Source organism: Perognathus longimembris, chromosome 22 (assembly GCF_023159225.1).
Source record: "Perognathus longimembris pacificus isolate PPM17 chromosome 22, ASM2315922v1, whole genome shotgun sequence".
Lineage (NCBI taxonomy): Eukaryota > Metazoa > Chordata > Mammalia > Rodentia > Heteromyidae > Perognathus > Perognathus longimembris.
The window spans coordinates 25,343,959-25,488,137 of NC_063182.1; the positions used below are offsets into that span (position 1 = coordinate 25,343,959).

The 144,179-nt window shown below is 38.8% G+C and overlaps 1 protein-coding gene and 1 long non-coding RNA gene across 3 annotated transcripts; both read right to left on the reverse strand.

The window, feature by feature from the left end:
- Positions 1–19,864: 19,864 nt before the first annotated feature.
- Positions 19,865–93,637, reverse strand: Ell2 (elongation factor for RNA polymerase II 2). Of its 2 annotated transcripts, XM_048331571.1 has the most exons (12): positions 93,356–93,635; positions 75,359–75,406; positions 51,621–51,742; positions 48,233–48,396; positions 40,205–40,464; positions 35,162–35,286; positions 34,911–34,998; positions 32,068–32,635; positions 29,496–29,562; positions 25,252–25,423; positions 23,184–23,228; positions 19,865–23,092 (listed from the first exon to the last, which is right to left on the reverse strand). In XM_048331571.1, exons 1-12 carry the CDS (start codon positions 93,500–93,502, stop codon positions 22,976–22,978), a joined length of 1,923 nt encoding a protein of 640 aa, XP_048187528.1. In that variant the 5' UTR covers positions 93,503–93,635; the 3' UTR covers positions 19,865–22,975. The 2 variants fall into 2 exon arrangements, with proteins under 2 accessions (XP_048187528.1, XP_048187529.1); XM_048331572.1 differs by lacking the exon at positions 23,184–23,228 and having other exon boundaries at positions 93,356–93,637.
- A 786-nt stretch (positions 93,638–94,423) lies between these two features.
- On the reverse strand, positions 94,424–95,511 carry LOC125340117. The gene is made up of 2 exons (XR_007208686.1): positions 94,925–95,511; positions 94,424–94,873 (listed from the first exon to the last, which is right to left on the reverse strand). It is a non-coding gene; the product is annotated as an uncharacterized LOC125340117 (long non-coding RNA).
- Between the last annotated feature and the right edge of the window lie 48,668 nt (positions 95,512–144,179).

Here is a 144,179-nt window from a genome sequence, read left to right on the forward strand (position 1 = left end):
TGAAGCTCAAAGCCAGTTTGGGTAGGAAAGTCTGTGGGATTCTTATCACCAATCAACTACTAAAAAAGGGAGAAATGGTAGAGGTTCGCTTTGAGCAAAATAAGCTCAGGGATAGCACCCAAGCCCCAAGTTCCAGCCCCAAGATTAACACACAACCCAGGAAAAAAGAGAGGAATCATTTATATTTGATGTGCATTCACTATGAAAAGGAGGATTTATGAACTACCATTAAAATGAAGAACAAAACATTGTCATGTGGCTTTTAAGACTGATAGTACATCATACCATGTTTACTTTAATGATTATCTTACCATGATGGAATGGTAAGAACTCACTAGTTTATGTTAAGTAAGGATGATTAAGGTTTGGAAATACCCAGATTTCCAGCAGTATTTAACTGAGTCACATCAACATTGGGCAAAAGTTTCACTGGGGAGAAAGGACAAGCAAAAGCCAAATTGTAGGACTCTAAAGAGCACCTCCATAACACCTATAGACTCTTCATGAATGAAAAATACACAGATCCACGTTTTGCTATGCTACCATATATAATTAAAAATACAAAGCATTCAAAGCCACAAAATTGATATTTCAATTTTTTCCCATAGTAATTGAAGTTATTGGTTGATTAAAAGACCCCCCCTCCACTTTTTTTTTTTTCTGTGTATTTCTACCACATCAGCAGGTGCTGCGTTTGCTTGCTGGTTATCTAAGCAGCCTGGCACTGTCAGGGGATGGCTAATGGAGATGGCCTTGTGAGGGAATGTACATTCAAGGCTGGGGCAGCTCTAGCTAGGGGGCAGCATGGCTCTCCAGCCAAAGGCAAGGGGACTAAAAGAACAGTTAGAGCAAGAGCCCCAGAGAGGGGAGATTTCAAAACCGATGGAATAGTTCCTTTTGGCTCTCCAGAGCTGAGTGTCTAGTTTATGATTTTCACATATTCATCTTCTGGCTGGAGGCAAACAGACGGCTCATTAGGAAAATAACCAAAGAGCTAAATATAATGGAGGAAGTAGACTCAGCCACAGATCCCTGACAGACAAGGATGGCTCACAGTCTACAGGAGAGCAGAGGCCAAGCCAAACCAGGGTGCCTGTCCCTCAAAGGTCAGTCAGCTAGGCCTTTGTCAGACCAGGAAAAGAAAAAGGTTTCAAAGGGCCTTTTGTGGAACATACTCTGGCCCCTGAGATTCAAATCAAGATCTGGAACTTGTGTAGCAGCTACCTCCGTGCAGGACGCCTAGAGACCAGCCAGGTCTCTCTGTCTGCATTCTCCCACTCCTTTCTTTTCTTTTTTAATGAGCACTAAGATTTCCTTGTTCAGAAAGAACGACAAGGAAATCTTAGTCATTAAAATAAAACTAGTTATTAAAAATAAAGCCAAGGCAAAACTGGAGTTATCAAATCTATTTGTAGACAGAACAACCATGCTAAATAATATTTTTTTGTTGGATGTTATTCAACAAACGATAAGGAAATCAAATTCTTATACAGTTTTGATATTTTTGTTCTCATCACAGATTATATTGCTAGCTGGTATCATGAAGGTATCACACGCATATATATAACACACACATATAACACACACACACACATATATATATATATGTTACATGGGCTTCTAACAGAGGCTTAACCTCTGTTTCTCTCTCTTTCCATCTCTCTCTGAGTCTCTCTCTCTCTGTCTCTCTCTCTCTCTCAGGAGTGTTTATCAAAAGAAACTTATGAATAGATCAGCAGCAAAACTTGCTGAAATTGAAATACAACCAAGTAGGTTTTTACTTCATTTTTGGCCTCTAGTTTCTTTTTATGGAGACTATCTTCTCTTTTTACTATTCTTTTTTTTTCTTAGAACAGCCAATGAGGCTTCAGTGTCCTTTTTACTTTTCTGTATTATAAACTCTCAGAAAACTTGGGAATTGTCCCTATATTTACTATTTTGCTCCCAAGTCTCCCTGAGTTTCCAATCAGCACACAGTTCCTGTTTGTTTGCTTTCCTTAGTTTTATTAGGGCAGCAGCCTCCAGGTGGTGAGCTGTTTAGACTTGGTGTTGGGAGAAGGCTGGGCCTGCAGAGCAGAAGTACTGACCCTGCCCTGACTCCTGGCCCACTTTCTAAGCTGTGGCCTCTGATTGGTACTGTAGGATTTCTGAGATTCAGCTTTGCAATTGCTTACCTCACAGAGTTGTGGACATAAAACAAAATGATGACTATTAAAGCACTACTTAAATATAAATGCTATGTTACTATTAGTAAAGTTTCTATTTTATACCAATTCAAAGGAACACTGGTAGTCATTCATTTGGTATGTTTTCCTTTTATTCTAATTCATTTTATATGTTTTCCTTCTATTTCTGTCCATGGTTCTCTTTAAGCTTTATAAGTTTAAAATGATGTTGTCATTATTGAGTCATAACTGAGTCGGCCATTGAGAATATGAATCAGCTGTAAGTCAGGAGAGATTCATCTCCAGTCCACTAGGAACTGACTCTATGGATCAACATCTGTGCAAGACAACCTTCTTTCATTGTAAAGTTCTAATTGAGTCAAAGTTATAAGCTCGAACTTCTAGGTAAAAGAATCAGACAATAAATATATAGCCACAAGAAGGATGAAGAGAGCAATTTTGAACCTGTAGGCCTCGTAACCTATAATCATCCTTGAAGACAAGACTATCATAATCTCAGCAAGATGAATAAAGGAGGCCAACCAGTGAATCAAGCCCTTGGTGATGCAATGGCTTGCCTTGCACTTCTAAAAGCTAGCTTGCTGACAATAGGCAATAGTTCTCTGCCTCTCTCCCTCCCTCCCTCCCTCCTTCCCTCCTCCCTTTCTCCCTCTCTATATTTTTTGGGTGGGGTGCTGGTCTTATGGCTTGAACTCAGAGCCTGGGTACTGTCCCTGAGCATTTTTGTTCAGCCTGGTACTCTACCACTTGAGCCACAGTTCTACCTCTGCCTTTTTTGGTACTTCATGTAGATAAGAGACTTTTTGCCCTAGGCTGGCTTTGAACAATGATCCTCAGAGTCTTGAGTAGTTAGGATTACAGATGTGAGACAGTGACTCTCTTCCAATTTTTTCAAGTTTCATGGTCCAGTAAGGCTGGGCATCTGTTAGGAACTATGTCTAAATTAAATTCCTTAAGCACTGGCCACTATCACTTGTCTTGTTTCTATTGTGATTGACACATTTATAAAACCAGCAATTCCAGTTCATCTGTGAAACCTAGCTCTGGAGTCTCACTCTTTGACACTGAATCATGGCCTCACTTAGGAGTGTCATAAATCCCTTGGCTTTTTCTCAGAATGATGATGTTTTATGCCTAAAAGTTTTAGGCATAGAATATACAAGATATGAAGGAAATCAGTTATATTGAAGAATATCCTTTAATCTCATTTAAAATATTTGATAATTAATACAGATGTTTCTTTATTAATATATTAAATGACATTAACTGGATGTGAATTGTGTCTTCAAAATAGCAATGAATTAACCTTTTTTACATAACTATGGTGGTTTATTACCTACCTATATAATTAAAAGAAATGTTAACTTTATTAGCAAAGTTATAGGTTAGTAAAGCTAAACAGGTCTTTTTCCTAATCCAGATTTTCAGATCCCTACAACTTAATCCAAGAGATCTCCTGGATGTTTGTAACCCCAAGGTCAGTATTACAGCTAAAGAAGCCTCTTTGCTACTGTTCCAAAACATAGTCACACACATTAAGAACATCCCTACCTGTATTTTCTTGCTGTCTCAACTCATAAAACTTAGCTTTCTCAGCTCATCCCCAAGTAGTGTGTGTCTGTACTATGAGTTTAAAGGCAAGAGCTGGCAAAAGTTGGGATCCAGAGTCAATGTATATGACATTTGCTTTGTGGTCTTGCTAAGGGGACCAGCTATCCCTACAACAAATAATCCAGGGTTTGAGGCTGCTTGTCAAAAGAAGCTTTTAGAGTCGGTTTGACTTTAAAGTAATCTAGACTTCTTGAAGGAAGTTAAGAAAACTGGCACAAAAGGTCACTAACATCTGAGCGCTGGTGTCTCACACTTGTAAACTATTCAGGGGCCTGAGTTCTAAGAATCTCAGCTTAAAGCCAGTCCCAGCAGGAAAAAGTCTAGACACTTTTAGCTCCAATTAATTACCCCCCTCACCCCCCCCAAAAAAAGCCAGAAGTGGAACTGTGGCTCAAGTGGTAGACTTTGTGGTTCAAGTGGTAAAACACCAGCCTTGACCAAAAAAAAAAAAAAATTCAGAGACAGCCCTGAGTTCAAGCCATAGGACTGGAACTTACACACACACACACACACACACACACACACAGAGAGAGAGAGAGAGAGAGAGAGAGAGAGAGAGAGGGAGAGAGAACACTAACAGCCAGAGAAAAGTCAGCTAAGGCCCGTATCAAAATGCGTCTGGGGCAGGAAGAGGCCAGCAGTGTTTTGGCACAGGCACGACGGCCCACTGAGGTAGAGATGTGTGCAGCTGGCTTTATGTGCTTATGTCTTGGGAAAGTGGCTGAACGTTAGGGGCTAAGAAAACGGGCTAAGAAAACGGCAGAGGATGTACTAATTTCCACAATTAGGCAACCTTTGTATGGGATATCTTTACAAAAGCAAGAGGCTTTTGTAAGTCTTACAAATCATCTTCATGACCTTGATCAGTGGCATAGCTTTCATTTTGGCCTAGTTTTAAAGGAAACATTGTTATTAATGTTTTTCTTTCACTGTGTATAAAGTTTTCAGTAAATTATGTTGGAACTGACCAAATTTAATAAATATAGGTATGTCTATATGTACCTAAACTGTTATGTAAGTGTACATACACAGTTTGTGATTTTTTAAATTTAAGTTTATTTTCAAGGTGATGTATAGAGGGGTTACAGTTACACACATAAAATAGTGAGTACATTTTTTGTCAGACTTGTTACCTCCTCCATTTTTCTCCCATCCTCCCTCCATCTCCCCCCTCTACCCCCTGGCTGTTTGTGATTCTTCTTCTTTTTTGCCAGTCCTGGGGCTTGGACTCAGGGCCTGAGCACTGTCCCTGGCTTCTTTTTGCTCAAGGCTAGCACTCTACCTCTTGAGCCACAGCGCCACTTCCGGCCTTTTCTGTTTATGTGGTGCTGAGGAATCAAACCCAGGGCTTTGTGCGTGCTAGGCCACATTCCCAGCCCCAGTTTGTGATTCTTGAGCGAGGAGTGTTTGGGGATATATTGTTAGTTAATCCATACAAAGAGGCTAGATCAACAAATATCACTTCTAGGGAGTGAATGGTATAGATAGTAGAAAAAGAATGACACCGAGTACCCACATTTCCTTATTTGTTTGTCCCTCCGTGACGTCCATGGTATTTCCAGATAAACAATCGGAGGGAGCTGAGCCTGCTTTGATAAGGGTTGAGTCAAAGCTGGGTGAAGGAGCTGCTACCAATTGAAAGAGGTGATGGGTTTTAGGAAGGGTGGGAAAATGTGAATGTATCCAGAGAAGAACACGTTTTCTTTTCTTTTCTTTTGGAAAAGAACCCCTTCTCTGAGCTGTTGAAGGACAGATAGGGTAGCTGGTGGAGGCCACTGAGGGTTAGAAAGGGGGTCCAGTGCTTCTGTTAGCTTCTGAGGGAGGGGGAGTTTGGGGAGCACCTGAGCCAAGATGGCGCGGGGAGCAGGCAATGGGCTGCCAGCTGGGTCTAGTGTCTTCCGATGGCTTCCTTTAGTGCCCTATGCCTCACAGCGGTGCGAGCGGCCTCCATGACCTCCTCACTGTTTTCTTTGGATCCCTGTGTTCTGAAAAGCCATGTGGACTCATGTCTCTGCTTAGAGATGACTGGGCGGAGTGGAAACTCTCCAGCCCTGCTCTCTGGACTCCTGGCCGATGCTGCTACGTGGGCTCTTCTCCTTCTCCTTTTATCTCAAGCAGGTTCACAGTGAAAGGCTCAGCCATGGTTCTATCCGCGGAATGGCATCTCAGATGTTGGGTATGGGGAAGATGCTACCGTGGAGTTTCACTAGAACTAATCTTTGTAGTGCTTTCACTAGAACTGTGAAACATGTGGGGGTCCCTTATTCCTGTGAAGAATGTGTCCCCTGCTTTTCTTTGTACAAGTCATTTCCTTCCTGGAACATTGAAAAAAAAACACCCACTGTACACAGTGTTCTGGAGCACAGGAGGATTAAGAATGACCTTTAGCTGAGGAGCACGCAGCAGGGCTGCAGGAGATTCTGACCTATTTTCTTTTCACGTGGATCGTGTTGCGCCTCTACGGAAAACAATGGCTGTGTCCCAAGCCAGCCGCAGACAGACCTGAGAAAGTCTCAGCAAACTAGCCTTCAGTCACTAAAAACTTGCCTAACCATATGCCAGGGGGAAATCTCACAAAAATGTGCTCAAGACGCTTCCCGTTTAAAGGAAGTAGAGGGGGATTCTGTTTTTGAAGGGAGGGAATGTAAGTTACAGAGGAAGTTCATCCATTGCCTTACTCTGCTACTTACTACCTGAGAGCTTGAGGAGCACATTCACCACAGTTGTGCCACTTGACTGTTCAGATCCAAGGCTAAGGGAGCAATAATATAGTTAAGAGCTATACAATTGTATAACACATATAACTAACAGTAGGAAAGAACATTCATTCAAACAAAACAAAACATTGAGCTGGGTGTGCCTGGAATCCTAACTACTTGGGAGGCTGCAATGGAGGACGATCTGGTCCAGGCTGGCCTTGTAGACCAGCACTCACCTAGCAAAACCGAGGGAAAAGCTTTATAAGTGTTAAATATATGACAATTAGAGGATGGATTCTACGATACAAACAGGCTTCATTTGGAAAGAAAATAAACATTTCTAAAATATCTGCTAAGAGCCAGGAATTGTACAGGCAGGGAACTTGACAGGCCTTTTACCACTTGGACTCCAAAACGTGTGTAGTGCTGTAGTCTGTATTTTACAAAGAAAACCCCTACTATTCAGGGGGCTGGGAATATGGCCTAGTGGCAAGAGAGTTGTTTTACTGAGAACACATAGTCATTAATGATCTGAGAGGTCAGTATGGTGTTCATGCAATGCAAAGCCCACTACCCCACCTCGTTCATAAGAGGAACATTGCCCTTTACTTCTTCTCTCTCTTGTTGATGATTGTCAAGACTCCAGTGGATTACCTCCTGTCTCTTTATGAAAAGTAATTTGCAATAGTTATGTTTTCCTTTTATTTTTTTTATTAATTTTAAGTTTATGTGGTACTGAGGAATTGAACCCAGGGCCCCCTTGCATGCGAGCCAAGCACTCTACCACTAAGCCACATTCCCTACCCTTGTCTAACTTTTCATAGCTCCCTTCTTCATCACTGTCAATATTGTCACAACCCTGGTGATCATTCAGCGACCTCATTTCAACGCTCTTATTATGGTTACTTACCGATTTCTCTTCTTACTCACATTATACCATATGTTCCTTGAAAGTAGGTCTCACGGCTTACTCATTTTATATCTTTAGCAGCGTCTTGCATAATGTTCTGCATCTATTATCACCTCAATAAATGTTTTTGAGTGAAACTAAGGAGAGAGAAATGGTCATAATCCTGGGAATTCATAAACTAAAGCTTTCAGCAATTTAACGTGCTAGATAAAATATGGTAGGTTACAGAATGTTTTATTTAACTCTTTTCATGAGACCTATGAAAATAATTTTAAAGCATGAAAGATTGATATGAAAAGTCCATTATCATGAAGCTAGGAAATCTCAATTCATTATAATCTAGAAAATATGTTGAATCTGACTAAGTCAAGGAAGGCTGTCAAGCGCTGAAGTCCATCTTTTAGGTTCCAAATGGGATGTAGATTTCTTAGGAAATACTGTAAAGGTCTCCAGGGACATCTTCTTTCAAACAAGGATTCGGGGTATGGATGGGACATAGGACAAATGCAGAACATTCTTCTGAAGGATGATTCTACTTTACAGAGAAGGAAAGATGATCAGACAGAAGGAAAGAAATTATTGGGAAAGATGCATTATTCTCTCTGAAAATAGAGGTCAAATTTATCAGGTAAGGCAGGAACTATGAGAAAAACAGAAATGGCAGCCACTTGTTTGGAACAAATAATTCTAAATATACATAAGAAAAGATTAGAAAGTCTCCACCAAGATCCTTGCCAAATTATATCCTGCTTGGACAACCCACTCACAAGAGATCAGGCTAAAACCCTGTGAGGCGTACAGCTGCCCTCCTATAACATGTAACAAACAGCGAAGCAGAACTGCACTCCTTTCAGTCCATGATTTCATATAGATTAGACACATTGTTGAAAACACCCAAAGCAAATATAAACAAACACATCGATGGTGAAGGGGAGGAAATCAAACCCATAGTCAATAAACAAATGAAGAGTAAACTATTAAGAGGGCTTATTCTTATGGGATCATATGTACATAGCTATTGAGCTATTTTGATCATCTGCTAGAACTCTCCTGGACATATACTAATTATTATTAATGAGAGAAACCATACAGTCTGTGTTTCTTTAGATCTGGCTCACTTCACTTAGTATGATTTTTTTTCCTAAGGCTTTCCATTTCCTTATGAATGGGGCAATGTCATTATTCTTTCTGATAGAAGTATAGAATTCCCTTGTGGTATATATGCCACAATTTCTTCTTTATCTACTGAAGGGCATCTGGGTTGGTTCCATATTTCAGCGATGGTAAATTGTGCTGCAATGAACATGATTGTGCTGGTAGTATGGCCTTGCTTGGGATCCTTTGGGTCAATGTCCAAAAGTGGGGTTTCTGTGTCATGGGGGAGCTTTATGTTTTTGTTTTGTTTTGTTTTTGCCAGTGCTGGGGCTTGAACTCAGGGCCTAAACACTGTCGTTGGCTTCCTTTTGCTCAAGGCTAGCACTCTACTACTTGAGCCACAGCGCCACTTCTGGCTTTTTCTATATATGTGGTGCTGAGGAATCAAGCCCAGGGCTTCATGTATACAAGGCAAGCACTCTACCACTAGGCCATATTCCCAGCACGTATGTTTAGCCTTTTGAGGAAAGAACTCCAAGTTATGGAAATAAGTGGTTTATCATTGTTGCTGTCATTTTCAATGTACTATGTGATATTGTGCCTTTATCTTTTGTTTTTCTCCCCTATGGTTTTACCCCTGTTGTCACTGTATTTGATTTTGGTACCCCAGGTATTATATATACATTTATCTGAACTAGGGAAGGGAAAGGGAACATCAAAATGTTGAGACAAAGGGTAAAAGGCAAACTAATGCAACAGCAATACTTACAAGACAATACCCTGAAAAACCAACTGTACAACTTGGGGAGGGGTTGGGGAAGAGAGAAGGTGGGAGAAAAATGAGGGAGGAGGTAATAAGTTTGACAAGAAATGTACACGCTGCCTTACGTATGTAACTGTAACCCCTCTGTACATCACCTTGACAATAAAAAATTTAAAAATAAAGGGGAAAAAGAGGGATTATTCTGGCAACCTACAGAATTTCAGATACATATTTATCTATATTCTCAAAGAAATTTTAAATGTATATCAACTTGATATGAAATGAATTTTAAGATGAAATACAGGAGGTCAGAAATAAAAAGGAGAAGTTAACGCTAAAGGAGTGATGAAAGAAACTGAAGATAATGAAACCATCATAGACATGAAAATCACATTAGAATAGAAATTGTTGAAAATAAACCCAGAGATGGAAATGAGACAAGAGTGAATCAAAGAGACAATGAAACTATTAAATAAAGCCATCAGCCAACTGGAGGTAGGATAATGCTGTCCCCAAGATAAAAGACAGACAGACAGACAGGCAGAGAGAGAAAGAAGAGAGAGAGAGAGAGAGAGAGAGAGAGAGAGAGAGAGAGAGAGAGAACACTTCGCTGAAATAAAGGATGATACAACTGTTCAGATAGAAGAGATTTGAGATGATAAAATATCATTACAAAATGATCAACCAGTGTGTAATATTCCGTGTTTTACAGAGAAAATGCTACCATTTAGAGCTGAGTTGTTTTATTGAGGGCAAACAGTCATTGATGATCTGGTAAGGAGAGTGGACAGATTGGGTTCAAAGCCCATCTTTATCACTAGCAGTGTGGTCCTGGGAAAGTTACTTGATCTGTGGCACATATATAAAATGGGAATAATATTCAGGGGCAGTTATGAGAAGTTGATGATTTTATTATTTCCAAAGTGCTTAGAGAGTTGCCAGACACAACAAAAGCTGTATAAGTATTGGTTACATAAAACTCTAGGCTATGTAAGAATTCTTTCCTACTGTATACGTTCCCTGGGAATGCTTGGCTCTGACTTTCATATTGCCAATGGCTGAGGACAGGAAATCGGATTTGCTTACTGTGTCATGCCCAGTGCTAGGCTGGTGTTGCCATGTCACAAATATGTCTCAAATGTCTTAATGGTCCCTTTCATTAGGGCAAGGGTTCTGACGGCAAATTACCACGCTTCTAAAGGTGGACTGCTCATCAGTCCTCGCTTCTCTCATGCGTTTCCCTGTCCTCGTTTTCACATCAGATGCCTCTGTCTGGGCCAGGCTCTCAGAGGCAAATTCTCGGCAAGTTTCAAGTTTCTTGCATCTAACTTGGATATTCAGTCCAATCAGTCAAGTAACACTCTTGGGTTGATAAGTAGAAAGCTTTTCAGAAATAAGAATCTTAATTCCATTTTACAAAAAGAATTAGGGGCTGGGTGCTGGTGACTCACACCTGTAATCTTCGCTACTCAGGAGGCTGAGATCTGAGGATCATGGTTCAAAGCCAGCCTAGGCAGAAAAATCCATGAGACTCTTATCACCAATTCATCATTAAAAAAGCCAGAAGTGGTGCTGTAGCTCAAGTGGTAAAGTGGTGGTCTCGAGCAAAAGGAGCTTAGGGACAGCACTAGGCCTAGAGTTCAAGGCCCAGGACTGGAAAAAAAAAAAAGAAATATATTACTTTTCTAAGATACAAATGAAAAAAGTTGTTTAAAAAATGATAGACAACAAACAGGTGTGTGTGTGTGTGTATGTATGTGTGTGTGTGTGTGTGTGTGTGTGTGTGCGCGCATCCCTACTGGGGCTTGAACTCCAGGCAGCCTCATGCTCTTGCTTGGCTCCCATGCTCATGGCTCAGCTATGAGACATGGCCCTTGGGCCTCCAGTTGGGCTTTTGCTGGTTCATTGGAGATCAAGTGTCAGATTTTTCTGCTGGCCTCAACCCTTGGTTCTCTGACCTTAGCGTGTTGAATAGCTATGATTACAGGCATGAACCATAACTTCTGGTTTAACAAAGGTGTTGGGTGATTATACAAATAGAAACAGGGACATCTGAATGACATTTCTTCCAGGGACCGTAGTTCTCGTAAAGCGAGAGTTTGAGGAAATGGGTCACAGAGCGTAGGTACGTGATATTCCAGACACCTGATATGCTGCAGAAATAATGCTTTACAAACCCTCCAGCATAGCGTTTTCAACGTGTTGTTCCCTGAAATATTGATTTTGAGATATTGATGAAACAGGATACGTTGTGATCTCTACTTCCTCTGAAGGCATAGATCAGTGTATTAAAGGTTTTGAAAAGTCCTTCATCAAAAGAAAAATTCTAACTGTGAAATCTCACATTGTCCAAATTTCTTGGGGTTAACCCATCATTTTTGGTTAATGCTTGCAAACATTTCAACATTGCATTTGGGAGATGCGGAAATCTTATGCAGGTTGATGACTCTCCCTTTTCCTATTCATTTCCGTGATGTGATAGATTTGTGTAAGTGTCCTCTGTTTTGAGTCCTACTTCAAGAGTCTGCCTGAAGCTCTCTTGGTCTCTGTGACAGCATGGAAAAAAAGTCCCTAGGTCATTCTAATTAATGGAGAGTGGTGGGCTGGGAATATGGCCTAGTGGCAAGAGTGCTTGCTTACCATATATGAAGGCCTGGGTTCAATTCCCCAGCATCACATATGTAGAAAACAGCCAGAAGTGGCGCTGTGGCTCAAGTGGCAGAGTGCTAGCCTTGAGCAAAAAGAAGCCAGGGACAGGGCTCAGGCCCTGAATCCAAGGCCCAGGACTGGAAAAAAAATAAAGGAGGGTGGTAAGGACACAGATTTCGCCTCAAATCAGAATCACCTGAAGGGCTTTGTTGGTGAGTCGCAGTCCAGGGGTTTCACATTAAGGCGAGGCACGGCCTGAGAATTTGTGTTTCTAATAAGTTTCCAGGTGCTGCTATACTGCTTCTAGCCAGAGATCATGCCTGGGAGCCGCCACTTTGAGGAGCAGTGAGATAGCATGGCTGCTGGCAACTTACCTGAGTATCCATCTGTTTTCCTATAGCTGTGAATTCAGAATAAAGGTCAGGGCAAAGATACCGGAGCAGAGCAGATCTCCACCTTTTTCTGGGCTGAAGGGAGATCGAGGCATCCCAGTGTCAGGAATACAGCAGCCACGAGCACTTCATACCCACGGGTGGAGACCCAGCCTGGCCACGGCAGGGGTCTTTCCACCTCCAGCCAGAAAACGGGAGCGGGAGGTGGCTGCACGAGGCGATGGAGCTGAGGAAGTCTCCAGTCATCTGGGTGGTGTGAGCAGGAGAGGCATTTTCATAGCAGATTGGGGTGCTGACTTGCTGGGAGAAGAAAGGGAAATGAGAAGCCTGTGGCTCAGAGCAGAGCTAGAGCAACGGAAATTCCATGCAGGTAGAATGTGGACGGGCGCTGAGGAGACCTACGTGAGGCCCTTAAGCCACCAGGTAAATAATGGGTGTTAGCACCAAGTCTGAGGATAATCCCTTAAAGGAGGCTGCCAGGAATTGGGGTACAGTAGACAGACAAGACCTGTCTTCTTATCTAGTGTTCACCGTCTGTGACTCTTTGAGGATTGTTCCCGGGGGGTTGTCTAATCCCCCAGTAAAGGTGTTTGAGAGAGATAACCAACTGAGGGCACCTGTGAAAATGTTTGGAAAGACACGAAATGTTGCGCGTTGACAAATGGTCAAGCAAACACTCGTTGATCTTCTCCGCTATTGCTTGTTCTCACCCCGCAAAAGGGCTGAGCTTCTCTGACCCTTTGGCCGCCCCCCTCCCGGCTCCGTTGTTTTAGCTTCTTGTTTGTCCACCAGTGACTCAGCACCCTCGCACGCACAGACGGTCTGCCCACTCGCGCACGGCAGAGTGCTCATGGCAATTCTTAGCACACATGTTATTTCTCTGTTTCACAAGCTGTTTCTGGGTGATGGCACACCCTCACCAAGGCCCAGACACTTTGTTCTACCCCCCAAGGGTCCACTCAGGGCAGGTGCCAGCCTTAAGCTCCTGGAAGATGGGGCACTTGATCATTCCCGAGCAAAAGAATCACTGTCCTTCCCACGTTCCAACTTTCCCATGTGAACTCGGGGACCAGCCTGAGGCCCCCTGGCCCACTGAAATGATAGCTCTCCATGTTGGAAACTTTCCTTGGAAGGAATTAGCAACACGAGAAGGCCGCTAGATAAGAAGCCCAAGTACCAGAACCCTTTTGATAAGGCAAAAAACTGAAATGCCTGGGCCTCAGGAAGGAATTGTGTCTGCTTTTATCTCACCAGATATGCTTAATAAAGACAAAGCAGCAATTTAGAGACCAAGCTCAACAATCCAACAGGCCCTGCACAGCTTTTGCTCACTAGAAGCGATTTCCAACACATTTCCTTTGCTACTGCTCTCACTAGTAGCTTCCTGCTACTTCCCCAAGGAGGAGACTTGTCATTCTTGTCTGTGTTGGCTTTGCCAGGATCCAGAGAGCCAGAAAAGGGTCAGAGGTGCTCATGAGAAACCTGACAATGTCCAGAAAAAACTACGGTTAACTTAATAGGTGCAACCTAAGACTTCTCCTACCCTGTGCTTATTCCTTACCTGCCCTTTCCTTCAATCCTGGGAGAGCTGAGTGGTGCAGATGAAGGAAGGATGGCAAGAAGCATTTGGCTCCCAGTTAAACACAAGCCAAAGCTGGAAGAGGAGAGAAGCTTTGTTTTAAGTGTTCTTTAGACTTTTGGTTCTTAGACAAGATTAGACTTTTAAATTGCTGAAATGAGACTCATCCTAACAAGTCCCATGCGATTTATGCAAGAGTAGCTATTTTGCAGGAAGTATGGGACCTTCTAGAAGTTTCTGTCACCCCCAGAGTGGGTTGGCATGGGTGGGAGGCATGTAAAAACAAGTAGTACTGCTTTCTGATTGCCCCTACCGAGTGTTTCTAGCTTGATGTGGAAGTCAGGTGTTATGTGAATTATCAGACGGAGATGAAAAAGTGTAGGAAAATAGCTCTGGACCACAAGTTTGTAACTCCAGATTCACACCCAGGGCATAAAGCTCCATGTTTCCTATCATCCTTCATCACTACAAAGAATTTCAACTTGGTTTCCTCAACTTTTCATGTCTTTCCTTTGTGCTCCTGTTTTGATCTGACCTTTTCACCAATTCAAGGAAACATGTTTAGATGTGCATGCTAAAAGAAGAGAGCAGCAGGATAGTTCACACAGACAAGAACCGTGTGCTCAGAAAAGCGATGGAGCCTGATATATTCAGAGACTGTAACTGTAACTATTTGGGAAGTAGAGATCAGAGGACTGTGGTTCAAGGTCAAACCAGGCAAAAAGTTGTGGTAGAGCAAGTGTGAAGCACTGAGTTCAAACCCCAGTACTGACACACAAATGCACACACACACACACACACACACACACACGGAGGAGGAAGAGCAGGTGGGGTGGTGATAATTGGCTACCATAGCAATACAGACTTGTCAACAGGGACAGATAGAGAGGAAGAAAGGAAGAAATTGGATGGAAAAGTGGCTTTGCTAACAGTCCCCAGTGCCCCTTTAACAGCTGTTCTCAGCTGCAGGGTTCTGTAGCTCAGGTGACCCCTGGAGATCTTGGCACTTCTTAAGACAAGCTAGATTTAGCTGAGCTGTAGCCTTGGGGTAAAAAGGAAAAGGAGAGAGAGCCATTTTCATAGCAGCCTTTTCCCTACCTATAATGAACCATGTTGAACTGTCCTAGTAACTGGGTGGTAAGAAGGATGTAGGTTTAAGACAAAAAGACTCATTTAAAAATGGTCCTTTCTAAAGACAACTAGAAAAGAGACTATGTAGAATCTTAAAGTTAATCTTAAGTGTGGAACAAATATACCCACACTATTGTAAGTTACAGCTATAATGCTAAGAGAAGCTAATGTGGTACTTAAGAATCGAGAGCAGAGTCTTTTGTTGTTGCTGTTGTCAGTCCTGAGGCTTGAACTCTGGGCCTGGGTGCTGTCCCTAAGCTCCTTTTGCCCAAGACTAGCACTCTACTGCTTGAACTACAGCACCACTCTGGCTCTTCTGGGATCAGTTGGAGATGAGACTCACAAACTTTCCTGCCTGGGCTGCCTTTGAACTACAGTCCTCAGATCTCAGGCTCCTAAGTAGCTAGAACTATAAGCGTGAGCCACCAGTGCCCAGCAGCAGAGTCATTAAAACATTCTAGGTTCTGAGTTGTGTCTTTTTACCATAAGGACTGGATCAATGTTATGCAAGAAGCTAACCCCAATAGAGCTGTTCAGTTCTGACTGGCTGCTTTGTCAGGCACATTGCCACAAAACTTGCAACATGCAAACAAAAGATGGAAATAATAAAAGAATTATGCAATAAAAATACACATGGAGAATTTAGTAGGTGCCAGGACCTTTCTACCTGTGCCTTATCATAACAACCTCGGAGGTAGGCATACACCACTCACAGGGAGCAAACTGGAGACAGGGCTTTACAACTTGGAACATAATCTGTCACTTGTGAGTAGCAGAGCCAGGACTATAAGCCAGGCTGGCTCAATCTGTGCTCTCAACCACTCTGCCTGTGGCCTTTGCTATGGCTCAGCTTGTTGGGTACTTTACCACTACTGGAAAGTGATCAAAGAAGGACAAAGATGCAAGCTCCTGCCATCCAATCCTGCTCTGCCACGTTCTTAGCCATTTTCACTCCATCACCTACTAAATGAAAGCAGTCCTTGTGGATGGAGGGCTCTGCTCCCTGCCCCATTACAGGAATCCCCCGGCCCCAATTAGCCTCAGCCATTTACCACCTGGGATGTTGCACAAGTACTAGACATGAAATAAACGTCAATAATAACTCTGGTTGAATTTAAAGATGCATCAGCTAGAGAGGCTTTGAGGAAGATGGAAAGTTGATGCAGCAATTTTAGACAGCTCTCCTCTACCATGTCCTTGGGGGAAGCGAGAGAGCTATTTGAAAAAAAGAAAGATATGATTTCCTTAGATTTATAATAAAAATAGATTCCAAAATCCAAACCATTAGACTGTTTTGATACTCCAAAGGTAAGTAGAGGTGGAACACTAATAATAGAAAGAGATATCCCTTTCGAAAATGTGCAGTTAGTCACCGCAAAAGATTCCTTAAGTCAGTCTGTCTCGACATCAAATTTGCCTTTGTCAACCAATGTCTAAATCAAGACTTTGGGAAGATAAAGCAGATAAGAACAGAAATTCGAATAATACAGTGGATTCTCACAAGTATCCAAATTCTCTGGCTACTTGCAAGAGCAATCTACCCCACACATTCTTTCAATAAATTAGTATCGAGCACTTTCTATATGCCAGACACCAACCTAGAGGTTGGGGACACACTTGTGAACAAGACAGTTCTACACTCATGGAACTTAAAAATGTAACTAGTATCCAGTTACAATTTAAAGTGCTACAAAGGAGAAGTATAATATGGAAAGAAGGTATCCAGACTAAAGTGAGTTAGTCTGGAAAGTTATAGGCTGCTTAGTGGATATCATGTCTTTTCTTTTTTTTGGTTCTGGGGATCGAACCCAGGATGTTGCTCTTGCTAGGCAAGCGCTTTGCCACTGAGCTACATTCCAGCCCCCAGCTTAGTGGATATCTTAAGACCAAGGAAGACTTTTTCTGAGGAAGGAAGGGAGGAGGGTGGAGATACTGGTATAGATCTCTCTTAGTGTAAGTCGAGAAATGTGTATAGGAAAACCTGAAGGGAGGCCTGGGTGACTGGGGATGAGGAAGTAGGAGTGGCAGGAAATGAGATTGGTAAGGAAGATCAGGCTGCCCACAAAGCACCACAATGGAGTTCTGTAAGTCTGGCTGAAATTCAAGTATGAAGGGCAGTGAACCTCATTCCTTTGGCTAATGCAAACATGCTGGTTGGCTAACTATGTGAGTTCAGTTTTAGGAAGCACTCTCCTCCATTTCCTAGACCTAGCTATGGAGTTCTTACTGTTCACCTGCAAATGCCCACAGTGTACCAACAATCTAATCCCAGTAAGGAAAACCAGCCTGGCTGGTCAGTTGGCTCAGGCAGGCAGGAGCTGAAAATGACACATCTGCACTGTCACAAACAGTAGAATCATCTGCTCTCCAGCTTGTGAATTAAGCAACTGTAAAATATCACAGCCACTTGTTGCTATTCAGCCTCCCAAGGTTGAATCTCAGAACGGTGAAACCAGAAGAGCAGGTATGTATATGTCTAGCATTCAATCCATGAAACAAACACCTCAGCAGAAGCTCTGGGCCTCTCGGTGCCTCTGTCCCCTTTGACCAGCTTCAGTCTCACTTAGAAAACAAGGCTCCAAAACACTCCTCATTGCACTGGGAAGATCATCCACCCATAATGACAACGATTTTTCCAGAACCCTCAAATGCTTTACATAATGAGCCCTCTTTCATCACCCAGTAAGAAGGCCTCTTCACTGTTAAGCTGAGGACAGGAGTCTGGCTAAAAGGGAAGTACAATGTCAGCTCCCGAGGGTGGGGGGTGGGGGGGAGGGGGGGTTAGGGCAGGCAGGCTGCTGACACAGGACTCTGGGAGGCTCGCCCAGCCTTGAGGCTCCTCATACCCCTATCCAGTCACTACCAGCACTAATCACTCCAGGTTTTTAACACTGAGGCTTGATGAAGGTTTCCTGTTTTATTCCCCTATCTTGTTCCTTCATAAAAACTTGTAGAAACTGGAAGTTAAGGATTCACGGGGGATGTCCTTAAACCTAGTTTAAATGGGCTACCTGCTAAAGCGAAAGCCAGATTCTGGGATAAAATGCAAACCTCTACCAGCACTGCCCTGGTGTCAAACACCCCATTGTAAGGACTGAAGATAGGCAAATAGAAAGGAAACAGAAGTTCCCCCAAAGTATTTTGCCCCCACTTCCAAGTTGTTCTTTTAAAGCACTTCAGACAAATTAGTTCACCCTAAAAAATCTACTGGATATCATCCAGACTCTCACATTCTATCTCTAAAGCCAAAGGGTTTGTGTAGGGCATGGGGCATGGCGGAGCGTAGGCTGTCCCTTCGTGGCATTATGCAAACATGGGAAGGGAACATGAAGACGCGGTTAACACAGAAGAGCAGGGGTTGGCGTCGGGGTTCCCGGCTGCCACGCATTTGCTGTTTGACAGCTATGTTTTTCTTCCACACCTCAGCTTACCCACAGGTGAGACAGAGCAAACAGTGGTAAAGACAAATAGGATTACCACTGCAAAAACTACAATGAAATGGAAGCCCTCAAAAGTTAGTAACTGGGCTGGGAATATGGTCTAGTGGCAAGAGTGCTTGCCTCCTATACACGAAGCCCTGGATTCTATTCCTCAGCACCACATATATAGAAAATGGCCAGAAGTGGCACTGTGGCTCAAGTGGCAGAGTGCTATCCCTGAGCAAAAAGAAGCCAGGGACAGTGCTCAGGCCCTGAGTTCAAGGCCCAGGACTGGCAAAAAAAAAAAAAAAGCTGGTACTGTTCTGCTTTCGCTGTTGCCTTTGCAGGAGTGTCCTATATCCTGCACGTACAGAACAGGCAGGGTCCCCAAGCAAACGCCCTGTGTCCCCACTTCAGAGACATGACAAGTCCTATCTCTGACTCCGGAAAGATCATTTACAGTAGGGTATCAGAGACTATTTTGTCATAAGGGTTTTTGTTTGTTTTTAAGACAAAATTAATTGCTTTGAAATGAGACAAAGGAAAAACAAGTACCAGAACTGCAAAGTTAACATTTTTATTGAACTGAAATTGGTGAGGAACAACTGGGGCGGCCAGAGCCGCCGAGCTCACAGCGGGAGAGCCCGTGACATTTCAGCCCTAGAGGCCTCACACATACGGAAACAGCAGAGAGATATAGGGTAATTCTTTTTAAACACTCAAGATCGTTTGAAAGGAGCCTCACAACCTTGTCCAATTTCCACGTTACACAGAACATTGTTAACACCTTCTGTGGCCTTCATTTAGTAATGTCAGTTAATGTCTTTCCCCAAAATATCCCTCTCAAAGGGCTGGCTCTATTTATTTCCCCATTCCCCATTAGTACACATAGGAAAGGATTTAGTAACACTTGGGCAAGTAATAAACTGTCAGAACTTTAAAAGTAGTAAAGGCATTTACCAAGCACACTGACTTGACACACTGCAGGTGAACTGGCGACAGAATTCCAGCCGAGTTCCGGGAGCAAAGAATGCACTAATGGAAAGAGTAAGGCACCCAGGCAGTGTCTGAACTGACGGCCTGTTTTTGTCTGAACTTCTCCTTTACATCTTGCTTCCAACATGTAAATATGCATTTGATTCTACATAATAAGATGAAATACTTTACGCTAAAAGAAAACTCCTATACAGGGTATAAGATCCATCAGAGGAAAAAAATTAATACTGAATTTTAAAAAAATTGGTGCATGGAACAAAACTAAAATCTGATCACACCAACAACTACTGAACACTTCTCACTACTTAAAAATTTTAAAATTTCTGGGTGACAGTGGCTCATGCCTTAACGCTAGCTGCTCAGGAAGCTGAGCTCTAAGGATCACAGTTCAAAGCCAGCCCAGGCAGGAAAGTCCACGAGACCCTTATCTCCAATAAACTCCTAAGAAAAAGCCAGAAGTGACATTGTGGCTCAAGTGGTAGAGTGCTAGCCTTGAACAAAATGAACTCAGGGATAGCACCCAGGCCCCAGGACTGGAAAAAAAAAAAATTATAGCTAATCCCTTTAAAGTATTTCAAGGGAAATAACCAATAAAAGAGAAAATGAAATCTCCATATTAAAAAATGTAATTGAATATTCTTTCAGTTGGGTTGAAGTTAGCTTCTCATTCAATAGGAAGTTTGTAGGCATTGATTAAAAAAATCTGCAAGAGTGCAAATTGTTTTAGATGAAATGTGCTGAAAAAAGCAGCAGGACAAACCCATCTCTCAATTGTGACAGTGCTGCTTTACGTTTATTGTAAAAATGAGAAAAATCTTTCATTGGAGTAACTGACACTAAGTGGCTATGCCTTCCTGCAGAAATCATTTGCAAGAATCTAAAAATCTTACAAGAGGGGGAAATGGAAAAATAATTATAAATATTTTAACAGGTTCATACTCTTCTTCAAAAAGGGCTTCAACTTTGGGTTATGATAAATTCAGAAGTTTATAGCTTTCCCCTTTGCAACTGATAGACAAGGATCTGTCCAATGTAATACCATGGCATCCAAATTAAGGATTTTACAGGTATGTGGTCAATTCTATAGAATTCTGGATTTCCATCAAGCATCTCCAGTTTCCGTTGTTACTCAATCTGTAAACCACAAGATATGCTGCATCATGGTAGACAGGAGTTTCAAGGGGGAGTGATTAACTGTTTGTAAACAGGTTCTGAATTAAGAGTTGGCAGTGAAACGAGAGGGTGTGTCCTCAGATCATCAAGAAGGGCAGAGTGAATTGTACCTGCTGACAGGGTGGGTTTCAAAAGAAAAAGCTGAGTTAGCTGAAAAAGCTGAAATGTCAAGATTTCAAAATCAAGAGTCTTAAAAGTTTAGAGTCCAAGCCAATAGTTCTCATATGTTAGCTTGCAAAAGTCACCTACAGGAGGAAAATGTGTGAAAGTGCACGTACATAGGCCCTACCCAGAGATTCTAATTCTAGTAAAGGGAGTGGTCCAAGAACCTTGCTTTGGAGAAATATTGCTCACAGCAAATAGCAGCACACAATCTTTGATTTAAAAGGCCAAGACTCCAAGAAGTAACACCAATGAGGCCATTACCTACAGACAAACCCTTCAGGACACGCTACAATAATAACATGAGGACTAAATTTATCTTCCAGTAGGCTGACTTTTCTTTCTTTTTCAAAGATTAAAATAAATTAACCTTTAATGATTGTATCAATTTTGAGGTAAAAGGAAGAGCACCAGGGATCTCAAGGCTAAAAGAAACAGAATTCCCTAGGAGGTTCATGCTACATAGAAATCAAATATACAGTAATATTTTAGAGCTATAGTGTAAAAGTGTCACTTCAGTCCTTGCATAATGTGCATACCTTTGTATACTTGTAACGTATTTTGAATCTCTCCAGTTAAAGTTTTAGAACGACTCCAAAGAGAAAAGTTAATCTACATATTCTGTCATGTTTTCTAGATATCAACATTTTCTGGTTGACAGTGATACACAACAAGTTATTTATTTATTTTCTTGGATGCTGGAGACAAACATCTTTATTAAAGATACTACCAAAATTTTGGCAAACATTTCAAAACAGATTTGTAAACATAATGCTTCCCTTTTCAACTGGCAGCACTTTGAAAAGACAATACGATAAGACAACACAACTTGAATCAACATTAGTTCAAAATCCTTATATTTTTGACCACATAACTTATGTTCCCACATGATAAAACAAGTGATAGTTTAAATCAACGTCAACAGATAAAACTCCATGAAATGAAAGTTTGTGCTGTTTGATGAATCACAGTATGTTATGGTTAAATATATCTGCTTTTTCTTATATTCCTGGCATCCAGGATGAAAAAAATCTTTAAATATACATTTCATGTAGGTAATAGCTTCTTTTCATATCTCTCTCTTCAAAAAATACTTTATAGCAGTATATAAATAGGTTACCTACACATTTAATTTTATAATTTTGCCCCAAAACTATAGATCTGCTTCATTTTTATATCAATTTCTGCCCAACATTAATAAAGCTGACAAACTGTTGAAATGGAAATGCTTTTGTCTTCCAAAATAGAAGAAAGTAGCAATTTGACAGGAAAAAAAAAACAAAACAACAAACAAACCCCTCCAGTAACACTCGTTAGTTGTTTAACCTGAGTGTCGGGCCTACTGAGAGTAGCAGCTTCTTTCCTTCATGCACACTCAACATCCACATCAGCTTTGCACACATACAGGTCGAGCATACGTTACAGACGCTGGTAGGCCACAGGGTGCTTCCCAGTCTCTCCGCATTGGGAAGCAGTGTAGCTAATGATTAACCACACCATGTACACAACTCACAAACACCTTAAGGCAACCATTGCAATGGGGGGTTAATTTGCAGGGTAGATTTAATATGCTAGATCAAGTCAGCCAATAGATATATATGTGTGTGTGTGTATAAAAATCTACACACATACTCCCACAACTTCCTATATTTTAACCCTCCAAAACAATGTTTTATTTCATTTTTTTTTGTATTTTGTGCAAATATCTAAATATTCTACCATTTAAGGCAAAGAGTTTGCATTAAGAAAGGTCAGAAAATAGGCTTATGTTTATCCGAAAGCATTTCACCTTGCACATTACTGTGGTTGTTTAATACACACAACTTTGAAGTGTGGACATTGGATCCCCAATATCTAAAAAAAGTCATTTCTAATGACAAACACAAGCTCTCAAGGAAAAGGAAAATGATTTGAAGTATAGACACTGGATCCCCAATATCTAAAAAAAAAAAAAAAAAAAAAGGAAAGAAAGATTCTATTAACAAACACAAGTCTTGAGAAGGGGATGGGAGTGGGAGGAAGACCAGGAAAAAAGCAGCTTCAAAATGGAAGGAAGCAAAGTAAAATAGAAATAAAAAGGAAACTCAAGTTTACTAATACTGAAACTTTCAACAGGCAAAGTTTCATCTTTTTAGAATCTAGAGCAACTCATTTGGAATTTTAAATAAATAAGATTAAGTTTATTCACATCTTCTGGTGCAAGCAGAGTTCTAGGGCCATGACTCCGCTTGCTGTTGGTCAAATTCACCTATTAGTCTCTTGATGTGAGCCAGCTTGTTATGGAGATACTCGCATCTGTATTTTTCTTCATGGTAATTGGGACTAGACTGCAGACGAAGAAAACAGGGAGGGATAAGGTTGCAGAACTGATTACACTTATCAACTACAGGTCAGAAAATCAACAAGGATGATATCTACCTGCTTGATCTTCTGATATTCCTGTAAGACTTCTTCATGAACATGCTACAAAAATTAAAAATCAGAAATCAGAAGAGAATGAATTCTTTTGGCATTACAATAATTATCATGCATTTGGCAAAGGGTAGGGATATTGACAGGGAAAATGAATTCATCTTTCTTTGTGGTAATAATATTGGGGTTTGAACTTGGGGCCTCATTCTTGCTAGGCAGGTGCTCTACCATGTAAAGCCACATCTCAATCTCTTTTTGCCTTAGTTATTTTTCAGATAAGCTCCAACAGTGTCCCTCCCCCTCGCACCCTCCCCCCTTTCTGGGGGCTAGCCTTGCACCACAATCTTTCCGATCTCTGTGCCCCAAAATCAGAGATTATAGCTCTGCACCATCCTACCTGGCCTACAATCTTTATGCAGGGCAATTTGGCAATAGCTATCAAAACAGCAAATGTAAGATTGACTCAGCAATTTAATGTATACTTCAGATCTGTGTGTCCTTGAGTGAAATTTTGAAAGTATGTTAGTCACTGCAGGAAAAAAGGGCAAAAAGTTGCAATTTACACAATGGATACTAAGAGGAAGTGCTTTATGTACTGATCCAGAATAAATTTGTTAATACTTTATATTGTTCAGTTAAAAAGTAATATACCAGTTGTGTAAAAGGGAGAAATTATATTTTAAAGTATCATTGCTTTTAAGATGTGTATTTCTTCTAATTCTAATGCAACAAGGATAAGCAATAATATATCATGGTTTAAGTTACTGGGATAGAACACAATGATGTCTCTTATTAAATGAAACTTAGATTCAATTAAACATAGTGCACATATGAATTTATTTGAGTGCAACTAAATACAGCACATATGTGAACAAATACAGTACATTTGTGAAAGAATGCAATTGAAACTAGTAGTAGTGATTATCCCTAGGGAGAAATCAGGTAGCTAGATAGCTGGATAGCTGGATAGTCTCCATGTTCCAGGTACTAGGCATGGATTCCTAATGCTTGATGTCATTCACAAGTGCTTAATGCATTTCTATGATCATCCCATTTTATGGATGGGGAATTTGAGGCAAAGAAGCATTTGGAAACTTACCCAAGGCCAATATACATAAATATTACATGACATAGCTGGGGCTGTAACCCAGATACAGTGGTTTCACTAAGCAATCCTTAGAATGATGTTTCAGTTAAATGTTACCATGCAAATGGATAAATTACTGCACAGAAAAGCTTTTATTGCAAATCATCACTCCAACAACTTCTGTACCCTAATCAATTCATCTGGCAAAGTCGTTAACTTTCACTGCTTACTAAAGAGATTAAAGCCCACTAATGCAAGGCATGGGTGCATGTGAAACACACATGCTCTTGATACATTTCTCCTCTTGTGGGGAAATTGTAAGGAAGGAACCATGGTAGGGAGCTGGGAGAGAAGCACTATACCACTTATGGCTGCAAAGTGAGACCAAGTTCTTTGGCCTATGTAATGTTAAAATATTTATTTCTATCAATTCTTTTGCTAAGAACTATCAAAACAACAACAACAAGAACAACAACAACAAATGACAGCTCAAGATCTACTGCTCTTTGTCAGCTGCAGTCATATTATCAGCTAGGGTGGGAAAGGAAATCAGATTAGCACATAATGTACTGTGTCTATGGTGGCTCTACTTCTATGACTATAACTCAGAGTTATAAAAGTAATGATTAAAAGACTTTCTTGAAATAGCACAATGGGGGGGGGAGCTGCAGTCTGAGCTGAGTTGGCTGTATAATCAAATGAAATGTAAATGAGTCCCCAGATACAGGTTTTCCCCCTATTTAGTTATATTTGATAATTCTCCATACATGATACCTTGTAGTGGCACAAAGTTTTGTTCCACTGTGTTTATTTACTTGTTTAGAACTATTTCAACAACTTAGTTCCCAAAGCAGCAGAGGCTAGTCTAATCTGATTGAGAGCTTGTTTTAAACATTAGTAAAGGATGGCTGAAGTTAGTGGGACAGGGAACTAAAGAAGGTAAAATATGAAAGTGAGTGTCATCAACAACAAATGAAATCCATTTACCTGATACTCTTTTGAGCCTGGAGAAAGGCGTTTTCGTTGAGCATCCAGTTTGATAAACCTTCTAGCTACAGTCTCCATCCTGGCATGCAAAGCCCTGTACTCATCGTATTCTGCATTGAAGTCATCCTTGTAATTCTGGCGTTGCTCATAGGAGACAATAGCAATATATTTTCTAATAATAAGAAGAAAAAAATCCCAAAGAGTAGTTACTGACTAAACACAATGGCCAGAGTCTGAAATTGAAACTAAATATTAGAAGCTGTATCTTTGCATGAATCACATCTATCATTAGTAGGTAATGCTGTTCCATTACTAGTTCACAGGTCCTTCCATGTGATGTGACTTCATAAGACTTAAGAGCTTTTATGAAGGGGATCCAATGTGAAAAACAGGGGGTAGTAATGGAATTAAAACACAAGGAGGTAAAAAGAAAACTGTATCAACACACATTTGGCCTCCTGAACAGTCTATCCAAAACAACTCACTACTGCAGGAATGGTAGAGGCCAACCTATCTGTTTCAGGTTATAGCAAGATGGGGGGCTTGACATGTAATGTGGCACCAGGAAAGTGCCACAGGTCATTGAGTGCGGAAGGGAAAGCTATCTTTGAGCCTAGTCCTTTTTTTTTTTTTTGGCCAGTCCTGGGCTTTGGACTCAGGGGCTGAGCACTGTCCCTGGCTTCTTCTTGCTCAAGGCTAGCACTCTGCCACTTGAGCCACAGCGCCCCCTCTGGCCGTTTTCCATATATGTGGTGCTGGGGAATAGAACTGAGAGCTTCATGTGTAGGAGGCAAGTACTCTTGCCACTAGGCCATACTCCCAGCCCTGAGTCTAGTCCTTTGTAAGAGGAGTCTGCCATTCTGCCTTTCAGTCCAGTGGTAAGCAGAAATCAACAAGGTGCCTCTGCTTTGTTCTCTTTATTGCTTTCCTTATGTTTCTAACTAGACAACTATATAAAATACAAAAGGGGAATTGTTTATAACTTCTTAAAAGTGAGAGACAAAAGAAAAGTACCATTTCTCTAGGTCTTCTGAAGCAACATACCATAGTCTACAACCAAAAACCTGGCGCTGAACTATTAATCCAATTTGCTTTCTTTCTTTAAGTAGTTATACAAAGGAGTTACCATTTAACAGTTTATGACTACAATGACTCCTCATTAACGTTACCCCCTTTTAACATTGCCACCCACCCCTCCTTCCACACTCTCACTTTTCATTAGGTCATGTATTGATTGTTTTTGCCATTTAAGAAAGCAATTTATGTATATGATGCATCTTGATCTGTCTTCCCTTTGACTTCTTCAACCCCCTTCACTCTTTACCCACCTCTTCCCTTCTTTTTCTCAGTTCTGCGACATATACAGTACATTTTTTTTTTTTTTTTGCCAGTTCTGGGCCTTGGACTCAGGGCCTGAGCACTGTCCCTGGCTTCCTTTTGCTCAAGGCTAGCACTCTGCCACTTGAGCCACAGCTCCACTTCTGGCCGTTTTCTATATATGTGGTGCTGGGGAATCGAACCCAGGGCTTCATGTATATGAGGCAAGTGCTCTTGCCACTAGGCCATATCCCCAGCCCCTACAGTACATTCTTGTGTGCATTCTACTCATTTCTCCATTCATTCTTCTACTTCTCTCCTTGTGACCCCCTCTCCCACCTTGCAAGTACCCATTTCCCAGTGCTCATAATTTGCTTTCGGAATAAAACTCAAGAAATCTGTTTATTCCTTTGGGATGTGAGTACTCTTTGGGATCTGCAAAGTAAAAGGTAAACTCCCAGTATGTTAATTTATCCAGTGGTAAGTAAACTACAACAGTATTTTAATATTAAAACAAACTATTATTTGCTCATGGATCTGGGAGCTGGAATCACAACAGCCTGGCTCGTTGCTCTCAGTACTTCTGAAAGGCAAAATCCCCTTGACTAGCTGAGATAAAAATCTGAGCTATCAGGCAGGTAGTGGGAGCTTCAGGATGTATTTTGAAGGCACCCATTTATTCATCACTGTGGTAACATCTTGGAGTTCAGTCGGCTTTATGTAACCTTACCAGCTTTATTTAAATTGCTATATCACAGATGCCGAGTTGGAAATGTGAGAAAAGTGATGCAGTGAACAAACTTGGTGTCCTCGTTAATATTTTTACTCGTGCTGAGTAAACACTAGGAAGGTTTCATGTTCGAGGTGTCACCGAGACAGCGGTCGTGTGCTGATTTACAGCTGCCCGGCTGCTGTCTCAGCTGCACAGAGAGGAGGGGCAGCAGGCATGGTAGCAGTGTCCCCAGACATGGCTTCCTAACTGCACACCAGAGGGAGCCCCGCGGGAGCACGAGCTTCCTGGGGACACGGGCACAAGCAAAATAACCAACCCACCGTGGAAACTCGGCTTTACTTTGCTGTACAGTACATGAATCCCACTTTTTGAAAATCACATCTTCTGGGCTTTATATAATAATTTTCTGAAGAGAATGCTCCAAACTGGCCACCAATGTGCTGTTGTTTGGTTATCCTGGCATTTTAAACCCCCCAATTATTTTTTCATTATCATTTTTAACCAAATTTGCTATGGTCTTACAGTTGGCTCTTAATGGAGTGATAGAATTAAAAATATGTTACTTTGGATAACTCAAAACCACTCATAATGAAAGTATTCTCATTATACAAAATTAGTAATGCTATGGTTAAGTATGAATTATTCAAAGGCAGATTACTTAGGGGTTATAGTATCTCTTTTTGGTTTTCTTATGAGCCAACTTCTGTGTTTTGGGAAATTTTCTCATTATTTATAAACCTTACTTTTGGTAAGGCATATTGCTTTTACTTAAATGAATTAAGTACACAATTGCAGCCCTAGAAACATAACATACAAAACTGCACCAGTGCAGATGCAGCAATCATCCTTAGACCAGTAACCTAAAAAAGCCTTTTAAATATAGAATTAGCTAATTAGGTTGGCAAAACACAGCAACAGCCTTCAATCCATGGGGGGAAAGTTTAGAGTACTTTTTAGTTTCCCCCACACAATTTTTTAAAATCACATATAACCACTTTTAATAAGAGGAAATCAAGACCTGCCTCCTGGCGGGTGTTAAGGTGAGGGGCTGACTTGGAGACTGGCTCTGGAGCTGGAGAGGTAGGACTCTCCAGCAGCGCAGCCAGGGGCCGAGCGGGCAAGCTGGCTGCAGACCTATACCCCTTTCTGGGTACTGAGAGGTAGCTGATTTCCAAGGCTCCTCTGTTACACTAAGCTCAGATGGCAGAGTGCTTAGCATGGTTTCACAGCCTACTGTTGGTTAAGAGCTATTAACCAACATTGTACTTTCATGTAGTCTTATTCCTAGTAATTATAGTATTCTCACTACTGTTAAGCAGAAGCAAAATCTAAAATGTCCTGTCTTCTGGGAAAGAAAAGGCTAATAAATAAGATAGTTTAACTTGGTGCACTATTAGATGCCATTTATAAAAAAATTCACACAGCATATATTCTATTTTTTGTTCTAAATTTTAGGCATTTTGTTCATTTTTAAAGCTCTCTGCTGTCAGATCTGTTTGTGCTTTCGCTCTCCATTTAACAAGCTCTTGAAACTTAATTATTTTCTCCTTATAGAAGGCTTTTATTCTGCAAAAAAGCTAGAATTATGTGTCAAGTTATAATTTCTGTGATAATCAGTTACAAAAATGTCCCCAGAAAATGTCTGCCAGTCAGCATTTGGCAACTTGTTGTCACAAGAAAGAAAACATTATAACTGATATTCAAGTGAAAGGATTAAACTTTAGTACTTGTTCCTTTCAAAATTAATTTGAGGGCAGACCTTTATTTAAATAAAAATGCACCAACCTTCGCTTTTTAGTATTAAGTGCAGAGGTTCAAGCACTTTGTCAGTAATAAACCATCCCTTGGGGGCCAAAGGGAATGGCCATGTATTGATAGACTGTCAGCTTTGAAGAGGCAGATCCCTGAAATCTTCCATAATCAAGTGCTTGGCCTTGCCTGGGAACAAAGGACCCGCCTCTCTATACTTAAAGGCCAAGGAACTTAGCTCTGCGTAGGGGGAGGCACAACCTGCCCGGTAGGCAAGGGTGGATTTGGGACAGCAGGCTTAATGGCAGCCTTTCAATTGCAGGGGTCGCTCCAGGACTCTATTTCTGGAATTCCTTTACTTTTTTGATTTGCAAATTATGGGAAAAGAATTTGCAAACGTTCTAAAATTAAACAGCTCTCTTCACTGGCAGATAGATGAACTTACATCAAATAATCTGGGAGTTCAATTGTAGAAGAAGGCTCCACGGAGGCAGTGCAGTCCTCTTTAATTCCTATGAAGAAAAAGAAAAAAATCAGAGCGTTCATCAACCCGTACGGTTATCAAATGTCTGTAAGTCTAAAAAAGATTAGAAACATCTGGAACACTTTTCCTCAAATTCTATTCTTCCCTCTCAATAAGCAACAGTGAGTAAGGAATACAATTGAACACAAACAATAGAGGCCCTATGGCCAGGGCCAGAAGAACTGACGCCAGGCATTTAAAGCACCCTGGCTACTGCAGTGTCTGCACAATAAAGGAATTCCATCTTAACCCAAGGTCAATTTTCTATTCTTTCAACAACATTTGTGGCATCTGCCCAGCAATTCAAAGATTGTGGTGGCAGATGCAGCCAGACAATGGGAGATACAAATTTTACATCAACATCTACTTTTCATGGGATTCAAACAAGGCAGATGAAACAATAAAGTCAGGTAGCAGACTGCTTTGGTCACTGTATTTTTATTGCCTTTTTCTTTTTCTTTCTTTTTTTTTTTCTTTTTTGCCAGTCCTGGGGCTTGGACTCAGGGCCTGAGCACTGCCCCTGGCTTCTTTTTGCTCAAGGCTAGCACTCTGCCACTTGAGCCACAGCGCCACTTCTGGCCATTTTCTGTATATGTGGTGCTGGGGAATCGAACCCAGGGCCTCATGTATATGAGGCAGGCACTCTTGCCACTAGGCCACATCCCCAGCCCGCCTTTTTCTTTTTGCATGTAGAGAGTGGAACTGGTAAGGAAGTTTTCCCTTTGGTTTAAAATAAGAGTATTATTCAATGCTGACACTGGACCTCATAATACTAAACAGATTTTTTTTAAAAAATAAAGATTCTAGTTACTCATGGTTATCCTGTTGAAGTATATCAATTCTCAGTATTCTATTTAAGTTTCCCATTCTCAGGAGCCTTTTATTAGTAATTTTTAAAAAAATTTCTTAAAGTACAGTTGATAATGCAGACTCTGATTTGTCTGGTGGCAAAACATCTATATTCAGTATAAAATAAATTGTGTGCATCTAACAATTTCTGAGAATAATATTTTATTTTATTTTTATTTTATTTATTTATTTTTTTGCCAGTCCTGGGGCTTGGACTCAGGGCCTGAGCACTGTCCCTGGCTTCTTTTTGCTCAAGGCTAGCACTCTGCCACTTGAGCCACAGAGCCACTTCTGGCCTTTTCTGTATATGTGGTGCTGGGGAATCGAACCCAGGGCCTCATGTATATGAGGCAGGCACTCTTGCCACTAGGCCATATCCCCAGCCTGAGAATAATATTTTAAAAGCTAAAGCATATTAAACAAATGACACAGACTTGCGCTTACTGTATATACATTTGACTCAGGCTTGGACACAAGAGCATGCTTTCACAACAGCCCAGACCTTCAAGGAAATGAATCAAGTACAGGCCACTCTCCTTTGCCACAGAGGCCAGAGAAGTTTCAAGAGAGACAGAGGATTTGGATCTGGATCTGGTGTGTGATGAGCTGCTCTAAAAGATTTTTCTGTGATCTTCAGGGAAGGATTTCAAAGACTAGCCCTTTTTCTCCAGGTCTCCAACTGAGAACATTCATAACTCTGCTGCAGGTCTCAGCATACTGGAATTCAGACCTGTTGGCACTAGGTTTCAACTCAGGATTTTCCTCTAGTGTGGGAAGTGTGGAAGAGAACAGAGGAAGCCCAGAGACCTGGCTAATTTACTTCTTGGCTTTTCCTGACCTGACAGATTCAGGTACAAAAAGTGTTCATGAGAAACAAAGCTTAGAAAACAAAGCTTATATGTTTTGATGCAATATACCCAATTTAGATTGACAGACACCATCTTGTGCTAATTCTACAACTTCTTTGCAAGCATCACTAAAGAGAATCAGAGCTCGTTTCATATGACAAAAATGACCAGTTAAAGCTAAGAATTATAGGCTTTTAGGGTTATGGGAAAAATACAAGATAATGATTGATGTTGATTTACTATAAGTGTTCATTAAAACAGGACCTCAAAATTGAAGAACAAAACAAAGAAGAATCTTAAGCCTTCAAGCTAGATAACAGCCCAAACCTTGCTTTCATTGCAAATGAAGATGTTATGGATCTGTGACTGTAATATTACATTGCCTATTTTATAAAGGATTTGACATTCCCCCATGTGCTAATATTAATTAAAGCATAAGGTGCCTGATTTCTTTGAGAAAGAAGAAAATGACTATTTCTGTTGCTATTTATGTGTGTGGTTAAAGTCAGTTCAAGAACATTGTGAGATTGCACAATATCACATACATAAGAAAAAGAGTAAAGTCTCCCTTCGTAAAATGTCATTTTCAAATGTCATGATCTTAATAATACAGAAATCATGTTCATAGTTGCCTAAAGAGAAATTGAACAAAAAAATCAGCTCAAAAGCATAATATTAAGTTAATTACTAATTATGAGTACCATCATCTAAAACTCATGCTAGTATGTTCTTCCAGTTCACGTATCACATAAGTCAGTCCTCATCTCGACCCCTTCCCCTTAGCAAATGCAAAATACCTTCACTGGAATTCGGACTGGAGTTATTTAGCTTGGCAATTGCTTCTCTTTGAAGATCTTCCTCTTTTTCTTCAATAGTTTCAATGTCATGCTTCTTTATTTGGTCCTTTTCCTTGTGTTTTTTAGACTTCTTTTTGGACTTTTTGTGAGACATTGAATGGTTTTCTTCCATAGGCTTTGGACACTTTAGTAGAACTGAACCGGGGGGTAATGGTTCCAGAGAAGTCCTCGAGGTATATTTGTCTTGCTGGTCCTCATAGATGCTACCATCTTGACTAAAACTGTCAACAGGTAGGTCTTGAGTCCCCCGGCCTTCTGGAGTGCTAGGGGAATTGGAGTTGGAATTGACAGTCTGAGGGGGATTTGAGACGGGCAGGTGCGTAGAAGGCAGCGGTGGGGGCGTGGGGATGGCAGCAGCTGCAGGGGGCGGCGGGAGGCCTGCAGCAGATTTGTCACTGGTGGAATTCAATTGACCATTTAATGTTGGAGGTACTCTATTTGTCAGGTGAGATATCCGAGCCTTTTTATTCATTAAAGGATCAATGAAATCTGAATCCAAAGGCCGTTTCTGAATGAGAAGGGAATAAAACAAGCAGGTTTGCACTGTAACACATTCAAAACATATGTAATTAAACAGCTGAGTATCCTTACTCATACTAACTTCTCTCCCAACTGAAGCAAAAATAAAACAACAAAGCCCTATAAACAAGTCCAAATCAAACCAAAGCAAAAAATCCCAACAAAGTAAAAGAAGTTGTAATGTCTAATGTTAAAAGCAGAACTTGGCAGATATGTATGTATTTTTGGAGTGCTTATTCAGTTCTTTCTGATCTGATAGCCTTATCCATAAGATCATGCTGATAAATAGACCATGCTGATTTATTTGGAATATAACAACCAGAAAAGTATTAAATAGAAGCAGCTGCTTTCCACTGCTGGTAATGGCTGGCCCACTTAGATGAAATGAGAAGAGAGATCAGTTTGTGCCATTTGACTCTGGGAGCACTATAAAAGCTAGGTAAAGGCAATAGGTCTACATGTATTGACTTTTTTTTTTTTTTTTTGGCCAGTCCTGGGCCTTGGACTCAGGGCCTGAGCACTGTCCCTGGCTTCCTTTTGCTCAAGGCTAGTACTCTGCCACTTCACCACTTCTGGCCATTTTCTGTATACGTGGTGCTGGGGAATCGAACCCAGGGCCTCATGTATACGAGGCAAGCTCTCTTGCCACTAGGCCATATCCCCAACCCCATGTATTGACTTTTTAAAAAACTTTTTTTTCTTTATTGTCAAAGTGTGATACAGAGTGGTTACAGAGTCGTATGAAAGGCAGTGAGTACATTTCTTGTTCTACCTGTTACCTCCTCCTTCATTTCCCCTCCTCCTTCCCCCTCCCCTCATCTATTGACTCGATTGCTAAAATGCTCTGGTTATGAATAGTTTGGTTGTCAATCATTATTTCCTCTATCTTAGAGTAGCCAGTTCAGATTAATTCCTCTATATCTATCTATCATTGCTGAAATGCTGTTTAATTTTTTTACCCATCCTAATCTATTCACAATATTGTTAGCTAAGCCTTTTCATTAAAGTAATATAAAAGTACTTTTAACAAAATCATGTTATATTAGCTTAATCTCAAAGTAACAATAATTACACATAAGTAAAAGAAAATTCAACAGTCGAACAATCTGAAATGTAAGTACATTTTTGTATTTAAATATAATACTGGAGCTTGAATTTTTGCTCAAGAAATGAAGAGCTAATCAGCTCATTAATTTCTTCTGTTTTAAACTGAGTATGACTGACTTGGCATTCAGTATATGTCATCTGACCAGAAGTAGGTTCACTATGGCTGGTGGAAAAAAAAGTGAGGCTTCTACAGATAAGGAACATTGCAAGGATAAATTGCCTTGTACTGTAGTCTTTTGTTCAGATCATTCTTTCCACACATGCTTTTGTCCCCTTCATTCTTAGGAGAATCCAGAGGTGCAGGGCATTGGTACAGTGCTGGGAGGGTAGGGAGGTCTGTCCCAAGTGCCCAGGACATTGAAACTCTCACTAAGAATTCTCTTACTCTCTTGGAGAGAGTTTCAGGGCTGGTTAGTGAGTTGAAGATCAGTAACCTGGAACTCTTATACTGCCCAGGACCTCTTCGACTTTTTCTAGGATGGGCCAAACTAGAAAATTCTAAGCTGCAATAATGTCTGACAGGGAGTATTTCGATTAGGATCAGGTTGAAAAGAGCTTTAATAAGACACATACCTAAATGCCATCTTTTCTTATTGCTAATACATTTCCTTCTGAATATTCTTCTAGAACATGTTTTAGACACAATCAAATATCTCTAATTTTCCATATAATGCAAGAATTGTACAGGACTAAATAAGCCTTGTAGTAAGTGATCAAAATCAAATTGAGAGCTGAGGAATGAGGTTTAGTGGTAGGGTGCTTGCCTAGCATGCATGAAACCCCAGGTTTGATTTCTCAGTACCACATAAACAGAAAAAGCCAGAAGTGGTGCTGTAGCTCACATGGTAGAGTACTAGCCTTGAGCCTAGGCCTTGAGTTCAAGCCCCAGGACTGGCAAAAAAAAAATCAAATTGAAAAGTAGATAAACTTACAATAAAATGTAAATTTAAAAAATGGAAAGAAAAAGTATGTATTAAATATTCGAACAAGTAAGCCAGCATAGTGGAGAGAATTCTAGATTGGAAGCTGAGATCTGGCTTTGTGAGGCTTTGTATAAATAAACTGTGCAGCTTTTCTGGGCCTCATTTCCCTCTCTTATGAAGAAGAGGACCTCAGTAGCTGGCCTACATGCTAGGTTTTGTAAGTTGATGACATACCTGAGGAGAGGATGCAGTGTCTCTGCTAGAACATACAGGAGATTCGGAACGGCTGGTGCCAGCAGCATTCTGAGATGCATTTAGTTTTCTGCCAAGAACACACATGTTCTAGGTAATAACGAGAACTTTAAAATGTTCACAATAGAAAGCTTAGTTTTGCTTCTCTTTCTCATCTCAATACTAAAATCACATGACTACAATGATTACTTATTTGCACCATTTTAAAAGACAAAAGTGGGAAGGAAACTTACCTAGAGAGCACTGACTCCAATGACCGTCTATCTGCTTCATTGTATCCTGGCCAGTCTCTTTGAAGTTCCTTATATACATAATCCTTTAATGTATAGGAGAGGTCCTTAGGATTTAGATTGGCTACCTGGTATGTGATATAAACAGAGACTTAGATATTTCTGCTACCTAGAGAAATTAGGAGCTTTAGGATATATACCAAAAACAATTACCCCCACTGGCTCCAAAGGGACTATTCATTGTATATATGTCAGATTGCAATAAATGAAGCATTTAGTTTCATTTCTGGTAATTGAAAGCTACCCAGAAATAAAACTTTATGTGTGGTGTGAAGTGTTTTCCTCCATTTGCCAAACTTCTAATTAAATAACTAGGTAATTTTTCACTTGTCTTCTAAAAGAAATCTAAAATTTATAGCAACAAAATCATTATTTTTTTCTAGCTTTTATCTTTTCTTTTTCTTTTCATTGTCAAGGTGATGTACAGAGGGGTTAGTTACATGTGTAAGGTAGTGAGTACATTTCTTGTCAAACTTGTTACATCATCCCTCATTTCCTCCCACCTTCCCTCCTCTCTAGTCATCCGCCCCCCCCCAAGTTGTATAGTTGCTTTTACAAGGAATTGCTGTTATATTAGTTTGCCTTTTACCCTTTGTCTCACCATTTTGATGTTCCCTTCCCTAATTCAGACAAATGTATATACAATACCCAGGGTACCAAAATCAAATATAGTGACAACAGGGGCTAAACCATAGGGAAGAAAACCAAACGAAAAAGACATAATTTCACATAGTACATTGAAAATAACAACACCAATAAACCAGCTATTTCCATAAGTTGGAGATCATTTCATCATCTTATGTGGTCATATGTACATACTTATTGAGCTATGGTGATCATCTATTAGGACTATCCTAAGCATTTACTAATTATTACCAATGAGGGAAACTATAGAATCTTTAGCTCACTTCACTTAGTATGCAAAATCATTATTACTTCTTATTAACTTGAGTAATTGTGAATCACTAAGAAATACTTAATCCCTTACATTAAATAGAAAACAATACTCAAATGTTAGGTTACAAGCTCTCCTTTTCAGTCATCTACAAAAATTGTCTTTATATATAGTATCAATTTTGATAACCTCATCTTTTTTTTTGATAGTCAAGCTTGCTCTGAGTATTTACCAGATGTCCTAAAGTGCCATTTATTCGAAGTCTTTGAAATTCCTTTAAACCAATAAACAGAATCATGAACTGAAGGAATGCCCAAATAACCATTACTGGCCACAAGGTTCATTCCTAAGTACAATATTATCCTATTCCTTAACTACAATTCCTAGTGTTCAGACCTATAATCCATTAAGTACACAAATCTATGGATTTAGGTACCAAACCAAAAGTAACTTTAGGGTTAGAGAAAAGTACTCTGGAAATAAATAGTCTTTTATGCTTCTCTCACAGATAAGCTGAATGTTAATCTAATATTACTGTGAATGTTATGCAACAGGAAATAGTGAGTTTATTTTAAAATCCAAATTTGCAAATAAATGAGTATGTGATTCAATCAGATTTGAGCAGAATCCTTTGATTTTTCTATTACTGCTGGCAGCACACATGCAAACACCACTCCTACAGCAATGCATTCTCCTAAGTCTCTGCACCACCTTCTTCCTGGGCACCTTTCTTTCCTATTTCCTTTCTCATAGCTCTCCATGGGGGAATGCTTAGTCTGTTTCCTTCATTGTCTTCATTTCCTTCTAAGATGATTTCATTCACTTCTCCTAATCTTGATCATACAAATTCCTAAATTTAAGGCTTCATCCTGAACTGTCCTCTGAACACCAGGACATTACATGTAATTATCTATCTCTATTTACCTCCATTTGCACATCTAATGGACGTCTTACAATCTATGGAGGGCAGAATTCCTGACCACAATTTTGCATCACCCTCATTTCTGCTCCATTTCTCTCCTTTTCCGTTTCAGCTGTGGCTCAACATAAATTCAGTTGCTGGGACCAGAGTTGTAGTCATAATCACAGGCTCTATTTTCCTCCCACCATCTCCCTATACTCATTTCATTAGCAAATCTTGTGACAAAATTTATCTTTAGTATGATAAATCATCCACTGTTCCCACAGGTCAACCCACCAACATTTCACACACCCAGATTTCTATAGCAGGCTCATTTAAATTGTCTCTCTCTTCTGTTCTTGCTCCCCTAAGACATCCTTGCCACCTAAGTATAAGTGGTCTTATTCAAAGTATCAAAGTATAGCACATTCTTGTTTAGAATTCTCTCTCTCTCTTTTTTTTTTTGCTGTCTCAGTCAACATAAAATCCAAAGTTTTTGCCCCAGGTTGAAGAGGTCCTCTGCCTCCCCTTCCTTCTTTCAGTTTGAACATACTAAGCCTTCTCTTTCACCATACTTCCAGAGGTGCTAACTAATTTCCTTGGTTCTTGCTCTTCATTGTCAGCTGAAACATAAGTCTTTAAGAAAGCCATTCCCTGACCTCCCTCCGTGGAATCAGCAGGTCTCTCCCAGCCCTTTCAACTCCCCTTATACCTAAGATACCCATGCATTTGCTTCAGAAGGGCAGGAATGGCCTGTGGGGGTCACTTCAAGTTTCCAACATGTACAACAGTACATCTGGTACATTTTACATACAGACATCCTTCAATGTTTACATATTCAGTATCCACATCCACATTTGATATGCAGGGCCCCATAGATATCCAAATACTAAGGAATATCAACTGTCTTACATCTAATGTGTCCTCCCATCCACCATAAAGTCTACCTAGATTACCTATAATATGCAAAATAGTTTAATTTACTTAACATGTAAATGCTATGTATGTAGTTGTTGTATTGTTTAGAGAATAATGGTGAGTAATGTTTAGTGTACATGTAATTAAAATGTTTTTGACTTGGAGTTGGTTGAATCTGTAGCTGTGTAACCATAGGTAGGCACCACCAACTGCACTTAAAACTGAATTGAATGAACTGAACCCAATATCCAGATGTTAAAGTTAAGAAGAATAATTATCTTTATCTTGGTTTGCTGATTTCTAAAATTTATTTTTTTCCCGATAAACAGTCAACATAAGAAAAACCAAGCCTTATAAATTGTACCCCAATAAACAATAAACAGCATTAAACTAAATTTCCTGTTGGATTTTAAAATATATGCACCATCTTTCAAGTTTTACTGGGAAATATTCCAGTTTACCTTAACAATCTATTACTCTGATAAAGGAATTCACAGGGGGAATTCATGTACAGGGTGTTGAAGACTTCTATATGAGAAACAAATACACAACTATCTTTCTAGATATAGGCAAAGTAGGATCAATCCTTTTTTTTTTTTTTTTTTTTTTTTGGCCAGTCCTGGGCCTTGGACTCAGGGCCTGAGCACTGTCCCTGGCTTCTTCTCGCTCAAGGCTAGCACTCTGCCACTTGAGCCACAGCGCCGCTTCTGGCCATTTTCTGTATATGTGGTGCTGGGGAATCGAACCTAGGGCCTCGTGTATCCGAGGCAGGCACTCTTGCCACTAGGCTATATCCCCAGCCCCAGGATCAATCCTTTTAACCATCCTGTTTGCCAACTAGTTTTTCTGGGACAAAAATAACCAATTTTTGGACTATATATGTATTTTTCTTTTTTTCTCTTCACTTTTCTATTTCTACATTTAGTCATTTTCATTAGAACACAGGTCATTTTGTGTTAGTTGTTGGGAATGTTCAGGGAATGGAATGTGTGGGGAAGCTAGTTTAAGTCAAAGTCCTCCAGCACACCTCTGCTCTTTTTTGTGAGAATTAAACAAGATCATGACTAGCTTGGTGCCTGACAAGTAGTACATGTTTACACAGTGGTACATGTTATTAGCCTCTTTATCTCTGTGCCACTAGGCCAGTGGTTTCCAGCCCATAGAACACATTTGGAATTACTCAATGTACACATACATGTGCATACACACATATGCACAATCACCAAACCTCTGATATATATCAGTAGTAATTTCTAAGAGAACTGCTTCTGGTGTCACTTTATATTCTCCATCCTCTCCCAGAAGGGAAATCAAAAAAGAATCCCATTTCCACAAACATAAGACTGAAGATACACATTTGTGCACTCATCTTCATTTTTTTCTCTTATACTTTCTTTTGAGCTCCTAAAACCGTTCTATGACATATAGATTTAAGTTACTCCAAAAGTTGCTCAATGGGTTTAGTAAAGAACTCTGAGACTGGGCTGGTAATGTGGCCTAGTGGTAGAGGGCTTGCCTCATATACATGAAGCCCTGGATTCTATTCCTCAGCACCACATATATAGAAAAGGCCAGAAGTGGTGCTGTGGCTTAAGAGCTAGAGTACTCGCCTTGAGCAAAAAGAAGCCAGGGACAGTGCTCAGGACCTGAGTTCAAGCCCCAGGACTGGAAAAAAAAAGAACTCTGAGACTGATTGAGGTATCTAGAGATAGACCAATCCTGAATTGTGGACCATCAATGGTTTCACTTTTCACTCACATTCAGTATTATGTCTTAAATGTAAAAAATTATTCATGGAAAATAGACTTTAACGTATTACTCTTTGAGTAATCGATGAAATTCTATAGTTTTTAAAAATGATGTAATTTAAGAATATTATCAATATTGCCTTAGAGAAAACTAAGAAGAGTTCATAGTCCATCTGAATAAGTGATATTTATGACCTGAAGTAAATATAAAAAATATAGGAAGTAACAGTCTGACAAACTATTGTCTTTAGCAAAGCAAAAAATATATTTGCATGTGCCAACCAAAGACTAATATAATACTCTATACTTGACTTGTATAAGTGAAAGTCAGATAACAAAAATCTCTTGCCTACTTCTTAAAGGAATTTTGAAGCAAAATTTGTTTAACCCAACTTAATACTCAGAAGTTCTGTTTCGCACACAACTGGTCAAAATGGCTGAGGTTGCTGTATCTCAATAATAATGATACTGAACGTCTTACGTGAACTTCTTAACAAGAAAGAAGTTTGGTGGAAGATTCTCACCTGTTGCAGAATTGCTCCCAGGGAGTTCTTGTCTTTTTGATTCACACCATCTTTCTGGAGTCGAGCAAGCAGCTCGGGTTTCTTGTAGGCCTTCAGCGCCAGTAAGTGAATCACTCTGTCCCTATATGGCCGCTGAGAAACACTGCTGCCGCCGTGTGTCTTTCGAATTGTATTTGCAGGGTTCATGGGGGTTGACCTTTTCCTCTCAGGCACTGCATCCAACACAGCTTGAGGTGCTTTCCGGATCTGCACTCTTTTCCCTAGAGTCCAGTGGAAAAGATACCATTAGATATTTGGCATGACGATATGACAAGGTCCTCAGTCTTGATAATTCTCAGGCTTCTGTAGGTACTAAGAAAGGCCACTGTATTTCAATTTTTATTTTAAAGAGACATGCAAGTGGAAAGCATATTAAATAAATGGCCTAAAATATTAACTAGGAATTTTTGATGAAGTCATTCCTTGGAAAAAAAATATGTATTATAGATGTGCTTTGGCCACCTGAATGGTAATTAGGGATCCAAAATATAACAATTCACTACAGATGTTTACTTTATAGGTTATCTGATGCTAAACAGAAATACAACAATTTCCATGTCCATCTGTGTTATTAACAAAATTTAACCCTATGTATTACATGACATTTCTAAATAGTGAATTAACATAGTGAAAGTATAACAAAACTTAAACCTATTTATGCCATTTCTGAAAAAGTGGGTGAATGTAACCAATGTGGTAAAATATGAGAAATGCTTGCTAGGAGCATACACTCAGTTCACCAGGGTGGTACATTGCTAATAACACAGATTAGGAAGCCACAAGGAATGTAGTCAACATCCACTAGGCAACCACGAGTGATATTCCTTTTGGCAGGCTATAATACATTTTGAGTCAAAAACCAAAACTAACCAATAAATAAAAGCAACCATACAACCAACAAAATAATCTTAGAGCACCAGGCAAACAGATCTTGCCTCTGCAGAGCTAACACTACACAGATGAGTTGGGAGAAAGGAAAAATGGTACAAAGGAGGCCTTCATAGCATTCTGCAGAGTTGGTGCCACTCATGTCAGATAGATCATTTTCTTCTTGGATGGAGCATTGACACTTGGCAAGTGGCTACTTTTAGAAAACATATGGGCCAAAGTAACCTGGATACTGTGTATGTGCAAACCTATCAGACAGGACTGGATACCAATGAACCCCAGTAACTATTTTTTGCTGAAGGAACAGAAACTAGCATGTGATATTACAAGACCCTCATTTGATAATTTCTGAAGTAGAATCTTTCAGCTCGTTTATCACATACGAAACCCAACTCCATGCTGTTTGGTTGAAATGCATAGAGAACCAGCAATGATATAAAGTGTGGGGGAACAGCATTAAAAACAAGACTAGCAAGTAGAAACAATGGATAAGTAGAAGCAGTTTCCATGAGCTGTGGTCTAGGGTGAGTCAGCTTGCTGGGCAGGAACTTTACTGAATAGTAATTCTGTCTGCACTGGGTTCCCCAGGCCTGGCCAGGGCATATTTGTTTGGATAACATCCTGCCTCAAGTAAAGGAAAAAGGATGAATGTTCTTTGGAAACTTCTACCAGCTAGTATGTTTCTTTACCGTTTGAGCATAACTGATGGTAAATACAAGATCAAACCACTGAACAACAAAGGAACTCATCATTGACCAAAGAAAAGAAAAGCTTTGAAGTTTCTCATAGTTTTAATTATAGATTTAGATCAATTTTCTGTATTTTCATAATTTACAAACAGCTAGATCAATGTTTGATGAGAAAGGGACTATGCCGAAAGGCTCACACATATAATGTCAGTATCCCAGTGATCTGAACTGGTTAGCAGTGACCCCATTTCACAGATGAGAAATCTGAGACTCTATGGGATATGCTAATAGTAATGTGCTCACTCAGCATCAGTGATTCTGTAATTAACTTTCTGGGAAAAGTTTTATGAAAAGTCTGATGTACTGTTGCTTTATGTCAGGCTGTAAGCTTGATGAGGGCAGAGCCGTAGCTGCTTTCCCTACCAGCAAAATGAATGACACTCAATGATTAAGGGAACAACAGCAACTCAGCAGGAAGCAATATAGTCTGTATTCTCCTACCTTACCAGGTATCTGCCAGGCTGCAGATACACTGAAATGTGTAATGTAAAAATTTACAAGCAGAGGGCTAAGAATATGGCCTAATGGTAAAGTGCTCGCCTTGCATACATGAAGCCCTGGGTTCGATTCCTCAGTACCACATTTATAGAAAAAAGCCAGAAGTGGTGCTGTGGCTCAAGAGGTGAGTGCTAGCCTTGAGCAAAAAGAAGCCAGGGACAGTGCTCAGGCCCTGAGTCCACGTCCCAGGACTGGCAACAAAAAACAAAAACAAAAACAAAAAAAATTTCTAAGCAGACCTTTTATTCTACCATTTCTCACTCGTGACACTGTTACCATTATTTTTTGCAATAATAGGGTTTGAACTCAAGGTCATGTACTTGTCATGTTGGTGCTCTACCACTTGAGCCACACCCCATTCTGCTGTAGTTAATGTTTAGATAAAACCCTGAGCTTTTATCCAGTGCCAGTCTCTGTCTACAATCCTTTCTTTTATCTATACTTTTTGCATAGCTGGGATTACAGGCCTGTACCACTACATACACTTGTTCTTTGAGAGAGTCTGGCTGTGTGTGTGTGTGTGTGTGTGTGTGTGTGTGTGTGTGTGTAATGGACTCTAACCACAATCCTATTTTATCTCTGTCTCTTGCATATTTGGGGTTACAAGTATAAAACACTGCATGCAGTCCTATTCTTTGAAACTTTAATAGGAATTTGAGAAAAAAGGCACTGTCACAAAAATTTAATAGGAATTTGTGGAGAAAAATAGGGTCACTCTCACAAAAATTCCACACTACCTCCCCATTTGCCAAGTCTTGCAAAAAAGAAATCTGTTGAACATATCATTTTCCAAATAAAACTTATTGACTGATCATTTAAAATAAAATAAAGCTGGGCAAATAAAAATAAAACAGAGCCACAGTTCTGCCAGTTTGTTTCAGACTGCCCTGCCTTGTTTGTGCTTAGCTCTAACTCTGATCCTCAGTCTCAGCAGGGCTCTCAAGGACCGCTGGGTTTGCCTTCATTCTCCAAGAAGTGAGCACAAGGGAAACTAATAAAAGAACCTAATTTTCCCTTTAAGAGTGGAAGAAGTGGCTGGGAACATGGCCTAGTGGCAAGAGTGCTTGCCTCCTATACATGAAGCCTTGGGTTCGATTCCCCAGTACCACATATATAGAAAATGGCCAGAAGCGGCGCTGTAGCTCAAGTGGCAGAGTGCTAGCCTTGAGCAAAAAGAAGCCCAGGACAGTGCTCAGGCCCTGAGTCCAAGGCCCAGGACTGGCAAAAAACAAAACAAAAACAAACAAACAAAAAGAGTGGAAGAAGTATACTGCTTCATAAGAAATTGGAGACTAATAAATGAGAAGGCTGCTCAACGGTCATACCTTGGGCCTAGTAGCAGACCCTCAACTCCTGTGAATTCCCAACTCACAACCCACTTACTTCATTCTCTCTCATGTTTCTTTTATATAGCCAGAGTAGCCCATATGAAAAGCAATTCAGCCACAATAGACATCTGAACTATATTCAAAGATCACCTGCTTGATGCTTCCTTGCCTCTTTGGGGTCTATTTAAAAAGGAGAGCTTGGGTTTGAGGAAAGATATGCTTCCCATGAAGAAAACATTAGTGACATTTTTAGAATTGATATGCTCAAGAAAATAAGTACAGCAGGAAAATGTCAGATTTAGTGCAGATCCAATGGCAATATTTTTATTTTTAATATTTGCTTCAGAAAAGCCTTTTTAATAAAGCCTATGGGAAAACCTAATTCTCTTCCCAGACCCATCTGCTAATCAATTCCCTGGGCTCCTTTATAAACAGCAGCAGTGGTACCAACAGGGTTGGGTAATCTGGGACTGGAACTGAGTCGTTGTTTCATAACAAGGAATCTACTTCTAGCTCCTGCATTTAATATGAAATAGTAAAGTATTTACACTTCGGTCTAGTGACTAATAAACAATTTGAAATGAGGATGTGGAAACATTCTATTAGAAAGAGCAGGGACTACAGTCACTCCTTCAGTTGCTGTTTTTGTTCTATGGTATCAGAAGTCCTGGCAACACAGACTCAATGCTTTAAAACCATCTCCAGGGCATGATGTCCATTATAAGAATCTAGTTCTGCCATTTTGCCTTTGTGATGACTGTTTAAAAGGTTTACTACAGGGCTGGGAATATGGCCTAATGGTGAAGTGCTCACCTCATATACATGAAGCCCTGGGTTTGATTTCTCTGTACCACATATATAGAGAATGGCCAGAAGTGACGCTATGGCTCAAGTGTAGAGTGCTAGCCTTGAGCAAAAAGAAGCCAGGGACAGTGCTCAGGCCCTGAGTTCAAGCCCTAGGACTAGCAAAAAACCAAATGAAAACATTTACTACAGATGTACATAAACACACTCTCCCCCACCCCCGACACATACACAGTCAGTTAGTTGGAACTACAAACCTTAGCAGTTATCTAGTTCAAGTACCTGTCTTTTTTTTTTTTTTTTTTTTGATACCAGTCCTGGGGCTTGAACTCAGAGCCTAGACACTATCTCTGAGCCTTTTAGCTCAAGTCTAATTCTCTACCACTTGAGACACAGCTCCACTTTCGGCTTTCTAGTTAATTGAACAGTAGAGTCTCAGGTACTTTCTTGCCTGGGCTGGCTTTGAACTATGATCCTTAGATCTCAGCCTGCTGAGTAGCTAGGATTACAGATGTGAGCCAGATTTTCTTTAATATTTGAGAAAATCAAGATGGTTAGTGATTTGCCTGAACTCTCAAATATGTGGCAACTCATCAAAAATAAGAGTAGAGAAATGGTTTAAAATGGGAACAGAACCCTCGATATTAAATTAGGTGGTTACTTTATGTACTTAAGTAAATGTTAGTACAAATAAAGATATGTACTAAATTTGTATTAAAATTCCACATTTTAGCTAGGTATCAATAAGAAGGGCTAAGATATTGGTAACACAGATGGGGTAGTAATTTCTGATTGTTCTCTTAAAGGGGAAGGCTTAAAAGAATATAGCAACATTTACCCCTTACTTAAATGTTGAAATGTTACTGAAGAAAGAATAGCATTTTCCAGGTAAAAAACTCCTCCAACTCATCTATTGGCAAATGATCTATTACAGATGATATTCTGAGTGAGTAGGCCAGGTGACCCCTAGACCCTTAGGTGTACAGACTTCATCCCTTAAACTGGACTTGTGCCCTAGTTCAGCTGGCAGAGGCCTGGCTTGACATCACGCCACCACTAAACCACAGAAGGACCAGTATTATTCTCGCTCGTCTCCACCCAGGCTGACACTGCTGAAAGAAACCTTGTTCTACAGGTACCTAGGCTGGCATGGGGGAGCTTTTGGTATGATTTAATATGGCATAGTCAAATAGGAGCTAAAGTGGGTAACTCTTGCTGATTAAGGAGTGAATTCAGACTGTTTATGAGGACATGCTCATATCATATGTGATTTTTCTGATCCTGACAACTTGATATGCAAAATGAAGAGTTAATCACAACCCACTTAGAGTGATCATCATCATGAGATTCAGATCAGAAGACTAGCAGGAAAGAACCACATGGCAAAGGAATAACAATAAGTAAGGTGAAAAGAAAAAAGATTAAAGTGGGAAAATACTATAGTACAATTAGGAAATCAGAGAAGCCAATGAGGATATTTGTGTCTGCAGAATTAATATTATTTTTATTAAGAGTAGCTTGTCCAGAAGCAGTCCAGATATAAGCAATACAAATAATTAAAGTGCTGGGACACAAGCCATATTAAGGAAAGTTAAAAGAAACTGGGATTATGTGATCTAGAGAATAAAAAGCTGAAGAGGTCAGAGAAGAGAAGCTGGAGAGGACCAGAGGAGAGCACTGTGCTTTGATAGGAGAAAGCTGAGAGAAAAAGGCTAAATAGGATGCCTGGCTTTAGGGATCATTTCAGGGTTCTGATTTAGCTGTTATAACATTGGATTTCAGTTACCTCCAGAAGCATATGAGTTATTTGGAGTCCCTATAAAGCCTTACAATTTCTAAAATTCCCAGTACCATTAGGAAGTACACAGTCTGTGAGATGTGGGATGCTGGAAAGTTTGTTGTATAAACCCTAAATGAACCGTATCTAACCTTCATCAAAACAAACAAAAACATATTAACATAGGGGATACCCAGGACCAGTCAGTGGAAAAAGAACAGTGACAGTAACCACAGCAGATTTTCAAGCACTAAAATAAATCAAAGTGATAATTTTCACCTTGTTACACTAGGAGGAAAAAAATCATTTTGATGATGATTTGAGACTTTCATTCTTTTGTTTATACATCAAATTACCTCACTGTTTATAATAAAGTAGTGAATTAAAATAACATTTTCAAATTGGCACAAATAAAACACAGTTTGTAGTTAAAATGTAATGTAGAAGATTTTAAAAATAATTTGAGATGTCGCCTACCAGTACAGACAGCTAATTAACTTATCTAGAAGAGGAAAGGAGAAAGAAGGGAGGCTGGAAGTTGTTACCTCACCCAGTAGGAAAGGGTAGGTTAAAAAAAATCTCATTGCTTGCAACTTCCTAGGCAAGGAACTGTGACCCTGTGGGTATAGATACCTGGGGAAGCCAAGAATTGTTGTTAAACCAAACTAAATGTATCTAAGCTAAGCACCATGTCCCAGGAGCACTGGCTTTGTTCCAAAGAAACACTTACTAAAGACTAGTAGAGTTTCTTAAAGCTTAAGGTGTGGTAGCTGGGTCAGCAATGGGGGAAAAGGAAAACAGAAGTAGTAACTGTAACAAACACGGAAAGATGTTGGTTAATTAAGTAAGGGATTTGGTTCTATAGGAGACCATTTTTGTAAGCATTTACATTTCCAAATTAACAATCATTTTTTTTAACATTTACTATGATGACCTAAAGTATTAATTAATCTACTAGGGATTCAAAGACTCTGTTCTTACTCTTGATCATTCCAGTATTGTTAATAGTCACTATGCATTGATTTATTAAAATTATTCAGGACACTGATCATAAAGGAGAGACTCATCTTGTTGGTCTAGTCTTACTTCACTTTGATCTGATGCACGTATGAGTGAGTGATGATAAAGACAATGGGGTGAGGCAGAGACTTAATTAGTGGATAGATGAAGACAAGGATCACAATTGTGGTTCCAAAGAAAACTGAGCTGAATATTTAGTGTAGTACTTTGTCATAAGTCCGTTTTATACATTGTGTGTGTGTGTGTGTTGTGCCAGTCCTGGGTTTGAACTCAGGGTGTGGGCGCGGTCCCTTGAGCTTTCTTACTTAAGGATAGTACTCTACCACTTGAGCCACAGCTTCACATCTAACTTTTTGGTAGTTAATCAGATAAAAGTATCATGGATTTCCCTGCCTGGGCTGATGTTGAACCATAATCCTCAGACCTCATCATTTTATACTTATGTACTAAGAATTTCTTATTATTCAAAGGTCTTCTGAAAATAAAAGCAAAGTTTGCAGAGGAACATTATCAACTCAAAAATTTGACCAATAGATTTTATTGTAAAAATAGCTTTAAAGAGTGCAAAACAAGAACCGCACTGTCCACTGAAATTACATCACCCAGTGACAAAGAAAACACAATGCTACCATTGTCTATAGCCTCATGTAGTAACATGACCAAATCCTAGCATTGTAAAATAAATAACAAATAACCTACAAGATATTCAAGATTAGTAAAGTCATAAAACTTTAAAATGTTTTACAATTTACTAAAAGTCTAAAGAGAACAAATAACCTTTAAAAAATTGATCAGGTTATATATGCAAAATGGTCTGAAAAGCAATTTCTGTGTTTTCATTCACTTAACAATACCAGTATTTACCTACAGTGATCTTGAATTACTCCAATCAATCAGCGAGAGGGAGAAAGATATCTATACAAACCTACATATGGTCCACCGGGTTTGATAACTTTTGTGCTTCGATTGCGAGATTCTTCTTCGGCCTGGGTCATTCTTTCTCGTGTCATCTGATAGGAGTCGTTTGTTGCACACACTGTAATTTTATCTTGTATAAATCCCAGGCAATTGAGCTGAGAGGCTCCGGAGCTGTCAAGTAAGACAGTGGCTTTGTTAGACAACCATCTTTTTTCATTTTATACAACAGAAGTGCAAGAACTGTATTAACCTAAAATCAGTAGCCTTAGATAAGTTTGTAATCATATAGTAATTTTTAAAGGCAAAGATTATTTAAAATATTTCAGTTCCTCTTTACTTTTTTTCTATATTCTCAATAGAATGGGAAAAATGAGCTCTCAGAGACCAAATACAGTAATTAAAAAAAAAATCAGTATTTGAAGCTGGGCACTGTGGTCATGACTACTATTCTAGCTATTCAGGAGGCTGAGATCAGAAGATTGCAATTCAAAGCCAGACCCTGCAAGAAAAGTCCATTGAACTCCATCTCTGAACAGTAAACTACTGGATTGAAGATGCCAGATTTAAGACGCATAATAACTGACAAAGTGGAACATTCACTGTAATTGTTTGTATTTTGACAGTGTGAATTTTAAGGCTAGATTCTTGACAGACAAAAGGGTTTACTCTTGTATTAATAGGCCAAAGTTCCCCCAAATTTATAAGATTTGTATTAAATTTCTCTATAGCAAATATTGAAGAAAATACAGGGCAAATGATATTTTTAAGTCCTACTGAAATATGATTAATATTAATTTTGAATATGGTTTTGTTAAAAAAACACATAATTGTTAGTTATGGCTATAATTATATATTTTATTTATATATTTATGTTTTATATATATTTATATTTTATATATTTTATTTTTTAAAAATTATCATTATTATTATTTGCCAGTCTTGGGGCTTGAACTCAGGGCCTGAGCACTGTCCCTGGCTTCTTTTTGCTCAAGGCTAGCACTCTACACTTGAGCCACAATGCCACTTCTGGCTTTTTCTATATATGTGGTATTGAGGAATCGAACCCAGGGCTTCATGTATACGAGGCAAGCACTCTACCATAGGCCATATTCCCAGCTCCACATCTAATATTTTAAAAGAAAACAGAACAAAGTGGAATGTAAAAGTAATGACAATAATATCATACCTTTAGTCTTATTTCTTCTTATTTCCAAGTTGAATTGTAAGAAACTTTACCATAATGAGAAGGGCTTTTAAAAAAAATTGTAAATTGATAATAATGTTCTTTAGAAGTGCTCTTAAAAAAAGTCAGCTCACTGATCTAATGTATATTTATTGGCCAGGGACTGCATTGCACACCAGGTAATCTGAGAGACATCAAGTTTCTAACTTTTTCTCTAATGGTAGATAACAAAGATGAGCTAATTGGAGGTTGCAACAGTATGACAAATGTCAAGAAGCAAGGATCCCCAGGAAAGGTGCCTCACTTGGACTTCCTAGTGGAAATGATTCCTGACCTGATTAAAAAGATGAGTGGATAAAGAGAAGGAAATGAAGAGCTCTTAGATATAGCCAAGCTGTGCAGGCATGGAATAAGTAAGGTTTTCAGTTTAGCCAAAGAGAGCCAGGAAGGACAATTAGAGATGATGAAAGGTTTGGGGTGAGGGTGGGGGTCATATTGTGGACTTTGGCTTGAACAATAGAGACTGAAAATAGAGAAAATAATTTGCATAGTTGGAAAATCAGTCTGGATGGAGAGTAGATGGGGAAGGAATATCAAGAGTGAAAGCTGAGAGACCAAGTAGGGGGGCTACTGAAGGAATACAAGTAGGAAGCGATGCACAAAATAGAAAAGTAAGAATGCAGAAGAGTAGTAACTATATTCCAGAGATGGTGAGAAGGTAGGACTGAACAGGCATCTTAGGTGATGGTGTCATAATTAGGTATTGGTGTGCCCAAGTGGTATGTAAATACTGGGCTGGGTGTTAGGAGAGATCCCTTCTTCTTTTAATCAGCCACTAACAATCCAACTGTATATCAGAGGATAAGTCATGTGTTAAATGAAGGGGTTGACCTATGCAATCATAAAGCACTCTTATACTTGGTGATTCTGCAATCTATCACAGTGCTGCTCAAAAGAACTCCCTGACATGCTGATAATGTACTGTATTTGTGTGTATTTATTAAGGTAGCCACTGTAGTGTTAGGTATTGCAAAACGTGGTTAGTGGAAATATACAATGGAATTTTAAATTTTGTTTGATTTTTATCAATTAAATGTTAATAACAATGTAGCTTGCAACCATTAAAGTGAATGGCACAAAAAAGACTATATAATCTATAATAGCCTTTAGCACAGTAACATGCAATCAGGCTAAAAACACAAGTTGGAGGGAAGTAAATTTTAGGAATTAAGATCAGTATATACTTAGGAAAAATAGTAGATTAAGGTAAAGAGGACAGTTGTTTTGTCACCTTAATTAAGTGGGAAAAGAAATCTAGGATCCTTTCAGCTATGTGCCTTATTTTGCATCTTTATCTTCTGTTCTTGTTTAAACCTCAGCTGTGCTTTTCTTTCTACTACAAAAAGCAAGTCCATGCATAGTTTTAGCAAAGATGAACTGGCATGGGTATTCTGGGCTAATGTCAAAGTTTTATACACTAAAGACCGAGTATCTCTATCCAGGAGCAGAAAAAACTACCCCTACTCAAAGGTGTATTTTAAAAATCAGAAGCAACCAACCAAGGTGAAAAAAATGGCTATTATTTTTGGAGGATCAAAGTAATATATATTCTTGTATTCCTCCTCTTTCTTTTCCTCTTTCTTCTTTTTTATTTTAGTTTTTAAATCAAGAGATAGGTGTGCAATCTAGGGTTAATATCTAGCTTCCAGGCTGTTGTAAAATGAAGCTTTACAAAATCTTAAAATGGAGATATACATTCCTCCTTTCTTTTGGAATATAAGTCATTCTTATTTATTTATTTTTAAATTTTTATTGTCAAACTGATGTACAGAGAGGTTACAGTTTCATGTTAGGCATTGGATACATTTCTTGTACTGTTTGTTACCTCCTCTCTCATTCCCCCTCATTCTTATTTAAACTGAATGAACAAAAACTTTAAAAACAAGTCCTCTGAAATTAATTTTAATTCTACTGGTTATATATTTTCTCTATCTTAAAACCCCATGTTCAGTGCAAGAACCTTGGAATTTTTCGGCTGTATTTGCCCCAATGACAAACACAATTTCTAGAATATATTAGGTGCTGAGTAAAATAAAGTTCTTGCAGCTCAATTAAACAGATATTTATGTAATGAGCAGTAAGTACTTCACTAATTTTTAGAAAGTCTCTTAAATAAAAATTTGACCTTCATCATACCTTGAGCAGTACTTACCTGGAGAATGTTTGCTGGATGCAGTCAAAGCTGCCTTGAGGGTTATCTTTGCCCACATTTGACAAATAGAAGTTAAAGTTATGTACTTCGTTGAGGGGATCACTTTTGGGAATTTTGACAAGCTAAAAGTGGGGAAAAGAGAGAAACACGTCAAATCACACATTTGACACAGAAGATCTTCAAATCTTGTGAGTTGCTGGTTTTTCAAGCTGGTTTTATAGCCCTCTTGATACACATCTTTATAGCACAGCATTTAAATGGTTAAGTAATTCTGTACTCTGGCATGCTTGCCTACAACATATCACATTCTTATTTCCATTTTCTTCCCTTGTCAGTAATTTCTCTCGCTATATACTTATAAGAGGAGTCCTCTTAATTTCAAACTAGGAAATGTCTATATTTCACATGGATCAGTATTAAATGAATTTACTTTAAAAAAGTTCTTGCTCCTTTGACACATGTAAGTAACTTTTATCTTTGGCTGATATGATCTTCCAAATAGCTTCTAGATACTAAAATAGTCTCTGAAATGCAGCTCAGATTCATTCTTTTTCATTTTTAATAAAAACCCATTTTAATTCTTGATTCTTATAGTAGTACTTCTAAAGAATAATTACCAGAACAAGGATAATGCCATAATTATATTCACAAGCAAAATGCAGTTGGGGTGTTTCTTCCAGTCCCATGATTCCCTGATTCATCCTCATGTTTATACAACAGGGTCAGCAGCCTCCAGAGAAGATTCTGCAGGCCCCTCCCCGGATAAACCCCAGGCAACACTGTGAAACCTGCAGATGTATTTGCTGCTGTCTTGCTCAAGTTTTGGTTTCCCTAACTGGTGGGAAATCCCATGAACAAAGGAACACGATTTTTCTAGGTGATGAGGCCTTGCATCAAGTACATTTCCTGGCATATGGTTAGAAGTCAAGAAACCTGTTGGAACAATTTGGAATCTCCCTACTATCCTTCAACTGCTCCTGTTTTCTTGGCACCTGCTTTTTTTTTTTTTAAGTAGGGACCACCAAGGCTATCAGGTGATGTTTAAAAAACAAACAAACAAACAACCCACAACAACCAGGATTTTCTTGGCAATTACACAAAATATGAATTCCACATACTCTCCAGCTTCAAACATGGAATCTTAATAACTTAGACAAGTAGGGGAGGGAAAGTGTTTTATAATATTCTTTCTTTGAAAAATCTGTCCTTGCTATTATTAGAAGATTAAGGACCAGAGATAACTGGTTCATGTGTATTGACATACTTGTGAATGGGCTAGTGAGCTGGTAAGTCTTTGTAGACGTTACCCTGTGACTTACCCAAGCTAAAAATGCTCATTGAGCTACATCTAAAATTTGGAACCCCCATTTTCAACTCAGAAAAGAAAAAGTGATGATAAAAGGGGAGACAATTGTAGTAGTTGGAATATAACAAATATACATTGAAGGAGTGAACATGAAGAAGAAATAAGGGAAGAATCTTTTTAAAGGAGATTGCTTGGGTAGGATAGAAAGCTCAAGTTTATACCACAGATTCTGAGTTTTGTTTCCATTATTCATGAATTTAGGTAACTTTGTTTTGCTCCTTACTTTAAATTAGTCTCAATCCCTCAAGAAACAAGCCTCTACATTTATTGTCTACTCTCGAAATAATACCTTGTGGAGGCCCTGGTGTTACTCTCTAACCTCCCAAATTTCTCCCAGTTCTAAAATGCGGTAGTTTTGTGAACAAGTCTTAATTTACTCTTTCTGTAGGTACTTATCAGGCTGTCTAACTGGGTAAGCAAACTCCACACCTAGTTGCCACACATACTGGTAACATCTTTAGCAGTTGGGAGACAGGAGTGAAAGGAATGCTTGTGGGGAACACAGAGAATCTAAATAAAATCCATTTGCATGCTCTTCTGTAAGCACACTGAGGTCAGCTTTGGCTGGCTGAAAAGAGTGGAAGCCAGGTGACAGAAAAGGATATTCACCATAGCTTAAAGCCTTTCTAAGGCTGGGGAGGGAAGGGAGACGGGTAGGAAAGGTATAGACTCTTGAATAAAATCGCCTCCTGGTCACAATTCCTTTAACTGGCATCCTTCTCTCCTATGGACCCTCCATCTCAATCGCAGAACCTGCTTGAGGAGCTTTCATAGTGGTTGAGGCCTCATCTCTACATCAGCTTTTTGCTTTAGTAATTAGGTCTATGGTTTTCCTTTTGTGCAGCTATGTTTGAGCAATACAATGGGACTTAGTCCTTATGGAAGTCTGTTGCTTTTGCCAGACCCAGCATGCATTTAAAGAAAGTAAAACTCTATTTTTCCCCATTTTTAAAGAGTGACTGGAATCTGTATTAAAATTCTAAAAATGTGTGTGTTTAGTCCAATTTCTAGCTTTTAGCTCAGATATATAATAAACAGGAATAAGGAAAATAGTAAAGAATCAGATTCAAAAGAAATGAAGTTTTATTTATTCCAAAAGCACATATAAGACATTCTATGTATCCAGTAAAATGTTTGGACGCTTGTGGTACACATAGATTACAGTAACAGTTTTCAACCAGGGCTTATTTTGCCCTATAGGAGCCATGAGATCTGTCAGACTGTTAGTGGAATCTACTGACAGATTAGAGATACTGCCAAACAGACTACCTTTAGTGTCCAAGACAGCTTTGACAACAAAGATTTACCCAGTCTGCAAAATAGAAAAGCCAAAGCTAGAAACTTTGGATTACAGGTAGAGGTAGGTAGGTCCCTTTAAAAAGGAACTCAGAATTCTGACTACACTACACTCACTTCTGAAAATCATTGAAGTAGAGGGGAGAAATAAAGTATCTTTAAAGAAATTTCAATAAGGGGCCATTTATTTTTGTATTCATTCATTTTTAATTACTGTTATTACTAAGTAGCTGTACAAAGGAATTGCAGTTCTAAAAGTCGAGATATGAGTACAATGATCTTGGGCATTGTTACCCCTTCCCTCATCCTCCCCCAGTCCCTCTTTCCCACCCCTACCCTCAAGTTACACAGTTCATTTTTTTATGAATGTACATTGAATATAAAGACTACATTTGCTCATCCTTCCCCTCTCCATTAGAAAGGGGCTGTTTGAACTTATTTGAGACACTTACTCCAGTTTCATACCTGCCAACCAGAGGATTGAAAAGCAAAAAAGGTAAATGCACACAAACCATAGAATGGCTAAGCATTCTTTAACTGTGAAACATGTACGTGCAATTGCTTTTTCCATTTCCTGTGACTGATAGTTGCTCAGTTTGTAAAAGTGGCTCTAGGTGCATGAAGCAGTACATTTTCATTACTCGCCTCCCTTGTAACTCATGACTTTGGAGGTTGATTCTTAAAAAAATGCGTTGTAACTGTTTGGAAGATAGGTCTATCTAGACAAGCTGTGGGATGGCTGGGACATAAGCATAAAAGTGATGCAGATTCCAGGTTCTTCTGAAACACAATGTTGGTCTCTAAAAGACCCACCCACATGTGGCCTCCCATAATCTCACAGGGTCTTGTCTACTTTAACATCCCCATAGATTAGCTGTGATGTCCTCTGTCCATCACACTCCCCCTCTAATTGTCATATACAACCTGCTCTTTCCAGTAAATCTCCTGCTTGCCTACCTGTGGGCCAAAGTGTTTTATATAGTTATCAGGCAGAAACATAAATGCTATTTTGTATACCATTTCATCCTTGAGGGTATACTTAGATATTAATGCAAGTAACACTTGACTCTAATCTGTACTTTGAGAATGAAATATCACTTAGAAAGCATTAAGGACTGTGTGATTCCAAATCAAGATCAAGGGTATAAAAGTATATCACCATGTCTGGGCAACTGGAAATGTGGATTTTAATTTTCATTCCAAAAATGAGAGACTGAAAGTCAAAGGCTTAGGGCAACAATCCATACCTTCCTCCCAAACTTCAGTCTGTCTTTGATAAGAAGCTACGAAGAAAAAGTTTCAGGAAACTTTCAGACATTTATAATCAACATAAACACTGTATACCAAGATGTATAAGTGAAAGCTTCTAATTATTCTGAGATACAAGCTCAGGCATGTGGCAATGGAATACTGTCTGAAAGGTCATTTCAGCATCCAGTCACAGACCTGCTATTTGCAGAGGATTGAGGGCAGAAGTGCAATGTGCACATGACTGCAACTTTCACATACATCTATACTAATATCAGCTTAACAGTAGCTGGTGTCTGTAGTGCAGAGATGTCCTACCTCTAAGTCAAATACTTTCTTTTCCATGTTGGGTTGAGTTATATGCTAGGTTTAAAATGACACCAATATGTTAAAAAATTACTCAAGTACTTTGTCTCTGATGGATATTACAAATGCTTGACATGACAGCTCTTCTTTGTCTGGAAGTGATTCTGTGAGTATTAATGTTCAACCTTTCCTATGAAGGTAGCCATAAAAGTTAAGTGAGGTACTGATGAGCCAGTAGCATCACAGTTTGATATGACAATTCTTTTACAAATTACAAGGTACATTTTTCCCCCATAGTTCTGGGGGCTAGAAAGACCAAGATCAAGACTCAGTGTGGGGTGATGGCCCAGTTTCTCTTCCCACGTTGCCTTGAACTTTACATTCTCACATGGCAAAGGGACAGAGGGACAAAGGGCTGATATGACAATTCTTGAGGTAAAACTAAAACCATTGGGCCAGGAAAGCCAGAGTCATCTAGTTTAATTTGCTCCATGGTCATCTTAAAAAACACTCATTACCTTATAATACTCACATATGATGCTTATAGTATTTCTTCTCCCACTAGAATATAAAATCTGCTAACAGAGGGGTCTTTGTGTATTCCATAAATATACTGCCAGCATCCTGAATGATGCACAACACAAAGGAGTCTCTCAATACATATTTATTGAATGAATAAAAATGTTGACTAATATCTAACACGGGGCTAGAACTGAGCTGTCTGTCTTTTCCATCAATATTTCCAAAACATGATGGAAAATATCCTTATTTTAAAAGGAAATTCAGTCACTAAATAAATTTGAGAAATGCCATGTCAAACAAGTTGATTCTCTTTGCTTTAGATCTTTCCAGCTAAGAAGTTGTTTCCCAATTATCATAAGCAAAGAATTCACCTCTTCATCCCACTAGTATCTCAGAAATCAGCCTCTTAATATTATTTGAATAGATCTATTGTTTAACAACACAATGTATACACTGTATATTAAAATTAGTTATGATCGTAACAGAATTCTGATGCCCTACATTTTTTCCAGAGTCTTGATGATGCTGATTTTCTAATAATCTAGAAAATAGTCTAGCTGGAGATTTCTTATTTGCATGTACTATTCAAATTCTACAAAGCAGAGGCAGAATAGATAACCTAGAATTAGAACAGAAAATAGAAACTTCAACCTGAAAGCCACAAGTCCTATTTTTTTAAACTAGCTCAACATGAAAGATTTAGAGCAAAAATAGTTTCTCCTATCAGCCCAGATGTGCAAACCAATGCTGGAGAAAAGTGGGGTGAGAAATAGGAAGGAAATAAAGTTATATACTAGAAGCAACAGGAAGATGCTATGTACTCCTAATGAGAGTGATGAGCAGATGAGGATGTCAAATAACTCTGACATATGCTAGAAACATCTGGAACTTTATACGACAGATACTTTATTGAGAAGATAAGTTTAAAATGTCCAATTCATGTAACACAAAGAGAAATATTGGCAGTTATTCAAATTTTCAGGTCCTGTAGCAATTATAATAAATAATTTAGGACAATGTAAGTACATTTATTTGTGTTCTTCTCCTTTAGCAAGATTATATAATCCAGAAGGAAATAAGTAAAGTAGAACAGCTTTTCCTATTATTATTCATGTAGTTCCTGTAGATGCTGTAGTAGGATTTCTGAAGTAGTTCTAGATTAGAGAGTAGCTTGTCCTACATTGAGCTTTGACATTTGTGTTTTCAAAAAAATAGACACCTAGTTTTAATGCAGTCCTTAAAATTTACAAACATATTGGAGAGAACATTGGTGGCAACATTTTAAAACTATTTTTAGTTCAAATTTATACAATATATTATTGATTTTTTTTTTTAAAAAGATCTTTGCCAGATACTGGTAGCTCACACCTGTAATCTTAGCTACTCAGGAACCTGAGATATGAGGATCATGGTTCAAAGCCAACCAAAGCGGGAAAGTCCACAAGACTCTTATGTCCAATTAACCATCAAAAAAGCAAAAGGGGAGCTGTTGCTTAAGCGGAAGAGGGCTGGCCTTCAGCACAAAAGCTCAAGGACAGCACAGAGACCAAGAGGAGTAGCACCAAATCAAAACAACAAAAAAGATCCAAGGTGTTTTGCTATAATGACTACACACACACACACACACACACACACACTTCTTATATACAATAATTTACACCTTAACTAACTGAATCCATTAATGCATTATGCATGTCTTCTTTTTAAATAGAATTGACCAATGTTGGTTTCACCATCTAAAGTGGAGTTTCAAGGTGAGTTTTTTATGAGTCATTTTGTAGCTTCATGGCTAAAAATTCTTTAGTAGAAACACAACCAGGTGGCTGTGTGTAAGTTGGGTGGCAGCTGGGTATTTCAGGAAAAGAAGCGGGATGACAGTTATTGGCAGGAAAAAGATGCAAATAATAAGCACTAGATATACTCTACCATAGGGGGGAAAATACATGACCTATGCAGTATCAAAGAGTAAAAAGCTTCTGTTTGAAAAATAAATGAAGGCTCGTATCGTGGTGCACATCAGCAATTCCTTCACTTGATTTTAAGGCTGTGGCAGGAGGATCTTGAATTTTAAGTCAGTCTAGGCTATATAAAGGAGTTCTAGCTAGGCTACATGGTGGGACCCTGCCAAAAAACAAAACAATATAAAAACCCAAACAAAATAACAACAACAAAAAGAATGCCAACTGAGTAAGATGCTAAAGTAGCTTTTGGAAGAAGAGTGAGAGGGCCACTGAGAAAATCTAATTAACCAGTTCAAAATTAGTCAAGGCTAGCCTACATTCTTCAGTGGCAAAACCCCAAAATCTTCCACAGAGGTAATCAATTCTTACCATAAAGCTGTATTTTATTTTTATTTTATTAACTAGTCCTACCATTTAAGTATATACCATAAAACCCATTTTAAATTTTTCTTTTCTTTATTTTTTGCTTTTATGGTACCTAGGACTTGAACCCAGGGCCTCATGCATACTAGGCAAGCACTTTACCACTAAGCCACATTCCCAGAGCTATAGAATCCATTTAGAAATGAACTGAATGATCGTATCCTGGAATCTCTCCCACATTCTTTATCTCCAGGTAATAATAATGCACCATTCATTCAGCTTACTGAGCTTCCTTGTATCTTGCAAGGGCAGTCAGAGTGACTGTTTTCTGTCTCATGCTAGTCAAAATCATTGCAAATCCCACTGTTTTTTCCTTCATAATTCTCATTTTCCTAATCATGCAGTTTTTTTAAAAATCAAAACTATTGTCAAAAATACCAACTCTGGCTATGTCAGGCCCAAGTATCACTTATTTTTCATAGTTATCTCTTACTCAGTAGGCCTAAGCTCTTTCATAGGACATGTAAAATTCCCTTCTTAGCAGAGATAACACTCTTGCCACTACACTTTGCACCTTGGGAATCCTCTACCAATGAATGCTAGGCTGTACTGGTCTACATACCTACTTGATTTTTAGTGAGTACTAATCAATCTTCTATAAACCAATCAACTCAAAGGCTTTCTCTCACTTGGAGAGCCTTTCCTCCTCTAGCGCAGTAGGTTTACGGGTCCATCTTCTGAGTCCTCACTATCCCTTCCTCTCTACTGCTACCATCCCTTCATGGAATACTGAATAACTATTTATGTGTCTTTCTCTCCCAGTAGACTGACTTCTTTGGAAGGAAAGACCACGGTCCTTTGGGACATAGTAGATACCTAATAAAATTTGCTAGATTTACATGAAGAAACTTCAAACTGGATTAAATTCACTTGAAAGAAGCTTTATAAAAGATTTTATATGCATTAGTGGTAGATTAAAGAGTCTATTGACAGCTAGGACTCCCCCAAGAGGTAAATACAAATAAAATGAAAGGAAGAAATATCCACATGTATAAATGTCAGGATGAGAAGGTTTCTGATCTCCTTGTACTATGTTTAGCCTCTAAACCTAGGCCAAGTGGCTACTTTGGCTTGTGGGATTTAAACTTATATTACATGCTTTTCTTTTTGCAAAGTATATTTCATCTTTATTAAAATATAGAAATACTTTTGCCCCACCAAATTCCATTTGAAAATATACTCTGACCTCTTTAAAACCACTTGATGTGACTTGGGGTGACCACACTAAAAAAAAAAAATTCTAAATATAGTGCTCTGGTCAAGAAGCAGTGCTTTGTTGTTGTTGTTATTTTAAACTGATTTGATTCTCAAAAACAAACGCAAACCTGAATTCTACAAGAAAAAAAAAAGTATGTTAAGTATGACTGTGAACTTCCACATGATCTCCAGTCTTCTCTTTTCTTATTCTCCTTTAGACAGGAGGAGCGCTGTCATGTACAATGCCAGAACTGCTGGCAGGCATCAGAGGGCTTAGGATCCGAGCCTGGCAGTCAGGAGTAGTTGTGTAAACCTACTGGTAAGACTGAGTCTTGAAAGATGAGAGGCATCCTCAAGATCAACAGAGATTTTGAAAAGTGGCCCAGGCCCTAGATTCTGCAAAACACATGCTTTCAGCCTACACCAATCAACACCTCTAAAATAAACAACAGTTAAGTCTTCAGAATAGTTCTATATAGGCTAAGAAGTATATTTAGTTCTTAATTCTGTTTCTCAACATCAATTAACTTTAAGCTCCTTACCCTTTTTTAAAGGCTACATCGAATGGTTTTTTGAACATAAATCACATGGGCAAGTAGTCAGACCTGCTCTGGTTGAGGAAATGGGAGGTGAGGGGCTAGAGGCAGGCATTGTGGCAATATCAGAAAATCTCTGGGGACAAAAGCCCACAGCTAAGGATGCAGAAACTGCAACACTTGCAGAAATCAGGGGATATTATTTTAGTAATAATATTGTGAAAGAATGTATATGAAAACAGACGCCATTTTTTTTGGATGGGAATTAGAGCCAACCTTCTGGAGGACATTGAAGAAAGAAAATGGGGCCCAGGTGTCATATTCTCTTTCTTTGGCAATGAAGTCTAAATTGGCCTTCTTCAGCACTCAAAGGAAAACTAGTATGAAGTACTCTTTTATATACAAATGAAAAGGAGTCAGATGCAGGTGGCTCACATCTGTAATACTAGCTACTCAGGAGGCTGAGATCTTATGATCCTGGTTCAAAGCCAGCCCAGGCAGAGAAGTCCCAGTGATAATCTTATCTCCAATTAACCACTCAAAAACTGTAAGTGGCATTGTGGTTCAAGTGGAAGAGCATTAGTTTTGAGCACAAAGAGTCACAAGGACTGCCAGGCCCTGAGGTCAAGTCACACAATGGACAAAAAAAAGCAAAAGGAAAACCAAGCACATGTAGTGTCTGGCCAATTTCCTGCTCTGGCTCCAGTGCCTACCATTTGGCTTTCCTTGGTAAGTAACTAGCTTCATAACCCTTGGGTTCTTCCCAGTAAAATGTAGGCGATAATATTATTCCTCATATGACTGGGGTGAAGCCTAAAGATGCTCTATCCAAGGTGCTTGACATAATGCACAGAGTAGGTGCCCAAAAATTGGCTCTGATGATATAAGAATATTGGGAAGCTCTCACTCTGATTTTGACCTGTCTGCTGCAGGCACACACATGCCTTTCCTTGGCATAATGATGTGGTTGATTTTTAAATTTTCCAGTGGGTAAGGATGGTAACAAGCACCTTGAGGACAATCAAAAGTTGACTCTACTTATTGTGAATTCTTGGTATTTACAAAAGGCCTTCTAGGACAATGCTTTTTAACATTACTGTAAATGGAAGCCAAAGAAGCAATCTGGGAAAACAATGAAAGAGATCAGCAATATTTCTAATTGTTCCAAGCCCAAGATATAGAGAGATAAGATGCAGGAGAGAATCAGTCACCACAGGTCTCCATGGAAGGCTGAAAAATTACAGATGCCTGCTGCTACTGGGGAAGGGCAGCAAACACTGCTTCCCAAGTGTCCTATGCACAAGAAATACGCTGCCTTCAGAGCCCCAGAGAGCCCCGGATACTAGCTACTGCACAACAAAGAAGCAAAGAAAATAGAATTAAGGGTTCTCGGGGGAACCACAGCTTGTTACTTTAAAGCATTCAATCTTCATAAATAATAACAATCTTTAAAATTTGTACATTTTTTTCCTTAGGTCAAAGCTATAATTACCCATAAAAGTGAGTAATACTTGTAGTATTATCATTGTTATAAATATTTCCCCTAGTAGCTGATCTGAAAACATACTTCTGTTGTGGAATCTATTCCAAGAGAACTTATTTCTATTTGATTGCTTAGGTTAAATTCACTTACTAATTTTCTTTATGTTTATAGAGCCAAATTATTTATAAAAATGTTACAAAGCAAACTTATTTCTGATTTCACAGCTATTAATAGACAGAGCACATCAAGAGCTAAATTAGAGTACAGTCCTGATTTCTAAAGGATCTGGCAGGTCTAATGTAAATAAGAGGGATCATTACATCTTTCAGATAAACTGACTTACATGTGTAAGAAATTTACAACTAAGAAGATTTCTAGGGCTGATATGGATGGTCTTTGGTCATCAAACCTATTTCTTCATGTAAAGAAAAAGATACCAGGGAAAGGGGGCAAATACTTACCCAAGGCCCTCCCACTTGCTTGTTTGGTAAACCTACCACTTGCAACATCTCTAGCCTCGCTTTTAGCTCACTGCTTGGAGATGGAGTCTCACAGACTTTTTAGCCTAAGTTGACTTCAAGCCACCATCTTCCATGTCTCAGCCTCCGAAGTAGCCCAGGGTTACAGATATGAGGACCCAGTGCCCAGCTTGCATAGATTAGTTTTGAGATAGTCTCTCACTTTACGCTGGGACCAGCGTAGACTGTAATCCTCCTATTTGTGTTCCCCCAGATAGTTAGGATAACAGTGCATGCTGTCATGTCCTGGTTGAGATGGGGTCTTGTAAACTTTATGCCCAGGCTAGCCATGATTCAAAATTTTCCAGATCTCTATCTCTCAAGTAGCTAAGATTACAAGTGAGGGTGACAATGGCTGGCCCTATCTCACAAAAAGTTTCCTGAATTTTCTTCTGATAGTAAGTTAATTCCACTATGAGTTAGCACTAGCACCATGTCTACACAATCCCTCTAGGCCAAGAGAACTACATAAGGTAGTAAAACATTTTATCCTCTGGCCAGTAACTTATTTCACTGCCCTTTCTCAAAAGAAAGAGAAGGAGGAGAACAAAGAGGAAGAGACATTTTGTAATGTCCTTTGGAGATGACAGTTATCTAAAGGTGAAGATAGAAACGCAGACATGTTGAATTATTAGCACCATAAACCATGATACAGAGAAAAGTTAAAGTGGCAAAATATGTCAAATGTTATGTAAATAATGCAATTATTTAAAAAATAGCAAAACAGGGTAATTATCACAAAGATAGTTCATAAGTTACTAAAAATAAAAACTCTCTCCACTATATTGGGAGAAACATGAGTAAGATAAAAGAACTCAAAACCACTCCTGGCAACATCAAGTGAAGACAGAAGAACATTTGATGAAATGTCATATCATAAAACATTTTGCCTGTGCCAGATATTACCAAGAAAATCATACTGTCAGCTTTTAAACATTATCAAATGACTAATTTTGAAATTCAAAAAAAGTGCATTTCGTATTGGTCAGGGAAAGCACCTTGTGACAGACAGCACTTCCAGAAAGCTATGGAAATAGCAGCAGGGACACTCTTGGGGGAGGGTGGGATGGGGTGGAGGGCAAACTTCTGTGACAGTGATTGAAAATGTGATTCTGGGAGCCAGTGATTCCCACCTGTGACCTTAGCTACCCAGGAGGCTGAGGACTGAGGTTAGAAGCCAGTAGGGAAGTCCATGAGACCCTTACTTCCAATTAATCACCCAAAGAGCCAGAAGAGGAGCTGTAGCTCTGGTTGTAGAGTGCCAACCTTGAGCAAAAAAGCCAACAGACAGGGCCCAGGCCCTGAGTTCAAGCCCTAGAACTGACAAAATAAGTAAGTAAATAAATAAATAAATAGGGGCTGGGGATATGGCCTAGTGGCAAGAGTGCTTGCCTCGTATACATGAGGCCCTGGGTTCAATTCCCCAGCCCCACATATACAGAAAACGGCCAAAAGTGGTGCTGTGGCTCAAGTGGCAGAGTGCTAGCCTTGAGCAAAAAGAAGCCAGGGACAGTGCTAAGGCCTTGAGTCCAAGCCCCAGGACTGGCAATAAATAAATAAATAAATAAATAAATAAATAAATAAATAAATAAATAAAATATGAAAAGCATTACTACCTCTGACATAATAAATTACACATCTTTCCTCAAAAAATAGAGATGGAAATAAAAGTATGCACAAAATTTGTATATAAGATTACTATGATTGCTGCACAGAAACTGTTTAATAACAGGATGGCTAAATAAGTGGCAGTATATCCACACAATGAAATGCTAGGCACCTTCTTGAAAATAACTTTTATGATAGGAAAATGTTTATGATATATGCTTAAAAGCAGGATATAAAAAATCGATAAATATGATGTAAATGCAATTTAAAAAATACGTATATGAGAAACTGATTTCTTCTTTCTTTTTACCACTAAGGATGCTTTGATTACTTGCCTTTACTCATGTATATACTTTATATCATTCTACAGTGGTCATTCACTTTTATTTGTAAATTGCAACAATGAAGGTTGCAGAAGATTTGTCACTTATTTTACAGGTTATCACAATGACAAATTGCTGTTTATGAGTCAATCAGTTTAAAAAGAAGAAAAATTTCTTTTCTTTCTTTTTTAAAGAATCAGAAAATGAAAAATGTAAGACTTTCTGTAATATATAGTCCTGGGTTCATAATTAGCTTATTCTTCAAGTTCTATAAGGAATGAAGAGAACACTATCTTCTTTTAAAAAACAACCAACAAAAGAAATCAAGAATCCTTAACACAAAGTTTTCCTTTATAGCCTAATGCAGAACTTTCAGACAGCTGTGGCAATCTAAGCCAGCATCATCTTACTGTTCAGTGGAAATAAACACTCCCAAATATCTTCTTTTCTAAACTGTGAAGACTCACTTTCATAAATAATCAACACAACTGAGAACACTAAAAACGAATTTAGAAAAGACTTTAGTACTAACTAGATTATTACCACATTCATAAATATGACTGTTTTTATAAAATAAGTATGCCTAATGCAATATTAAGTGATTATAAATACTCTGAGCTTTCTAAATATTATAAAGGTTTATTCCTTTCACATAATAGCATACTCATCAACCTATATTCTGTGTGCCCAATTTAGTTTCTAATCAGTTCTATATTGAATCCTGAGTTTTGTTACACTAACCCCCTAAAAACTGCATCATTTTAAATTCCATCAACTGCCACCTTCAATTCCCTTAATCTATCCTTCCCAGATTGGACTTTTCGTCCACCAAGCCACTTCACAATCTCACTGATCCAAAAATGTCAAGTGTTAACTCAGAAATGAAAATGGCCTCTCCTCCCACACCCTTGATAACAGCATCTCTGCCTGCACCTTCTCTCCACTGGTGAGAAAGATTACAGACAGGGAGAAACTTTCTTTCTCCACTGATAAATGACAAAGCAATTCTATCTAGTAGTTGACTAGAAAGATACATGGCTAGTGTCTAGCTATAGATATGTGCTCAAGACCTGCCATTCTATTCTTCTGGTCAGTTTGCTTTTTAAGCCTTTACTGTTTGACATTTTATCCTAGATTTTTAAACTTGACACCTCAAAAAAAAATCTTTTATGTTTACGGAACAATTAGCGAATATATATAACATGCCTTTGGAGTGTCTATTGAAGCATGCTCTGGTTTTCCTCATTTAACCCATGAACATGACAAATTATGTTTAAAATGGATGATAATGAGAATAAGTCTTAATTCATTTAATATTTGCGTCTACAAATAAATACAGCTTGAGTTATGAAGCCGGGTGACATAATGAACAGCTGTAAACTTGTCACTCAAGAACTAAAATAGTAACAGTAACTTTCTAACTATCTGTTCATCTCCTTCCTCCTCTGCCTGTCTTTCCTTACCAGGGGTAACCAGTATTCTAACTTTATTATTTCTTCTTTCTTTGCTATATAATTTATCACATATAAAACATACACAATATAGTGTTTCATTCTGCCTGTCATTTTATACTTTAAAAAGGTCATATTGTATGGAGTTCTTGGCACTTGGAGTTTTCAATATCATGTTGCTGTTATAATTATTTCTACTTTTCACCATTGAATATTCTTCCACTGACTTAATGCACCACAGCTCATTTCCCTTAACCTGCTATTGTTCACAGTGGGGATAAAATTGAGCAACAGAGCTTCTTAGTGCTTAAAAGCAACAACATTCACGAATTAATTGTTCTTGTATAAATCAGTATTCACCACATTTGAAAATAAAGCCTATAAATATGAACTTGGTCAGCCCGGAGCTTTATTAGGGGATGGCTTCACACCAGAGAGATTGTAAATCGACCTCTTCCACTTTCTTGTTGGACTTTCAGGTATAAAGAATAGAAAATTTCCTTTATAATATTATTCCAAATCCTCAGTGCTAATGCTTCCTGGGCAGTTCCATCCCCATGGAACAGGAGTTGGAGTGTTACCTGAATAGTTCAAGTACAGTGCATCCCAAACATGCCATCCCATCTTTTCGCTCAACTTGCTTGAATATCTTTCAAACACTGAATAATGGTCTCATTAACCAACTGAATAATCAATCAACACATAGCCAACTAATCCTTCCTTTCCCATCCTTTACACACACACACACACACACACACACACGTCAAGGCAGCTACTGGAGAAACATGTTAAAATGCAAATCTTAACACATGATGCCTTGGCTACATTTTTAAATGGACAATGTTCTCCTGCAGTGTGTTTTAAGCTACAGATTGTAACCTACTAGATGTTAAAGATATTAGTTCATTGGATTATGGCCACGACTCCTTTTTAATAAAAGAGAATATAATCACAGGTCACATTGTCAAAGTACAGGTAAATAAAGTACACACTTTTTACTTCAGCGGTGTAAATGTCCACACTCTTATTTATGTGCAAAGGACAAGGTCAGCTGTTTCAATGCAAACTGTCTGTAAAAGTGATTGAGAGCTATTCATCCTTGGAAGTAGTTTTCTCCTCTAACAAATGCCAGAGGGCTGGGCATCTGTGGTTCACGCCTATAGTCCTACCTCCTGAGGAGGCTCAGATCTGAGCATCACAATTTGAAGCCAGGTTGGCAGAAAAGGCCACGACACTTATCTCTAAAACTACTCAGAAAAAGCCAGAAGTGGCACTGTGGCACAAATGGTAGAATGCTAGCTAGCCTTGAGCACAAAGAGGCTCAGGGACAGTGGCCAGGCCAAGAATTCAAATCCCAGGACCAGCAAAAAATAAATAATAGAAAAGAATTGTCAGAGGTCTTATTAAGAAATTAATGAGGGGCTGGGGATATAGCCTAGTGGCAAGAGTGCCTGCCTCATATACATGAGGCCCTAGGTTCGATTCCCCAGCACCACATATACAGAAAACGGCCAGAAGCCGTGGCTCAAGTGGCAGAGTGCTAGCCTTGAGCGGGAAGAAGCCAGGGACAGTGCTCAGGCCCTGAGTCCAAGGCCCAGGACTGGCAAAAAAAAAAAGAAATTAATGAAAACTCTGTACTTTCTCCTGAGAAGACATGTTTGTGTCTGCATACATGTGTATTCTCATAGTCTCATACTAGTGAATCTAGCTATTACAAGAAAATTGAGGGGTGGGAGGAGTTCCATCTTTTCAGATTTCATAATAGATTCATAATGAAGAATTCCTACAGATAAGAAGTATTGATCTCCAGGGTGACATATAGCTTCTTTCAAAGATGGGGTCATTTGCCATAGGCTATTTTGTTTATGCTGCAACTAAGGCCAGAGAAAAGAATATGCGTCTTCTCTTATCAGCCAACTCTTTAATATTCTCCAGGTCATTTGATTTCATCTCTGAGATCTTCCTGACTATCGCTCTTCCCCTTGTTAGTTGAGACATGCCCAACCAGTAAAGGTTTGCTTTAAGTTTGAATAAAATAAAATGCTCACTAACCATTTATCACAGAGGTAAGAACAGAAATCTAGATCTGAGGCAATCTCTTCTATCAAGTAATACTATTCCAACAAGTAAGACTTTGTAAGCTTCAACAAGCAATGTAACTTTGAAGCTATGGTTTATACATCAGCAAAATGGAGGCACATTTCACAATGTTGTTATGAGGATCAAATGAGAATCCTGAGACCTAAATGAGGATTCTTAGAAAAAATATTTTTAAATTTTAATGGAAATTATTGAGAAATACTTGGAGCCTATATGCAAAATAATAAAAACAAATGCCTGCTCTTTATTCTACATATAGGATAAATAATAAGACCTTGCTTAGAGGAGGGATTTAAAAATTCCTAACCTTATCAAAAGAAATTCACTAGTCTCAAGGCATATGTTTTTAGTTTTTAAGTTTTAAGTTAATAACACTCTTTTCCTGTAAACTTGTTTGCTAAACACATAACTTCAATATGTACATGTTTTGGGCCTAAATACAAAGTTGAGAACTTAAAAAAAATGATCCCTTCTAATTTAAACCATAATACAAGAAAAATGATAAGAATATACTTTCCCTGTAATTTTTCCAGGTTATCCAACATATGGGGCTATTAATTAATAATAAAAAAGTTAGTGAAGAATGGGCACAGGAAATAATTTTTAAAGATCTTATTTATATTAATATCATATTTCTCCTAACAGGCACTCTATACTTCTACTGTATTGCTGTAGCTCACACAATCTAAGATGTTAGTACTTTCAAGATTTATGATTTTATGTATACTACATAACATGAAATACTGATAAATTGTAATATAAAAATAAGTACTACTGACAAAGAGATGCATGATAAGTTCAAAGAACTAACATGTTAGAACGAAAACATATACACACCCTAGAATGGGTGGCACACTGCATTCTTCGGTGTGTGAAATGTTTGAGGTAAGATTTGGGGCTTGGACATATACTAGTAAGGTTTTTTGGTTTTGTTCTATTCTGTTCTGGTTTTCCTCCATTAAATTTTCATTTGTTTCAAAAAGTTCTCACAAACGTCTTCTATAAATAGGATAGGGCCTTCACATAAAGATCTAATTACTTGCTTGTAGTTCAAATTTAAAGGATGGCTCAATAATAACAACAAGTGTCAATGATGGATAAAATTATTTTCAAGCTTAAAAAATGAAATACAATTATTTTTCAAGCTTCAAAAACCTAAGGGTTGCTGGGAACCGATGGTTCATGCCTGCAATCCTAGCTACTCAGTAAGATCTCAGGATGGAGGTTCAAAGCCAGGCCAGTAAGGACAATCTGTGAGACTCATCTCCAATTAAGCTCAAGAAAATTGGAATTGGCACAGTGGCTCAAGTGATAGAGTGCTAGCCATAACCTGAAGAGCTCAGGGTGAGTGCCTAGACCCAGAGTTCAAGCCCTACAACCCACAAAAAAACAAATACCTACGTGTTATTAAAGTGACATTATGTATAACAGATGATACAATGTCCAAAGTTTTAGTGAGGAGCAAAAATTTTAAAAGCCACCAATGGCAAAGTTTTTGCAGGTCCTAGGGCTTGAACTCTGGGCTTGGGCACTGTCTCTGTGCTCCTTTTCAGTCAAGGCTAGTGCTGTACCATTTGAGCAACAGTGCCACGTCTGGCCTTTTCTGTGATTAATTAGAGATGAGTCTCATCAGCTTGCCTGCTTGCGCTGGCTTCGAACTGTGATCCTTAGATCTGAGCTAGGATTATAGGCATGACCTGCATGCACCCAGCTGAGGGCAGACTTTATTGACAGACATAATGCCTGTTTGATAATGTCATTTGGGAATAGCCAGTCCCAGGGCTTGAACTCAGGGCCTGAGCTTCTTTTGCACCATTTAAGCCACAGCACCACTTCTGTCCTTTTCTGTTTATGTGGTACTGAGAAATCGAACCCAGGGCTTCATGCATGCTAGGGAAGCACTCTACTGCTAAGCCACATTCCCAGTCTTGCTTTTGTCTTATGGTAATACTTTGCTTTTGATGCTCAAACGTTTACTGAATGCAACCATAATGAACTTACTGCAAAGTAATTCATTGTATCTTCAGATTTCAGGTCAGTGCTTTCAGTCAGTTCTTTCCAAAGGGACTCAGTTTAGTGAAAGGTGAGCACCTTTGTGTGTACTCATGTTTTGGAAATTTGTCTTGAGATAGGCCTTGCTGGAATCTGTGGGAAGCTGTTTTCAGCAAGCACTTTCAAATGACTGTTTCCCCAGGCACCACAAATCTAGTCAAAGTCCTTCCCACCTCTGACACTGAAGTCCTAGAGATGGCCTAGGTCTTCTTTGTATTGCTGGTGCCAATAGTGGTATCTGCCCAGGCTATATATATATATATATGATGACCAACTTACTCACTACTTCTGCTTACTTAAGAAACCTATAAGCTAACCCTTTTCCAGGTTGGAGGGGGGAGGAGAGAGGGAGAGAGGAGGATTGGAAACAAAAATAGACAAGCTGGTTAATTTACAATTGCTTCAAACTATGATTACATTTTCATGATAATGAGTTTCTACAGGCAGCTTTGTATAAACCCTTGGCTAAAATGTGTATTTAAATAATGTAAGAGTGTATATTATAATTAAATGCTTTTGAAAAAAATTTTCTATTCAATTAATATCTTAGTCAATAAACATGTAGTTCAATGTAAATGTCAAAATAAATGTTATCTCCATAAGTGTACCAGTATATTTTTAAAATTAAAAAATAAATTAAAAATTAAATTTTAACATCCTTCTAGTGTAAATTATATTTAGAGCCAAGAGAATAAAGGTAGCTATTAGTCAGCAACTTTCTGAGCAGACTAACTAAACACAACTGTTGGCAAAACCAGTAGGCTAGCCAAACCAAAAACAGTAGGGGAAAGGAGTAAGAGGGAAGGCCTATTATCTAAGAAGAAACAGCAGTGCTGAGAATTTATTTTTGTCTTTGCTGCTTGTTTCAAGCCGATAGTTATCTCTGCTTTCCTAGGTACTAAGTAGGGTTGGGAAGGGCAGTCTGGGGGAAGCACTTTCAAGGCAGGCTGAAATTGCCTACTAATTTCAAAATACTGTATAATTTAGTTTTTCAGATTCAGTCTTCTCCTTAGTCCCTATAAAGTAAAACAAATAATTAACAAAGTATTTCTGAATGTTATACTATGAATTCGGAGTTTAATTTTTTTTTATTTTAAACGTTTCAAAAGAAAAAAATCTTACCTGTTCTTTGGAGTTAATGACTCTAATATGAGAGCTTATAGTACCATTCAAGGGTTTAGGGTTGGCAGTTAAATGCCAGTTTAATCTTCAGAAGGTCACTGTACCTTTTGGAAGGCATACATTTATAACTTGTTTGGCCAGCTATTCCTTGTTCATTTTTGGAAAAGTGAGTCTGACTCAGGATTGCACTCAGTGTAGAAAATGCAAAGGACATAGAGAAAATATTTCCTATTTTTAATGCTCTTCTTAGAAACGAAAATTTTAGTTAGTAATCCTAATTACTTTAGGAGGCTGAAATCTGAGGACTGTGGTTTCAAGACAGCCTGGGCAGGAAAGTCTGTAAGACATATCTCTAATTAACTGCCAAAGAAGCCAGAAGTGCAACTGTGGCTCAAGTGGCACAGTGCTAGCCTTGAGCAAAAGGCCCAGGCCCTGAGTTTAAGCTCCAGGACTGGCACACATGAAAAAAAATAAATAAATAAAAACTTTATAAGTAGAATACATCATGACCAATGTCTTTCTCCCTCACTTTTTCTGATTTGTTGCATTAAAACTGCTTTGTATAACTACTTAAAGATAATAATAAAGGTGTAAAAACAAGGAGTAAAGTTCTTTCTTCTTTCTCCTCTTCTTCCTTTCTTCTTTCCTTCCTTCCTCCTACCCACCCCCCTCTCTTTTTTTTCTTTCTGACAAATGGTCTTGCTATGTAGCATAGGCTGGCTGGCCTTAGAACCCATAATTTTCCAAGCTCAGCCTCGCAAGTGCTGAGATTACAGGCATGTACCACTATGTCCAGCAATGGTTTCACTATATAGTTAAAATAGAGAGTCAGAACTATCTTGACTTTTATAAAGCTTACTTGTAGCTTACAGAAATTGGGTAATCATTCCTCTGAATATTCTAACTTGAACACCTCAATCAAGTTGCCCAGGTCAATCTTTCCAGCTATCTTTTCTGTTCAAATATGCTCATCTACAAGTCCTATAATCCTTACAAACTTTAAGTGTCCTGGGTATGGATTTGAAGTGAGTCAGGAGAACTAGTTGACCCACAACCTTCAGGATGAACAAGGCATTTTTAATGGTATGTTCACCTCCTAACACCCATGATTTTAGTAGTCAGAATCCACTGTTCCTATAGACATTTTGTCTTTCTGAATACAGAAATATGCCTTCAATGACTATCCAATTTCCAGAGTGGCTTCTTCCATTAAGAAATAGGGATGGAAAGAACTCTAAAAAGCAGAACTTTTTTTCTGCTATAAAAACTAGTTGGCCAATTATGAAGATAAAAATTTGTGTCAACTTTTATTCTTTAATAATATACTGCTAAATTTTAATATTTTAGTCTATACTTATTTAGATGTTAACTCTAACCTAGGACAGCATGTTTATGCAGAAAAGTAAATATGCTTATAAGCTAACCTGCCAAGACCTAAATTCTGGTTCCAAAGATATAACTTAAGAAAAACATCCTATAATTAGTAACAAGGAACAGCATAACCATGCATTGCTTAGCATAAATCTCATCAGGGACACAGGAAATAATTTTAACAGGACATGACCACTTTGAAAGGGCATTTTTAATATGGTTATATTTATGCTTCAAATATGCCTGACTATGATGCTGTCATGATACTCTTAAGGTATATAATTTTGAATTGTATTTGATGTAAAGGTACAAATAAAACTTCTCACTAAGGAAGCATATCTTTTGTGTAAAATCTAAATTTAAAGCTTCCAATGTAAAGCCTTGAGTATTTTCCACATAGGAATACTGTAAGCATATTTCTTTGGGGTTTTGAAAGCAATCTGCAAAGGCAACCTTAACTTATCATAGCTCTCGAGAGAAACAGAGGAGCCCTGTACAGAAGACCCTCACACTGAAGGCTCTGCGTACTCCCTGTGGGTTGTGCCAACCCACTCTTTCCCCTGTAATGACTCTTTGTTTTTACTAAATCCCAAAGGGCTGGGGAGAGCTCTGCAAAGAGACAGGGGGAAGGGCAAATGGAATGCAGCTGCAGGCTCTGAAACAATGCTGAGTCCATATATTTTGTTCCCAGTTAGAATAATAAAAAGAGTAGGGATTTGAAGAGACAGACCCTAAATAAGCAAGGTAGGGCTAAGCATCCTATACCTTTTTCTGCAATTCTGCCATTGCTTATCTATGGTACTAAATCCAGTCTTCTTGCAATCATGGGCTACAAAGTGTATCTGCTCAAACTAAAAGATGCACTGAGTTAAGTCTATCAGTCATTTTATAACTAAATTATATTTTATCAGCAAACCATATTCAGAGAAAGGTTAGAGTAGGAAGAAGAGTGGTACAGAGATAAACTGGGGGAGCTTTTATACGTGGGGACAGGGAAGATGTGGAGAAAGCTAAGTAGAAAATTTGAAAAAGAAGGCCCAAGGTCTGAAATATAAACTGCTTGCTTTCAATCTTACCTAGGCTTGGAGTAATGAGTACATCTGAGAAAACCATGCCCCTTTCTTGAGTGCTAAAAGCTGCAAGTGTTAGAATTGAGTGTTTGGAAGCACCCGTAGGTATCAGGTCTCTATTATTTAGTCTTTCAGTCTTACTTGTGGGCCTCCTAAGAAAAGTCCTATATGTGCATTTCATTAGCTTTAATTCTCAATTTGGCAAAAGAGAGAATTAAGGAGAGCCAGCAGTTCTCAAACAAAATGTAGCCCTACAACTTCCAGTGAGAGAAACACAGCTCAACTTCTCTAGATCTTGCTCTACCTGCTGGTAACTGTTGATTGGCCCTTCTGGGTCTCAAAGACTTTGACCTGCTTCTGGAACATCTCTTCAAATGTTACTGGGTCATTTACATTTGTAGGACTGTGCACTGGCTGTTCAGGACTATAATCCATACTACTTAGGAGGGGAGGATCTGAGGTTCCTGTTGGAAATCACTCTGGCTCTTATCTCCAATTAACTAGCAAAAAGCTGGAAATGCAGATGTGGCTCAAGTTGCAGAATGCCAGCCATGAGTGAAAAAGATAAGTGAGGGCTCCAGGCCTCAGTCCAAGTCCCAGTACTAGCTCATACACATAACACACACACACACACACACACACACCCCTACTTCTACATCTTTCAGGAAAACTCCTGAAGCCTTAAATAAACAAATAAACCAAACTTTCAAATATATAACAATCATGCACTAAAAACTACCTAAACAGCACTCTGACAAAATTAAGAAGAACTGAATTGTTCCAAGTGGAACAACTGGAAGGAATTGGAAGAATTGTTCCAAGTAGAATCCCATTCATCAACACTCAGTTACTGAGGGGGAGAAAGGACTTCATTGTAAAGCTGTCCTGTAGAAGCAAAGCTCTGACATCCACACAAATAGCTCCTTCAACTTAGCATTATACAAATGATGTACAAGTACTATATCCTAATTCATGTTGATTGATATAATTAATGTAACTCATATTTTAGGATTATAAAGTTTAGATAGATTATACTTATTAACACTGGCCTTGGCGTATTTGACACAAAAAATATGTAGGTTTACAATAAAAACTTGAATTTTATTGCCAAGGTGATGTACAGAGGGGTTATAGTTACATATGTAAGGTAGTGAGTACGTTTCTGGTCAAACTTGATACCTCCTCCCTGATATTTCTTCCTTCCACTCCTCCGCCCCATTCCCTCCATGGCCTCCTTTTTTTACCTTGCCACTCCTCTATAGCCTAAAGTACACTAACAGATATTTCAGATCTATGCTCTACATTTAGCATGTATTGATAGAAATGTATATTAATTTAAGTGAAGAAACAAAATTCTACTAAAATATTAAAGGTAATAATTTATACCACACTAATATAATGAAACTAAGTGTATAGGCAGCAAAATTTTATTAATAGTAACAGCAATCATAATTCTAACTTGTGTATCAGTAATCTTACGGATGTTTGGTTGTGATAAATCTAATATTTACAAAATATTTTGATGTTTAAACTCTCAGAAAAGATTCAAATATGCAATTATACACGATCTAGAAAACAATCTCACAATAATTATCTGAATTATTTTAAAATAAATTAAGAAGATCAAGCACCAGAATCAAAGATATCAGAAATTTTCATTTAGTCACAAAGTTCACAAGAGTGCTTGATAGTATTTGGGTGGTCCAGTAGGCACAAATTTTCAGTTTTATAGCCTATAAGAGTAATATTAGATTTATTTTTGGCTAAGCCAGTAAGAGTACTTACCCCTTGGAGCCCTTGGAACTGAATGGAAGGTCGAAAAGGAATTAAATTCTGTTAAAAGAAAAACAAGAGAGGTAAATCTTGGTTACTGTGACACAGAAATAAGACAAAATAAAACATTAGCTCTATGCATTTGCTCAGTACCATATGTGAAAAATCTCCTTTTATGAGTACTTTTGCAAGTCATTAAGTGAAGAAGCCTTGATGAACTGTTTACGTTTCTCCGAACCATACAACTAAAAGATATTTGTTTGCAAAGTAGCTAGTTATGCTTTTGAAATTGTTAAGATTAGCAAACAACAACAACAACAAAAAACCCCACCAAAACTAAAATTAGTGCTCTAGTTCAATTTCATATTAAATTTCATATTATCACTTTTAATAGTGGTAGGAAAAAGGAAGCGATACTTGGAAGAACCTTGAAAAATTCAACAGGATGCTAGAAATAGAAATATACAATTTTAACATATTTAAGAGTCAACTGTAGCTTTTTATTTGCTCACATTTCTTCTTTTGAATTTATTTATTTACTTTCTCTTCTTTCTCCCTTTCTCTCTCTCTCTCTCTCTCTCTCTCTCTCTCTCTCTCTCTTTCTTTCTTTCATTCTTTCTTTGTATTTTTTGTAGCAGTGTTGGGGTATGAACTCAAGGCCTCACACTTGCCTGGCTTACTTGCTTGGATGGCAATCTACATGTTGAGCCATGCCTGCAGCAATGCTTTTTGCCAGCTACCTTGATTATAGAGTCTCAGATTTTTCTGCTTGTGGTGGCCTTGAATCTTGATCCTTCATATCTCAGTCTCCTTAGTAGGAAGGATTATAGGCAGGAGTCACAGATACCCTGCTACAAAACAGTTTTTACTAAGGCATCAAAAAGTTACTGATTTTTCTTATGAAATTCACACCAGGAGAGCATATCAACCCTAGTTTCCAACAAAATGCTTTTCTAAATTGCTATTATAAATCTGTGATCAAAGTAGAGTTCAGTAGTGTCTAACAGTATATCCAAATGTAATGTATAAAAATGAAAGCAGTGCCAAGTGCTGGGGGCTCAGGTCTATAATCCTAACTACTCAGAAGGCTGAGTTTGAAGTCAGTTTGGGTAGGAAAATCTACAGCCTCTACCTCCAATTAACCTGAAAAAATACCAAGCATGGTTCAGGTGAAACAGCAATGAGTGAAAAAGCCAAGCAAGTGTATGAAGCCTAGCCCTCAAGGCCTCTTATGGACATAGAAGAAAAAAGGAAGGAAGGAAGGAAGAAAGAAAGAAAGAAAACTGCACTTCTGTTCTTATCCATACCACATCATATCCACTACAACTTCTAATTACTTCCCTAAACTTCTATGCAGATTAGAAGTTCACTACCAGCTTATAGTACCTTATACACCTAGAATCCTCGCTACTCAGGAGGCTGAGATCTAAGAATCCTAGTTGGAAGCCATGCAAGGAAGACTCTTATGTCTAAGTAACTAGCACAATTTGGAAGTGGAAGAGTGGCTCAATTGGCAGAGCTCTAACCATGATCCCCAAAGCTGAGATTGTCCTTGTACTGGCAAGGGCTAGTACTGGCACAAACCAAAAATGATTCCTAATCAGGATTATGATAAACAAAAGAGGGGAGAGGAAGAAAAGGATACTGCTTCTTTAAAAGAGATTACCTGACTACTGAGTGATATTAATGAATACTGTTATTGTTCTATCACCATAAAGAGATAATTTAACCTTAACTTTATCAACAGAATCGAAGTACCTCCATGTGACAAATTTATTTCTTGGTGTGATAGAAGTGGGTTTTTAGAAAGGGTTTTTAAGAAAGGAAAGGAAGGAGTTGGAGACATGGTTCATTTGGTGGAGCGCTAGCCAAGGAGCAAAAGCAGCAGGTACTGACTTTAAGTCCTGGACTTGGACCTTAAAAAAAAAAAAAAAAGGAAAGAAAGAAAAATGTAGGCTCCAATCTTTAAAGCCTAAATATTAGAAGTGATTTGTTCCAATTTGTAATTTTTATGAAAGTATAAAATATAGGTCTCTTTTCTTTAAGAGAAAATCTGACACCAAATTTACTCTTCCTACAGTAAATAAATGCCTGCAGGAGCTTGGGGAATTGCTTGAGTAGGTGGTTGTACCTCCATCCTCCACAATATTTCCACCCAGCCCTGTCTCCTCAACTATCCTTCAAATTACAATAGTGAAGGACTCCTAAGAGGCTGATTACATTTCTCTCCTTACTATCACATGCTGCTTTCAGCTCACCTTGAGAACTTAAAATTCTCCATTCAAGTTCATCAACTCTTCTATGCCAAATAAATGAACACCTTTTCCCCCTGAATTACACTGTATACTTGTTTTTCTTTGTACTTAGATACACACTAGTCCTTCCAACTTTTTTATCACAAATTTCATTTCAAAAGCTAAGGAAGGAAGGTGAGAAGGAAGGAAGGAATGAAGGAAGGAAGGAAGGGAGGGAGGGAGGGAGGGAGGGAAGGAAGCCAGGGACCAATGGCTTATGCCTATAATCCTAGTTACTCAAGACCAGAGCAGGAAAACCATGAGACTCAACTGCAATTAACCATCAAAAAGCTGAGTTGCTCTGGCTAAAGCAACAGAGCACTGGCCTTAAGGGAAAAAGCCAGTACATGTTTGATGACAGAATCTTTTCATTCTTTAGTTTGCATCTCCCACCTGCTGTTTGCTATTGTCTACAGAACTTGTGGCATTAAAAACACTCAATGAAAGCCAAGCTACAGTGGTTCGTGCTTGTAATCATAGCCACTCGGGAGTCTGAGATCTGAGGATCTCAGTTCAAGTCAGCCCAGGCATGAAAGTCTATGAGTCCAGCAAAAAGCTAGAAGTGGAGCTGTGGCTCAAGTGGTAGAGTGCTGGCCTTGAACAAAAGCAATTCAGGGGCAGTGCCCTGGGCCTGACTTCAAAAGTCAGGAATGGCATGGATTCGCAGGTACACACACATACACACACACACACACACACACACACACACACACACACACACACACACCCTCTCAATGACCGACAGCAAACTTTCATTGACTGGCAAATACCAAACAACTTCCCCATTTGCAACCTCCCCAACTAAATTGGCACCACTTTCCTACTTTCCTCTGGTAATGGCGTTTCTATTTCTTTGGTGTTTCAGGCTCACAATCTTGGTTAATTTACAGTTTCTCATCCCACCATACTCAATTACATATTATTATAATTATAGAATTCCAAATACAGAACAAGCCTTAGAAATTACATAGTGTACCCACCCTCCACCCCCAGTCCATGTATTCCATTAATAACTAAGGTGTGCACAGAACCCTGGACTGGATCTTCCTATTTTGCCTTGCTAGTTTTTTGCATTGCCTTATGCAACACACATATGTGCTAGGAGAGATATGAAAGTGTGAGGGCCTAATCCCTCCTACCAGAGTTCACAAATTAGTTGGGGAAAACTTGAGAATGATTAAGCACTAGGCTAAGTCCTATCAGGAAATGCAGTATGAATTCTCAAAAGGAAAAGAGAACATGAGTAAGACTAGATACAAGGCAAGTCAAAGCGATTGTAGAAAAGATGGATCTTGAATAGCAGATTAGGGAAAACAGGCTCCAGGGAGAGACAGCTCCCTGCAAGGAAGACAGCAAGGAAGGCAAAGATGGGCACCTTGTAGGCAGAGGCAGGTCTGTGTGTGCATAGAATTCTTTCACAGTGAGACATAATAGACTGGATAGGAGCTGTTCCCCAAAATTCCTGCCTAAGCTCTCCTGTACTCATCCCAACTCTCTGGTTTTAGTTTTTCTGTTTTAGAATAAATAGGATGATTATTTAAGTTTCACACCTCAGGATTTTGCCCCAAATCCATCTCAACCTGTGACATTCCTCTTCTTACTCAGTCACTGATGATTTGTAAGCCTTGTGTTCAATATACTATGCAAGTGTGTGTGAGAGAAGTTCTTTCAGCTATATATAAATTAGATGGAGAAAGATGGATTGGGGAAGGGAAAGTAGCCTGGAACTCACCTGGAACTATTGGAGTTAAGGAAAGAAAGGCCTAAATGAGTATGAGTGAGTCAGAAGCCAACAAGAGATGTTGGGCCAGCAGACATTCTGAAAAGAAGACATACTGACAGTGGAATATCAAGCACCAAAGGAAATGGTATCAAAACCCTAGGACTACCAGTCATCAGCTCCAGCCTGTCTGCCCCAGATTCCCTCAAACTAAGCTAAGTCTCCTTTGAAGGCAAGGCCCCTTGACCAGGCCTCCAGGTCAATGCCTGTCTTCTTTCAAGAATACTCAAAGCATTAAAATGGCTAGCACAGTCTCTCTCAGACATCACTTCAACAGAACCCACTGCCTTCTAAAGCAAAGCAAACTGCTCAAACAGAACTCTACCTACTCATGCATCTGATGTCTGCAACAGTAGGGTAGCTACAAGGAGTAAGTTCTAAAAGTTAAAAAAAAAAAAAAAAACCTTCTAAGGACATATCTCAAGCATGTTAGTTTTTTAGTCTTGCTTAAGGCAGAGACCTCGACTCAATGTTTACTTAAAAATATACTTCTAAAAGCAAGTCTGTTTTACAAATTATAGGTGACCAAATATAATATGATGTTTTTAAATAATTATCTTTATAAGAACATTCTCATTGGAAGTGAGTCTAGGTAGACTTGAACCTTTGCTTTTTAGCTTTAAACATTTGCACCAAGTAGCTTTTGGAAAATCAAGTAACTTTAGGGTTTAACTGAACAGGATGAGGCATTAAGTTAGCTAGTGATCTGGTATCTACACCTAGCTAAGAAACACAAGGGCAGATTGGAAACAGCTAGGGAAACTCCTTCGACAAAGGCTTAAAAAATGATAAAGGTGATGATTTTCAGTCAAAAGATTTGATTAAACTCTTAGTAGTATCACTGCCTTTAGTCCCTGAAGTAACCTTGTACAAGTCTTATGAAAAGGAGTTTTTCTTTCCCTCCCTCCCTTCCTCCCTCCCTCTTCTCCCTCCCTCCCTTCCTTCTTTCTTTTCCTTCCTCCTTCCTCCGCTCCCTCCTACCCCTACTCTCTCTCCCTCTCTCTTTTTTTTGTGGTAGTTACTGGAGTTTGAACTCAGCACCTTAGCACTTTCAAGGTAGGAGCTCTACTATTTGAGCCACTAATTTAAGAGCTTTAGTTTGTTTTTTTTTAGGTTGTTGTTCTTCAAGCTGGGCTGGGACCCCAATCTTGCTACCTATATTTAAGTTACATTCATTGATCCTTCTATTTAAGCCACATTGTAAAACAGAGATGTTGCAAAAAAGAAAGCAAGTCAAAGATAATGCCAAACTTTGCCACAAACAAGCCCTTTCCATAAGTGGTAACAGTTTAGGTGTCTGCTTCAGATGAGATTTGCTTGGGGGAGTAATTGTTGTTAACAAGGTACTATTTACTGCGTGCTGAAAATATACCATAACCATTTTTAATACCACTTCCAGGAATGCTCACCAACACCTTTGTGGGGTAGATACTACTACACTGTTGTTCCTTTTTCTAAAATAAGTCCTGTGAATTACCTGAGGCTACCCAGCTAATAAGTGACCTGGGACTGAAACCCAGTAACATTTTATGAACTGTGCTCTTGTCTAGTTTTAAAACTTCATGTTTATCCAACATTTTATATAACTAGCATTTTTCTGCCTTTCTCCAACAATAGGTATTCAAAATTTGGGAAATGTGAAAGCAAAAGAATTACAGAATAATATCAAGCCTCTACTTTGGCTTTGTACCATGGATTGAGGCAACTGAAGAATCAATCATTTTCACTGTGAAAGTAACATTCTACTTGTGCAAGTAAACAACAGGTACATTTTTCCTGAGTTACAACTGTTACAAATGATGTCATTTTTTTCTTCCCTAGAAGAGACATTATACTATTTAAGAACTTGTGGTTAAATTTTTTAATCATTTTATTCTTTATAATATCATCTCATAAATCTAATTGGTAGAAAGTTTAAAGAAAGAAATTTGATATTTGATTTTGGTAGTCTGGGTATTGTATATAAGTTTGTGTGAATTAGGGAAGGGAAGGGGAACATCAAAATGGTGAGACAAAGGGTAAAAGGCAAACCAATACAATAGCAATAGCTTGTAAAGCAACTGTACAACTTGGGGGGGGGGGTGATTAGAGAGAAGGGAAGGTGGGAGAAAATGAGGGAGGATGTAACAAGTTTGACCAGAAATGTACTCACTACCTTACATATGTAACTGTAACCCTTCTGTACATCACCTTGACAATAAAAATTAAAATAAAATAAAATTTGGAGCTAAAGCAGGAAAAAAGCAGCACACAATATCAGAATTGATCTAAAAAATCAAATATACTCAGTTCTTGTCAAAGGTTACTAATACATTTAGAATGATATATAATGTGAAATTTAGATGTAACGCAAAAACCACTTTAATGAATGATAACCCTTTTGCCTCCAGTATTTTGTTAGATGCTAAAAAAGTCATCAAGGTATACAAAACAAATCCAGTATTTTGCCTTCCTTGTGAGTCAATTCAACCTTAGATACAGAGGAAACTCCATTACTACAGATTTAGGAGAATAGAAGGAATTCATGTTTTTTTCTATGTTTTCTAGTTATTACAGCACAGAAAAAAGAGTTAATATTTCTTAAGCAACAAAACCCTAATATTCTTTAAATCTCTTTGTTTACTTGTTTTATATTTTGGTGGTTACTAGGCTAGCATTCTAGCACTTGAGCCATGCTTCCAGCCCTATTTCTTTTTTTTTTTTTTTGCAAGTATTGCTTTTGTAGTTATTTCTCTTTTTTTACCCTGTGTCTCTCAAATTTGGTATTCCCTTTGAATTTCCTACTTCCAATACCAGTAAACACGGTTTCCAATATACTCAGATAAGATTACAGAGATAGTGTAGGTACAACCATAGGAAGGTGATACAAGAACATCATCAATAATAGAAACTACACATACACATAGGACGTTGAAAGTAGTTACAACTGTGATATATCACTTGTTTCCATAACATGGAGTTCATTTCACTTAGCATCATCTTATGTGTTCCTAAGGGTATAGCTATTGGGCCTTGTGATGCTCTGCTATGGCTTGCCTAAACCTGTACTAATTATTCCCAATAAGGGAGGCCATAGAGTCCATGTTTCTTTGGGTCTGGCTTGCTTCACTTAGTATAACTTTTTCCAAGTCCTTCCATTTCCTTACAAATGGAACAATGTCATTCTTTCTGATAGAGGCATAAAATTCCATTGTGTATATGGACCACATTTTCCTGATCCATTCATCTATGGAGGGGCATCTGGGTTGGTTCCAGATTCTCGCTATGACAAATTGTGCTGCGATGAACATTGTTGTGCTGGTGGCCTTACTGTGATTTTGTTTGTGTTCTTTTGGATAGATACCCAACAGTGGGGCTGCTGGGTCATAGGGGAGTTCTATATTGAGCCTTCTGAGGAATCTCCATACTGCTTGCCAGAGTGGCTGAACCAGTTTACATTCCCACTAACAATGAAGTAGGGTTCCCTTTTGGCCACATCCCCTCCAACAATTGTTATTATTAGTTTTCTTGATATATGACATTCTTGCTGGGGTGAGATGGAATCTCAATGTTGTTTTGATTTGCATTTCCTTTATGGCCAGTGATGTAGAGCATTTTTTCATATGTCTATTGGCCATTCTCATTTCCTCATCAGAGAAGTTTCTTTGTAAGTCTTTAGCCCACTTGATGAGGGGGCTATTGGTTCTTTGCGGTTTTGTTCCAGCCCTATTTCTTGCTGGTTATTTTGGAGATGGTGTCTAGAGAACTTTTGATGCCTTAGCTGGCCTCAAATTGCAATCCTTTAAGATTTCAATGCCCTGACTAGTTAGGATTACAGGCATTAGCCATGGGCAACTAATCATGATCCTTATTTTGAGTAAAAATGTCCAAAAAACTACAGCTAACTGATGCAAGCCAAACTTTTTTTTTAAAAAGTAATTGTTGTTGTTTTAAATCTTAAGATTTCAAACAGCTGTTAAATGAACACATAAGGCAAAAAATGTAAGCTGATAAAACCACCAAAATGTTATTGTCACCTCACCTTTAGACCAACAGCTGCAATACAGTATATCATCACAATTGAAACATAATATCTCAGCATTATTTCTGAGAGATTAATGTAGGTCTTATAATTATATAATAAGCTTAATGTCAAATCTGACTTGTAAAGGCAAATAAAGTTTTATTCCCAGGGATCATGATCTCTGGAGCCAATGTACAAAGAAAAGTACTAAAATAAGATCGGACTCAGACAGAACCTGTTTTAAAATTACAACTTGATAAATTGTAGCATCTACATTATTTGTTATTAAGGAAGCCATTAGGGAACTACACACCTGGAAACTTCATGATCATACTGCGGTTTAAAGATCACTTAGGCACTGGAGGATGAACTACAGAGGTGGGGGGTTGGGGACTTAATCAACTGTGTGTCCAGGGCAGTGATCCTGAAGACAGCTGATGGTGGGTGGGACTGGAAGAGTGGTGATCTCTGGGGATAGATTCTATATATTTTAAAATTGACAAGATCTGCTGATGGATCAAAGGTATAAAGAAAGCAGATAAATAGGGGTTACTAGTCAATTCTTCACAACTGGACTCTGCTATCACTAAGATGGGGAACACTCAAAGGATGTGGGCTTATGAGTAGAATCATGTTTAGTTTGGATATAAGTTTAAGATGCCTATTAAACTTCAATGAAGGAAGGGTATGTTGGAAGTAAGTGCTCAGAGTTGAAAAGGTTTGATCTGAGATAAATATTTTCAAGTCATTAGTATATAGATGGCATTTAAATCCATATTAAAAGGTATCAGAGAGTAAAGAAATACAGTAAGGACAAGGGACCATCAATATTCAGTGGCCAGTTAAGCATAAAATTGCCTATGTCAGAGCAAAGAGGGGTAGAAGGAAAGTCAGGAAGATGTTTCTAATAGGATTTAGTAATCAACATGATGAAATGCCCATTTTATTAGACTCTCACTAAGTCTGGTAAGATAGGAAGACAGATGATTAGGAACGACAGCACCTGGTCAGGTGTATTACCAAGGATTTTGTAATTAGTCACTATGAAAACAAGGGCTGGGTGAAGGGTGGCAAGTAAAGATATTACTTATCCTCAAATATAATCTTTTTCTTTGTAGATGTTTCCCCTGAGCAGAATTTTATGTTTTTTATGTTTTTCTTTTTCACATTTACCTGCTTCTTTTTTTCCTTTGTTGTTATTATTTGTTGTTATTATTTCATTTTGTTTGATGTCAGTACCCAAACTTGAACTCAAGGCCACTTGCTCTAATGGGGCTTTCTTGCTCAGGTAAGGCACTTGACCATTTGAGTCAAACCTTGAACGTGCCATTTTGCTGGTTATTTGGGGATGTAGTCTTGCAGACTATGGCTTCAAATCATGATCCTCCAGGTCTCAGCTTCCTGAGTAGCTTGGATTACATGTGTAAGCCATCAGCACCCAACAAATAGTCACTTTCTTGATGGTAAGACCATCCCTGACCTATTTACCTTCAGATTTCTAATGTCTCATCCAATCTCTGGCACATTTCAGAAGATGAATAAATGTTTTTGCTAAATGACCAAATGCATATTCCATAGTTTTAATTCTGGTCTCAATCTTTTATCTCTGAATCTTTTATTAAAGAAAAAAAGTCTTAAAAATCTTAAAATACTCAACAGAGTTTTCACTATAAGCAAGCACTTTCTGGTTATTTGAGGCATTGTGGTTTCTTTTTTTTTTTTTTTGGCCAGTCCTGGGCCTTGGACTCAGGGCCTGAGCACTGTCCCTGGCTTCTTCCCGCTCAAGGCTAGCACTCTGCCACTTGAGCCACAGCGCCACTTCTGGCCGTTTTCTGTATATGTGGTGTGGGGAATCGAACCTAGGGCCTCGTGTATCCGAGGCAGGCACTCTTGCCACTAGGCTATATCCCCAGCCCCGGCATTGTGGTTTCTAATAAAGGAGCCACAAGCAATAAAACTGTTATCTTAAAATATGCTAACACTTAGGTTCCAGATAAGCATGTTTATATCCATTTCTCTGGGTGAATCTTACAGGAAAGTGTGAGCTCGGTTTCCCTCTAGTGTAACTTCACAATTAGGTGGAAAAGTCCTAAGTCAAGGTCACTTCCAAGGAGGAAGAACATAGCACTTTATGCATTTCCGATTATTTGCTTTGCTTTCCATAAGGTACTCAAAAAGAAATTAGGAAATCAAGATACCAACACAGGGGCTGAAGGTTCAGCTCATGGGTAGTTGAAGCACTTAAATTCCACCTCCTGTACCAAAAAATAAAAGATAAAAACAAAGCAAACAAAACAGAGAAAGAAAAGAAAAAATAAACCTTCCATCAAAACAAAAGTGGAGGTGAGTACAAGTAAAATCATGATCCCTTCAAGGCCTTTAGGAATTAGGTTATTTCAAAATGAAACTTGAAATGTGAAGTTATTAGCATATAGATAGCGCTGGAATCTGTGGAATTAAATGACCTTACATTATATATATAGTGTTACTTAAGTTTCAACAATCGCTAGGGATGGAAAACATGGATCTGAATTTCATCTATTTTGATCTTAAATGCAACCTATAGAAGCTTGTTAACTTAAAAAACCATGTTGAAACTAAAAATTTTTAAATTTCAATTTTAAAAATAACCAAAATTTCCATGATATGGAAATATAAGACATACAAGCAATATACCCCTGTTCCATAAAACTGTCTTCCTCAGACTCCAAAATACACTTCTAGACACAAAAGATCTAATTAAACTTAAGGCTCTTGGTTACTAAACAAAACACTAAACAAATGTTTGCCAAAATGGTACTCATCTTTATTTCCCCCACCTATATATCCACTCTTTCAACTGCTTCTGCCTTTCCTATTAAAAATCCAAGGATGTTTTCTAGATGAGTAATATACCATTCCCCAAGAAGAAAAGCAGTTCATGCCTTTTGTCTAACAATCTAGTTACTATTGGCTAGTAGCCAAATGCCCTGACTGTAGGGAGAGGTCAATTCAAGGTGCTAATTTCATTCATGAATCTTTATGAAGCTTATAGTTGAATAAAATTCTCATATCTTAAGTTGCCAACAATGGAAATGGTAGACAGGTTTCACCTTTGTTGGCAAAGCTTCAGTAGAAACCCTTGAACTAAAGGTTTCACAGGATTCTCAAGAGCCCTAATACTAAATTGTAGATAGGTAAAGATTTAGGAAATAAGAAAGAAAAGAAGATGAAGTAAAGAAGGAGGGGAGGGTTGTGGACAAACACAGAAAGCACTTCCCTCTGGTAAACCTGACCTGATTTTTATCATGTCTTTCTGCATTAATTGGGCTGTGGAAACATAGTAATTAATTTATGGCATTTTGTTTGAGGCCTGCTTTTCTAGATTTTTGCATAAGTCACAGGAAATGTTGAATGGAGTTGTGTTATGCAGTAGAGTTAATATGGGTTGTATTACATTATTGTAAAACTTAGCTTGCTTTCAATGCGGAATGTCATAAAAGTAGATGAACTCTGGTGCCAGTTTCTGAACCTCTTTGTGGCAAGAGGTCACTGCAAATTATTGAGGGACTCAGCATTGACTCAGCTAAGTTTTGTCATTTTCCTCTTTCTCCTGGTTTTATCACCAATTACCTAACAAGCCTAGGAGGGAGCACAGCTTCTGTAATTCTTTACAAGTGCAAATGGAGCAAATGGAAGGCTGAATCTGGTGATTGTCCTTGGTAAGCTTCCATGAAATCATTCCAAGAATTCTATACTCCTTTCCTTTTAAATTCTTTTCTTGAACATGATCCAATCCTTCACATATGTTCTTTCTTTCTTCTCCCAATTTTGGTGCCAAGGTTCCCTGTCTATCTTTCAAGGCAATCTGGCTACTACTTTTCTTAGGGAGAAGCACCCTCCATGGCTTGGAGCAATGCACTGAGCCTTTGAGTAAACTTTGTTACCAAGGAGGGCTAACTGAAGATGGAGCTAAGCTAAACGTTAGAAAGGTTAAGCTATTTAAATTAAATGTAGCTACATTTTTGAAGTAGACAAATGGAATCGAATTTAGCAAACCTCATGGCTTTACTAATAAACATGTCAGACAATGATGGCAATTCTGTGGTAGCAAGTCTGATTGATACCAAAATGGTAGGTAAAGGAGAACCCAGTCTTTTGTATTTATTAGATAGATTGTGGAAGGCATATATAGACACAATTGTTTGTGGGCAAGAAGAAAAAGAGAAGGAAAAAACCAGGATGAATTTTTTCTGTGTCTTAAACCACAGTGAAGCAAATGCTGAGGAATTCGCCTGGTAGATAAAAAGGTGGAGAAATATCTGCCTCCTGACTTAGAGAAGGAGGGATTAAAAACCAAGTAACTGGGCTGGGGATATAGCCTAGCGGCAAGAGTGCCTGCCTCGGATACACGAGGCCCTAGGTTTGATTCCCCAGCACCACATATACAGAAAACGGCCAGAAGCGGCGCTGTGGCTCAAGTGGCAGAGTGCTAGCCTTGAGCGGGAAGAAGCCAGGGACAGTGCTCAGGCCCTGAGTCCAAGGCCCAGGACTGGCAAAAAACAAAACAAAACAAAACAAAAAAACTGTAACTTATTACAGGGAGCAATAATTCAGAAGTTAAAATAACACTTGATGTTTTGTATCAAAATAATAGTCTTTTAAATTCAGAAATTGAGTTCTTCACGAAGAATTAAATGAAAATTCATGTGTACAATTTTAAAAACAGTAACATTTTCCCAAGTAACACTAATCAAGGGAAGAAAATTTATTTCAATAGAAATGACAGGAGAATGTGTTAAGAGAATCCTACATAAAGACAACTGTTTTCTGATCTTCAAAGATTCCTAGAGAATGAATAGCCTCAGCAACTAAACACAACCATGCAAGATGTTTTACAGAAGAGCTGGGTAAGCACTGTAAGTATTTGAGACACGACTTTTGAATTTTTTTTTCCTTGCTGGTACTAGGCTTTGAATTCAAGACTCTATCATTTGAGCTGGCACTCTACCACTTGACTAAACTACCAGATAGACATTTCTTGCTGGTTATTTTGGAGTTTGTGTCTCAAATTCTTCTCCCTGAGCTGGCTTCAAGCACCTACTTTCCAGATCATAGATTCCTGAGTAGATTGGATAAGAGGCATGATATTCAGGCTCAGTCACCAGCATGGGTTGGTTACCTTTGAAACTTTATGTAGCAACAATGACAAAATCTAAAAAAAGTACTACAATAATATTTTTATGTACAAATATATTACTTAAATGTCAAAAGATAACCATTTATACTACTAAGGAAATTAGCTGAAATATTACAAAATATATTTTAGTTTTAAATAGAATTTTAGATTAAACCTAATGGGAGAAATAACTATACATGTTTATTTACATATATAGTACATATGCAGATCAAACCAATTTAGACTGACTATATAGATGTAATTTGCCCTCTTGTTCAAAATCATGTACATTTTTAGAAAGCTTAATGTCCTAGATAATTGTATTAGCATATCTAATTTTTTATAAGTCATGAAAATAACCTTCCATTTTACTTTTTTTTTTGGCCAGTCCTGGGGCTTGAACTCAGGGCGAGAGCACTGTCCCTGGCTTCTTTTTGCTCAAGGCTAGCACTCTGCCACTTGAGCCACAGTGCCACTTCCGGCTTTTTCTATATATGTGGTGCTGAGGAATCAAACCCAGGGCTTCATGTATACTAGATGAGCACTTACCACTAGGCCATCCCAGCCCCCTATTTTACATTTTATAGAATCAATTTGAAACTCTTTTCCAAATTCAAAATGAATGGAAAACACCACTTAGGGTATAGTTACTCCAACCATAACTTTTATTCCAGGACTCACAATGTTCCCCTGTCCACTTAGAGGATCCCAAGATCTGAAAAGTAGAAAGCTTGGATAATAAAAGTCATGTTTGTCTTCTGAAATACTGAAAGAACTTGTGACTTGGAAAAAATGAGATCTTAGTATTTTCAAAGATTCTGCTTCCATGAACACCCTAATAATTTATTATACTTAAACCATAGCGAGGCTTAAGTTTCTGAATTCTGAGAAGCCCTAGCTCAAGTGGATAAATTAGAAGAGTAAATCAAATGGATAATATGAGAAAAAATTCTCTGGAGCAATGGAGTGAATTTTCTCAAAGTACATGAAATGCATGCATGGAAATAACACAATGAAACCCAGTTGTAAAATTAGTATCCGTTAATAAAAAATTCTCAACAAAAAGTATGAAACATTAAATTGGACTTCATTAAAAAAAAAAAAAACCTCTCTGATTCTTCATTTAGCAAGTTAACTTGTTGCAATTTCTGAGCCTAGAAGAAAATCATTAGAAGAAAGAGAACACTAGTCATCTTGCATTGTGAAGCCACTTGGAAGCCATTTGTCATCAAGCATCAAGCACTCTCACATACTAGCACAGGAATGATGGGAGGTTTATGTGAAATATAAAAGGTTTCTTTTTTCCTTTGTCTTCCAGAGAAAGCAAAGTTAACCATCAGAAACATTTCTCAATGAACACACCTACCAATATGTTACTAAACAGGAGCCCTACTACTGATAGTGAAAAAGACTGCTCTCACTGTGCCCACTGCAAGTCCTTGTCTGGCTGAATCAGGAGGAAAGGCCCAAAGGGCCCAAGAGGATCCAAAGGCATTTCCCTTTCAACTCCACCACCAACCCCTCATTTCTTCAACCTCTTCCCACATTTATTGACTAGGCTCGATATTTCCATCAAAATACGTTTGCATTTCCAATGTCCTCTAGGGGTATTTCTGTTGCTCAAGTGACAGCAAGGCCCAAGGACAGGAGCTGGTTAAATGAGAAACAAGACAGTGTCCAACTAGCAAGACCAAGTCAGTTTATTCAATCTCTCACTCCAGTTGGGCCCTTGCTTCTTCCACCAGTTTTGTGGGGGTTTTATTTATTTATTTATTTATTTATTTATTTATTTATTTATTTATTTATTTATTTATTATTATTATTATTTTGGCCAGTCCTGGGCCTTGGACTCAGGGCCTGAGCACTGTCCCTGGCTTCTTCTTGCTCAAGGCTAGCACTCTGCCACTTGAGCCACAGCGCCTCTTCTGGCCGTTTTCTGTATATGTGGTGCTGGGGAATCAAACCTAGGGCCTCGTGTATCCGAGGCAGGCACTCTTGCCACTAGGCCATATCCCCAGCCCCTATTTTTTTGTTTTTGAGAAAAGGAAATCCTAAGGCTCCACACTTGAGGTATAGGAACTTGGAAAATGTCTTTTCCTTTCCCTTTACTCCCTTTGTATAGATTGACCAAATCCATTCATTTGCATGCCCAGATAGAGAAACACTAATGAAATTAATAGGCAATAGAAATTAATAGCAAACAAAACCACTTATTTCTGCTTTGGAACTTTTAAGTCAAAAACTTTAAAAAAAATCAAGAACCATGTGGTGGTTTGAGAGAGAGAAGTCTGGTGTTGTTTCCTGGAAGAAATTGGTACACAAACATCAGAGCTTTAAGAACTTTGATCCTAATCCCAAGTATGAAAACACTAGGGTACAGGAGGCAGAAATTAAGGCTACACACAGGGAAGAAAACAAACTCCCTTCTTGTACCTCAGAGATCAAACACATCAATGAATATTGGGGACATCCCTTGTCATTTCACTCATTTTAAGAACTATCATCTTCCTTCAAGTGATTCCACCCCACCAATTCCTCACCCCAGTATAGGGTAGCAATCTCACTGTTCATCTGTGTCATTTCCCTGTTGTTTCCCTTAGGTGGCTAGCTGACCTACTGTCCCCAGAGATGCTTTTTCCCATTCACCTGTCTTTCTTTGGCCACTAGATCTGTTTCTGACTGGAGACTGGCCTCCTCCTACAGTCTTCTCTTTAGGATTCTGTTTTTCTTTTCCTGTTCTCTGACCTACCTTTTCCCCACTGTCATTCTTCCCCACACCCTTTCCTTAGAACAGCCAGGCTTATCTCTCCATCTTTCAGGGCTGAGTTTCTCTCCACTATCTGCTTTGGTCCCTCTGCCTGTGTATCTATCTGGCTTCCCCCACAAGAGCCTCTTGCTCCTCGCTGGTGCTAGTATCTTCACTGCAGGTACACCTGTCTGGGAGTGGAAACTAGCACCCAGTTTTGTTTTTCTTGTTTCCCTCTGTATGTGTACTGCTGGTCATATAGGGATCTCCCAGCCACATTTCAAGCTCTTTCTCACAGGCATTTCGTTGTGTATAGTTAGGTATCCTTTTCTCTGTATAAGAACTTCTCCCGGCTGTCCTTTCAGCCTTCCACAAAGCTACTGAGTGCTTTTGTACCATATGCTTTGGTCAAAACACAGGTATCCTAGTGTGTTCGCCCAATTCTAAGCACCTGTAATAGTATGCTAACCTCTCAATCTCCTGAACATACCTCTCATGCAAGTGCATACACTTCTCAAGGCGTGTGCGTGTGTGCGTGTGTGCTTTAACCTCTACTGACCCAGGTTTACACCTCTCTGAGGAGGTTTTGCTTCAGGCTGTTTTCTCAGTATGCACTTTAAGTGCCTGGCACTAGTGGGAGCTCAACAGATGTGTGTGGTTTTTTTTTCCTCCTCCACTTTTATCTGAATAAATATGGGAGCCTGTCTCTGGTGTCCCTCTGCCCCTCTGAGCCTGTTTTATGAGACCAGTTGGAGCATGTTCCTTGGTATGGACGCTCCGTGGATTACATCTCCCTCTAACCGCGTCTCTCATCTTGGGAGTGCATGGCTACTGGTTCCCCATATGGTAACCTACCCTTCGCTCCCAAGCGTGTCCACCCTTCCCTCTCCTCCATCTTCCCTACTATGTATGTGGGCACAAACGGCATTTCTCATTCCCCTGGCTGTCAGTATTTCTTTTTGGTACTTTTCTCTTACTTTCCTGTTTTCTTCTACGTGAAAGCGTTTCCTGGCTTTGTACTTTGGTTGCGGTGTCTGTGCGTCTGAGCTTCTGTCTGTCCTAGAGAGGTGTATGGCCGCAGCTTTCTCTCCGGAACGCGGGGCAGAGGCAGGAGCCGGTGCCCTGAATGGATTCTCCCTCCACCCCACTCTACTTCCCCCCTCCCGGCCCCCCTCCAGCCCAGCTCCTCTTCTAAAAACTCCACAGTCCGTCCCGGCCACCGCGCGTCTTTCGGGTACGCTGAGCTTCCGAGAAGTCCTTTCCCCAGAACCCGAGGTCCTGTTCCGGCACTAGGTAAGAGTCCTCCGGTGCGCCCGCGGGACTCAGTGCCCGTGTGTGTCTGCCTCCGATGCGGGTTCTCCGGATCGCCCAGCGCCGGTGTCCCCGAGTCCCGGGGAATGCAAGGTGTCCCCCGACCCGCTCCGCCTACAGGAACGCTCCCGTGTCCCCGAAACCCCCGTGGGCACCAGCTTGTGTCATATGCCCCCCGCCCCCCCCCCCCGCAACCACTCGCGGATAGCCGGCGTTCCGGTCCCTGAGGGTCCACGGTTACCCCCGAAAGCGCGGACAGCGGGTGCGCACGGATGCTCCGGGTTCTTTACTGGTTCTCCGCGCGCGCCCCACTCCCCCACCCCGCCATGGGCAGCGTGGCCCGCCCCACTTCTAGCCCCGGGGACCTCGCTCCGTCCGCGGGATCCAACTCGCCAGGAAACCCGCGGGCGCCGTCGGAAAGTCCCGCAAAGGCGGCGCAGCCCAGGCCGGGCGGAGGCTGCCTCGACCCCGCCGCCAGGGGCCGCCCGTCCGCTAGCCGCCGGCCCAGCGCCTCAGGCGCCCCGCCGGCCCCGGAGCGCGGCGTCAGCGACCCTGCCCGGGCTCTGCCCGGCCCCGCCGCCGCGGGCGCTGACGGCAGCCGTAGCGAGCTCAGGCTCGGCCGGCCCCGCGCCAGGTGCCCGGGAGAGGAAACGCGGCCAGACGGCGAGGGGGCGCCCGCTGCCTCCCGGAGCCCGGCCGGCCGGCCCGCCCGCTCACCTTGTGGCTCTGGTAAGTCTCGAGCGCCCGGATCGCCGTCTCGGTGAGCTTCACATGCAGGACGGTGATGTTGTCCTGCCCTAGCCGCCCGCACGACAGCCCATAGCGCTGCTCCTCCCGCAGGCCCGCCGCCCCCCCTGCCGCCATCTTAAACTCCCCGGGGTGCCACCGCCGACGCCGCTCCGGCTCTAGCCTCCACTGCGGCCGCGGCTGCTCGGGCTCCTGCAGCCGCCGCCACAGCTACGGCCATCCCGCTGCTGACGTACTGTCATAGACTGCGCGCAGCCAGACTTCGGGCGGCCACCGCCGCCACCCGCCCCACCCTCGGCCCCATGCCCCGCCCCGGGTCCTCCTCATTGGTCTCTTTCCCCTCAGAGCCGCCCTCATTGGCCGCCCTCCAATTCCCTCGGGGGCGGGGCCCAAAGTCGCCGGAGTTTTGGCTCCCGGGACGGGACGTCCGACAGATGAGAGGCTGACGTCGGGCTGACGTGCGGAGTTAATCGCCTCTGATGTCACGTCTAGTTGTCTCACCTGCTGAGTTTGGCCAGACAGATTTGGGGATCCCCCTGCTAACTGGGTAATCAGGTTGCCGGGTCTACGTATCCAAGTCCCAGCCCCGCCCCTTGGAGGAAAGAGCTGGCGATCGGTCTGCCGAGCCCCTGGAGGTCCCGAGTTAAAAGACCGCCCACCAAACGTGAGAGCAGGACGAGTGACCCACTAAGGGTTCTGTCTCCCGACAGCTGTGGAAGCTCGTGGAGGGGGAATGTCTCTGAGGAGAACACAGTAGGTGGGTGGGGTCCTTGGACAATTCTTCAAAAGCAACTTCAGATGTAATCATATTTCCCTAGTCATTGTACTTTAAACTTGAAATGGGCGAATCCGTCCTAGTCTTTTGGAGTTGTGCTAACTTGTGTGGCATAAGTACAGAACCAGGAAGAGGGTTTAACTGTCCTTCGTGTGCTGGAGATCATGTTAATGACTTGAACTTCAAGGTCTTTCAAGCTCCACGTTGGTGGAGATTTCATAGGAACCGGGTATGCTGCTCTGGAGCTCGCCATGAGGTCAGGATTTTATGGGGGTATAGAGTGGCTACCCTGCTTCTGGTGCTAGCTCTTTTCAGAGGACCTAGAAGAATAGAACTGATTTTGACTTGAAAAAAAAAAAGAAATATGGATACCTCTAATTGTCTCCTTCCGCCCGAGTTTCTCGCATCTTATTTGACAGGGCTGCGGGAAAATTTAGCTAGGGTTTAAGGCTAATTGTGATGGGCTGTGGAGGCTAAGTGAAGGAGACAGGAGCTTAATGCATGCGGAGGCCTGGCATACTTTCTGCTGATGCCGTATGTGTAGGTGTGTCCTAAAAGAGAGAGCCTGGAGTCCTCTCCAGGCTGTGGGTAGGTAGATAAGGTAGGTAAGTTTCCAAAGAAGATGGAGAAACTGGTCATCAGAAACACCAGATAAAAATAAATCACTAAAAAAGGTGAAAGCATACAGCAGCATTTTGAAACATACACACACACTCACATACACACACATACTCACATACACACACACACTCACATACACACACACAATATTTTCCTTTTTAAATAGAGGCATGTATTGCCAGACAAGAAAATCCTGTGTTTTGTTGGGATTCTCCAGGAATTTTAGGTAATTTAATCAGCATTCCCCATTCTGTTAAAATGGGAGTAGTGCTAGAAATTATTCCCTATGATTTCACACATTCTCTACACACACCTGAATAAATTCCTACAGGAACACTCACTTTTTTATTCAATTCCTCAAGCATTCTCCCTATACAATGTAAGTGTCCAGAAGGGATTCTGTTTTTATATCATATGAGTAAGTGGAAAGAAACACTTACATCAAGTCTTGTCTCATCATAGGAAAGCAGTTTATGAATTAATTTCAATCTATTAGAATTTGCTACTGTTAAGATACAATTAACACTTGTTAATTTAATTGAGTGTTAGTACAATAAGTGTTAGAACAATTCATTGAATAGGAAATTAAGACAATCTCCAAAATGGATTAGAAGTTTTACTTTTAGAAGGGAATAAAAGCTTTCTATTTCCTTGTTTTCTCAGCTTTCCAAAAGTAAAAACCTTACTCAAACAGTTCATATTTAGGTGAATTATAGCATAAAAAGGAATTCTGTACTAGTATTCTCTTTTTCTGTTCTTTGCTTTATTGGTTTTTTTTTCTTCTTTGCTGTCTTCTTTGTTCCATAAGGAGGAACTGACCACATATCTAAAGTTTTTAATTATTTGAGAACAATGGTGGAGAGGGGGGAGCGGGGGGAAGGGAGGAAACTCTCAGAGTTTTGACCAGAACAAGTAAAATCTGTTCCATTGCCTTTCCAGAGAGGGTGGGTAAACTCCCTACCCACAGGAAGTCCTAACTTAGTCTCTTCTTAGACTATCTGATGATATCCCAAGGATAGGGGAGAAACAAGAGTGATTTTTTACTGTCATTTTCAAATTTCTAATCTGTGGTCTCTTATTAGGAGTTGATTTGCTTTCTCAACTGTGGTAGGAAAATGTCCTTATGCCATATTTTAATGGGTGACAAGTATTTCAGTGGGTAACATGTAATCGTAGTGAGTTAATGTTCGTTTGCATTTTTCTCTCTGGGAGTTTTCCAGCTATGGAAGGAAGCAATGATCCTGTACACAGTGATAAGATAATCGAGTAATGTCTCTTAATTGATGCCCCACAGACATAGGACACATTATGCCTGCCTGAATCACATGGTCACGTTGTGCTGCTCCTGCTCATGAGGGTAATTAGTTTTAAGGGAGCTGATGAAAGTTATTCTTTGGGAAAGTCACCATTGTAAACACATTTTCTGTATCTTTATTCAGTTTAAATAACTAAGCAGTGAAGGCCTTCTAAGTGTAAAATGCTGTGAAGAATGAAAATATCAATCTGTGTAGTCTAGAAGGGAATTTTCTATATAAACATGGTGAATGAAGCAACACACTCAAAACAAAACAATTAAAGAATAGTAAATGCTAATTTGATGGGGTTAGTGATGAACTCAAAAATTCTGAGAAAGAAGTCTGGAGAGGTTTTGTGGAGGTGGAAGAACTTGAATGCCTCTTGAGTGCTGAGTAGAGGGGGAGAGGCCAGCTAAAAATGATCTTCGTGATCATGCTAGCTGAACCCTTTAATTTTATGAATAAGGAAACAGACCCCACTGATTTTAAAGTAATCAGCTGGCTCTATTATAATAGAAGAAGCAGGGTCTGAATCCGTTCTTGGAGTGCCTTTGTACCTGAATACACGGAACAATTGTTTGGATTTAAGTAAAAAGAAACCTACTAATCTACTGATGTCATAAAACAAGGTTGTGGCTACATATAAACATATGTAGCTATAGAAGGTATACATGGAAGTTCTTTTTCCTTGGAATTCTCCCTCTGATGCCTCTTGTCCCCCATTCTCTGACCTGTACCACCATACTGCTCTGCTCTCTTAAAACTTTCCTAGACCTGTCCAAAGATATTCTTCTTTTCCTAGACACATTTGAAAGGTTTTAAAAGGACATCACTGGCTGGATGAAGGTGGTTCTTATCTGTAATCCTACCTACTCAGGAGGCTGAGATCTGAAAATAGTGGTTAGAAGTCAGCCCAGGCAGAAAAAACCAGAAGACTTTTATCTTCAATTAACCCCTCAAAACCAAAAAGTATACCCATGTCTCAAGTGGTAGCATGCTACTTTTGAGTAAAAGAAGGCCTTGTGCTTGCTAGGTAGGTGGTCTACCACTTGAGCCATGCCCCCATACCACTATGCTATTTTAGGCTGAAAGGAGTTCACATATTTCTGAATGCACTAAAGATTTAAGTAAAAGATGACTGGAGTAGGGATGGTCAGTTTTCATTGTTTAGCATGGTCACAGTAGGCCAAATGCCATCAACACCAAGAACAGCACTTCTGATGATCAATAACACTATTAGCTAATAATAATTGTTATAATAATTATATTAATTATTCTAACCAAAGTTTCAGGCTTGAAGAAGTCATGTTCTAGACTGTTGGAATCTCTTTTGTGATTCTGTGAAGGTAGTCATTGTTTTAGACTCTTGTTGCCTTTAAGCTAAGGGAGGCACCAAGGGCTGTACATCACCCACTTTGCTAAATGGCAGAGCCAGGCCAGAACCTGAGGTTTCTTCTTCCAGTCTCAGCCCCCCAACTTTTGGACATGTCTCTAAGGTCCGAAGAATTAAGCTGAATGTGTGAGGTTATCATAATAAAATAATAAAGAGGCTATGGTTGAATCTACTTCCTTGGGCATGTATGTATGCCATATGATTAATTTCCTTTTTGCTGAAACAAGAAAAAAGGCCAGACTGAAGTCATTTGAATCATGCGCTTTTCACCAAATACCTTCTAGCTAGCAAGAAGGCAAAGAAAAGATCCCTTCAGCTTTGGTTTATTATAACTAGCATAGTGACTTTAGGGAGATTTATAAAAAGTGATTCTGTCTTCACTCATAGCATTTACAATTTATAATATATTGCAACTCCTGGCATGCTATATATGTACAGTACATAGCTACCCACTTGTCAATGCTCCAGTGATAATTTTAAGTTATTATAAAGATTTACAATTTTTGTATCTTTGCTTTTATTACCTATTGATTATATCTGTGATTATTTGACAATGAGCTTTTAAAATACCCCAGTATTATCACTTGTTCCCATGAGAAAATACATTGTAACATGGTTTGCAGCATATAGAATGGCAAAAAAGAAGTACAAGAAAATTATCATACCTGTGAACTCAGAAGATTTTTAAAAATTCAACTTAGAGTGTTAGAATTTTAACTCTGGCTAATCCCATTTTGGTTTTACGCAGTCACTTATTGAAGTGCCAAATTCATCATCTTCTATATGTGGAAAAAATCAAACAAGTCAGAAATACCTGGTTTAGGATAGAGATCAGTGGATTCATTATTTGCACTTGAAAATGTGGGTCTTAAGCCCCAGAAGCAACTTTATTGAGTCCTAATAGGAACTGTAGAATGGGGCAAGTTTTCCAAGGAAGATTATAAAGAAAGAGAATGGAAAGGAAAAGAACTGCGCTGTCTCTCAAAGTCTATGTCTACTGTAAGGACTACATCTCTCCTTCCTATTCAGAATGATGGAATAATTACCTTTTGCTGTGTGTGCATGGGCACGTGTGTGTGAGTGTGTGTGTGTGTGTGTATTCTGGTATATACTTCCTAGTAGTAGTATCACTCTTAGTAACGTTCAGATTTGTTTTATTTGGAGTAGGAGAAAAGGGGGAATTAACCACAGCTCCTTAGGCATTGCACTGACTTGCTTCATACTCAAGGACACGTATTGATGGTGCATACCTTGTCCATTGGGAATGTCATGGCAGAAAGTAGGTGGCTAGGGGCTGGGGATATGGCCTAGTGGCAAGAGTGCTTGCCTTGTATACATGAGGCCCTGGGTTCGATTCCCCAGCACCACATATACAGAAAACGGCCAGAAGTGGCGCTGTGGCTCAAGTGGCAGAGTGCTAGCCTTGAGCAAAAAGAAGCCAGGGACAGTGCTCAGGCCCTGAGTTCAAGGCCCAGGATTGGCCAAAAAAAAAAAAAAAAAGAGAGAAAGAAAGTAGGTGGCTAATAATTGAGGAGCCTGAGGACACCCAGAGTTGGAAAATATAGGGAACCAAAGAGATTATTAGGAAGAATAAGTGGAGAGACCAATGATCAGAGGTGGTTCCATATTATTTGAGAGTTTGAAATAGGGTGTATCAGTGAAATAATGAACAGATTGAGACCCACATGATAATTTACAAATAGCACTTAGCAAAAGGCCATTGATATTAGCAATAGTCATGTATTTATTGAGTAAAACTAGGTAAGTATATACTGAGTGTTATCTGTCCTAAATAGATCAAACTTTCAGTTCAATAACAGAAAAAACAATGTAACTGAGAAAGGAATATATTTATTTCCCAGAGCTTGTATTGTTTCATAATATTAAAAGTGATCTTGTCATCTTCAATTGCTATAACAAATTAATTTTAATAATGACAAATAGAAATGTGTTTGGTAATCTGTAATCCAATCTTGGAAGCAAAGTTGTTAACTGAGATTTAGAACTGTAGGTTTTGATTCTGTCCTTTTGATTTTTGCTCAGAATAAATCACTTCTCTTATGGGTAAAATGATTCTGAGCTATTTAAAAGCTCTATTTTAATTGTATCATTTTTCTTCAGTATTTCTCCATTGAACCAATGTAAAATACTACCAATAGCAGTGTACAACTACAAATTTAATTTACCTGAGAAAAGTTGATTAGCCTCTAGCAGGGTATCTGAATTTCTTAAAACAGCAATGTAGAATATGGTATGTCATAACTCTGACTCTAGTGAAAGCTTTAGACAGAAGTAAGCAGATTGTCTTAAACTTCAGTAGTAGAGAAAGTCAAGCAGTATAGTTTAGTGTTGTCAAGTGTTGAGAACTGTGTTTTTCATAGAGAAAGAAGTTTGTTCTCAGTGGATTTTTGATGTTCCTGAATATCTTTACAAAAAAAAAAGGGTTGTCTTGTTGTTTAAAAATTAGCCATTTTAATAGACTGTATGGTACCGGTTTGAAGAGAATGAATATTATTTTTAATATTTGCCAAACAGAAACATAGCACTGAAAATGTACCTTAAAAATAAAAAACTTGAAGGAATTTTGGAGAGTTGCTATAATTATCCCAAAAATTTACTGTGAAATATTCAAGTGTTAGCTCAGAATATACATTTTAAAACTCAATTTATCATTTTTTCTCTTAATATAATGTTTTGGTGCTACATCCAAGAATCTTTGTAATTCAAAGTTTTTCTTTGAGCATCTCTTATAAGTACACTTACATTTTCTATCTATGGGCCCACTTTGAGTTAATTTTTGAATGAACTATGGATCTTGGTTCACTTTTTTGGCTTTGAACTTTTACTATTTGTTAAAAAAGACATGTCTCCATTGAATTACCTTTGCACCTATGTCAAAAATCAATTTGCGTGGGTCTATTTCTGGACTTTCTATTTTTATTGATCTATGTCTGTTCTTTTGCCAATAGTATACTGTCAATGATTACTGTTGCTTTGTAGTAGAATTAGCTTTTTCAAATCTCTACTTATAAAGAGGCACAGCCTTTGTAACACTTTAACTTTAATTTTCTTTTCAGTATTTTTATATTCAAGCAAATAGATTATTTCTGAACAATGTTAATGCCTTTGGTTTCAGTCAGCTATGTATTCATTGTGACCTTAGTATAAACTTTAGCCATACTTCTTAAACCTTTGCTAGATAGAAAAAGACTCCTTAACACTATGACATTTATCTTGTGCTTTCCAAACATAATCAAAATGCAAAACTTTGCAAAAGAACCATCCACTAAATTGCCATTTGCAGAAGTTCCCTTGAGGGGCTTTTCCAGGAAGGCACCATCTCTTCTGGGCCTCACCACTCTGCCTGAACAGCTTGGACAGGCTGACCTTACCACCCACTGATAACCAGCTTCCTGTCTGCTACCGTGGCAGTTGGTCAGACCCAGCTGCAATGATTCATCCCATTGAAGATTTCTGCCTTTTGGAGCAGTGGTGCTAATAAGAGTGAAGCTGAATGGTGTCTGATTGGGAGAATTTTCTTTATATAAAAGCAGTTTGATTTCTAGTGCTTGGGTAATTGAACTTTTTATTTTTATGTTTGTAGCAGGTACACTCCAATTTCGACTCCCTGTGTGAGCTCAGTGGATAGATAAATGTTATTTTCATCAAGTGTTTGTACTGGCTGTTATTTCTTCCTGAAAAACAAACAAGCACTCTGACTTCCTCTCTCCTCTTCTCTCTCTCTTTCTCTCTCTCTTCTTTCTCCTTCTCTCCTTCCCTCCCTCCCTCCCTTCCTCCCTCCCTCTTTCCCTTCCTCCCTCCCTCCCTCCCTCCCTCCCTCCTTCCATTCCTCCCTCCCTCTCTCCTTTCTCTCTCCCTCCTTTCTCTCTCTCTCTCTCTCTCTCTCACACACACACACACACACAAATCTTGCATTTCCTATTTTTGAATAGTTTTACCTGCTTTCTTGTTTATGATATTCCCTCAAAGATAAAAATGTTCCTACCTTCAATATATGGTTAACTCAGATTTGGGAGAAGAGCTCTTTTTTTTTTCTTTCTAGGTTTGCAAGATATTTAAAAAATTTATTTATTGTGAAAGTGATGTACAGAATGGTTACAGTTTCATACTTAAGGGCCTGAGTAGATAAGCTTTATACATCTTGAGGGCATAGCCTTTTTCTTGGGTGGCTGAAGCCAGTTTAATCCTGGTCTGCTTCATTGTTTTCCTAGTTCTGATAGGCTTATAAATATTTATTTAAAAGATAATATTTTAAAGAGTTGGAACTATAAATAGAAAGATAACTATTATAAATGCCCTGAAAAGAAAATATGAAAACAAGCACTTTAAAATATTAAGGAAAATTATTGACAAAATATTGATAAGATAAGGAAAAGGTATATTTCTTTTTATGAGTTGCCCAAAATAAATATTGCCCTTTAGATGAGAAAGCATGCCAATAAAGGAGAATGGCTATGATTGAACTTGACAATACCAAGCCCATGTGGGTAACAAACATGGGATATAGGGGATCTGTTACTATTAGCAACTTTGTATAGGATGAGTCATATTGGGCAAACATCATTACAAAAAATATTTGCTATATAGAGAGTAATACCCTAAAATAAAAGAAGGTCAAATTATAGTGAGGATTCTTTCAATAGTAGGAAGTTTTCTGTAGTGAATTAAACTTGTGCTGGAAATTCAGCATTTTGTAATGTTTGGTAGTGCAAATATTACAAGTAATTTTTAGCTTTGGATTGATTATATCCTGGAGCTGAAGTTCTTAAACTTTGATGTATATCAAGATCACCTGGAGGGTCGGAGGTGTGGTTCAGTTGGTGGGACACCTGCCTAGCAAGTGCAAAGCCCTGAGTTTAAAGCACTGTACTACAGCCAAGTAAACAAACAAAAAATGAATAATAATCTCTTAGGAAGCTTGTTAAGATTTAGGAGCAGATGTGAGTTCAGTGACCAAAAAATACTCAACAACATTCCTCTGGCATCATCAGTCATTTCTCAACAGAACACAAGATTCTCATTAACAAAAACTTGTACCCTTCAAATGTATGTTCAAAATACTATTTCATGAAACACAAATGTAATGAATTAGAGCCCAAAGAGGTTTAGGGATGCTAGTTTAAAATTCCTAGGCCTAAATTATAATATTCAATGAGAAGTACATACAGACATAAGATTTGTTTTAATTAGAAGTTATTAGTCATACAATTTCCATTTCCAGGTAATTGTACATCCACAGATGATATTAGATAAGGGAGATAGACCAGGTATAGATACCAAGGGAATTTCATAAGGTTCTTTTTATAATCATTCATTGCCTACTATGTCCTTAATGATGTTACTCAAGATCCTATTAAGTTAGCTGTGAATATAGTAATTGGTCCCCTGACAATAGCCAAGGGAGTAAAACCCTGTGGCTCCACCCCATAATGGTCATGCTGGGGACAAGGTAGAGTTGAGGCTTGTAATCTTCAAGGGTATTCTCTTTCTAGGGATTAGACTAAAGTCCACTATGCTCTAAGGGGCATTTCTCGAAATATAGCAAAAGTTTCTAGCATTCTTGGTCTCCTAATTCAGGCCACCTCTGACCTATTTTTAAAATTTGAAAAATCCCACCAACCAAACACCAGCAATTAAACTTCACATTCTGTACCAGTTACTTTGTAGATCTAGAAATAGTACTGTTTCCATCTGTTTCACCAACTTTCATATGTTTTGGATTAGATTTTTCCCTAAAGATGAAACATGAAGTGACTGGACTGAAAGTATCTGCCCAAATGAAACTGATATAACTTGGTTCTTTTTGTATGCATGTATCAAAAGGTATTAGGGTTTGAATACAATGTGCATCCCAAAAGGCTCTTGTGTATTGACAGGTGATTGGAGCATGAAGGCTCTGACATCCTCAGTGGAATACTCTGTGTATAGATTCATAATTTGATGACATAATTGAAAATAAAGCATAGTTGGCAGAAGTAGATTACTGGGATATGCTCTGGAAAGATTCAGCTTGTCCCAGTCCCTTCCTCACTTCCTGGCTGCCATGAAGTTAGCAGCCTTGGTCACATGTTCTCTCTGTAACAATGATTACCTCAGGCCCAAGGCAATGGAGCCAAATACCATGAACTGAAACCTCTGAAATTATGAGCCTAAATAAAAATTTTAAATTGTCTCTCTAAAGTATTTTGTCACAGTAGCAAAGAGCTAACACAAAAGGGTATCAGAGGGGCTGGGAATATGGCCTAGTGGCAAGAGTGCTTGCCTCCTATACATGAGGCCCTGGGTTCGATTCCTCAGCACCACATATACAGAAAATGGCCAGAAGTGGCGCTGTGGCTCAAGTGGCAGAGTGCTAGCCTTGAGCGGGAAGAAGCCAGGGACAGTGCTCAGGCCCTGAGTTCATGGCCTAGAACTGGCCAAAAAAAAAAGGGGGGGGGGATCAGATTTTCTTACCTGATGTTCTGCAGTATTAAAATCCTAAGATTCATTCCTTGTTGGGATGAATCCCTAGGTTTGTGGTTCATTTAGATACCTGGTCTAAGAATCTTTTCTAGATATCTGGGATCTCCAGTTTGTATCCTTTGGTAGTCTTTTGGGTTTAGTGCTGAAAGATTCTTCTTTGACTGAATAATTATTCTTGATTGTCACTAGCCAGACTGCTGAGGGGTGTGTGTGTGTGTGTGTGTGTGTGTGTGTGTGTGTGTTCTGAGGCTTGAACTCAGGACCTGGGTACTGTCTCTGAGCTTTTGTGCTCAAGGCTAGTGCTCTACTACTTGAACCACATTTCCACTTCTGGCTTTGTGGAGATTAATTGAAGATAAATCTCATGTACTTTCCTGTCTGGGTTGGATTCAAACCATGATACTCAGATCTCAGCTTCCTAATTAACTTGGATTTCAGGTGTGAGCTACCAGTGCCCTGACAGACTGCTGTTTTGATTTTAATTTTTCAAAGCTTCTTTTTCATGCTTCTCATCATCTGTCATATTTGCACTGTTGCCTTTAATTCACAGTAAAATCAGACTATATTATATATATATGTGTATGTATATATGTATATATATATATTTATCTCTGGCTATATTTTTCTAGGACAGAGCTGTAGTCCTAGGAATTGTATAGTTTGCTAGAGTGTCTGGGAAGATTAGGTTGAAAGGCTGTGATAATGGATAGCATCATTCAGGCTGGTGTAAAACCTGTGTGTGATAGTGGATCTGTTACGTACTTCATTGTCTGATTAGGCTAAGTAAATTTACCTTGATAAGCCTTAATTCATTACAAGTAAAGTGGAGGTGACAATAGTACCTACGTCATTGGAATGAAGGATGAAAGAATTGGACATATGTAAAAGCACTTTTATCCATGACTAACATGAATAAAATAGATAGCATGTCCAAGCCCCATTCTAGGATTCTAGGAAAATAGATATGAAGTGGAGATCAGGCAGCTGTGTATTGTTCAAAGTCCCTCCATGACTTTAATGTGCAGCCAGGACTGAGAGTCTCTGGACCAGTTGATTCTCAGAGGACAGACTGATTAGAAGTGTCATAGATATAGAAGCTTATGCCTCTGTCCTTTCATTTCATAGTCTTATGTCCTATCTAGAAAGCACCATAGGAAAGAAGTCATTTGAACACTGTTGAAAATATGACACATTAACTATATGTACACTGGGTATGCTTTATTATGGTAGATTCTTTGAGATTCTAGGTTGAGCAACTTCTCAGTCCAAAATATAACAAGGAATTCCTTTCTTTCCTTCCTTCTTTCCTTCCTTCCTTCCTTCCTTCCTCCTCCTCCCTCCCTCCCTCCCTCCCTCCCTCCCTCCCTCCCTCCCTCCCTCTCTCTCTCTCTCTCTCTCTCTCTCTCTCTCTCTCTCTCTCTCTCTTTCTTTCTTTCTTTCTTTCATCAGTTGTGGGGCTTGAACTCAGGGCATGGGTTCTGTCCCTAAGCTCTTTTGCACAATGCTAGCTCTACCACTTTGAGACACAGCTCCACTTCCAGGATTTGAGTGGTTAATTGGAGATAAGAGTCTCACAGGGACTTTTTCTGCCTTGGCTGGCGTCAAACCACAATCCTCAGATCTCAGCTTCCTGAGTACGTGGGATTACAGACCTGAGCGACTAGCACCCAACTAACAAGGAATTTTTAAGTTGTTTTAACTCACTGTCCTATACCATCATGCAGAAACCACTCTCGTAAATACTGTGATTCAGTGAACAAAGTCAGAAGCTGCATGTTGATGTATAACAGAAGATTATGTTAATTGGATAGTTGGTCTGTGTGTGTGAGACAAGTTACAATAAACTGGGTTGCCAGGTGGCTATTTAATTGTGATACTGAACAAATTCACACTCCTTTAAGGTGAGAAACTCACAATCATGCTTTAGTGAATCTTTGAGTGAATTGGTGGCCATATCCAAAAGAGAACTATACATTCCTCATGAAAGCTCCAAGTGGCTCATATTAAATGATAATATATTTGAGAAACTTTAAGGCCCTATTGCATTTTGCTAATATGCCCTATATTATCATCTGCAATAAACAAAAAAACCCCTAAAACACAGAAGAACAGAAGCAAACTGAAACCCTCTACAAATGCATAGCCTAAAAAATCATTACTGTGAATTTTATATATTAGCTCTTCATAGCCATATGTATCTATATCTACATCCATATTTATATCTCCATACAGATATTTTTTATGTTTCTATAGGTAGATATATAGGCATGATATCATGGGATTTAATTTTAGATCATAGTACACATAAAAATTTACATTCATCTTTTGATATAAAATAATTTTCCTTCTCTAGGTTATGCATGATATGTGTTAAATTTAATATTGATTCAAGGTAAAGGATGTAAGAATATGGAAGACTAATATTCCTGAGAGAAGAGAGCTAGTGCTATGAGGAACAAATAATGCGTGCTATTTTAGAAATGCCAAGATACACAATTATTTACAGAAAAAACTATAGGGTCTCAAAACTGCTTCAGAGAGAAATAGTTCAAGCTTACAAATGATCTTTGAGTAGTGAATTAATGTATACCTTGCTTGTATGAATGAATTTAAGAAGTGCTAAATACATACCAGTATAAATATCCTTGTTATGATTAGGATGTGCTCCCTAAAGTTCATGTGTTGGAAGTTTGATTTCCAATACAACAATGACAAGAGGTGAGACTTTTACTTAGTGATAAGTAATACTGATATCATACATTGGTTTTGTTATAAAACCAGTGCAGCTTTTTCCTCCTCTCTCTTGCATGTGCTGCCTCTGCCATATTATGACAAGAGCAAGAAGGATTTTTACCAGATTGTGAGCCTTCCATCTTTGACTTCCCACATTCAGAAAGTAAGTTCTTCTTGTAAATTATCCAGTCACAGCGATTCTGGTATAGCAATACAAAATAAAAAAGCAAAGGGACAGTGCCCAGGCCCTGAGTTCACGCCCCAGCACTGACACAAATAAAAATAAAAATGAAATAGAACTAATGAATGCACCATGTATTGAGGAAAAGATTCTTGGAGCCATCCTATTATGGCATTTCTTGCCTAATAGAGTTCATCATTGATCCCATGAACCTGACAAACAAGTTCATCTTTTGATTCCCACTGACCTCTGTATCCCTGGTATATAATTTGTGGGGCCCAGTGAAAAATTAAACTTGGATTCCCTAGTTGTAAAGAAAGAACATTCACATATAAACCATGTATCATTCTCCCCAACACATATAGTAATTTTCCTTGTTATTGCATGCTAGTGGACATAGGCATACATGCCAGGTGAATTCAGATTCTCACAAGGCCTTATCCTGCCATTCTGGTTTAAGCTATGCCCTGGAAAGTGGCAGAGAAGGTGTATCAGGAATTTTCCTACCCATCCCCCTGCCCCTACCCAGTGCTATTGGGAACCCATGAAGCTGAGTAGCATATCCTATGTCGTGAATGTAGTAGATTCCCAGTCTGGAAGTAGGCAAGAGACCCTTTCCTACCTTCCAATGGCCTTGAGCATACCCTGGTGCGTCCAGTCTGGGACAGAGATTGATACCACCATTTCCCTCCCTGAAATGTCTCAGACAATTACATAACCCCTTTCTGGGGCTAGAGGGTAAGTACGCTTTGGATAAGAACAAAGAAAGAGAGGCCTGTGGGTCCCAAAGTGCTGGAGTGAGAAGTCAGTATCTAAGAACCCGTTCCAGCATGACTGACCTGCCTTCTTTACCATTTTCCAGAGGATGGGTGGATTTGGATTGATACCGTGAATAGCAGCTGTTGATTAATATCATTAAAATTAGAATTGAGGGGTTGGGGATATAGCCTAGTGACAAGAGTGCCTGCCTCGGATACACGAGGCCCTAGGTTCGATTCCCCAGCACCACATATACAGAAAACGGCCAGAAGCGGCGCTGTGGCTCAAGTGGCAGAGTGCTAGCCTTGAGCGGGAAGAAGCCAGGGACAGTGCTCAGGCCCTGAGTCCAAGGCCCAGGACTGGCCAAAAAAAAAAAAAAAAAAAAAAAAAAAAAAATTAGAATTGAGCTGGCCTTACCTCATACCCAAACTATTGATTTCACAGAATTTTACATTGGATATATATAGATTGTAAGGATAGGTTCTTTTTTTTGTTGTTGTTAGTCTGGGCGTTGGACTCAGGGCCTGAGCACTGTCCCTGGCCTTTTTGCTCAAGTCTAGAACTCTACCACTTGAGCCACAGCACCACTTCTGACTTTTTTTTTTTTTCTGTTTATGTGGTGCTGAGGATTGGAACCCAGGGCTATATGCATGCTAGGCAAGCACTCTACTACTAAGCCACATTCCCAGCCCAGGATAGGTTCTTTTAAATATATTCCTTCATTACACAAATCAGGGTTGAGGATAGACTCTGTGTTCAAGTCCAAAGCCTTAGTCATCATACTAATTTTGAAGTGTTGGCAAGGACCTAAATAAATTTCAGTTTCCTTTTATAGCCAGGACGATAGTAACAGTACCTACTTTGTAAATATAGTATACATATTAAGTAAAACAATCCATTGAAGGCCCTGGCATTAAGGTGATTTGGGATGTTCTTTTCACTCTTGGGCTTCCCAGGAAGTGCAGATAGCTCACAGACTTCCAGAGATACGTGGGAGAATAAACTTTCAACCAAATATAGAAGTATTTCTAGCTCAATATTTGCTTATTGTTTTTCAATCCTGGGGCTTGAACTCAGAGCCTGGGTACTTTCCCTGAGCTTCTTTTGCTCAGGCTAGTGCTCTACCACTTGAGCTACAGTTCCACTTCCATCCTTTTTGGTAATTTATTGGCGATAAGAGTCTTAGGGACTTTCCTACCTGGGATAACTTTGAACCATGATCCACAATTCTTAGCCTCCTGAGTAGTTATAGTGTTACAGGCATGAGCCACTGGTTCCTGGCTTAATATTTGGTTACATTTTGAAACCACTAATTAATATCCCTCATAGCCATTTTGTTTCTTTAACAATAACCCCTGCCTCTTGTTACTTTTATAAAGGTACATGGACCTACAGCCAGCAGCCTCATGCCCTCAAGGGTCTCAGAACTAGTTATGGTCATGCTCTCTGGCAATGAGATGTGTATACATTATGCTCTTCCATCAAAGGAAATTACTTGTCCTCTGCTTCCTTTCTTCTTCCTTCTGCTGAGAATATAGACATTCTATGGACCCAGTGATTGGCCATCTTCTTTCAGATCAACAAGAGCATTGACTTGACTCCATGGGAATCTGTCATAATAGAGCAACCTTTTCCACCCATACCAACCTATGTAGTATCAGACTATTAGGTGAAAGACAAGATAACCTATTTTGTTCATACTATTATATTCTGGAGGGTCATCATTATAGGACAGTGATTCAGTTTGTATCCTAATGAATAGATTAGACCCATTCCTAATAATGTTGAATGCTGTGAAATATGTATCTTGATAAACTTCTCTACATGCTGGCAATGTAGTGAATATACTTGGAAGTACACAGCACAAGGGTTGGGGTGGAATTTTCTTGCCTACCATGCACGGATCCTAGGACTAGAAGGGAAAAGAAAAGGAAGAAAACAGCACCATTGTGCTCTAAATGTTTCTACTAGCCTCTTGATAAATAGAAGCATTGGAAAGGTATCTAGAAAATAGTAACAACTCATGCTAAAATTTAGAACTCAAATATATTCAGGTATTCTGATATAATTAATATGCTACTTAACTTTGCAATAATAATTACATTTCTTTTTAAGTTCAAAATAACTGCTTAAGTAATGGCCTTATAGAGTCATGCAGTGGCACACATCTATATTCCCACAACAGGAGAAGGCAGGGGCAGGATTGTTACTTTGAAGGCAGCCTGGGCTTCATAGAGAGAACCTGCCTCAAACAAAGCAAAACAAAAAGAAACAAACAAGAAAAGTAATGAAATAATTAATTTGGCAGAGGAAAATTCTAGGTAGCCTGGAGTTTTGATTTCAGCCAGGTTTACAATGAGAATTGGAGAAATTTGAAAAGTATACAGCTTAGGCAAAAAAAGACCCTTTAAAGTTGCAGACAGAGAGGATTGGTTGTTTAAGAGATTAGTGCCAATTTTATTTTTTAAAATTTTTATTGTCAGACTGATGTACAGAGAGGTTACAGTTTCATCCATTAGGCGTTGGATACATTTCTTGTACTGTTTGTTACCTCCTCTCTCATTCCCCCTACCCTCGCCCCCTTTCCTTCCCCACCCCCCCATGAGTTGTTCAGTTCATTTACACCAAACAGTTTTGCAAGTATTGCTTTTGTAGTCATTTGTCTTTTTACCCTATGTCTCTCGATTTTAGTATTCCCTTTCAGTTTGCTAGTTCTAATAGTGAACTGCTTTGCATTAGGAAAATAGGAAAGATAACTTCTGAGCATCTCCTGAATTGTCCAGATCTCCTGAAGGAATGAAAGTACATGTAACATCATTTGGAAAACTTTCCCTGAAGTAGAGAAAAGTCTGAGGGTCCCCAGCTCACACTGGGCTACCCAGGGCAATAGTTTCCCAGATTCAGCCATCCACACACTCAGAGACCATTGCAGCCAGGGTCCAAGGGAAGATCTTGGCTACCACTTGTGCTGGCAGCAGCACACTTGTCCACTCATGGGGGTTTTGCAGATACAAAGAAAGTTCTGGGGTCGGGAAGGTTTCTAGCCAGATTCTTTGGGATAGGTAATGTATAACCAGACTGGCTTCTCTGAAAGGAGTTCATGGAATGGCCACATATGAAGTGTAATTATAAAGCTGAAGCCACAGTGGTGACCCCTGCGTGCTGGCGATGACAGTGGGGGACACCTGTCCAAGAAACAAGTATCAAGCGAAGCTTGCTCAAGAGAGAATCCAGTAAGGACAGAGTTGTGGAGTGGCTCAAGCCAATGGGAATTCAAATCTTAATATTATGTGCCCGAGATTTGTGCCAATAGAGATTCAAGAATTAATGTTAGCTTTGCTGGATTTCTGTCTTGCTTTAATCAGATCTTTCTTGCTTTTCTCCCCCACCCCCATTTCTTCCTTTTGAAAAGGTTATGTTTGCTCTGTGCCTTTGCATACCAGAAGTATTTAATTTTCTTTTTATTTTATGTCTTGGATATGTGGAGTTGTGGTCAAAGGCTGATAAAAGAATTTTCCAAGGAGGATAGGAGAAACAAAGTTTTATTACGATACTGGAATAAGAAACACACAATGTGGGCAGCTAGTTACTGAAGAGGCATAGTGTCAAGCACACAAGGTTAGGAGTGAGGCTTTCTGTCTTTGGTTAGGCTACTTGTGATTGGCTAGTTGTTGTTTGTGGAAAAATTTCTCTCTTGGGAAAGGTTGAGCCCTCACTTTTCATATTTATATATCAACTGGACCATTTCTTAGCCTTGACTCCCTTTCTCATTTCATCTGGACCTTGGTATCTTTGTCTACCATGTCACCTTAAAGAGGGCCTCCTCCACATTCTTTTCATTAAAAAATTTAAGTAGTTGTAAAAATATTACACTTTAACATACCAGTTTGTGTGCACAGTGTGTTTGATAGGAGCTCATAGGTAAGAGTTTGCTTTGAGTTTCACAGGAAATCTTGAATTATGTTGTAACTGAAAACTGTTGAGCCTCATAGAGATGAACTGGATAAATTTTTGCCTTATGAGATGGTCATGAATCTTGGGAGAGGCTAGGGATGGAATGTTACTGTCTAAGGACAAAGGCTAGGCTTGTGACAGTGGATTTTGATTGTTGTCTGGATTGCATTTAAAACAGCCTGGGAGACTGGCGGGGCATACCACGCCTGTGGGCTGTTTGGTAGGGCATTTCTGACAGGATTAACTGAAAAAGGCTCACCCTGAATGGGAGTGGTATTATCTCTTGGACTTAGGGCCCTGAGTGGAATATATGTGGAAAAAGAACAAAGCCAACCCAGTATCCATTCCTATACTCTGCTTCCTGGCCACTGAACTGAACTGCTTTGCCACATTATCCCCATCTTAGTAGAATGAAACCATGAAACTATGAGCCCAAATAAATCTGCCTTTCCTTGAGAAAACAATCAAATCAAATAATACCCAAACCAAAGATTTCAAATAAAAGAAGCTAGACTTAATAATATACACGAGTATTTATTTAAAATGTAGAAACAGGTGAAGTTACAGTGCTTAATGATATATACTTAGATGGCAAATTTTTACAAAGAAATACAGAGAATTAGAATAGTGGAAACCTTTGAGAGGGAGGTTAGGAGGACCAATAGGGAGGAGAAGTAAAGAGTAGGGTTTCTTAGGAGGGCTGGTAATTTTTTCCCCCCAATTTGGGTAGTGAGGGACTGGGAATATGGCCTAGTGGTAAAAGTGCTCGCCTCGTATACATGAAGCCCTGGGTTCGATTCCTCAGCACCACATATATAGAAAAAAGCCAGAAGTGATGCTGTGGCTCAAGTGGCAGAGTGCTAACCTTGAGCAAAAAAGAAGCCAGGGACAGTGCTCAGGCCCTGAGTCCATGCCCCAGGACTGGCAACAAAAACAAAACAAATAAACCATTTTGGGTAGTGATTGAAGAGGGTGCATTTGTCTTGCACATTTACTTATTATATATAAGATTTCATGATAAAAATGAAAGCATATACATAATCATGTTACTTTAAAAAATATCCTCTCAGGTGGCCTGTAGTGGCTCATGCCTGTAATTCTAGCTACTCAGGAGGCTGATATCTGAGGATTTCAGTTGAAGCCAGCCTAGGCAAGAAAGTTCATGAGACTCTTATCTCCAATAATGTACTCAAAAAAGTCAGAAGTGATGCTGTGGCTCAAGTGGTAGAGTGCTTGCCTTGAGCAAAAGGAGCTCGTGTGTGTGTGTGTTGTGTGTGTGTGTATTTTGCCAGTCCTGGGCCTTGAACTCAGGGCCTGAGCACGGTCCCTGGCTTCTTTCTGCTCAAGGCTAGCACTCTGCCACTTGAGCCACAGTGCCACTTCTGGCCATTTTCTATATATGTGGTACTGGGAATCGAACCCAGGGCTTCCTGTATATGAGGCAAACACTCTTGCCACTATCTCATATTCCCAGCTAGAATATGTTCTTTTTATAATGAACATGTATTACTTTTAAATTTATAACATGTGCCCAAAGTGACATTTAGCATTAGTGTGAGTGTCTGGTCACTGTCAGTGAGACTTGAAACTAGGGCCTTAAGCTTTTGCCTAGCCCTTTCTACTCAAAACTAGCACTCGGGGCTGGGGATATGGCCTAGTGGCAAGAGAGCTTTCCTCGTATACATGAGGCCCTGGGTTCAATTCCCCAGCACCACATATACAGAAAACGGCCAGGAGTGGCGCTGTGGCTCAAGTGGCAGAGTGCTAGCCTTGAGCAAAAAAGGAAGCCAGGGACAGTGCTCAGGCCCTGAGTTCAAGGCCCAGGACTGGCCAAAAAAAAAAAAAAAAAAACTAGCACTCTACCATTTGATCCACACCATCACCTGTAGCTTTATGCTAGTTAATTGAACATAAATCTCTTGGGTTTGTTTGTCTTGGTTGGCTTTGAACTAGGAACCTCAGATTTTAACCTCCTGAATAGCTCAGATTATAAGCCTAAAACAATTGGGCCCAGATTAACAAATTTTTCATATACAAAATAGTTTTGAAGGAGTGGAAAGGAATTCACTTAAAAATAGGTCAAATTTTTACCAAAGGTTTATCTATAGGAAAAGATACACTAGAATACAAGCCTACATTTCCCATGTTTCACCATTAATAAACCCAAGTCTCTGATACGAGCCCTTATTGACTCTATGAGGTTAGAACCACCAACTCAGTCAGAAGTCTTCAATACAAAGCTTCTAACCCATGGAAGATATTTGAGAGCATTTACTGAATTCACTGAAAACTAGTATAGTGTTTAAATGGTATTTGACCTACTAAATGGTCACTGTTTCTGATGTTTTAGATATTGTATAATGAGAGTGATTGGTATAAGTAATTGGCTCTTGGAAAATGTAAGTATGTTAGGCCAGCTAATATTTTAATTTGATTTTAAAAAGCAGCGTATGTTTTTCAAATTGTTAGTGAACAATTATACTATATTCTAATTGTTCTGGGAAATTCAGAGTCAATGGCCTAAAATTCAATAGGAATGACTCATCCAGATAAGAAAAATTCTCTAGAAGACCTTATATATTATAGGGAAATAGTCTGGTATTATCAAAGTTCTGATACTGAAACTCTGGGTAACTGGGAACTTCTATACTTTGTTGTCCATAATTAGACATTGCCAACTAATGAACAGTAATGTTTTTCTTTTTTTTTTTTGTAGCAGAGATAATCAAGTATGGAGATGCAAAACTGAATTCACAAAAATAGAACATCTTTGAAATAATGTCCTGTGCCAGTATTAAAGTATTGCCTAAAACAGTATCAACCAGCTGTATGTAGTTACTGAGAACTTGAAATGTGTCAGATATACAATAGATTTGGAAGACCTACTTTGAAAAGTAGAATGCATGATGATAGGAAAACTGGGTGGTCGCATGTGGAAGACTGAAACTAGATTCCTATCTCTTGCCCTGTACGATTATTGATTCAAAGTAGATCAAGGATCTTAATATAAAAACTAAAACTTTTTTTCTCTTCCCTTCCTTCCTTCCTTTCTGTCTGTCTCTGTTTCTCTCTCTCTGTGTCTCTGTGTCTGTCTGTCTGTCTCTCTCTCGTACTGGAACTGATTCTTTTTTTTTTTTTTTGCCAGTCCTGGGGCTTGGACTCAGGGCCTGAGCACTGCCTCTGGCTTCCTTTTTGCTCAAGGCTAGCACCCTGCCACTTGAGCCACAGCGCCACTTCTGGCCGTTTTCTAGATATGTGGTGCTGGAGAATCGAACCCAGGGCTTCATGTATACGAGGTGAGCTCTCTTGCCACTAGGCCATATTCCCAGCCCTGGAACTGATTCTTGAACTTAAGGCCTCATACCCTTGCTCAGTGTTTTTGTTCATGGCTAGTGTTGTACCACTTGAGCCATACCTCCAGTTCCAAGAACTGAAAGTTTGAAACAAGTACAAGAATAGGGAAAATGCATGTTGGCAAAGGCTTTAACTTCCTGAATAGAATTCCAATAGCTCAGTAAATAAGAACAAGGGCTGACAATGGGATATGTTTAAACTAAAAAACTTTTGCACAGCAAGGGAAATAGTCACTAGACTGAAGAGATGACCTATAGAATGAGAAAAAATCTTTATTAAATATACATCTGACAAGGGATTATTCATCAGATTAGCTAGGTAGTTAAATTTGCAAAGAATCAACAACTATTAGTCAACTAACATTAAACAGCAATTAATACATGTGCAAATGCACTGAGCAGACAATTTTTGAAAGTAGTAAAAGGACCAATAAGTACATGGAGAAATGATCAATGTCCTGGCAATAAAAGAGATACAAACCAAAACAACTCTGAAAATTTTATTTCACTTCAGAGTGGCCATTTGCTAAAACACAAACAACAAATGTTAGTGCAAGTGGGGGGGAGGGAAAGCAACTGTTTATCCTGTTAGTGGGAAGATAAACCAGTACAACCACTATGGAAATCAGATTGGAGGTTCTTCAAAAAACTAAAAATAGGACAACCATATGATCCTGTACTATATGTTCACTCTTGGACATATATCTAAAAGGAATGTAAGTTGGGATCCAATAGAGGTACCTGAACATACACATTCTTTGAAGTACTATTCACAATAACCAAGCCATTGGAAAATTCTGGCTGCCTTACAGCTGAGTGAATCAAGAAAATGTGGCACACATCACAATGAAATATTGTCTATAAAGAAAAATGAAATTATGTCATTTGCAGGCAAATGGATGGAATTGGAGGACATCATGTTAAGTAAGATAGGTCAGGTTCAGCAGGATCAAGTTTTCTCCTATATGTACTAGATCTAAAAGATAAACATATATATAAACACATGTAAGATCATGTATACAAGCTGTGCTCTGGTGGCTCACACCTGTAATCCTATCTACTCAGGAGGCTGAGATCTGAGGATCTCAGTTCAAAGCCAGCCTGGGCCGAGACTCTTATTTCCAATTAACCACCTGAAAACCAGAAGTGGAAGTGGCACTGTGGCTCAAGTGGTAGAGCACTAGCCTTCAGCTGAAGAGCTCAGGGACAGCACCCAGGCCAAGAGTTCAAGCCCCATGACCGCCACCACCACCACCAACAACCTATCATATATACAGGGCTTATTTATAATTATGGGGCCATTTGAGAGGATCGGGGTGGGGAGAGAGAATGTTAGAGGGTGCAATACAGTGTATCTGTAAACGATGAAGGCAAAATGGAACTCACCAAAAGTTCCAGAATAATAGGGGGAATCATAATGAGGATAGAGAAAGCTAAACAAGGGAGTCAATGTGATTAAAATGCTGCACAGATATATGTAAAATACTACAATGAAATCCCTTTGAACAATTAGCATATATCCATAAAAATGAATGGCAAGAAGGGGTAGAGAGGACAGTGTGAAGGAAGATGACTATTATCAAAACCACAAAAAAAGAACAATGAAAGTTATTCAGAATGGTTTTGGAAGGAGGAGGGAGGAAGAGGAAAAGTGATAGAGGGGGTGAGTTTAAGCAAGATATATTATATACATATAAGAATATGTGAGAATGCTAATAAAACACAAGAAAAAGAGTTCAACCCCCCCTAAAAGTAGAATGTTACTAATATTATAAAAAATTTAATGTTTGTATGTTGATTATTTGTTGAAATGACAATGATTTAAGTATTGTGGGATGAATATGAAACACCTACCAGTATTTTTTGTTTTGTTTTGTTTTTTGCCAGTCCTAGGGCTTGAACTCAGGGCCTGAGCACTGTCCCTGTCTTCTTTTTTGCTCAAGGCTAGCACTCTACACTTGAGCCATAGCACCACTTCCAGCTTTTTCTATATATGTGGTGCTGAGGAATTGAACCCAGGGCTTCTTGCATACAAGGTGAGCACTCTACCACTAGGCCATATTGCCAGCCCCCTCCCTGATTTAAAAAAAAATGTTTTTATGTTTTTTTTGTTGTTTTTTTTTTACTAAAATTTTAAAATGACATATGTCTATTTTTCTGTTAGTGGCAGTAAGGAAGGTATGAATTAGAAACAAGCAATAATTTTACCTCCCTACTTCCCCCAAAGGGGTTGAAAACCTCCAAAGAGCAGGAATTTTTGTTCATGTGCCCAGACCTAGTTGGGAAGTAGTGGGGAGGAGACTTTTCATCTTTTGATTCTGTCTTCAGTTCTCTAAGGGAAAACTTGAGACACTGAAGAAACAGACTTCCTTAAGACATTTTCTTATTGGACACCGTGTTTCTGTAACCTTTTACAATTTAAGCAATAGTTTAAAAATTTGAATAGGTATTGAATCAGATTGAGAGTAGATGAGGTAAGAGACTTTCATATTCAGTTGCATATGCCTCTTTGTTGATTAAAAAATTTGGGCTTGTGTTACATATTGGAAAGAAAAAAAGAGAGTGGGTGTATATCTGTAATCCTAGCTACTTGAGAAGAGCTAAAAGATCATGGTTTGAGAACTGCCCAAAAAAAGTTGGGAAGACAGACTCTCAACCAACAAGTTGGATTTAGTGGCGCATGTCTGAAGTCCCTGCTATGTGGGAGGCATAGGTAGGAAGCTAGGAGGATCATTGTGAGAGGCCAGCCCTGGGTAAAAGGAAGAGAGACCCTATCTGCAAAACTAAGCAATAAAGGGCTGGAAGCATGGCTTCTCAGAGGGTACAATGCCTGCGTAACAGGGCATTGTATGTGCTTATGTGCTGCTTCTGGGCACTGTCCCTAAGCTTTTTGCTCAAGGCTAACAGTCTACCACTTGAACCACGGCCCCACTTCCAGGGTTTATTTTTTGGTATTGTTATTTTGTTTTTTTGTAATTAATTGGAGGTAAGAGTCTCATGGTCTTTCTTTTCTGCTTTGGCTGTCTACAAATGGTAATCCTCAGATCTCAGCCCTTTTAGCAACAGATTTAAGACACCAGCGCCAACCTAGGGGTAGGGCTGAGTTCAAACTTTAGTACTACCACCACACCCACCAAAAATTTAATTAAAGTTTGAAATTTGAATGTTCTTCTTTAAATTAAATTTTATTCACAAGGTGATGTACAGAGGGGGTACAGTTACATAATAAGGCAGTGAGTACATTTCTTGTCATATTTATTACACCCTCCCTCATTTTTCTTTCCCTTCCCTAGTTCAGATAAGCATATACACAATATCCGGTGTACCAAAATCATATACAGTAACCACATGGGGTATGCCAAAGAAAGTTCACCTAGTATTCAATGTGGTTCTTGAATGAATTTTTCTACCATTACCATCTTCTCCATCTCTTAACATTCTCTATCCTGTTAGTTCTTTCTGAATCCTTGGAATTGTTCCACTTTTTGCATTACTAAAGCAACATCAACTACTACAACTCAGTTTTGAATCTGCAGCTGTATCTTGGAAAAACCTCTGTTTTCTTCCTAATTTCTATAAGCAGCAGGTCCAAAAGAATGATTGGGTGATTTGTTTGAAGAGAATACAAGTTCTGTCTTCTAAAGGCCACTTGTCACAGACTAGATGTTTCTATTTGAAGCCATTTAATATAATCATTCTGGTGATGTTTTTGCTTGTGGTTTTCAGAGCTGTTACTTGTAATGGCAAATTCTTAGAATATAAGTTCATTGAATCATTCCTTATCATCACAGCTGTGTTGAGTCTCTGAATGGAAAAATGATTTCCCTCGCACATTTATAGCTATTCATCATTCATGAGGATGATCTAAAACACAAATTATTTTTTTATTTTTGACCCTGAGTTGTGTAAGAGAAAGAAGGAGCTAGTCTGATGATGAGCACTTCCTGCAGCATTTTCTATCTTGATGACAGTTTCCCTCTAGCATGAGCATTGTTAACATTGTCAACCCACACACCTTGATGCACTGCTCTCCTAGCTGTCTAAGGGACAGATGCAGATTGTGTGTATATAACATGACTCTGTTAGCATTACATATGAAACACATTTCTCTTTTCAACTTGTTGACAATATTCTTGTTTTCTCTTGTTATTTCACCACTTCTGAACCTTTTCAACAAAGGTTCGGAACAGCAATAACAGAAAATAAGCCTGATTTTAAAAATAACACCAGTTTTTTTTTTTCTAATCACTTTTGTGGGGTCATGGAAAAGACTTGGAAAGGACTTGTGTATTTGTGTGTGTGTATGTATGTGAACTGGGATTTGAACTCAAAATCTAGACACTGTTACTTAATTTTTTCATTCAAGGCTAGTGCTCATATCTTCTTTTCTGGCTTTTTGCTGGTTAATTAAACTTTTCTGCCCAGGCTGGCTTTGAACCATGGTCCTCAGATCTTATCCTTCTGAGTAGCCAAGATTAAAGGTGTAAGCCACCGGCATCCAGTTTGACTTTGAGTTTTAAGAAGTTACTTATCAAACACATACTCAAATATTTGAAGCTGTGTCAAATCTAAGTAATTCAAGTGTCTTGAATTCCAAAATCTGGTTTTGGGTTGGGGACGAAGCTCTGTTGGTAAAGTACATGATTATATTATGCAAGGCTCTGAACTGATTTGTAACACTTTAAAAGCAAACCAATACTGCATGCGATTTTGGTACACTGGATATTGTATATATGCCTACCTGATCTAGGGAAGGGAAAGAAAAATGAGGGTGTAAGATATCACAAGAAATGTATTCCCTGCCTTATTGTGTAACTGTACTCCCTTTGCACAACACCTTGTCAATAAAATTTAATTTTAAAAAAGCAAACCAAATCACATCGCATCAGCTATCTTTCTTTTTTCAAAGTCATAATTGTAAATACCTACTCTGTACCAGAGTAATTTACATACATGGAAACAATCTTTGTAGAGTGAAGAGTGCTATACAGCCCCTTGAACACTACTCTGAAAGACTTTTGAAAGGCAGGAAGAGAGTGTGGAGAGGATGAAGATAACAAACATGGGAGAGCCCAGTGTTTCTATCTGTAGGAACAGACAAGTGCTACATTGCTATAGCTTACACCTGTTCTCAGGCTTCTTGTTGGTTGGTACTGTAAACACTTGGGCTTTTCTGACCTCTGATTCATTGCTGCCAATACCTGGGCCTTGGTCTCATCACTGTCACAAACACCAACTCAGAGATCTTATTTTGTTCTGTGATCTAGACTGTGTTTTTTAAGTGTGTGTGTGTGTGTGTGTGTGTGTGTGTGTGTGTGTGTGTGTGTGTGTCCCGGGACTTGAACTCAAGGGCTGGGCACTGTCCTTGAACTTTTTTGCTCAAGGTTAGCACTCTACTATTTGTAAGCCACAGTTCTCCTTCTGGCTTTTTTGGGGGGGAGATTGTGGTGGATAATTGGAGATAGGAGTCTCACAGACTTCCCTGCCTGTGGTCGGCTTTGAATTGCAGTCCTCAGATCTCAGCTTCCTGAATAGCTAGAATAATGGGCATGAGCAACTGGTGCCAGGCTTTACCTTTAAAGTTAACTGCGCTTAAGACAGGAGATTCAGGTAGAGTTTATTCACAGATCCCTTTTGGAAATTATTTCCCACTCCCAGAGTTGAGGTGATGTTGCACTTTCAGAGCTATGCATGTACTAGGCTCTGTTTCAGTCATCTGAATAAAAACTTCTGGGGAGTGGAGTGATTAATTTTGAGAAATTCACCATCTAACATACAGCCACTGTTGAGAACTACAGGTAGTGAGAACATCAGAATTTGAAAGGGACAGATAGATGTAGTGGTAAAATTTACCATTTATTGGTGAAAAAATATAGGGTCAATCACTTACTCTCTCTGAAGTTTAATTTCTTTATTGGGAAAATGGGGATAGAATTGCGCCTTCTGAATGGTAGCGATGCAGTACACAAAAGATACTAAGTGGACAGTGGTTAAGATGTGTCTAGCTGTTCTGTCAATCAGGTCAAGAATTGGTTCCCAGGGCTGGGGATATAGCCTAGTGGCAAGAGTGCCTGCCTCGGATACACGAGGCCCTAGGTTCGATTCCCCAGCACCACATATACAGAAAACGGCCAGAAGCGGCGCTGTGGCTCAAGTGGCAGAGTGCTAGCCTTGAGCGGGAAGAAGCCAGGGACAGTGCTCAGGCCCTGAGTTCAAGGCCCAGGACTGGCCAAAAAAAAAAAAAGAATTGGTTCCCAAATTAATTTCCTTTATGACACAAACTTCTATTGACTGGGTCTATTTCACTAAGATGCACCAAGAGAATTTTCATTTTCAATTCTGTTCTGGAAGCCCTACCACATTAGTTCGATGGGGAAATAGGCCTTTTGGGCCTGGGAAGAGAAAGCAAGGAAATCCAGAAACTACTTCTAACACGAAGACTTCTTTTATTTTTCTTATAAACCTATAAATGAGTTTACCTAGAGGTAAACAAGCAGTGGATACATCCAATCGATTAAACAAATTATGACCTTTTCCTCCCCTCCCCCACACTGTCATTTGTAAAGCTACATTTACTTCTTAGTCCATTTGTTGAAGTAGAACATTAACTTCTTTCTTCCCTGTTTGTTACTATCAGAGGCATCTTATAGTGCAGCAGTAGCAGCTGCTGCTAAAGTGTGCATGTGTGTGTGCTTGTGTGTGTGTGTGCACACACAAGTGGAAAGTGGAAGTGAAAAGAGCAGAAGGTAATAGGTACCAGCTAGCATTGGTAAGGGAAATAACTAAATATTCACCAGTAGGAAAAGAAAAGGCATAATCTCATCTCTAAAGTTTATTTCAGGTATTTTGATAACTCCTATTCTGAAAATTATTACTACTTTGATTTTCTCATATTAGGTAGAAGCAGAGGTTCTGAATTTCAATCTAGGCTCCAATATTTATTAGTGGACGGACCTAGAGGAAGGACAAGTTGCTTAATCTTTCTAACTTTCAGTTTTTCTATCTGCCAAATATAGGTCAATGTTTGTCTCTATATTTCATAGAATTATTCTAGGGATTAAATGATAAAATAAGAACTTAATACAAGATTACTTCACAGTAAGAAAGGATATTATATTGTTAGTATAAAATAGCTTGACACATTCAAATAAATGTAAATAGTAATGCATGTACAAATATGTACATGCATATATACACATGTATACATATTTATTCACAGTTTTAAAATATAGTACTCCTTTGTCTTATCCTTTAAGATGAGTAGGCCTTTTATCTCTAAGAACATTTTTAGCTCCTGTGTTACATAAATGTTCCACTCTCTTTACTGTACTTGTTTAGTTAAGCAGAGGCCTAGCAGCTGGTAAAGTGTCAAAGTCTAAAAAACAAGTAGGTTGTTGATTTGTGCTACTGTGTGTTAAAAATTGCTAATATAACCAGGCAGTCTTTAAAAGAAAGGATATGAAAAAGAGACCATTTTAAACTCACTGTAGATTTCTCCCCCTGCAGTGATGTTTATGTTGCCCAAGTTATTTTATTATTTTTATGGCTTAAAACAGCCTAACTTCTGGGGGTTTAATGATTGAGGCCTTTCACACTCTTTTGTTTTGTGATGCAGTGCAACAGTGTGACATAGCTAATGAAGTAAAAGCCAACTCTTAGTGAGTAGAAAGTGCTATCATTTATTTTTAGAAGGAAGCTGTGTTGGTTCATATAGCTGCTTTCCCAGCTGAAATAACATAGCAGATTGGTGTTGTTTGAACACTGTTAATTGCTAAGCGTTCTTAAACTAGTAAATAGGCCTGATTAACTGGAAGCCAAACAGTATCCTAAACAGACTATGCCACTTTTGATAAGATAAACACTGGACTAACCTTAAACATTCCCATTGGGTTATCTTTCAGTGGTATGAAATGTTAAACTCAGAATGTTTTAGGAAAAGTTGTTTGCCATATTCAAAACTAAGTTAAAGGTCCAGTGTGTGATTTAGTAGATAATTATCAGCAATGTTAAAACTATACCATTAGTTTATGAGACTTTTGAACAATAAAGATGGACAGTTCAAAACCATAGGTCTGGTTTAAAAGATCATGCTGTACCCAATCATTCCTGTTTGAACAATTGTGAACAAACAATAATAACTCTAACAAGAGGACAGTGAACTTTTAATAAATAAAGTATAATTTGGGTTCTTTATGAGGTGTTTTAAATCTTGAAGCTGGAATGCTTCCTAGAATACAACCTCACTTTACTAAACCTTTCAAACATTCGTTGAAAGCATAGCTCTTAATTCCTTTGACTGAGTTCTAAATTTTTATTAAAATTAAGTTTAGATGTTTAAATGACTAACTTTTAAGTTTTTTTTTAATTGAATATTGTTGACATGAACTTAGCCTATTCTGTTAAACTTAAAATGGAGGCTAAAATACAACAAAAATGACCTGAGCATGATACTATGTCCAAGTAGGAAATACCAGTTTCAGATTATTGGTAATATGCTTTTGAGTTTAGACAAATATTTTAAATTCTCTCTTCTTCTTTTTTCTTTTTTTTTTTGCCAGTCCTAGGACTTGAACTCAGGGCCTGAGCACTGTCCCTGGCTTCCTTTTGCTCAAGGCCAACACTCTACCACTTGAGCCATAGCACCACTTCCTGCTTTTTCTGTTTTTGTGGTGCTAAAAAATTGAACCCAGTGCTTCATGCATGCTAGGCAAGCACTCTACTGCTAAGCCACATTCCTAGCCCCTTAAACTCTCTCTTCTTGATAAGGTAGCTTCATTATCAATAATGTGCAGAAATAAATTAGCTTTCTAGAGTTCTATAGGGACCAGAACTTCAATAATAAAGTAATTTTAATGGGATTAATGAATTTTTCTTTGATCTACTATTGCTAAACAGAAAATTGGAAAAAAAAAACATTTGCAGTACAACCTGCTATGATTACGGTTCTGATACAATTATGAACTATACAACTACTCTGATGACTACTGTGTGGGATTGGCTTAAGTATTAACATATAGCAGTCAGACAGAATAAAGAGCTCAGAAATAGATCCATACTTGAAGATCAAATCAACAGATTTTCAGTATATGTACTAAAATATCACAATAGAAGAAAGTATGATCTTTGTAAAAAAAATGCCAATAAAGCAACTGAGTATGAGATGAGTATGGAACATTAAATCTATACATGTTTCAGTGTATGCACACATGCATGTATGTGCCAGTACTGGAATTTGAACTCAGAGTCTTGGTTTTTTCACTCAAGGCTAGTACTCTTCCAATTGGAACATACCTCCACGTCCAGCTTTTTTGCTGATTAACTGGAGATAAGTGTCTTATGTTTTTTTCTGCCCTGGCTGGCTTTGAACCATGATCCTCAGATCTTAGCCACTTGAGTAGCTAGAATTACAGACATGAGACACAAGCAATTGGCTGGCAAAGGTGAATTTTAGTCCCTGCTTCAGAGCCACACAAACATTAACCCAGTATGGATTGTAGACCTTAACTGTAGGAGCTATGCCTATTATGGAAGAAGAAGGGGGGGACGGGGAGGAGGGAGGGAGGAGAAGGAGGAGGAAGAGGAAAAGGAAGAGAAGAAGAAAGAGGAGGGGTGAAGAAGAAAATAATTATGGACTTGAGTTTGAACAATGGTTCTCAGCAGTAATTTTAACACCAAAAGGGACAATTACCAATCCATGGAGAAATATTGGGTTGTTAACAGAGGGATAGATACCATTCCTATCTAGAAGGTAGTGGCCAGGGATGCTGCTAAATATTCTACAATGCACAGGACAGGTCCCACAGCAAAGTTCCAATGAGGGTAGTGCAAAGTTTGACAAAGTCCGAGTTAAGTAACAATTTCTTAAGCAAGTCACACAATCTTGTGTTACATGATAGAGCAACTAATAAAATGGATGTTTGTCAACATTAAAGACTTTTGCTCTGTGAAAGGCACATTAAGAAAATGAAAAGAAGGGGCTGGGGATATGGCCTAGTGGCAAGAGTGCTTGCCTCGCATACATGAGGCCCTGGGTTCAATTCCCCAACACCACATATACAGAAAATGGCCAGAAGTGGCGCTGTGGCTCAAGTGGCAGAGTGCTAGCCTTGAGCAAAAGGAAGCCAGGGACAGTGCTCAGGCCCTGAGTCCAAGCCCCAGGACTGGCAAAAAAAAAAAAAAAAGAAAAAAAAGAAAATGAAAAGAAAAGAAAAGACAGACTGGGAGAAAATAGGCTGACAAAAAACTTATATTCAGGCTCAGAATGTGGCTTAGTGGTAAAGTGCTTGCCTAGCATGCATGAAGCCCTGGGTTTGATTCCTCAGTACCACATAAACAGAAAAGGCCAGAAGTGATGCTATGGCTCAAATGGCCTTGAATGAAAGAAGCTCAGGGACAGTGCCCAGGCCCTGAGTCCAAGTCCCAGCACTGACAAGAAAATAGAAAACGCTTGTATTCAGAATATATAAAGAGCTCTTACAACCACTAATGAGAAAACAACACTTGGAAAAGAATTTGAACAGGTGCTTTAAAAAGTAACATATGTACACATATATGTGTATATATGTGCATAAATTATCATTTATTATTCATTATCAGTGAAATAAATGAAAGTTAAGAAACCAATGAGATATTCCTACAAACTAACTACAATGACTAAAAATTAAAACTACTTAGTGACAAAGATATGGCACGATTGGGACTCTCATACTTTGCTGGTGAGATTGCAAAATAGTTTAGGTACTTTGGAAAACAAGTTACTATTATCTTACACAATGAGCATTCACTTACTGTATCATCCAGATGTCCTCCTTCATAGGAACTTGGTTAAGAGAAATGGAAATATGTCAATACAAATAATTTTATAACAATGTTTATTTATCATATTACTTATAATAGTCTCAAGTGAAAAATTCCACTTACCAATTGGTTAGTGAATAAACTATTATAGTGTGACATACTATGGAATACTATTTGGCAAGAAAGCTAAAATGAGATATTGATACATAATAACAACATGGATGAATTGCCAAAGCATTATGCAGGAAGTTCCAACATATCTGTATCATTCCATTTATATGAGAAGGTAAAATGATAGTGACAAAAAGTAGAACAATGGCGGCTTGAGGTTGGGCTAACATGGTAGGGAGGGATCAACCTGAAAGAGAATTTTTTTTATTGTTTGTTCTTCATTGAAACAGTCTCACAACTTAGCCTAGGCTGGCCTTGAGCACATGACCCTTGTGCATCAGCCTCCCAAGTGCAGAGATTAAAGGTACGCATCACCACATCTGGTTCAAATGGGGGCATTTAAAAGATGAATAGAAACATTTCATATCTTGATTGTCGTGATGGTTCTAGGACAATATACAACTGTGATAATTCTTTAAACCCTGAATGAGTGAATTTGAGCCTTAGCACTTGGGAAGCTGAGGCAAGAGGATTTTCAGTTTGAGGTGAAGATAGTCTATATAATGACTTCCAGGAGGTTCTTGCCCTCATATAGATAGGAAAAAGAGACAAGGAAGGAAATGAAGACCAAATATATCCGTCAACAAGGCCCCAACTTCTCAAGTGCAGTCGTGCCGTGGGAGGCACTTCATGTTCAAACTACTTTTGACTCTTTTTTTAAAAAATTTTTATTATCAAACTGATGTACAGAGAGGTTACAGTCTCATATGTTAGGCATTGGATACATTTCTTGTACTGTTTGTTACCTCATCCCTCATTCCCCCTCCCTCCCCCCTTCCCTTTCCCCCTTTGACTGTTATAAATGGAGGTTTTTTTATTTTATTTATTTATTTATTTTTTTTGCCAGTCCTGGGGCTTGAACTCAGGGCCTGAGCACTGTCCCTGGCTTCTATTTGCTCAAGGCTAGCGCTCTGCCTCTTGAGCCACAGCACCACTTCTGGCTTTTTTTTTTTCTTTCTATTTATGTGGTGCTGAGGAATTGAACCCAGGGCTTCATGTATAGGAAGCGAGCACTTTACCACTAGGCCATATCCCCAGCCCAACTCTGTTATAAATGGAAGACTATACATTTTAGCAAGTGAGAAAGAATAATTTTCTATGAGAATATTTGTATTAAAACATTAAATATCACCCTGGACAATATTTGCTAAGGGACATTAAAATGTTCAAATATTCTTGGTATGTCTAATTCTTGTACTATGGCTAAACCATATTTAGCTGAGAAAGTACATGGTTTCCTATTTTATCTCTACTGGAAAAGTTTTCAGATGCTAAAAATCTGAACAGAACAATTGATGGGAGCTCAGGAATGAAGGAGGGGTGCTCAAGCACTGTGGAAGACTGAGCTATGATTTAAATATGAGGCTTCTAGGTGTTGACATTTTTATTAGACTCAAACATGCTGACCCCCGTGGAGTGCATTCCACCCTGTGTGGTGTTTATCTGCTGAAATGTCTACATGTGACTTCTGTCAAATCCCTATTCTTTTGTATCGTAAGCAGTGAGAAATAGCTTTAGCCTGACCAATCCCATGTACAAAGCACCAATAGTTACATGCTTCTTCTAGTGAACGTTAATATAGTTGACATATACTATTTTGATTGGTGCTGATCTACAGCTTAATAAACCTGCCAATTTATATTTAAAATCCAAACTTCAGTTAATTATATTTGTTGACCTAATGAGTTAGCATTTCTCATCTGAGTGCTGCTGACATAAGTATGTGAAAAAATGAAGACTTGCTTCAAAGAATACATGGTATTGGATTCTTGCTGATTTAAAGCCATTGATGAATATATTTAATTACTTCTTTTCTTAAATCTCAGGTCATTAGCAAAGGAAAGGATTTAGTTCAGACTGTTTTGGTAAGGTAAAAGGGAGAAACTTTGAAAATAGTTGTATTGAATGTGCTTGAGGGTTGCCCTGTCCCATTCCAGACACCTTTGATATTCTGTGCATTACCCAGATATACACAAGGAGAATATGACAGGAGAATACCCCTGGTTATAGCCAGAGGCAGTAAAACAGAGCTGGTAAAAGTGGTAGAGCACTAGCCTTGAGCGAAAAAGCCAAGTGAGAGCACATGCCCAGAGTACAAGTCCCAGAACCAGCAGAGAGAGAAAGAGAGAGAGAGAGAGAGAGAGAGAGAGAGAGAGAGAGAGAGAGAGAGAGAGAGAGAGAGAGAGAGAGAGCCATGTTCTAGAGGTATTTTTCGTGGTGAACAGATAGCAGATCATAGCAGTTCCAAATCTTTTGACAAATCACACCATGTTTTCATCCTTCCCTGGAATGTGAATTTCACCTTTCCAAGGTAGCACAAAAATAAACAAAACAAAATTAAAACATTAGGTTTCACAATCTTCCCACAGCTAGGGCTATGTTACACTAGTCAGATACATCATGGAGAATTCTGACTCAAAAATGAGATGTGGAGGAAAGAACGTGTCACAAGCATCACTTTTTTGGCTCCAGATGAAAGGCAGAAAGCAATTGATTTTAGGATGGCAATGGCAGCCACTTTCAGTCAATTCTTGTCAGAATACCATACTTCAAACCTGGCTGAGTGGCTGGGCGCTGGTGGCTCACACCTGGAATCCTAGCTACTCAGAAGGCTGAGATTTGAGGATCCTTGTTTGAAACCAACTCTGGCAGAAAAATATTATGATAAGCTCTTATCTATAATTAATTAGGAAAAAATTGGAAGTGGAGCAATGGCCAGTAGTGGTAGTATGCTAGCCTTGAGGAAAAAAGCTAAGGGACAGGGGCTGGGAATATGGCCTAGTGGTAAAGTGCTTGCCTTGTATACATGAAGCCGAGGGTTTGATTCCTCAGCATATATATATATATATATATATATATATATGCCAGAAGTGGAGCTGTGGCTCAAGAGGTAGAGCCAGGGACAGTGTTCAGGCCCTGAGTCCACATACCAGGACTGGCAACAAAAACAAAACAAAAAAGCTAAGGGAGAGAATCCAGGTCTTGAGTTCAAGTCTCAGCACACACACACACACACACACACACACACACACACACACTGGAAGTGGGGGTGTGACTTAAGTGGTAGAGTGCCAGTCTTGGACAAAAAAAACAGGCAAGCAAAAGTGCAGGGCTCAGAGTTCAAGCCCCTATACTGGTACCAAAATAATCCCAAGCCAAACCAAATACACAAACAAACAGAAACTGTAGACAACAGAAAATCTGGCTGAGCAAAATTAAAAATCTAGTGATAATATCCAACTCAAGGATTTCCTCTATGATAACTTCCCTGATTCTGTTGAGTCAGTCTCGTCTTTTGTACCCTTTATGGTGATAATTATTTTCATGGTACTGATCATTTTTATAATAATTTGGAGACTGTTTAGAAGTTAATATATTGAAAATCCCAACACAGAAAACATTATAGAAGAACACTCCAGCACATAATTACCAAGGAACCAAAAAGAGATCTCTATTATTATACTGTGTCACACTGGTTTGTGATGTGAGTCCTTCTTATCACAACAGTGATGCACAGCCCTTGGTGTACAGAAGACTGACCTGGAGATATTGCTATGATGTGGATATATTTCCAGCATTTCTGGCTCATTTGGGGACTCACAGTTATGCATCTGTAATAATTAAAATTTGAATCAGATGGTACAGAGTAGGTGGTACATAGATTATATACCTTTAAAATCTTGGGGAGTACTGATGCTCTGATCCTGGGACTTGAACTCAGGGAGCTGTCTCTTTAGATTTTTGCACCAGGCTAGTGTTCAACCTCTCGTGCCACAGTTCCACTTCTGGATCCTTGCTGGTTTATTGGTGATAAGAGTCTCAAGGACTTTTCTGCCAGAGCTAGTGTCAAACTGTGAGTCTCAGATCTCAGGCCCCTGAGTAGCTACTATGATGTGAACCCCCAGTGCCTGGCTACCTCATTCCTATTTATCTTCATCAATATTAGTCTAGTTGGTACATGGTTGAGTATTTGCTTACTAGATGAATATATGCATTGGATAATAATTAGTAAAGGACAACAGTGTGCTCAATATAGTGATATGTTACATATTTATGCTGACCAAAGATCTCAAAATGCCTAAGTCAATGAAACCAGTTTAGTATAATACTTTTCCATACAATGATGTGACAGATTATCTAAAGGTCAATTTGCTGGCTCAGTGAGTTTCCCACTGAAGACAGGATTTATTTTCCACTGATAGGTAACAGTAAGACACTAGAAACTGAATTTTTTGATTAACGTATTTATCAGGGGAAATTGTACCCATACCTGTGACATTTTTATCAGCAGAGTCCCTTTATAACCAAGGCCTTAGTGCGTGGGTTCTGACAGGCCTTTCCCTCCTACTCCTTGTCTAGCCCTCCTCTGTGTGGTGCTATCTCTGTGAGTCAGGAACTTAAATTTGAGAGAACCAGCATTTGTGAAATAGTACCTCCGGAGACACAATTATGTATTGATGATGTAGGGATAACTTAATCACAGGGCTCTAAATGAGAGCTCAATTATTTCTCCAGCTTCTGTGCTTTGTCTGCCCAAGTTTGTGTGAGTAGATAGGTATGATAACTGAGCTAACAGCAGGTGAATGTAGTTTGGCAAGCAAAGAGAAAGGTCAAGAACAAAGAAAGATTCATAGCAGAAAACTCTCAGAGGAGTCTCTCCACCCTCTGGCCCGGGTTGAGAAGCTCTTGCTCTGCTCATTTCTACAAGGGGAGTTTTGCCTGTCACCTGTCGCCTTGGTAGATAAAATCTCCATAGAATTTTCTACCCCTCCCATCCAGTAAAATCTTGCCACATTTGAAATCTTTGTGATTAGTTCTCTACAGATTATTTCTCTATTGCTGTCAAAATGGCATTGTCCTGAGGGCAAAGCACAGAGACTGATTAAAAACACTCTAAAAAGAGAACAAGAGAACAGAAGACACTCTGTGAAAGGAAATGTACTCATTTCCTGACTTATGTAATTGTAATCCCACTGTAGATCACCTCTATAATAACAATAAAGCAAATCAATAATCAAAACAATTTTTAAAGAGTTGGTACTCTCAATCAGCTGTGACCAAGGGCCATCTTTTTCTGCTGTAAGTGGAAGGGCTGGAAAAAAATGAATTAAAGTGTACTAGGAAGATTTGAGAGTTTTTTTTTCTTTTGAGTTGGGGTGATATGAACAGGGAGGAGAAGTATCTTAAGGATAAGGAAATTAGACAGCATTTGGAAATTGGTCTCATGTCCCAAGAGTAACAAAGAATGATCTTTCCAAAGGATAGCAGTAGTCAGCGTTGGTGGTATAGTGGTGAGCATAGCTGCCTTCCAAAGGATAGCAGTAGCTTGAGGATTCATTTACATGTGTTTTTCAAAAACTTAAATGTGGCGTATTTTATGTCATAAAATTCCTACACTTCAAAACTGTAAAACTTTATGTAATTTTTAGTAACTTCACAGAGTGGTACAATAATCACAATAAACAGTTTTAGAATTTGATCCTTCCAATATTAATATCCCATGATAGTCATTCTCATTTCCAAATGCAGGTTTTTGTCTATAAATTGGCTTTGTAATATTTAATATAAATGGAATCAGACCCTATAACTTGTTTCTGGCTTCTTTCTCTTGGTATAGTATCTTTGAATTTCTCCCCAAACATAGTAAATACTATTCTGAATTGAGCCATATCTCCAGTGCAGCATTTTTCTGGTTAATTGAAGATGGAGTCTCATCGAGTTTTCTGCTTGACTGCCTTTGAACAGATATCCTCCAGGTCTTGACCTCCTGAGCAGCTAGAATTGCAGGCATGAGCTAATCAGCTCCTGGCTTCAGTTCAGGGTTATTATGAATTACTGCTATGAGCATTTCTATAATGTGGATATAAACATAAATCGTTTAAAAATTTACAGAGGGGATTATAGTTACACAAGTCAGGTAAAGAGTACATTTCATTTTTGGACAATGTTTCCCCTTGCTTTGCTCTCTCCCAGTGGACATAGATCATTATGTCACTTACGTAAATACCTAGGAGTGGAATTGATAGATTACTTGGCAGTTTTATATTTAACTTTTTGAGGAATTGCCAGCTTGTTTTTCAAAGTTGCTGCATTATTTTATGTTTCTAGTAACAAAGTAATAGGGTTCTAGTTTCCATATACTCGTCATCAACATCTACCATTATCTGCCTTACTCATGATATTACTCATGATAGCCATTATAGTGGCATGAAATAGTATCCCATTCTTAGCCAAATCTACATTTCTTCAACCTAATGGTGGTGAACCTTTTTTTTTCATTTTTATTAGGCACTAGTAATTTAAATATTTTAACATGATACCTGCTCTTATAGTTTGTTCAGTTTCTTTTGTGTGTATGCTGGTCCTTGTTAGGGTTTAGCTGAAGAAAAACCATTAACATGGTTCAGGCAGAAAAACAGCTTATTGGGGGGAGAGCATTCTGCCAGCCACCACGAGATAGAAAAGTGAGGAGACAGGAGCGGGGCGACTCTCAGATGGAACTGGGGTTAATGTAGGTTGAAGGGAGGAAGAGTGGGCCACGTGGGATGTAGATATGACCCCCAGAGTCTGGGAAACTCCCATGATCTGCAGGTGTGATGGGGCAGTCCCAGATATGACCTCAGAGGAAGGGGAGGTAATTGCCCCCAGCTGCGCCAGTTACCTGGGTTATGAATGCTGGATGGGGGCTTCTAGGGAAGGAACCACACGTGCCATCCAGGGAGAACAATGGGGAAGGAACCATTTCCCACGGCAGACTTAAAATTCTGAGGCTTGAACTCAGGTCCTGGGTGTTGTCCCTGAACTTTTTTCCTGAATGAGATTACAGCTGTGTACCTGAGACTTCTCATATGTGAGTGGTGAAAACTGCAAAAACTTATAAAAAATTAAGCTTGTATTCATATAACATTATAATCTTTATTTGGCCAACAGATAACTTGGAATCATCTAATATTTAAAGTGAATGTCATGAAGAGATTCTGATTTGAGCCAGGCACTGGTGGTTTCCATCTGTAATGCTAGAGACTCAGGAGGCTGAGATCTGAGTATTGTGGTTTAAGGCCAGCCCCAAGGTAGGAAAGTCCATGGGATTCTTATCTCCAATTAGTTATCAAAGGCAGGAAGAGGAGTTGTGGCTTAAATGGCAAAGCTTTGAGTGTGTGAAAGCTAAGGGACAGTGCCCAGCCCCTGAGTTCAACTCCCAACATTCTACTTTGTCTAGTATGTGTCCTGAGTTCACCCCTTGTGCCAATCATTGTGAACAGTAGCTGGTACCAAAGATCAACTTGCTTAGGGATTGTTCCACCTCCCCAAAGCTGTAGGAGAGGAAGGGCCTCTGACAAGTGGTCCATGTCCGCATTGATTTTTGCATTATGCCCAGAATGAGAGTTGGTTTCCTAGTGTATATGATAGGCAGACACCAAATGCCAGATGTCCACTGTTGTGCCAAGTCGCGAAACCACCACCAAGAAGACCACCGAGACTCAGACATTCCGAAATGCAAAAGCAAGGCAAGGCTTTATTTAAGCGAGGCTGCGACTCGGGCCTCGTCCTACCCACCGACACAGCGGAGGTTAGGGAGGGAGCCCCCGAGCTGTGATTACACAGTGCTTATAAAGGCAAAGAACAAGGTTACAACAATCAGGTGTTCAAGCAAGCAAAGATTAGGACACAGGTACAAATCTGATTGGCTCAGGCGTTCGATTCTAAAAATGGGGTTCACGTGGTAAAAATGGGGCCTGACTTCGAAAGTCTGGGCACTTCATCCCCAATATTTTGGAAGGTTAAAATATTTTTAAGTAAAGGGAGCATTGGCTTACATTTGACACAAAGATGCAAAGCTGCTATCAAGATTGTCAACAAATATTTACCTCAAATTTTACAGAGTTCTGTTTGACTCAGTTCTGCTTTATCTTTTTCATAATATCTTCACAGAATTCACATTCATTTTCTTAATATTAATTTTCAAATACTATCAAAGCTTTTAGAAATATTCTTCTGTTGTGTTTTACAGAGACGATGTTTATATTTACAATAAGAACAATTATTCTGAGTTGAGAGATCATGTAAAACATAGTTCCTCTTTGATAATGTAGATGTGTTGATGTTATTTAGTTACATAGAATTAATAAAATGGAGTTTTGTCTCAAGGTCCTATTGAAGATTTGATGTTTTGTTTTGTTTTTGCCATTCCTGGGGCTTGGACTCAGGGCCCTGAAGCACTTGTCCCTGGCTTCTTTTTGCTCAAGGGCTAGCACTCTACCTCTTGAGCCACAGAACCATCTTCCAGCTTTTTTCTGTTTATGTGGTGCTGAGGAAAGGAACCCAGGGCTTTGTGAATGCTAGGCAAGCACTCTACTGCTAAGCCACATTCCCCAGCCAGAAGAGAGTTTTTAAGAGACTATCTGTACAAGCTTCAGGCAAGCTACATTTCCTTTCTTTTGAATACAGTCAGTTCTCAGGTCTTGACCTTAATAAACTTTCCATTAGGGAAAAATTCCAGAACACATATGAAGGGTTATTTTATAGAGCAAATTATTTTATACAGCAAGTCCAAGTACAGTAAGTTTAAAAAATAGATTATTATTATTAAGTAGTTGTGCAAAGGGGCTACAATTCCATAAGTAAGTCAGGTTTTAAATACGATGCTTCTTGATCAATGTCACCCTTCCTTCAGTCTTTGTCTACTTCCCGCTTGCTGTCCCCCACCACTTGAGTTACAAAGTTCCTTTTTTTTACACAATATCCTTTGACTATAAAGACTACATGTGTTCACCCTTCCCTTCCTCCCATTCCTGTATGTTTTTTTTATACTTAAAAATTGTTGATATATCCAGCTTTTAAGAACTTCTTACTCTTACGAAGAATTTTTTTTTTTTTTTTTTTTTTGCCAGTCCTGGGGCTTGGACTCAGGGCCTGAGCACTGTCCTGGCTTCCTTTTGCTCAAGGCTAGCACTTGAGCCACAGCCCCACTTCCGGCCTTTTCTGTTTATATGGTGCTGAAAAGATTCAACCCAGGGCTTCATGTACGCTAAGCAAGCACTATACCACTAGGCCACATTCCCAGTCCTAAGAATAACATCTTATTTAAACATCTAAGTGACATTTAAATACTCTCTAGAAGGTTTTGCCTATCAAAGACCAGTGTAATAAAATGTTAGTTGATTTGGGCTTTAGACAGCATTCTACACATGAGGTAGGCATGCTTGTGTCATGTTTAGAGCTTTATGAAATGTCTATAACAGATGAAAAAAGAGATGCAATCATATTCTATAAAAGGTCCTGATTTATTGTATCATTACGTCTCTTTGGTCTAAGTTCACAGGGTTGCTATACAATGGTTACTTTGAGCTAGACCCTATCTTGTTCCTTTAATCTATTAAATCATGAGCATGAGGTGAGAGGATAATTTGTTCCTAAGAGATACACACTGAAATATTTAGTCATCGAGGTTAATTTATTTTTACATAATTTAGAACAACATTAGTAATATGACATGCTATTTATAAATGTCCACAATTTATTTAGCTACCTCTATGCCAGTAATTATAGGCAAGAGACTAATGAGAAAACTGGATAACTTCAATTTAGGTGATTAGGTGTTCTTCAGGTACTTCATTATTTTGCTGGAAATTCTGTGTCTCTTAAGGATTTACTCCATACTCCAAAGTCAGTATAAATGCCACTATAGTTGACCAAGTATTTAAAATATTATTTCAAAGAGCCTCTGGTAAAATGTTGCAATAGTCTTTCATAGATGAGAGGTTTCAACAAAGATCTAGGAAATAGAAAGTAGGGAGGAAGGTGTTATAGTAGCCATCTCCCATTTGAAGTGGTCAACTGAATGCCTAGCATAGTAAAGAAAGAGATTTTACAAAGCTAGTCTTTATAAAATTTCAGTCTGGGGAGGATTAAAGAGAAAATACAGAAAACTTCCAGAGACCTGGCCTCATATAGAACGACACAGATCATCTTAATGGAAATGTTGAAGATAGACCAATGTCACCAGAATTCTAAGAGAAAATAGTTTTCAACCTAGAATTCCATCTTCAACTGAACAATTAGACAAAACAAATATGGTAAAGTAATATGGTTATTAATAAGTAAATATGGCTAAGTAAAGAAAGACTTCTTTAAGAAAAACCTTTTTGTAATCTTCTCTTAGAGAGTTACTTAAATGTGTATTCCAAGAAAAATAAAGGTAAAATCCAAGAAAGAAGTTCTGAGACACAAAATGTATCACAGGCATTGGTGAAGGAAATCTCAGCTAGATATCAAGTCTAGAGTGCTATAAGACAGACTGGAGAAATGGAGGGCAGCTTTAGAATGGAAACAGAGGGAAGAAATTAAATAGATGAATTATTTGGTAATATCAGACTGCTCAGAAAGTACTCACAATATGTGTGTGGTGGGCCTGATGGTACAATTCTGATAGAATTATTGGGAATTTCTGTATGAATAAATGAAAGACTTTTAGCTTAAGTGTGTTATTTAGAAATAGTTAAATAGCTAAGACAAATACCTGTTCAAATGAAGGTGATAAGTCATAGGAAAGAATACAGTAGAAACAGATGAATTTGGTCACCAACTTCTTAGTGGTCTTAGACTATATTGCTAAGTCCATCAGTTATGTTGCTTAAAATAAAGTGAAATTATTTGTGCACTGGCAGCTCATGCCTGTAATCCTAGCTATTAAGGAGGCTGAGATCTGAGGACTGAGGTTCAATGCCTGCTTAGGTTTTTGCTTTTAACCAGAAAAACAAAAAACAAAAAACCCAAACCCAAACAACAAAGACTAAGCTAGAAGTGGAGCACTGGCTCTGGTGGTAGTCACTAGTTACCAGCCTTGAGCAAACAATCCAAGGGACAATGCCCAGGACCCAAGTTCAAGCTCCAGGATTGTCACATGTACAAAAAAGAAAATAAAGTAACAGGGGAAAATTACAGAAGGTCAACTTATGATAAGCATTTAAAGATGGTACAGGGGGAACTACATGCGGGACATGTGGTAATTCTCTTCACAATTTTACTGTAGATCTTAAACTCTTCTAAAAATTAAAATCATGTAAAACGTATGAGAGAAATAAGAAGAATAAAATATATAATACATAGTGTATATTATGTTAAATATAATACGATAAACTTAATGAACATTAAAATCATTTTTATCATTGCTAATAAATGTTTCTTTATGTAGATATCTTCTATTTTGGTTTATTTACTATTTCCAGTGTAAGTTTGTTTTCTTAAGAAACAGGATTTAAAAAATAATTTTTGCTTAAGTAGGGGTTGACAAATATATTTTTCCTTTCATGGGTTAATATAATTTTGAAACCTCAGTGCCAGTGACTCACACTTGTAATCCTACTTAGGAGGCTGAGATCTGAAGATTGAGGTTCAAAACCAGCCCAGGCAGGAAATTCCCATTGGTAACTTTTATTTTCCCAGTTCTCAGAGCCTGAGCGCTGTCCCTGGCTTCTTTTTGCTCAAGGCTAACCCTCTACCACTTGAGCCACAGCGCCACTTCTGGCCTTTTCTTTTTATTTGGTGCTGAGGAATCCAAAGTAGGGCTTCATGCACATAAGGCAAGCACTCTATTGATAAGCCAAATTCCCAGCCCCTGGAGACTCTTATCTTCAATTAACCACCAAAAACCTGGAAGTGGACCTGTGGCTCAAGTGGTACTAGCCTCGAGCAAAAAATGATCAGGGGTAGCACCCAGGTCTGAGTTCAAGCCTCCATACTAGTACACACACACACAAAAACAAACAAACAAACAAACAAAAAAACAACAACAAACTATAGAGAGATAGAGATAGAGGCAGAGAGACAGAGACAGACAGAGAGAATTTTGGATCATAACTACTTAGTTTTTTCCTCATCACCTTGGTTAAGTATCTTAAGCCACATTAGACGTTATGCAGGTCTGGTTGGGGATGGTTTGTCAGTAAGCAAAATGTGACCTGGCTGCATCTACAAAACCTTGTAGTTGAACATTATTGTTTCCTGCTCATCTTCATCTGTTTGGCTAAATGCTATGTCATTTTCAAAGGTATTAAATGATAGAATTGGACTTCAAAATGAAGACACTTATGCCATAGGCAGGAATACACCTTTTTTTTTTTTTTTTGGTAGGATTTCAAAGATATGTGATATCTCCTGTTGCTGAGTCAGAATAATCACTAAAGGAAAACTCTAGGACAGAGGATTGACCTTGAAAAGAACTCATGCAGAACACACAATGTTTGGTTGGACTCATTTCAAGGAAGTTTACCTATTTCTCCTTATGATTTTCTATACTTTGGATTCCTTTTTATAGCCAAAGAAGTAGATATTTCAGGAAACTTCTCTCATACCCTGCTTTTTACTTGGTAGATCCAGCATGTGAAAACGACAGCCCTGTAATCGCTAAATATCTAAGCTTTAAAAACATATTTTAAAAGCCCTAATTGGCATAATAACCTATAATTTTCTTTTCTTTTTTGGCATCACCCATTTTTTCTTGTACTTCCAGTTTCTCCCAATCACATAATTATCAGATATTCTTGTGGATTTTGAAAGGTGGCTTTAATGTCATATTCTTCAATTAATTGACCAGTTTGCTTCCATTAAGTGTAATCGCTTGTGCTTGGACTTCCTGGTATTGGGACAGAGTTCAGTTCAATAGTACCCTTTGAGGCTTTCTCCTGATTTGTTGACTTTAATACTAGTTTCTGGTTGAAGGGAGAGCATTGGAGGATGTGCTGTTCTCATTGTATGTACAGATTAAGCTTCCCTAAGAATAATTCTATTTCTGGGTACAAAGTAGATTGGCCATCTTTCATTCTGATTTTTTGCTCTGTGAATATGGCTAAATAAACTTCATTCCTCTGGCCTTCTCTTGACTTGAACTTGGTTACAACTTTTTTGAATGATGGTGTGATTACCTCAACCCCTCCCCCCAACCCCCCCCCTCCCCCCCGCAATGTGTTAAAGTCCAACACTTTAGAGGTGAAGCCTGTGGGATGTAATTAGTTTTAAAAGGGTTATGGAGGTAGGTTATAAAGTGGGATTGGTGTCCATATGAGGAGAGAAGGAAACAAAATAGATCTCACTTTCTCCACTGAGAACGTGAATACACTGAGAATAGGGCATATGAGTACAAAGTGAGAAGAATACTGTCAGCCAGCCAGGGAGAGGGCCATCACTAAACAAATCTACTGGTAACTTGATCCCAGACTTCCTAGCATTGATAACTATAAGTGATAAGTGTCTGTTAATAGATCCACCAGTTTATAGCAGCCTGAGATGACTAAAACACAGGAGTCATAGGTTTCCAGTTTTTTGATAGAATTATTGTAATTATCAAACTTTATGGTTGAGCATAGAGATGTGAAATTCTCTTCATCTAATAATGGTCATTCATTTTTCCTAGTACCATGTACTATAGCAACATCTAAAACAAGATAATTTGGGAAAGAATATAATTTTTGTGTTCATAAAGTCACTTATTTATCCTAATATTTGGTCATAGTAAGGTCCACCCCCGGAAGGGCTCCATGCAGATGCCCCCCACCTGTTTACGTCTGTGCCCAGTACCTGAGTTACCTAGGTAACTGGCACACCTGGAGGCAGTTACCTCCCACTTCTCTGAGGTCACATCCCATCTACCTGGCCATACCTCCCACCTTTTCCTATATAATCTGGCTCAACATGGTCCCTGCTCTCTTTCCTTGTCTCTCTTTTTCCCTTCTTCCTTCCCCTCTGCCTCCCCATGCCTTCATCTTGTATGGGCTGGCATTTTGCTTTCCCCCCAATAAACTCCTTTCTACCTGAACCATGTGGCAGGTTTCCTTTCTGGCGAACCTTACAGTCATGCCCAGAACTTTTCTCAACAATCCCAGGTAAGTGACATATGTGTATGTCATTTTCCTTTTCCTATAGTTCATTTCCCATAGAATCTAGTTGCAGAACCCTCTTTGCTTTTGGAAAGTTACCTATTCCTTTTGTCATGCCTTAGTTTATATATTAGAAGAGAGACATATCTCGGACATGGCTCCAGGAGTAAATATGTTTTTTAAACCATAACATCAAAACATATATATCCTTCTAACCACACAGACTGATCACAAACATCTGGCTCATTTTAGTCTATTGAGAGATACACCCCAAATCAATTGCAAGTGCAATTGTAGTGCTAAGAGATGGAGCTGGGAGAAATTGATGTGACATTATCAAATAATGTATCAAGTGTACATTTTTGATTTTGTAAAATAATAATTTTGTTTTTTGGTTTAGGTAAATATTAATTACCAGTAAGAGTGCTAAAAAAACATGATTAGCCCATTCATAGACATTAAGAAATGTGAAGAGATATCCCCTCTCTACCTCCTAGACTTCATAAAGTGAACTGCTTTGATCCATAGGCTTCTGCAATCATGATATTCTGCCTCTCCTCAGCCCCAAAGCAAAGTAACCACCTGACTATGGAATGAAACTTTCCTAAAACCCATCTTTTCCCAAGAAACTCATGAGACTTGAGAAAAGTTAACATATAAATCTTCAGAATATCCATAAGAGATAGAAAGCCACATCTTCACAAAAGGAAAAGGAACAGGAAGGTGAGGGGAAGACAAAGGAAGGGGGATGGGAGGGAAGGAGAAAGATAAGAGAAGAAACAGAGAGAAAAGCAGTATTTTAAATGATTAAAAAGAAGGGCTACAACTAATAAAGGTTTACTGATAATAATATGTAGAAATCTCATATGATGTTAAGCTGGATAAAATGAGCATGAATTTTTCACATGAGAAAGATTCAGTTGTTTTAGTAAATTGTTAGTTTAAACACAATTAACAGAGTAATGAGAATGCTAAGAATGTTTTATTCCACTGTCTTTTTCAGCTGTTGATGCTATCCATACCCCACTCAACTGGTGTCTTGATTATTGTAGCTGTAGTGTAATGTTCAAAAGCCGAGTAGGTAACTCAGTCAACTTCCTTGTTTCAGATTGTTGACTATTATGGATTTAAAAATTTTTTCTATATGCATGAAACATTGTGAGATTCCTCACATTAAGAGAATTACATAATCTTTCAAAGTGGTATGCTAGTGAATTTCAAGTTCTTTTTAATGCCATTGCCACCTTTTCTAGTTAAAAAGTACATATATGGGAAAATCTTGAATTACCCTATGTGTTTAGAAATACTGTCTTAGAATAGGATATGTATACCCTGTATATTAATCTATACAAACCTAGAAAGTATAGAATATCATGTAATGAACTGGTAATAATATTTGCTTGAAGGAGTGGGCTGAGTGAAAAAGAGCATTATTATATTGTATATCATTAAAATCTTTTAAATGAAAATAAAGTCATGAAAAATTTCAAAATAAACATGTTATGTACTATTATTTTAATGTATATATGAGATCTGTTTTCTAAAACAGCTGCTTTATACACATGAAATACATCCTGACTTATGACTGTGGGTGCTGTTGGTAATGGATGTCACTGAGGTTCCTTCTCATTATTTCCCACATCACCCATTACTTGTGATGTTTAAGAAACTTTAATTGCTTAATCTTTTACATACTATATTTTAATAAATTCTTGCCTCTTAAACATTTTTTATGACTGCTCTTTATCTTATATAAATAATTGTTTTAGGGAATAAGGTTATATTTTAGTGCTGCTTGTCTTGCTCAAGTTAACTTAGTTTCCTGTTTGTTCTTAGTTAATTTATTTAGGCCTCAATTGCCTCATCTATAAAAGACAGTAAAGTACAGTCCAAAGTCCCTTCCAGGGCTATGAATTTACAAGTCTGTATTCTATTCCATTCAGTTTTATTCTGTACCCATATCCTTACAGGCAGTGATGATATCACCCTTCAAGAGAAGATGTGGCATTTATAGAGTGTTCAATCCTTAGAAAAGTTTATGCCTATACTTTACTACTCCTAATACCTATGATTCACAGTTCTAATTTTAGAATATTTCCGGATATATGTAGTGATCAACAGCTGTGCTAAATTGAATCATGGGTTCCTCCCTGAATCCATGTTCTTGCTATGGCTTTGTTGTGGACACTGTATATGTTGTCAGCCTCTGGTTTGCTTGTTAATGGCATATGGGAAGTAATTGAGCCAGTTTGTTGTTGTTTTTTTTTTTTTTTTGGCACAGGACTTAAAAGGCTTTGCACAATACTACTGGTTATCATGTGCCTCTGTTTCTATGGATCCAAAGAAAATGAGAGACACAGGGAACAGTCCTACATATCTGAGAGGATCAAATCTACCTTAGGCACTGAAGATAAGCAGAAACTCTCACGTGAACTGGCTTGGATCAGCTGAGCTGCTGCTGACTAAGAGATCTTTGAGAATAAATAGTTATTATGTCTTGGTGGGTCCTGAGATAATGTGACAATTATAGGCAGCATTGGAATTACTTCCATCAATGCATTTGAAAAACTAGGAATGTTTAAAATAGGAAATATCCATTGGTTCAAAATTAAAAACATACAAAGATATACACAGTGAGAAGTTTTGATTCAGGCAAGGTTCCTAATTCACTCTGTCAAATGTTCTACCATCACAATTTGATTTCATTGTTGGCTTCTTTTGTTTGCTTCTAAAGTTTCTATCTGTATACAAAAACAGACCTCCATACATAAGAATATAAGATGTCTATACATATAATATATGATGAATATAAACCCTACTCTTATTCTTTTATAGTTTAATACTTTGCTATGTCCTGTTTCTATTTACATATTAATATATAGAAAATATTCTTAATCTTTTTTATAGTTACCCAATATTCTAATATATAGCATTATGAAAGGGATATAACCCCAAACACACAGTCACTTGATTTGTTTTCTTTATGTTCTGTTGTAATGCAATTACCTAAAGATACATGTGAAAATATCTGCTGGACAAATTCCCACTTGTACACAGATGGAATTTTGGTAGTTATTTCCAAATTGCCCTTCATAAGGGAAAAATTAACTTTTCTTTTGGAAGAGGTATCCAAAATAGTTCCATGAACCTGGAGGGAAAATGTAGTACTTCATACAGAAAGCCATCAAAATGATTTTCAAGAACATGAAGTAATGATTTATGAGAAACTGATGCCCAGAGACCATGAAATTCTGAGCACTTTATCAGTATCAACATTTTAACTTCTCACAACACTCTGGGGCATAGATCCTGTTACTATCCACATCTTCAACACGAGAGGATTTATCTGAAAGAGAACTAAGTCACTTGTATGAATTCACCCACATCTACAGCAATGGAGCTAGGATTCTGTCATGTAGAAGACTCATCCCAAGAGAAGATAGCTAAGCTGTATTTTCTCTAATATTACTTTTAAAAGCAGTAACAGTGCTTTTAAACCATAATATTTAAACTAATAATAACCCCTACATCTTTTTCTTTTCATTTTAGGTGTTTGTAATAGCTCTTATAAAAAGTAATCCTTACATTTCATGACATGCTATTTGACTGTACTAGGAACACAAATTAGAATATTCACCAATAAAGCTGACTTACATGAACAATTCTGTGCCTATAATTGGTGAAATCTTCAAAATGTGTTATCTAAAATATGTATGTTAGCAACTTGCTATTGGCTAATATATCTTCTCCCCTCCTTTTTTTTTTTTGCCAGTGCTGGGGCTTGAACTCAGGGCCTGGGCACTGTCCCTGAGCTCTAAGGCTGACACTCTACCACTTGAGCCACAGTGCTACTTCTGTTTTATTCTGTTTATGTGGTGCTGAGGAATCAAACCTAGGGTTTCATGGATGCTAGGCAAGAATTCTACCACTAAGCCACATTCCCAGCCCTGGCAATTATATCTTTGACACATGTAGAGATTCACATCTTACATATTCACTTAATTATTGTAGGACTGAATAAGGGACATAGCTCAGCAGCTCAGTTCAGCTCTGTGAGGTGTAGGTATTAATATGCTAATTTTACAAATGCTTATAAATAGGTATTAATTTCCCTAACATCACCCAGCTAGTAAGGATAATAGGGGCAGTGATGGGTCACATCTCCTGAAAATTAGTGTATGTCAAACATAGTGCTAGGTCCACTCTGCATGGATTATCTTAGTTTATCTTCACAACCATTCTGTGAGGTAACTGTACTTTTACAGATAAGAAAATAAGAACTTAAAGAAATCTGCAAACATTCTCTTGGGACCATTGTTCGTAATGATGGCCAGTTTGACGTGTCAGTTTAGCTTAAACATTAGTATAGGTATTTCTGTGAAGTTATTTCTGTAGATGTGATTAA

What these genes read in the sequence shown, in the direction of transcription:
- Ell2 (XM_048331571.1), bottom strand. Translation starts at nt 93,502, where the DNA reads ATGGCGGCAGGGGGGGCGGCGGGCCTGCGGGAGGAGCAGCGCTATGGG. An exon ending in AGACTTACCAGAGCCACAAG is followed by an intron (nt 75,407 to 93,355) that starts GTGAGCGGGCGG and finishes TTCTTTTAACAG; the next exon opens with AATTTAATTCCTTTTCGACC. An exon ending in CAGGCTCAAAAGAGTATCAG is followed by an intron (nt 23,229 to 25,251) that starts GTAAATGGATTT and finishes TAATTTTTGTAG; the next exon opens with CATGTTCATGAAGAAGTCTT.